Source organism: Amblyomma mixtum, chromosome 2 (assembly GCF_055824585.1).
Source record: "Amblyomma mixtum isolate Tamu chromosome 2, ASM5582458v1, whole genome shotgun sequence".
Taxonomy (NCBI): domain Eukaryota; kingdom Metazoa; phylum Arthropoda; class Arachnida; order Ixodida; family Ixodidae; genus Amblyomma; species Amblyomma mixtum.
This window is the reverse complement of record NC_143013.1, coordinates 320,166,055-320,310,233: the sequence shown is the minus strand read 5'-3', so window position 1 is coordinate 320,310,233 and position 144,179 is coordinate 320,166,055. Positions and strand designations below refer to the sequence as shown.

Below are 144,179 nucleotides of genomic sequence, written 5' to 3'. Positions count from 1 at the left end.
ACATCGGCCAAACAGGCCGCTGTTTAAATGAAAGGCTGCAAGAGCATAAAAGATCTTTGAAAGGCGCCATCAGCAGTGAACTGGCAAGACATTGCGAGAGCATGAATGTGCTCCCCAACTTGGCAACACCACAATCATATCTACCTACCCAGACCAACGGACGAGAGAAATTGAAGAAGCCATCAGCATTCGGCAAAATGGTGAAGAGTGCGTCAGCATCCCTTCCATTTCACTTCGCGACAGCGAAATTGACTATCTATGTATGAATGCATAATCTCATGCCACGTGGTTTTTCGTCTATCACGCCTTCCCTCTGTCTCTTTTTTTTCTTCTTTTTCCTTCCTTTTTTGCACGAACGAGTGGTATTTAACCTGTGAACGTGCAATAAAACTTGGTTGTTAGTCAGCGTCGTGTCCCTCTCTCTGCTTTGTCCCCGTTTGCGCTGTTTTTTATCCTAAGATATTAGATTAGAGTGCAAACTTCGATCAAGGTGGAAGAACGAAAAGAAGAAAGTCACTACGCGCAACAGACACGCTTTCGTTAGTGCAAAGCATCATTGTGCAAAACATCACAACAGCTTTTTACACGTACTATGACTGCTACTGGCGACTCCTTCCTTCGTGCAAGCTTTAAGGCAACTTTAGCTCAGCGCTCGCAAAATCCGGCATTTTTCCGTGGCGGTGCATGTCGCACGGCACAGCGCTTGCTCGCTGCACGATCCATCCTCGCTTTCAGCGCCCCACGGGTGCCGTGGATCACTGCGTTCGATTTCTCTCCCCAAATGTTCTGCCGCTTGCCCATCCTTGTACAGCGATGTCTGGAGGCAGACCGCCGACAAGTTTCGCTCTTCCTTCTTTCCACTGCGCGCACTTGCTGACTCCGGATCTCTGGGGCTCAGAGTAATAGATGTCGCTCTCCTCATGAGCCGCGAATGATTCGCGCAGAAATAAAGAAGAGGGGGGGCTCATGGAAGATACATTCGCTGTCACGCCTTTGATCCCCGGGGATCATCGGAGCGATGCGTCTCGCTTCGGCGAATCGGGGTCTCGCTTCAGCATCTCCGCTGCGTGTTTGGCCGGCTTCTGTGTAGCACCGCGCTTGCCGTGCGTGATGATCCCGCAGGTATTCAAGCCGCACGAAAGTTGTACCCAGCTCACTTCTGCGTGTGCCTTTTGGTGCATGGTTGGTGCCCCGGAACAAACGTGGACTGCCTTTCTGCTTCATGATCTGTACATCGATGCCGGCTGCTCTCAGTATGGTACAACAAAACCCGCGACTTTATATGTAGCGAACTTTTAGACGCGCACTGAGGACAATTCTAGTATTTTTTTTATTAAAAATAGATTCTGCATGACTCTTTCTGGCTATATATGTTTGCACGGCTGCGAAAGGCGCGTTTTTTTTGCTCAGAGTACGGGCTTTAAAAGAGATTTTTTTTTTTCACACCATCCGATTATTCATGCCCTTAAGGCCCACAAAGACTCTGTGACCACCGTTTCGCAGTGCCTGGCTGTGTAGCCTATCCTTAGGGGTCCTAGTAGTAAAAACTGCTTCGACACCACCGAAGCTTCTTTGCGGAAACGGCCGCGGTGGTGGCGTTACCTGTTTTTCGCTCTTTGACATTTTTCAGTTGATTAAAGCTCCGTTTTGAGGGGAAGTTGCGCCTTAGTACCGTGGCCTTAGTTAGCACAAGCTGTTATCTATTGATACAGACGTACTTAGATTTTTCCCCGTGGTCCCTTTAAGCCTGCAATCACTCGAAGCGTTAGTAGCGAGCTCTGGCCTGGCTGCTCGCAAAGACGGCGCCCAACAAGCTCATCTGACGCAAAGGGTTCGGAGCTAGATGCAGCAACGGTTGAAGTACCAGAAATTCGCAAAATTTTCTTCCTGATTTTCATTTCATGGGCGCTGCCGGATTAACGACGCCGTGAAGCGCAATTAGGCATCGGGAAGCATTCGGCAGCAAGATTATTAAAATTCTGGCCGCAAAATAAAGCTGCCTCATCGCAACAAAAGGCTTTGGAACATCCGTGAAATAGAGCGGGTCCACAGGAGCAACAGGATCGCTTTTGTCTTTTGCGGGCCCAAACGTCACGTGACTCGACGATAATGAATCGCCCAGTTCACAGGACTACCGCCGACACAATCGCCTGGGCAGCGTACTACGTCAGCGCTAGGCGCAACGGCGACCGGCCCCCAGGTGTACCAGCGGCCACCTGATTGATGCCGCCGTCAAAGCGATCCCAGTCCTCGCATCGGTTTCGTGGCAGCCATATCGACTTGCCGAAACGCTTTGACTGAGTGAGATGAAGGGAAGATGACAGGGTTGGAGCAAGAAATTTGCACAACGCGCTGCGAAAGAATCTTTCTATCTGCTGTGCGTATGCAGTGCTTGGAGACTTTTCACAAAACGCTAACACGCGAGCACAACACAGTGCAGTCGGACATAAGGCGTTTAATGTGTGCAAAGTCAACACACATGCGTCATGACTACATGGAAGGTGACTATACATGATTTTAGTTTCGATACCTGGGAGCCGCCATGTTTGTTTTACTCGAGCGCCGTCTACCGCTGACGCCATCTTGGACTGATAATTTGCAGCCGGTGGGCTGCAGACGAAGCAGCGTGCGATCTCTGAAAGTGTCATTCGCCCGTTTTATTCCTGCCAAGCCTAGAAATTCTGGGTGGGCGTGCGCCTCGAGTCCATCCTCGTGTGTGCTATGCCATTAGCTCCTGCAATAACCAACTGGGAGCAGGCGAGCATTCCTCGACGCAGCGAGCGATCAGCATCGGTGAGTGCCATGCTCGCAGTTCACGCAAGGTAGATGTACTATGGTAGCGTAGGCTCCATAGAAGCCCATACGTTCAAAACATGGCGGCTTGTGGTGCGCAGCCAGCGCCGTCTTCGAAATGCGTGGACAACTAAAAACTGACGTCATAATTAAAACAAAAACGCGACGTCGAAGTCACGTGTTTTAGTGACGTCATATATGTGACGTCAGCGTCAGGTGCTGCTTGGCGGGAAAAATAAACTGCTGAACGCCGCGACGCTTCAGCGCGACACCCGACACGAGAACGAAGAAAGAAGACACGAGTGCCGACCACCAACGCTATTTTTAGGTAGTCAGTTCTCGTTGTGCCTTTTTCCTTCGTCCTCACCTCAGGTGTCGCACTGAATGTCGCAGGTGTCGCGCTGAAGCGATGAAATGTGACGCCGCCAGACAGGTTATCGCTCGCACATCGTGCAACCGCACACCTCTTTTTTGCGTACGGGGGCGCCATGGCCACAGACGATGCCCTTTGGGGGCAAAAGCGAGAGAACCGCACCCAACGGAACGAAACTAAACAGAAGCGCTGGCAAAAGGCAAAAGCGGAAACTGTACACGAACGATGCACACAAAGAACTCGAGCAACAAGCAACGAGGAAAAAGTAGGGCTAGCAGAATCGAGTTTCAAACAAAAAGCAAGCAGAATGGTCAAAAGATATGACCAGGGTATTACATCAGAGCACCGTCAACCTTGGCATCGTCCCGCTGCCATTGACGCTACTCTGAGCGAACGCTGTCATAAATTTTTACTAAGCAAGCGCTATACTTTCTAACAAAATGCACACAACTAAAATATTTTAAAAAGGAATCACTGAAATTGTTTTTGAATGCTTTTGAAACACAAAATATGTCCTAATTATTTTCCTCTTCTAGTTGTTTGTCCACTCATTTCATTTTGGCGCTTTAGTTCCACCCATAATTTGATGTCGCTAGCACTTGGTTCTGGGCCGCATTCGGGCTCCGGCTTCGCGACGTTCACGCGTGTTGTTTTTGTCGCCGGTTGCCGGTAGGGCAAATGCGGCACGGTGTTGCATGATAGAAAAACGAAAGCAAAATGTGCTGAAACAAAGATCGCGGAGAGCAATGAATATCTAGTTTTTCGTGGAGCGCAGTTTTTTTATGAACGCTTTCGCTGCCTGCTTGGACATGGCGAGTGTGGCAGTTTAGATGCTGAGCTTGCGACAGAGTACCCCGTTTACAAACTGAACATTTTGGAAACAGCGAGTACATGACCGAAACGAATCCACTTCTGATGATTAGAATGTTTGTTTGCGGAAATACGCGCGATGAAATTGAAATTCGGCCCCTCCTGCCGCTTGCGTAGGGCTGTTCGTAGTACGAGCGATACAAGCCAGTTGACTGAAAGCAATTCGCATTCTCGCCTTCTCCGCTCCCGCCAGTACTCACTGGTGCACAAATGTGCAATTACACGATCTAATAGGTTGGTACGCTAATGGAACGCTATTACCGCTTACTGACAGGCAGAATCGCCGACCTGTGTTGAGAATTCCAATCTCAATCGGGTCGGGGCACTGCTGAAGTCGCTGCGTTTGTTGTATCTCTGGCACGGTTATGCATAGTGTGGATTTTTTTGCAGTGCATTCGATGCGATTTGAGTCGAATAATTTATTACAATGCGTGGCAGAGTTTACCGTCCTGTGCATGCCGTGTATTTTTTCATCTTACGTTGCCATGGCTGCATTTTTCCTCACTTTGCAGTTGGGTAAAAGTTCATGTCGCCGCTTCTATTCATGCCATGCTGTGCAAATTAAATTAGTATTTTTGCACTAACGACATGATTATTTTTTTCAGGTGGCGATCCCCACACCCTCCCGATATTGACGATCATGTGGGGCGGCGAAATGAAGTTGTGGCCAAATTTGTGAAGTCCTCACATAGAGTACTGCTGAATTAAAAGAACTCTGCCAAGGCCGTCCAACTACTTGATCTCTTAAAATTATGCACAGATTATAGTTTGGTAACCCAAGCGCTGCGCTTCGTTCCGCGCCAGATATTGGGCACAGGCAGTGAGTGGGCTTGTTTCTGTCTGCATTTTGTTCACAAAGTGCGCTAACGTTTAAGCTTTTTGTTGGCGCAAGTATTTTTTGTTCCACAACTACGCCCACTGCCAATGTAACTCGGGACCGGCGGAAAAGCGGTGAAGAAATGGACACCGCAGACGTGCTGAGACCTTCACATAACATGGTGCGCGTACATACTGGCGGCGTTTGTTTTTTTCTACTTTCGTCGACTATTTCCGCAACCGACAATAAAACAATGATGTCTAGAAGACGTTGGTGTTCCGTACAACATTGCTGTTTTTGTTGTACAGACGCAAACACGCGCTTGACCGGTAGCTAAGCAGCCGCGGACGTTGCTCCGCGCGCCGAATTATCAGCCCAGGGGAGGACGGCAACAGTGGGGTGTCGCGCAGCGCACGTGTTTGAGAGTATTTCTCCCTCTCCTGCCCGCTCTTCGTAAAATGGTGTATAGCTTTTTTACTCTAAAAAAATCAGGGGGACACTTTGTTGACCTCAAGTGCGGTGAGGCGAAAACCTTAAGCGCGGTGTTGCTGCTTCCCAGACAACACCAAACATCCTGAGGACGTCCTCAAATGGTACAAATGTCCTCAAGGCTTCTAAAACATCCTCAATATGTCCTCATAATGTCCTAGGTTGGATTGTCCTGGAAACGTCCTCAGAACGATGTCCTCAGGTCATACGGGTGGGTTCGTGGTCCTCAAAATGTCCTCTCGAGGACATATCTGCGAACACACATGCATGAAAATCACCAGCAAAATAATGCATGTAATTTGAATTCTAATATATAGCTCTAGGCTGTCCTAGTTTTCCAGATGCATTACTGCGCGGTGCTACTCTTCAGTCTGAACAGTTTCTCTCCCTTTGACAACCTCATATAGAAAAGGTTTGTTTGGTTAACGACAGCAAGCCTAGTCCGCAAATTTCTGCGCGCGGAAACAAGAGTAACCGCATTCAGAATGCTGCGCATTCATGCAGGCTTTTTAATGTAAAGACGTTCTTGCTGCGCACGAAGTGCAAACGACACAGAAAAAAGTTTGGGCTGCTCCGATTCGGGCACGGGTAATGCAACGTCGTACAACCCGCATCGCTGCTGGTTGATGCCCTGTGAAAATCGTTGAGTTCTGGTGTCTCGCAGTTACGAATGCCGTTCTTTTATGCGATGATGTTATCGTGCTTATCATTTCTGCTAATCGTTTCCAGCCCTCCATGATGTAAGCAGTGCCGCTAGCCATGCCGCTAGCTTTTCCTTTGGCGAAAGAGCCCGAGCCACAGGCTTGAATTCTGGTGTGCTTGGGGTCCATCTGTGTATTGCTTGTAGACAAATTTCGATAAATAGTTTGCATTTTCGCAATAAAAAATTGTTTTTCATAGAATCAATCGTTCCGTGCCTCATAAAATCACATGCCGACCGCAAAGTCATCATCACCATTATTGTGAACGGCCAGTTTGAATTCAAGCCAAGCCTAAGCCTGCATCCACAACGTAGACTCACGCAAGACGCAAGTGACTCGCACGTGCGCGTTGTTGTGCGCAAATCATGGATACACGCAAAGAAAAAGTGAGTGATGCCTTTGAAGAAGAAGCGTGGCACGGGTCACACGTCGATTCGTCCTTCTGCTCCTGTTCCAGCTATGCAAGATAGCAAGATAGCAAGATAGCAGCCACTACGAAGATAGCAGCCACTACGGGATTGCCAGCTGCGCTAGCAAGGATCGGTTGAGTTTCGGGTGGTTGGTTGAGGTTTTGTTTTTCTCCCTGAGCCTTTGCCTTTGTCGTTTTGTGGGCATCAAGCACACGGTGAGGCCGTAAGCCCGGGGTATGTCTACCCAGTCTCCCGGCCAGGGGAGCTCCTCCTGGTCGGCATCCCTTTCCCCTGATGTCTTGCCCTTGGAGGCTTTTTTGCGCAGTGGCGTCGGCAGCATCCCAGTTGCGCTGGTGCCTAAGGATTGTGGCGCCATCAAGATGACTAATCCTGGAATTGTTCGGGCTGCGCTCCAGTCAGCCACTTCTCATTATGAAGCCATCAGTGAGGTCCGCCAGTTTGGACGCGGCGGTATTCTCTGCAGGTCCTCAGACCTTGCCTGCGTCAGAGATCTTCTAGCTACCTCGTCTTTCGCATCTCTCCGGGTAAGCTCTTTTATTCCGCCCCATCTGGCTTGCACGAAGGGCATTGTCCGAGGCGTCGACTCTTCGCTGTCTCCAGTTGATACCCTTGATCTGCTGTCCGCCGCAGGTGTTGTTGCTGTGCACCGCTGTAACCGTGATGTTGGCAACATGCGGGTGCCCACTGAGTCGGTAATTGCCACCTTTGCCGGCACGTCTTGCCCCAGTGAAATAAAGGCCTGGCCTCTAATTTTTCGGGTTGACCAGTTGTCGTCTAGGCCTCTGCAGTGCTCCAACTGCTGGCGCTATGGCCATAGTGCCGGCGGTTGTAAATCCACCTTGCGCTGCTGTCACTGTGGAGAAGATCATGCTACGAGCACTTGCTCTGAGCACAACGAGAAGTGCTGCCTTTGCGGTGGCGCCCACGCTGCTAATTCTTCCAACTGCCCCTCTCGTGCGCAGGAAATTCAGATCCTGGAGGTTATAGACCGGAAACGATGTTCGCGCCGAGAAGCTATACAGGAAATTAAGGAACGGGCCTACGGGTATGCAGGGGTGACCGCTCGTCAGGGCATGACTTTAGACTCAACGCTGACTCAGGCAATTGCGTCTGCTGTGGAAGCGTCCATGACAAAAATGGTAGAGAAAATTGCAGCAAGTGTTTCGGAATGCCTCACCAACGTCCTCGCTTCCCAGCTCACTAATGCTATGCAGACCAGTTTGGCTTCTCTATCGAATGTAATTACCCCTGCTCTTGTACGTTCTTCTCTATCTGCAACATCTCAGCCCCAGGAACAAACTTCTGCACCCAACATTGTTCTTACCTCGGGTACTTCCAGTGACGCTGGAGTCATCTCTGATTCCGAGATGATGGAGCCTGACGTGCGGGTCCTAAAGCGTAGCGGGTCCCCGATATCTCCTTCATCTTCTTCTCGTTCACAATCCAAATCACAGAAGAAGCAGCTTGGCAATATGCCGAAGGACACCATTTTAGAGCAGGCAGTTGCTGCTGCTCTGCTTTCGAAACCATAGCGTCGTTGCGAGTTTTACAGTGGAACTGTCGCTCTATTCTTACAGCTTCAACAGATTTACACTGTATTTCTTCCCAGGTTAATCCGGATATCATTATTCTTCAAGAAACGTGGCTTTCAACCGACAAACATTTTCACTTTAAAAATTATCGTTCATTTCGTCTAGATCGCCAGTCACGAGGAGGGGGTTTGCTTACGTTAGTTTCTTCAAAACTTTGCCACAAGGCTAAGGTATCTTTTCAGCTAATGTCCCCTGACTGTGAGATTTTGGCATTAGACATTCTTCTTCCTGGGTGCTCCCCATTTTCCTTAGTAAATGTTTATTTCCCCTATGGAGTCCAGGATACTAGACCTCTAGATTCGCTTCTCGCTAGCTGTGGAAACCCAATTCTCATGGCTGGCGATTTCAATTCACACCATGTGTCTTGGGGCTACCGCACAAATCTATGTGGGAAGCGCCTTTGGGAGTGGGTTTCTGATAACAGCCTTACGTGTTCAAATTCTGGATCAGCCACTTACCTTTGTGCTCAGTCTAAATCTGTTTTAGATCTTACATTCACCAGTCCTGGAATTGGCATAATGAATTGGTCGACTGTTGATTGCGGCTCCTCAAGTGACCATATACCTGTTCGTTTTGATATCTTATGTCGTGTAACTCCTGCGGCTCGTCCGTTGCGGACGCATGTAAATTATGACAAATTTGAGACGATGTTGCGCTCTGCCCTCGCATCAGTTTCTAACATCGCCGAAGATCACCAGTCAACAAGTATATGCCTGGCTTTAGAGTATTGCCGGAAAAAGTCGGAGTTCCTGGTGCGGCCCTCAAATGGGAATTCCTCTAATCATTGGTGGAACGCGGACTGTACGAGGGATTACAGGCGGAGGAAGGCAGCATGGAAAAAGCTTCTTTATAACCAATGCCCAAATAACTGGAAAGATTATAAATTCATAGCAGCCACCTTTAAACGCACAGTTTCTCGTGCGAAAGAGAAATATGACTCTGAACATTTTGATTTTCTTTCAAAGTCAGGCAACCGACGGGCATTATTTGGCTTTTTACGGTCCAGGAAACAGGTCCTGCCTTCTCGTGATTTACAGTCATTAGTTATGTCTCCAAAGGAAGCTATCGAGGTGGTTGAATCAATTGCCGCGGGCTTGCATAAGCGGTTCTCGTCTCTATTTCCTTTGCGTCCCGTGTTGTTTGCAAACAGGACGCCAGATAATTATTTCACTAAAGTCACTCTTTCGGAGCTTTCTCAAGTTGTTCAAAGATTACCAGCTTCTGCTCCCGGTCCTGATGGTGTTACTTCAAAGATGCTCAAGATTCTATTTGAGGCGTCTCCGAACTCTTTGTTACACCTGGTCAACTATTCTATCAAACTCGCTTGGATCCCTTCTGAGTGGAAGCTGGCCAAGGTGATCCCTGTACTTAAAAACCAGGGCGGAGGCTATGAATTGGAAAATATTAGGCCTATTTCTCTAACATCAAACGTGGTAAAATTAATAGAAAGGGTGTTACTTATGCGGGTTTCTGCTTTTGTGGACCGCAGAACTATTCTCAGCCCGTGTCAACTCGGCTTCCGGCCGCGATGTTCGATATGGCATGCACATGTAGATCTTGAGAGTCGTATTCTTCTAGCTCGTCGTCAACGCCTGTATGCTGCTTTGGTTACGCTCGACGTCTCTAAAGCTTATGACAGTGTAGAGCATTCCATCCTAATCCACAGGCTACAGTCCCTCCAGTTTCCGGAATATCTAGTTGCTTGGATATCTGCGTTTCTCTATAACAGGGAATTCTTCTGCGTCCATAATGGGGTAAAATCCGAGAGGTACAAACAGACGAGAGGTGTTCCGCAGGGAGCTGTCCTTTCGCCTGTGCTGTTCAATATTCTCATGAGCTCCATTCCTCTCGACCACCATGTTCGCACTTACGTCTATGCGGACGACATAGCATTTTTTGCGGCTGCGCCTGATATACATTCCCTCTATGATCAGTTGCAGTCATATTTGAGTTCTCTTGAGCTCTGGTTGAGCAGTTTACACCTCTCATTAAATGTTAACAAGTGTGCCGTCCTTGTTTTTCCTCTACAGGATCCTGTCGTGCTCTCTCTTTCATGCAAATTTCAACCAATTCCTCAAGTTCAATCCCTAAAATACCTGGGCGTCATTTATGATGACAAACTCACCTGGCGGCCTCACATTGACCATGTAGCTGTAAAAGGGACTCGTGCCGCAGGCATGTTACGGAGGTTATGTAGTCACAGGTACGGCATGCGCAGGGATACGCTCCTAATGATTTACGTATTGTATGTTAGGCCAATTTTAGAATTTGGCTCTGTGTTGTTTTCAGGCTCGGCTTCATACAAACTTCGTCCTCTCATCCTTTTGGAGAGGGAGGTGCTTCGGATGTGCCTTGGGGTCCCCAAATTCGTGGCTACCAATGTGCTGTACCTTGAGGCCCGCATTCCTCCTCTGTTAACCCGATTTCACTTTCTAACTGTGCAGACTTTCCTCAAAATCTTTGAATCCCATTTTCACCGTTCGCAAAGCATTTTCTGTTGCCAGCCGACCTCCTTTTTTGGTGTCCACTGGCCTCGTTTTCATACTCCACAGGTTGTGTTCGTGCAAAGGCTGCTTGAGCCTTTAAACGTGCAGATTTACAACATCCTTCCAGCATTAAGCAGTGGGTCCTCTGTCCACATTGTTTTCGACAACATTTTTCCTCAAAACGCGAAACTTTTACCACCCCGTATTTTAAATGGTCTATTAGAGGATCATTTAAGGTCTCTACCTACAAAAATTGCAATAGCAACCGATGCCTCTCAGTGCAACGAAAAGGCAGGGGTGGGAATTTACTGTCCGAGTTTAGACTGGTCCTTTTCGCTGCGCCTTCCGGATTACACCCCTATTTTTCAAGCTGAGTTTCTGGCAGTAGTTCTTGCTCTGCGCAAGCTTGATCCTTCTATTTCTGCAGTGGCAGTCATTACCGATTCTTTATCTTTGTGTTCGTCCCTCGCGTCGCATGTCGACTGTCCCACTTTAAGCACTTTTTTATCGCTTCTTCCTTCGCATTTGAGCCTTGTTCACTTGATGTGGGTACCCGGCCACAGCAGCGTGACTGTCAATGAGATCGCGGATAACCTTGCAAAGGCTTCCCTAGGCGGCCCTGTGTTGCCCATCATCCCGGCTACAGCGTATATCACAACATCTAGGTTCCGGCGTCGAGCGTTATTAAGTGTGCAAGACACAACACTTTTAACATCGGTGGAATATCAGCATCTGAAATATTCATGGAGCAGGAAAAGTTGTCCATCTCGGCAGCTAGAAGTATCTCTGACGAGGTTGCGCTGCCGCATCCCCCCTCTAAATTTCTATCTGCACAGATCTGGTTTGGCGCTATCTCCCCTCTGTGCATTTTGCCGTGAGCCTGAATCTATCGATCATTTTTGGCTCCATTGTCGTCGTTTCACCTCTTTGAGAAGAAGACTGCTGGAGTTGCCCTTACAGCAACTTGGCCTCAGTTTGAGCAGCCCACACTTGCTGTCATTTGGTGCCACCACACTTGGGTTCAGCCACAGGTCTGTTTGTGACGCTGTTCAAAATTTCTTGCTGGAATCTCATCGACTACCTTGCTAAAGCTTTCACTATTTTCTTTTTATGCTTCATTTTTTCTTTTTTCTTTTCGAATTATTCTCTTTTCTCTCTTTCTCTCTCTCCAATCCAATCTCCTTTATATATATATATATATATATATATATATATATATATATATATATATATATATATATATATATATATATATATATATATATATATATATATATATATATATATATATATATATATATATATATTATGATTATTATTATTATTATTGTTTTTAGTTTTGTTGATTTTTCATTCATCCTCTCCGTGCCCTTCTTGTGGTAGACTCCCCCGGTGTTCCTCTCCCGTGTGCTTTCCTTTTGCCTTTACTACGTACAGGTGAATACCAACCTTTTCCACCCGATTCTTGGCCGATCCCCCAGAGTGGGTATGTGCCATTCTGTCGTAGGCTACAACAACAACAACAACATTTTCACGATATGTGCCGATAGTCATGCGCGGCAATGTTGCTGCATTGAACGAAGCGTTGACGCTAGCCTGTGCTCGCTGCGTGTGCCGAAGCTGATCCTGATCAATTGCCAAAACAGTGCAACCAGTTTGAGTGTGAATTCTGTGTGTAAGCAAACATTCTTTGCCAGACAGGACGTGTCGAGGCCTCGTTTCAGAAACGAAGGCATTGAACCTGGGGCAGTATTGATTTTGTAGATGCAAGCGCTGATTGCAGTCAAGACCATTTTTCTCAGGTTGATGGCTAGGTTGGTTCTGAAGCGGATCACGAACGCGATGACGAGGGCATAGCGACTTTCGACGTAAGCTTGAAATGTGGCAGTAGAATCTGGGTCGTCGCATGCCGCTGCCACGTCGCTTTTGAAAGTGCTCCGCAGCCACAGGTGTTTTTCTTCACTTCCTTCATCGGCGAGAGCTTAGTGGTTTAGTGGTATAGCTAAGCTCCCCGACTCTAAACTACAAACTCTCTCCGAGCTCTCTAAATTCCGAAAAAGTCGAGTGACCTTTCCGAAATGTCGGGAGAACAGTACCGTCGTTTAGGTGTAGAAGCAGGGATACATGTTGCAGTGATTAACTTTTATGGCAGTTGCTCATGCTGAAGGGCACTGTTGCACTGTAAGTTGTAACTTGTGTGTTCAAATATTACAAGTCATATTTGCAGCACATTATTGTACTAGTAGCATTAAGAATTTTTTCCTTCCGTGCTTGAATGCTTGAACTGAATTGCACATAATCAACTGCTGACTTTCCATTTATATTTCTTTAGGCAGCACAGAAGACAGCAGCTCAGAAGAGACGTAAAAAGACCGGCACAGCGCACGGGGATGGCGGCAAACAGCAGTGAAGCAACTGAAGAGCTCAGCAAATAAATGATTTTCATGAATTTTTCGCATTTTTTCAATGCAGCTTGACCAGCTATAACCTCCTCAGAATGTACTCAAAACATCATATAATAACCTTCTGAGGCTGTTCTGAGGATGTCCTGAGGCCGGACACGAGGACCTTTTCAGTACATTTTGAGGATCATTTGAGGACGTCCTGAGGATAAAGAATGTCCTCAGAAAAACATCCTCAGTATGTCCTCAGGACATTTCAGTGTTGTCTGGGTTGTGTCGCTGATGTGTGGTTAAAATGTTATAGCATCCTCGATCGCCCGCACCGGTGCGCACCGGGGCGCCTTGGTGCGCCTTGGTGCGCACCCGCGGTCCTCGATCACCGGAAGCGCACCCTGCCGGGTCAGTTTTTCGTTGCCCCCTCTCGCACGTGGCAGCGGTGGTGGCTCGGCTGGAGCCAGTTGGCAGGTTGTTGTTGTTGTGACTGAGAGAAGGATGAAAAGGAAATTGCACGGGCCTGCCTACTGGCTCGAGCCAAGCCACCACCCATAGAGATAGAGGAGAGTTAAAAGATCATAGGAGAGAGAGAGAAAGGAAAGAAAAGACGCGCGTCGCAGCAACCACTGCATCCGCCGGAGCGAACGCTGCTAAAAAAAAAAAAAAAAAACAGATAAGCGGCCGAAGCCGCGCTCGCCGAAGCGAGGACAGATACCCAGTTGGCAGGCCCGTGCACTTTCCTTTTCATACTTCTCTCAGTCGCAACAACAACAACAACCACCACTTCTGGTCAGTAAGCCTTACGATCGAACACCTCTTGCAGCAGCTGATGGACGCATGCGCCAACGTCCGCACCTAGAACGTTCCTCCACCTGTTGTCGTTGGATGAAAGTGCACGAGTCTGCCATCCACTCTATGTGCCATCTGGCTCGGGCTGAGCCACACTCGCTGCCGCGTGCAGACAGAGCTGAAAGATGTGAGAGGAAAGACGCGCGTCACAACAACAGCGTCCGCCGAAGCGTCGACGCCTAATTTCGAATTTCGGTTTTAGAGTCGCTGATGATGTATTTTTTTAGATAGATAGATAGATAGATCTTTATTTCAGACAACAAGGTCTCGGATACAGGGGCAAAAGGCAGATGCACTCTGCCTGACGGGGCCCAAGCACCCGACACAATGCTCAGAACAAGCGGCAAAAGAAGCTTCATACACTCTCATTACAAAAAACAACACATAATTATACAAGGTAAAAAAAGTAGGAGGAAGGTGCATACTTTTGCAATGACATAATTAAAGTAAATATTTACAAGGCACATCACAACAAGAAAAACACGAGAATTCAAAGAGTTGACGGAAAAACAGGGACATCAAGAATTTTAATCATTCGGGCGAGAAAGGAGGTAAGCTTTAGCATTTCTATTGAATGACTTTTGGGAAACAGATTTCTGAATAATTTCTATGGCCTGTGTATGTTTATTTAGAAGACTGGGAATTAAATATGAAAGCATTTCGGTTCCATAGTTAGTCCTTACGAATGGTACTCTGTAACTGACGTGCCTTAATTTATAAGGCGCGTCACTACTAGAGTTTAATTGAACATATTTAGTGGGATGATGTTTGAAATCGTTAAACACATAAGAAAGCAGTTTCAACTCAAATAATTCATTGACTTTTAGAATAGAATGCTTAGAGAAGTACAAACCTGTATGATCATTGTATGCAAGGTTTTCGACATATCGTATTGCTTTTTTCTGTAATGTTATCAGCCTCGTGAGGTTAGTTTTCGTTGTAGATCCCCAAACAAGTAAACAATAATGAAGATGTGATTGAATTAGGGTATAATATAACTGCCACTTCAGCCATTTCGGAACAAGGTCTCGAAGTTTATATAATACACATAATGACCTTGATATGCTGGCATGAATCTTATTAATATGCAGGGTCCAACTCAAGTGTTCTTCAAAGATTATGCCTAAAAATTTGTAGGAAGAAACACGCTCAATTACGCTATTTTTGAATGTAAGATTAATTTCACTGTTATCAGGCTTGTTTCGTGCCTTAAATACAATAAGCTTTGTTTTATTAACATTTAACTCTAGTTTATTTATATTCAACCATAAAGACAATTCTTGTAACCATGCATTTGCCTCAGCCTGAATATTACTAAGATGCATGCCAGAAAAAAACACACTGGTATCATCTGCATATAAAATTATTGTGGGAGTTCGAGGGATGGCTATTATATCGTTGATATATAGAATGAAAAACACTGGACCCAAAATAGACCCTTGTGGGACACCGTATATTAATTGACCAGGTTGTGATTGATGACCATTCAAACATGTATACTGAACGCGACCGGAAAGATAAGTACGGATCAGATTTAAGGCAACTCCTCGAATGCCATAAAACGGTAGCTTATAAAATAAAATATCATGTTTAACTGAATCAAATGCCTTCCTGAAATCTAAAAAAAGTCCAACTGTAAATTGTTTGTCATCCATATTAGAAAATATTTTTTCCTTTATACTAAGCAATGCCATTTCTGTTGACTTCTTCTCACGAAATCCGAACTGTTCGTTAACAAAAATTTGTCTGTCGTCAAAGAACTTACACAGTCTGATTTTGATCAAATATTCCAGCAATTTAGAAAACAAAGGGAGTACAGATATAGGTCTGTAGTTGTTTATATTGTCATAAGGGCCACCTTTGTGTAAAACCACCACTCTGGCAATTTTCATACCATCTGGAAAAATACCTTGAACTAACGCGTTGTTACATATATGCTGCAAGGGCAAGCTAATTAGATCGGCAACAGCAATAATAGGCTCGGCCTTAATTTCATCTGCGCCTGCCGCAGTGGATTTGTCTAGGCTTCTAAGAAATGTGAATACTTCATGTTCGCTGCAAGGATTCAAGAATATGGAATTACCAATTGGAGAGACAATATACTGAGCAATTTCATGATTTCTATCCTGCTTCTGAGATGATTCGCCAGAGGATAGGAAATGAGCATTAAACTTGTCTGCCAAAGCAGCGCGTTAACATTCAATGGTGTATTCAACACCATTGAATGTTAATGTGCTGGGAATATGGGTTGCCGCCCTTCCCATGAGGTCGCTCAAACAATCCCATATTTTCTTAGGGCAATTGGAGACTGCTGAAAATTTATTCTGATAATACTGTTTCTTAGCTTTTTTAATATCAGAGCCTAACTTATTTCTAAGTTTTTTGTATTCCTTAAGTATGACTGGATCTTTTGATTGGATGAATTTGTCAAAAAGCCTGTCACGGGTTTGAATTCGTCGATATAACTCTCTCGTAACCCACGGCTTTCGAGACTTTTTGTGAGGTTTTCCCACTGTCAAAGGAAAGGCGGTATCATATTTGCTTTTTACTAACTGAAGAAAGATATTGTACGCTATACTAGGATTTAACTCATTGTAAACTTCGCTCCAGGCAGTGCTTTCCATCATGGATCTAAACCTAGCTAAGTTTTCTTGATTGAAACTGCGATATACTATCTGGGGAGTTGGTACTTGCTTCCTTTTTTGTATCGCCCGAGGAAAAAAACAGAATATAGGCAGATGGTCGCTCAAATCAAATGTCAGCACACCTGATAGCACTCTTGATAACTCATGATTTGTAACACATAAATCTAATAATGAGTCCCTCTCTAAGGTTATTCTTGTTGGTGACTGAATAACGTTGGTGCAGAGAAATGCATCAATGGCTTCACAAAAAAGACGTCGCGGGGAGCTGTTTGTCAAAAGATCAATGTTAAAGTCTCCAACCAAAACAACAGGGATATTTACGATACAAGCATATTCAAGAAGATCACGCACAAACTTGATAAATTCAGCACTTTCACTAGATGGGGGCCGATAAATGCAAGCGATCAGTGTTCCATGACATTTTATAGCAACCGATTCGTAGTGGGTATCGACAAGAGAAAAATCTGATAAAACTTCATAGTCAAGGTTTTCTTTAACATACAATGCGACGCCACCTCCTCTACGGTTTTCTCTGAACACGCCTTCAAACTTGTAGCCACGAAAGAAGATAACATCATTTTGATTTGTGAACCATGTTTCGGTGTACGCTAGTATATCAAATCTGTGATTCAGGGAATCCAAAGCTGATTGCATTTCAAAGTGCTTATTTTTTAGACTTCTAATATTCACATGAAAGACTGACATCCTGTCATTTTCGTGAACAAGACAACTGCGCACCGCAGAGTTAAAAGATAAAGCATTGTAGTAAAGAGGCTTTGTTTGTGATGCCATAAAAGAAAAATAATGGAAAAAAAACTGATCAGTAAGGCGAAGTAGAGGCGGTGCCTGTTCAGATGATATTTTCCAGGTCAGCAACACACGCGATCCGTATTGCCGTTTCACCCTGGCACTTGCGCACAAAAAGCTTTCCATTACTGTGCCAAGCATATTCGTACTGCTTTTCTGTGGCCCTTGTCCTCATCCTCCACATGAGCTTTTTGTTCTGCGCTGTTAAATTGTCAAGAAAGTACACTGTGGATTCAGCTTCCCGCATACTTTGCTTCTTTGCCATCCATTGGTCCTTCATTACACGTGAGGAAAAGCGAACCAGAACTGCCGGGGTTTTGCCACGTTTAGCGGGCAGTCTATGAAGGCCTTCAACGTCGTGCTCAGTCAACTGAGGAAGCTCTAGCTCCTGGGCTATAGCATTGATTTTTTGGAACAAGTTTTCATTTTTGGTTTGCGCAAGTCCATGTACTTCCAAGTTATTCCGCCTGCTGTACTGTTCTAGACTGTTTATTTGCTGTCGTAGTTCGCAGACTTCGGGGTTAGTGTTCTCTGACTGAATCTGTGCCTCAATCTTTTCAACCCTTTTTGATAAAGTGACAATCTCAGTGGACTGAAGCTGCATTTTGGCCAGCACTTCATCATACTGATCTGAAAGATGCTGAACAGACTTTTCCATACTTTCCACTGTCTCTTTTACCTGGAAAAGGATATCTAACTTCTGTTTGATTTCCGGTAGTTCACAGAGCTTTTTGTTGATTTCCATTAGCATCCTTTCTGTCAGAGACTGCTCCTTCTGTACCTTTGTTACAATTTTTGAGCCTCGAGCAGCTGAAACTACACATGTTTGACACTTCCAACTTTTTTTATCGATATCTGTCATTGCTTTGTAGGCAGCTTTCGTCGTATTAGAACAAGCGCCTAAGTGGTAACCGTATCGGCATTCTGAGCAGGTAAGGGACGAGCCCTCTGCTGGAAGTGGCTGATTACAAACCAGGCATATATCACAAACAGGATCACCCATAGCACTCGCGATGGAAAAGCATGCGGCACAGTAGAAAACAACTACAGCAACAGCACAGACTCAAGCGGCGGCGGCGTTTGGCAGAAGGTTTCTTATGACTTCAATAAGTGAAAGCACACCAACCTGCAAAGTGAAGGATTTGCAGTTACTCTGTGCCGCTGTTGCTTCCGCCACCGCCGCTGAGCAAGTGTGGGGGGCACAGGTGAGCCTTGTCCTTTTATATGCTCCTGGCTGGTGCTGCTTGTGTCGTTATCTTGCGGGGCCGATCGTCGTCGCTCTTGCCACTTTAGTTCACCACGTGTATCGCTGCAAGCCTGGCCAAGAACTGCAAAGTGAAGGATTTGCAGTTACTCTGTGCCGCTGTTGCTTCCGCCACCGCCGCTGAGCAAGTGTGGGGGGCACAGGTGAGCCTTGTCCTTTTATATGCTCCTGGCTGGTGCTGCTTGTGTCGTTATCTTGCGGGGCCGATCGTCGTCGCTCTTGCCACTTTAGTTTACCACGTGTATCGCTGCAAGCCTGGCCAAGAACTGCAAAGTGAAGGATTTGCAGTTACTCTGTGCCGCTGTTGCTTCCGCCACCGCCGCTGAGCAAGTGTGGGGGGCACAGGTGAGCCTTGTCCTTTTATATGCTCCTGGCTGGTGCTGCTTGTGTCGTTATCTTGCGGGGCCGATCGTCGTCGCTCTTGCCACTTTAGTTCACCACGTGTATCGCTGCAAGCCTGGCCAAGAACTGCAAAGTGAAGGATTTGCAGTTACTCTGTGCCGCTGTTGCTTCCGCCACCGCCGCTGAGCAAGTGTGCCATGGGGCATAAGATGGGGCATTCGAGAAGTGTGCCATGGGGCATAAGATGAGAAAGGGTGAGTGGAATGTACTATATAAAAATTTAAAAGAACGGGTGGAGACCAGTTTCGACGAGCCTCGCGTGTTGGTGAACGGATTCTTCATAGCCCACTGCACATAATCTTCGCGGTTCCACCGCAGATCCACCTCCCTGAGTAGCCGTTTTCTAATAGGGGCCGTCGCTGTGCAAGTCCACAGCAGGTGCCGCACATCACAAATGTCCGGTACAGCGCCGCAGTGAGGGCACCTGTCAGTTGCTGGCAGACTATGGGACAGGAACGGATCTTGTGGACGAGGGGAAGGTGGCGGGTTGTCTGATGTGTCAAGAGAGAGAAAAAATACTTTATTGTAACAGGAATTCGGGGAACGCCCCAGGGTCCCCGCACGACCCTACTGCACTTAAGTGTTTATATGTTCCTAAGGTCCATAACACTGGCAGCCCGGCCGGTGGCGATGGTCTGCACGGCCGGGTCCTCCGAGCGCAACGTGAGTCATATATCTGCTTGAATGTTATGTGGATCGTGAGCATGGCCTCGAATCCAGTGTATATGCGCACAGGACATGGGTACTTTGCGCAGAGCAGGTGAATTGATTGTGTAATATGGAATGTGCGTCGAACAGCATTAAGCTGTTTAAGGGCGGCGAGGGAGTCGGTGTAAAGATGAACTGCATTGAATGTGGGAACAAGCAGAAGAGAAGCAATGGCACTGCAAATGGCTTGAAGTTCCAATGCCAGGGAGGTGCATGTATCCGCGGTGTATGGCGTGCGAGAGTTGAGATGCGGATGGGAGGGTCTATATACAGCAGTAACTCCCCGCTCTGCAGTATGTGATGCATTGGTGTAAATATGCACCCTTCACTCAGATACGCGGCTGATACCAACAGGGAAGCAGTGGGGCGATTGTCTGTGAGCTTACGGCCACGGAGGGAGCGATCTTTAAACGATGAAGTAGACTGTTTGCGCGCGCTCTGTTTGCCATCCGCTGGTCGATGAGTTCACTGAGAGTATCAAATTGGGCGAACTCCTGAAGCACGGGTAGGGGTGTTAAACGGGGCAAATATATGTTATGGCGCGCATAGCCTCACGACTGACAGCTTCAAGGGAGTCCCACTGTCTGCAGGTGAGACGTTGAAATTACACGTTATCCGTGGCTGAAGGATAGAGCGCGCAAGCTGGCGGGCGGTATGAGCACGCGCGCCACCAGATCACATAGCTATGCGGCGAATATCAGACCTATAGTAGCATGGGCCGATCTACGGGTGGCTGTCAGCCATGGGGTGCCAGTCCCAGATGTATGAAGGAGGAGGCCAAGAATACGAACAGTTCCTACCTGAGGAATCAAAGAACTATTAAAGGGGGAGCTTTCCGTAAGCCGGCTTTTGTTTCCAATGCGAATTAAACATGATTTAGTAGGCGAGAGGGTTAGACCCAGAGGTGGGAGGCGAGATCTGTCAAGACATCCAGCGCGTGCTGGAGGACCGACTGATGGATAGACGCATGATCTAGGTGACAGCACCACAAGGTTATGTACAAAGTTATGTACGCAAGCACACGGATAGGAGGGATCGACCCTAGGGCTCGAACAAGAGGAATAAAAGTCACATCGAATAATGTGGGGGTGAGAACGTAGCCCTGAGGCACTCCTCTATTGGAAGTGAAGTTACCAAAGGGCTTTCCGTGGAGTCGTACACTGAAGGTTCGATTTGTTAAAAAGGCGTGAATGGATTTGGCAAGGTAATGGCTAAAGGTATGACAGCTTCTTCGGCCTCCTCCGGAAATTGCTTTATCGATCGTCGCCGATGCAAGGGGAGAACCTCGATGATAAGGCGTGTTTGTCCGCATGTTCTGCCACGTCCACGTGCGCCGTGTCTTTCTGAGCTGAAAGTCTTACGTGAATTTTTTGTGCCCTAGCCTTCTGTCTGCATCATAGTATCGATGCATGTTTTCGAGCAGGGGACGGAAAATTAAGCGTTCGTGCACGTGTCTTGGAATTGGCAAGGTGTGTGCGGATTCCTTCGTATTGGATTCCTGTTTTCTTCAGGATGAAATGTCCCGTTTCAGCGCGCACTAGCCTTTCGTCTTGTGCGGTGAGGTGTGCTTCCATCATTTCCGCTACGGTGTTATGAATTCCTAACTGCAGTAGTTTTTCATTTGGCGTATGACGGGTGAGGTGGAGCGCAATTTTGTAGGATTGTCTAATTAGAGAATCCAGTTCGTCTCTTTCTATGTTAGCGTGATGTATGGTGTAGAGTAGACGACTCTGCTAAGACCGAAGGCGTTAGTTTCCTGGTCTCGGCTTCTTTAACTCCTCCTCGCCTATTCACGATGCGTCTGATGAGGAGGGAGATCAGGTTGATGGTGTTCCTCATGCGTCTTAATTAGTGTTGACGCTTTGGATGCAGGATGAGGACTTCGGATTTTTGGCGGGAACATGCGAGTCCCGCGGCGTGTGCCTCCTCTACTACATCTGCCTCTTGTTGTAGCGTATCTTGTATCGCGCCGATACTCCCCTTGGTGCCCAAAGGGTGATATATCGTCAGCGTACAAAGAGTGTTCTAGGTATGTGATTTTTGCAAGTTCGTGTGCCATTTTGATGAGGGTTATATTGAATAAGAAGGGGGAGAGGGCCGATCCTTGCGGCGTTCCTCTGTCTCCTAAACTAAAGGTGTCGGATTTGATTGTGCCGATTTAGACTGTAGCCGTCTATCGGAAAGTCCTTGATGTAGTTAAACGTTCTTTTGCCTACATCCAACGGTGAAAGGGATTCTAGGATCATGCAGTCATTGGAGCATGCAGCATTGTCATACAGGATTGTGACTTCCAATTGGGGGCGACTTCCTCTGCCCAAGCTGCGAGAAAGGCTCGAGTCTTCATGTCGGGTTTGACTGTTAAATTAATCAATCTTTGACAACGGTGACACAATACTTATTTGAATAGGTTTTAGGCGCAAAAAACAGACGAGAAACATAGGAAGGTAACAGGACGAAGCGCCTAAAACCTATTCAAATATGAACCAAAACCAACTAGCCCAGCAGCAAGTGCTTTTAGTGACACAGTCTCAGCCTCGGAATTGGTGGTGGTGATAGCGACAACTGAATACGGTAAATGAAGCGGTACACCGAGCTTCTGAAAATGAACTCCTTTAGAGAACAAAACGATCACTGTTTGCACAGTGCCTGTGCAATAGGCCGACTGACATATGCACACCCTTAATTGCTTTAGTCATTTTCGCTCCCGTCTCTAGTCCCTTTACATTTCATTTTCCCTTACCCTCAGTGCGAGGTGATAAACTGCAAGCCTTGCCAGGCTAGCCTACTTGCCTTCCCCACGTCCCTCTCTAGCAGTAGACAGGGCCAAGAGTGGCTGCATGGCCTTCTGAACTGAATCGCCAACACATTCCCCCATTTTACTTCTACCATCCTTGGACTCAATGATTGAATATCACATGCTTTGGAAGCAAAGAGGCGAAAACAGTCGCATCAAAATGCAGCGGGCAGTGGCATGATCAGATGCGTGCAAGGAAAAAAAATAGCTCTTTATTTCAGCTGGTTTTACAAACTATAGCTGCAGAGGCCAACCATCTACCAGTTAGCTGTAAGCTTTCTGGTTGGAAGTATTCTCTGCATGGCATAAGCACACCGAAAGCATAAGCAGTACGAGCATATCTCTCAGAGGTTTGCATTATTTTTACGGTACACTGCAAGCAGCCATACAGGTCACTCAAGAGAATGTAAACACACAAAAGGCACAGAAGCCATCAAAGCTTATGTTTACCAAAGTAACACGATTTATTTCACAATATTGCAGGCAGCACCGCTGCCCATGCAGGAGAGGTAACAAGAGGAGCTTCTTTACTGAGCGCTAAAACACAGCGACATCAGCCCATTCGACAACGGGTGACTGCAGACAGTTTATCGTTTTGTAAACCTGCTTTCTGATGGTAGATTAAATATAGGAATTTTCATTTTGCTACATCTCTTTGTGCTTGGAGCAGCTACAGTCCAAGCTGCTTCAACATGTTAGAAACTGACGATATAAGTCTGTAATCTGACAAGATAAACCTTGCAGGGAGTTGCTTTAGCCTGGAAACATCTTTGACATAACAGGGTTGTTCCCACACGATTGCCACATACTTGGGGACCGGGTGCACCAAGGAGTGACATAAGCCTAACGCTGGAGGGGGTACGCTCTAGTTTTCTGCGCAGTAAACATAACTTGTTGTAAGCCTTCGCGCATATGCTCTGAATATGCAGTCTCAAATTAATTTTACTACTAATCATCAAGACTAAACATTTATATGACATAGATCTGTTAATAACGTAACCGTTGATGAAATGATCTAGTCCCCCGTGAAGAATCCACTGCAGATAAATGATCACACATGATATGATAAAGTTTTTACATCTTAACACAAGAACAACAGCAATGCTCGTGGTTTGTTTTCAATAGCAGGCAATTGCACGACTGTGGTCACTAAGCTAACGTAAGCAGAAGAGTTGGAAAAGCAGATGCAGGCATTAAGGGTTATATAACAAAATCTAGGCGACAAGCACTCAGCACCTGTGAAGTGCAGCTCTACTGCAAACCTTTTCTGAAAAAGGTGAACGTTCTAATGCGGACCGAAGCAGCAAGTAGGACCAGGCACAACTTATTCCCCATTAAGTGGAAAACTGCGTTTTCCCCAGAAAAAATTTGATTGAGCACCGTAGGAATGTTTTTGGGAGAGAATTACAGAAACAAATTAAAATGGCTCTTGCCACAACAAAGGTCACTATGGTAAAAATTTCAGAATTACATTAGAACAAGCTACACATTAAAGCACTCACATAAAGTACCAAGCTTCAGGCTTCTGCACAAGCTGCACAGAGTAGGGAGCATGTCCTGGCAATACTGAAGTTTTATTAATTTTTGTATTTCACATATAATAACATATGCAGAAAAAAGAAGCTCATGTAGCGGGAGCAGCAAATTGCATTTCTGTGCCTAGACAGATAAAAAATGAGCGTTCAACACAAAGGAAACTAGACAAAAGAGAGGACATAACAGGCATCAGTTTGTCACTTTCAATCCTCTGCTGTGTTTTGGAAGTTTCATAAAAGCATAATGTCAAGTGTACTATTGAATAAAACCTTCAGATCATCTTCACCATGCACAACACACTTGAGTATCAACAAAACTTGCAGTTCAGAAGTGAAAAGTGATGGAAACAAAAATTTTCACGAGCATTACAGAAGATCACCACCGGAACATAAGGACGCAAGTCCACTGTGGTTTACAGTGGCTGACATTGACAATAATTACAATTCATTACCTAAAGCACCCGAAGCAACACATGTGAAAACAGTAGCTGGCACTCTTTCTGAAAGCTATTAAAACCATCAGATTGGTGCCTCTGCGACACAAAGCAAGGAACCTGTTGCTGTAACCGAACACATGCACCTGGATCAATGCTGTGAGTCAGAGTACTGGCAAATAGATTTGCATTGCTTTAAAAGTCCTCTTGCCGGAAACATCTGCTGGGATAAATGGGTGCAAAGAGGACTCCGAGTTGGTCAGTGGTACTGAAGGTGACTTGTATATAATTTAGAAGTGCAGAGCTTTCCGAAGAGTACATGTTAGGCTAATGAGTTTTCAGAGTAAAGGCCTCTTCATTTTACCCGTTGCCTGCTCATGTACACAAAGAAATCACCATAAAGGGGTATTCAGGGACAGCCGAATGAGCTCCAATTACTATGCACAAGAACTGGCGATGAAAGCGTTTTAGCAGAGTAATGGCTGCTGCCCCCAAGGTAGAAACAGTACAGCAGCACAAAGGCACATACCTCAAGAAAAAACAATGGAGACAAGATGGGAGCTGAGAGGTGTTGGGCACTTCATACTGCAGCGACTGCATGTTTTTTTTTTCTGGGCTACTCAAGCTTTGGGAACAAAAGGCTTTTGCTGAGGGCAAACCTGAATGAATCACTTTCCCTGCCTTTCCTTTGCCTCTGTCTCCTTTCCTTAAAAAAAAAAAATTCATACTTCACTAGGGCAAACCAGTTGGCTTTAGAAGAGGCATTACAGGTAAGACAGGGGCTTTAGAGAAGAAAAAGCACACCCCTTTATTATTTGGAGCCAAGCAGCCTGCCTTCAAGGCAGACCTGTTCCTAGAGTAATACAGCCGATGCTCGTTACAATGAATCCAGATAAAACGGACATTGACTAATTTTGTTTGGTCACTACGCGTTTTAAATACAACATGTTTCAGTTTAAATGGACCACAAGAGACCATCGCTGACATCGAACTAACTTCGCGGTAAAATTTGGTCCAGAACATCTTCTGCAATGGACATTTGTGTTTGGTTCCAACTCCTCACCAGTGATTCCTCCTTCCCTGTCAAGCGTGTAGTCCCAACAGTCAGCACCACCAGTGTTGTGAATCAGAGCGTGTGAGACCACCACCTTCCACTGTAGGGAGAGCGAGCGTCGCTCTCACTCTCTGCTCTTGTGCATTAGCCACTGTGTCAGTACTGCAGCCTATTGGCCAATATTTGGTGCATGCAGTTAGCGCCGCCTACTGAACCAGGCTAGCGGATCACCTGTTTGATACGGAGCATGAACAGGAAACTGATTGTAGCTGTCTTCCCACTAGAGGTGTTGTCTACAGTATGGGAACAACTTGAAAGTTACATCATTAGAAACAGCTTCAAGAAAGCTGCATTTCAGAAGTCAACAGATACTCCGGATTCTGCAACAGATCGGAATGCAAGCTTAATGAAGTTTGGTCACTGGTAAGGGAATCTTTAGGAACACCGGATTTCTCTGAATTTGTCACTTTTGGCGATGGCGTTCTGGACAACGAGAAGCTCAAAGACCAGGACACTGTACCCATCATCAAAGGCCCATATGTGTTTGTGCCAGATGAAGACAGCATGAACGGTGAAGGTAGCAATGCAGAGAGTGAGTCCCTAGTCATAAAATGAGCTCGCAAGAAGTCATTCGACAAATCAAAACAGTCAACGGAGGCTCCCAACAGCAGCAAGACTCTTCTGAAGTTCTGCAGCTAGTAGAAATGCAGCAGAAGGTTACTGCAGGTTTGCTGAAACATCATTGCAGAGTTTTTTTTTTTCCAAGTGATAATTCATCATGAAGGTTTCTCCTAAAACTTCAACTCTGTAAAATGCACAAACTCATCCAGCACATCGAGACAATCAGGGGATTATCCAGAAGCAAGGCAACTGTTCTGCTAGTTGTCTGCAACTATATGCCAGGAACGCAATGCAAAGTTGCTCCCAGTTTATTTAAAGACTAAGCCCTTTTCAAATAAACAAACAAAGAAATCGTGAAACGTGATGCAAAAGGGTCTTATTTCAGTGCCTTTCGCATAAACCGTACTCCGTATATCACAAACGAAAAAGTAAGACTGGGTCACAAAAACTGGATGAAGCTGCAAGCAAAGGCTTGACAATGAGGCTTGAGTGGAGCCCACTTTGCCAAAATACCGAAAGTGTACAAGCTGCAAACTTTTTATTTTATTTTGTAAATACTAAACTATATAGTCGGATACAAATTAAGTCTGCAGTGAAGCTCCGCCCACATTCAGGACAACCGCACAGAATTCCTTCACGTTGAAAAAGAAGCCTGTTGTTGAAACTTTTCTTGTATACCTAAATAAGATGCTTACCACAAGAAAAAAAACAATAAGCTCTACAGCATTGATATCAGACTTGTTTCAGATAGTGAAACATTAAAAAACTGACTTCGTTTACTGTTACGATCGGCCAGCGGAGTAGACGCCGCGAACCGTGGCGCAGTGTTAGCAACTGCTGTTTTTTTTTAAAGTTGTATCATACTATGATGCATTTGAGCACTAAATTTCCCTGTGAAATGAAAAAAAAAAATACAAATTTTACGATTTTTTACCCACATTGTTTAAGTGGGACTGAAGAACCATTTGGGCATCCCATTTCCCAAATGTGCAAATTAGTGCTTGCTACCGTCCCTAAGGCATTCTCAAACTGACAAAACGGAAAGCGGGGGAGGTAGTCCCAGGAGAAAGGCATTTTGGCTGATTACTACTGGGACACTGGCACATAGCTGCTCAACCCTAAAGTGAGAGGAAGTGTTTATTAATAACAAAAATGTGAAAGCAAACCTCTGCAACAAATTTCCACCATCCTAAAAACCTGCATGCACTCATTAAAAATTTTTACATACCATTCATGTTCAGATATGTTCCAACAAGACAAAGGCAAAAACCGGATGCGATCATGTATGCTACAGGAATAACACAATAATGCACAAAGCCAAGTGAAGAGGGGCTTTATATATATATATATATATCATGGACTGCATTCAGCAAACGGTAGTGTTATCATGCACATGCTTCTCATACCAGACATTGCATATGGCAGCAGCATCGTGATAAAACCGCACAACCCAGAGCAATGAGAACAACTGTAGTCTCTGCCTGTCCTACATCGCAATGTGCATGCAACCACGGTAGTGCTATGCAGCCCTGAAAAACGGTTTGCCAGCAACATGTGCATGCCATGTTTGCAATCGTTTTCACCAGCAGTACAAAGATGCCGCAAAGACGGCCAGAGAGAAACTCACACATACTGAAACACACGTCCATCAAAACAAGCAGCACCCACTTTGATGCTAGGTTCTGCTAGGAGTCTAGGCGCACAAGGCTCAGCTGATGAAGTAATCAAACATTTGCATAAAGTGCACTTGAGAGCATGCTATTGCCAAACGGTACCAGTGGTAGAAAGTGCACCTCTTACAAGGCTTTAAAAATGAAACAGCCACTGTTCCTGCCAGTTGACCACACCTTGGTTCATCCTAGTGGCACTTGCTGTAAAGTCAAAGCGGAAGGAAAAACTAGCAGGTGGCAGCTGTCCTACGAACAGAGAGAAATATAAAGCCAAAAGCAGTTTTGCAGATTGAAGACTACAAAAGCAACTCAAAAACAATCCAGCACACAAACACACTCAAAACATACAGGCAATGCTGGACATAAAGTAGTAGTGCAAGCTAATGACTATGGAACAGGCTCTGGCCATATTTTAAAAGCACTTAGAAAAGTCACCACTCAGCAAGGCAATGAGTTTCCCTTCAAGCTTTACAATCAATACCTGCTATGCCTGTCTGCGAAGGAATTAATGACAACAGTAACTGTAACTACTACACAAAAACTAGTGCCACTTTTTTTGCCCCTACGACAGACTGCTCAACTGCTGCATGGACCACGTTACCAGCAGTTGCAAGCAGACAAGAAACCTATTGGCTGTCTGGCTTGCTCAGAGACATTTACTCTCCGTAATGATGGCAGCTTCCAGATTTTCCAATTTTCCAGTGTGATACTCCAAAAATGTAGCCTCTGTGCTAGACAAATGCACACACTGCAAAAGCCAACCCGCAAGAACCAATCTTGTGGCTTTCTACCGGAGCACAAGAAGTGCCAAATTGATTAGTTAAGCCTAATTCACTTTACACAGCAGACACACACTCAAGCACACCGGAAGCAGTCACTTGTTCCTCACCCCTGCCCGGATTTCGTGACTCTAAGCTCAAAGATATCTGAGCAGTTTTCGATGCCAAGCAGATTTCCTTCCACTCAGGCCTTGTAGATGCGGATGACGTTGACTATGCGCTGTCGGCAGATGGGGCACTGGGGGTCACGGCTCTGCAGAATCTTCAATCCGCAGTCGTGGCAGGTCAACGAGTGGCCACAGTTGACAAGCACACTTTCGATTGACTTCTCAAAGCAAATTCGGCAGTCCGTGTCCGGCTCCTCTGTGTCGAAAAGAAAAAAAAAATAAAAATAAGGCAGATGAAGAGAGGAAGCCTGTCTGCTACAGCCCCGAAAGCTAGCTCAGGACCAAGGTATCGAACCAGAACCGAACCTGAACCCGAAACCGGAACCGAACCCATAGTTCTGCCCAGAACCAGAACCAAACCGAACCCATATTATTTCATCATTTTGGAACTGAACTGAACCCCAACATAAGTACTCTGTAGGAGAAATTCCGGACAGACACAGGCTTCAGGAGAGACCTATTACTAGCGTGGCGGAGTCTCCAAAACTGCTGAAGCTGGAGGGGTTTTCAAGATGTAAAATCCACCAGCTTCTCTCCTTCGCCTCGACCTCATCAGATGGATTCTAGCATATACATAGCCAATTTGTAATAAATTTGAGTACTTATGATTTTACGGCTCTTGCCGTAAATTCCCATATTTTTGCTGCGTGTAGTAAATTAAGGAGGGCAAAGTGAAAACATCTTGCAATATACAAATATTGCATTTTTAAAAATTTGTATACCAATGTAATAGAGGAAAGTAAACAACATAAGAAGGTTAATAAAAACCCACCTACTCTCAGAATTTTTTTTTTCAGTTCTGAACCTGTTTGAACTGGTTTGATCGAGTCTGAACCAATTTAAACCTGAAGGGAATGTCGCTCAAGAGCTGAACCCGGAGCAGAACGCGAAAGGCGTGAACGTGAATCTAAACCGAACCCAAAAAATTCCGGTTCGCAACCTGCTCAGGACTTTTGATCTGAATGATTTTTTGCCTGATTAACAGCCAAGAGGCTACGAACACTGTACCATACAGACTGTGAAGCTTTGTTTCCTGCGCGAAACCTAAGTGTTATTTATAGCGGCCGAATGTCCCCCAGAAACTCTGGCTATGAGAGATGCCGGGCCGACCGACCCCGCGTCTTTTTCGAATGAGGAGCCATAACCAGTGAGCCACTGCGGCAGCAGCCTGAAACCCAAGTGCCAGGAGCAACAAATCTCTCTAAGAGAACAACAGATCCAATCTGAGGCTTGCAATGGCTGCAGCTACGTTCATGAGCAGAACTAAATCAAGCGCACTGAACTGAACAGCCCTGAAATGAGCAACCAGCATTCATTGGCAGCGTCACAAAATAATTCAACCAAGAGTTTGTTAACCTCAGAGGTCTGAATGATCATGTGGTATTGCAATGGAGGGGGGCAACAGATGGGTGGGAAGGATATGAGAAGGCAGTTTGCCAGGGTAGGGTGTGCTGCCACCCTGCACTGCTTGCCTTTGTCCCACAGTGGATATATAAGCAGGGTGCTGCCGATGACAACTCCGGGCACTGAGGTACCACACACAAAGAGGAGCAATGGCACCACTGGTGAAAGTGCCACAGAAACTGGGCCGGCTGCTGGCACATAGACGACAGGAAATGTCATACACAGCTAACTATCGTGCTGTTGCCAGGAGGCCGCGTAAAGAGTGTGCACACACTATAACATATATGCTTGGTGGCCCATCCTGCTTTTCTGAACGTAAAAAAAAAAGCACGTGCTCCAGGTGCTTTGAGCACCCTATCCAACCCTGCCTGGTCACACAGCCCTCCCTTGATCCATAGCTGAAAATGAGTGCGGTCTTTCACAGCGCAACAGCCAGTAGGGCGGCAGAGTGGGAGTGCTCACCGACTGTCGGAACAGCTGGCTTCTCGGGATGCTTCTCGCTCTCAGCTCTGGGCACCTCCGGTGGGGCTTGCTCGCTCTCAGTCACGGGGGAAGCCCGCCTGGTGCCTGCAGATATTGGGCCGACTCTTACGTGCCTTGCCTTGTGCCTGGCCACAGTTCAGGCACAAAGCAAACTGGCACGAAACAGGCATGTCTTGCACTGAGTAGACCGACAGTAGATGGGTCTTAAAGAGAAAAGTCTACATTCACCACTCAGGATGGTCAATGCAAGCAGACTCAAGTTTTACTCAAGTGAACAAAGCATCTATTTAGCATCAGCATACCGCAACAAGCATGCTTCGGATGAATACTATGGCCTCTACATCTCTGCCTGCATTTGCGTGCATGTGTGCACGACCTCTCTGTATCCTTCTCAAGTACCATTAGACCAGGAAGAAGTCCATTTATAAAACAAGCAGAAGACAGGCAGGCTAGAACAGATTAGTGCTCACAGAAAAGTTCTCCTCAAGGCAATGTGTTCAATGCAAAAGTTCCAAGCGAGTGGAATATAAGAACTTCAGCATTTCTATCAAGGTTGCAAAATAACCTACACAAACTGTACCATTACATGCCCCACTGATATGCAGACCAAGGTTCTAAAACCAATGAACACAGCAGATTTCTACCAGAGGAACTTTTGTATAGCTTCTATATTGGTTAGTTGCTTGACCAATAAAAGTATATTGTTCATTGTAACCATGTTTGCCATTTTTGTCCCTTCCTTACTATGCAGCGCCCGTAGTAAATGCCTCCAAATAGAAATGGTACGGCGGGCCTCATCTTGAACAAAATAATTATGTGCAAATAATTTCAAAATCGTGAACGATTTTAGGCTGCAGTGCGAGAACCATGTAACTTACCCTATTTTCCAAAATTACTGCAAGGCGCAATATAGTACCTACTCAAGCCCCATAAAGCTTGGCTATCCTGACCAATGTGCAGCAAATTCTTACAGACAAAACCATTCCTTACGGACTGAAGCACCTTGCCACTTTACCTTTCATGTTACTGAACTTGACCAGGGTGAAAAGTAAAGCTATGCCAGCTTATACCAACGCATATTTGTTGTATTACTGCGTTCTAACACGAAGTTTGAGTGTTGTCTGCATGAGCCAGATTGCAAATTAGTCCATTTCCAGGCCTGCTTTAATAACAAATATTGCGTGCAACACATTTCTGCTTTGTTACAACTTACAACAAGGTTCAACTGTAAAGCAGTACACAAGCATCGGCCCTATTTATCTAGTAATACAAGGAGTGCCCCGTAAATATGAAATGGCTATGGAATTTTTCCAATGTGCTAGCAGCTTTCCCTACAACTGAGGTTGCTCTATGTTTATGCTGCCTGTGGAACCCGTGGAAGCCATGCATGAACACTAACCCAGCTATAACGACGTACGATAGTAACAAGACAGCAAGCCAGTTAAAGAGAGCTTGCACACTATGTACTATGCAACTACAAACATATTGCGAGAGAAGCCTCCCAAAAGCCATACAAAAGGAAAGACATTAAAATGCAATCAAATTCCATGCAATGCATTCATCACTAAAAATACCCAAAGATGCAGAAATGACAAGGAGAGTTGCTTCAACCCATATATGACAAAACTTAAAAAATATGAAAAAAGTTAAAATAATTTTATACAAAATATCAGAATTAAAAATCATTCTTTTAGAGAAAAATTTTTTTCCACATAGACTTCTGAGCCGTCCTACAATGAAGGATACTAGGCAAATTCGAAACATTTGACACTGACTTTAGGATCGCATTTCTGATCAAGTACAGTGGTTTTCTAGTGACAGTGCGTAAAAATGCTGTTTTTCTTGCAGAATCACAATGTAGTCAACATGGTAGAATCTGAAAAATAGCGCCTCGAGAAGAGAGCCGGATCTTTATGAACACACACAACGTACAAAAAATGAATGCACACAACACAACTCTTCGAGAGTTAACGTTTAGAGCCTCTTGAACCTTAACTAGCCTGCCCAAGAATATATACACCGGAAACTTTTAGAGTGACTGTGCGAATAAGCGGCCTCCTATATGTAGGACGCTAGGCATATACATATGGGTTAAAACTGGATACTCATAAACAACTGAATTCATGCTTTGTCTACCAAGCCTCTTCTTGTTGCCCATGGTGCAATTATAGGACAAAAAATACGTATACAGAATGTAAAATATTGATTCGAACGCAGTACTCCATCACAGAAACAAAACCACATCAGACAAAATAAACCAAGCAGGCGAGAACAGAGGAAAAGGCACCTACCAACAAGCTTGAGCTTTGTCACCCGGCCAGCAATGTCAAAGAAGGCGTAGAACTGCTGCGTACCATCGACATGCATTAACGTCTTGAAAGGGCCGTTGTTTTGAGAGCACTGAACTCTTCCTGAAAAGAGAAGGCAAGAGCTATTAAAAATACACATACACAGAAACCTCACCATCGCACACCTCACGGGACCACACAAAAACCATGTGCAAAGCAGCAGTATGCTCCAGCTGAAAACAGCCTAAATACAGTTATGCCTGGACATAACGAAACTGAAAAAATTCAGCGATTTTTCGTTAAACCCACGTTTTCGTTATATGCAGTTTTTGTGAGAAGACCAGAAAAGACAATGCAGGATGAAAACTAAAATTAGAAAAAATATGCAGGTTTGAATTCATCTTGAAAATGTGCAGAGAAAAAGCTCGTTACTCGAAGTCAAACGCGGAGAAACGTTTCATGATTGCGCTGACAGCGCGACTGCGGCTCGCACAGTGTCGCTAATAGTTGGGCGGGGAGAGTGGGAGAGGCGGGGGCACTGCAGCCAAGTTAGAGGAGAGCGCGCGCGGTCACACCGCCGCTGTGGACCGGCCACGGAGCGACTCTTCCTGCGTGTTCCCTCCCTTAGTCTGCCAGTAGCTGTTGCCCCAGGAAACTGACTCTATGCCTTGCGTCCCCAGCACGGTCCGCCGTATCCGCTCCTGACGCGCAAGAGCTATCAGTGCCAGAATCAAGCAATGGACGCGCACTGTTCGTGCCGTTTCCTCTTTGCTACACCCTATTATTGTCCACTGCTTGTGAGCAGGAAGTGTTTCAGTGCCACAACGTTCCATAAGCGAAAGCACCGAAGATGCACTGACAGCACTGTACCACGGCGTATTGAGTACCGTAAAAACCCGCGTATAATACGAGGTTTTTTTCCCATAATTAGCGTCCTAAATTTTCGCCTCGTACTATTTGCGGATCCGAACAAAAATTTTCCAAGTTGCTGGAAGTTTTGGTTTCGTTTTTGTGGCGTGGCTACGGCTTGGCTTTGCTATTGGCGCATGGCTACGGCTTGGCTTCGTTACTCTCGACAAACGACGTCACGACGTCGTTTCTTTGTTGATCCGTTGGGTGCGCCGGGGCAGTCGCGGTGTGCCATGTGCCTGTTGACAATGCACGAGCTCGTATGTAAGGCACGCTTCACGAAGTGGATATTGTTTTGGGGAGCACGATGTCAGGGTCTCGAAAACAGTACTCGGCTACTTTCAAGCGAAAAGTGATTTTAGCTGCGCAGAACATCGCCAACGGTGCGGCCGGGAGGCAGTTTGGTGTCGTCGAAGGAAGCATTCGTGGATGGCCACGACAGAAAGAAGCCCTTTTCGCGTGCAGCGGAACGCGACGAAGCTTTCGCGGCCACTTGATGGTTGTGTAAACAAACCGTTCAAGGATGCAGTCAAGCGGTGCTACGCAGAGTGGATGCGCTCAGGTGAGCCTGCAGTGACGCCAACCGGGCGGCTGAAGCGGGCTTAAGAAGTGCGGCATCTCGAACGCCCTCGATGGCACGGAAGATGAGTACATTTGGGATGATTTGTCGGACAATGAAATGTCCGAAGAAAGATCTACTGAAGAAGAAAGTAATTGAAGTGAAGTGTGGGATGCGATTTGAATAAATGTCTTCTATGAGCTTGCGTTACTCGTATTATACGCGGGTGAAACTTTTTTTCTCCATGTCGCGTCTCTAAAACTTCACCTCATATTATATTCGGGTTCGTATTATATGCGGGTTTTTACGGTAAACTGCGGTCACTGATCGAAGACGTTCCTCTCACATCAGTTCGTGTTTTATCATCATGGAACTTGTCAGGCAAATTTCCTAACTCAGCACAAGCTAACAGCAGGTAGTTGGCATAGCGAGTTCGTTATTCCAAAATCAACCATAGCAACACCTTTGTTACCTGGAGGTCTCAAATACATGTGCTTCAATGGGGTGACATTGAGGAATACAGAAACTTCGTCATAATTGAAAAATTCACTATATGGAGGTTCGTTATGTCCAGGTTAACTGTATACCCACTGACTTGGCTAAGAACACCTGATGTATTCCAGGAAAGAAGGCACATGTGGAAGCATTTATTCACATAGGACCACAGAAATGTGCTACTTATGACTACTGCCTACGCAGCCTCACGGTTACTAGAACAGCCTTGAAGGCACTTAAAGTGCGATCATTATGACAGTAAATACAGTCAGGCACAGGACAGGCACACACTGTTTAATTTCAAGAAAAGAAAATGTATCATCAACTAGCCCTGCAATGTGTTTTAAGGGGGGACACTGGTCTTTGAGACCAAAAAATGGCTAAAAATTCTATTTTCAGAAAATGACATTTGTGAAATCTACAGCTATTATTTTCCAACTGTATCAATTTTTTCCTTCAAGAAATCAACATTTTGACCATAATGTTAAATTCAGATCATCGTGTGGGCTGCATTTATGCAGGAGCAGACAATTTAAAACAATGAAAATTTTGGACATCTGGATGTGTCTTAGTATGTCGATATCTCAGCATCTAGGACAGATGGAGATGTCATATTGTTTGCTAAGGGAAGCTGAAGGCACAGTGTGTGCAATAATTGAAGCAGATTTGTTCAATCGCATTTCAAAAATTTATAATTTAGCAAAGTTTATTGATGCATTACATTCACACCTTGGACATTGATATTCCAAGTGCTGTAAAATTACTAATGAGGGTGAAATGAAAAAATGGTTTTGATTATTGCACTCTTTACTCACTATACCACGTAGTCATGGATTAAAAATGATTTTTTATTGAGCAGTTTTTTTTGCACCGAGGTACTAATGAATGACTAATTAAAATGAATTATCTTGGAAACTGACTTATTTATTAGGAAGGTAATTTCATTGTTGAAATCAGTATAAAAAACTGAGCAAGATGGTACAGTTTCATTAGGAGTGGACTAAAAATAAGGAAAATAGGTATAAGACCAGTGTCCCCCCCTTAAGTCACTGTCATCGCACTGCCACCTATCTATGCGCTCTACATCTGTCAGCTGGGCAGTACTCACTTTAGGGCGTGAGCTTACGTATGTGCTCTGCTCAGCCACTTGAGCTCGCGGTACAATTCTTCCTCGAGTTTGCTTTGAGCCAGCAGGGAAATTTGGCTCATTTTTTCAAGCTGCACAAAATTACGAGGACAGAGGAAGGATGACACACACACACAGCAAATACCTGTGTGTTCTCCGCTGTGTGCGTCATCCTTCCTCTAACCTTGTTATTTCGCACAGTTTGAAAATCGATGAAATGCACCAACCAATTAGCCTGCCAGAAGACACTTCTTGAAATTTTGTCACGACAAAAATGCAGCAAAGTTTGCTTCTTTATACTAAACCTAAAAATATACGATGTTCTATCGACATGAAGTTGTGAAAACCACAGTACTTTGTTACATCGAAGGTTTTGTAACACCGAAATTCGTTACATCCAAGTTTAGCTGCAATATAGAACTGGTAAACACTCAAAAACTATCACGCCAATCCCTTAATGCCATGCCATCAACTGATATACAGTAACAGCTTATTGATTCAAACTACAACAGGGCCCCAAAGCAGTTTAATACCCCTGTCACACGGACACTTTCGATGCTCATTGAACTCGATCTGCATCGAGATTTTCGAGCACGCTCGAAACATCCGGTGCTACACGGGCATTTTCAATGCTCCTTGAGAAGTTTCCCTCATGTGTGTTAGGTGGCGCCAAATGTTTCTCCAACAGCCATAACAAGGTGATGTCCGGCAACACTGTGCAGTCGGGGGCAGCGGCAGCCAAATCCGTAGCCAGACGTGCGACGCACCTCTGTGCCTCTGCTGTTGTGCGATGGAACCCGAGGGTCCGCAACGCCTCCGCGATTTCTGCATAGACTACGGCGTTTCTCTTCTGGTGCCGCAAATTATCTAGGCGGTCTAGCCAGCAGTCGATGAGAGTGGCTGTCTCGCGCTCGCTCCACAGTGTGCGCGTCGACGAGCAGGAGGACGCCATCTTTGTTGTTTACACTGACGGCGAAGCTTGGAGCGTGGTGCCGAGATTACATATAAATATGTTTGCATATAAGCAGGCATAGTGCCTGAAAATGTTCTGTCTTGCATTTTAATCAATTACAACAACAACAGTTGTAGTTTTGTTTTGTTAACCAGTGTTTATATTTATAGCTTCGTGAGAGCGAGAGTGCTTTCTATTGTGCTTGGAACCTCAAGCACTCTTGAGGGGCCGGCATCGAGTCAAGCAGGATCGAGCTCGATTGCGCTTGAAAGTGGCCGTGTGACAACCGTCGATCTGCATTGAGTTCGATGAGCATTGACTCAATGAGGATCGAAAGTGCCCGTGTCACAGGGGTATAACTGAAGTTCAAGCTAATGAAAGTGAACAGAAAAGACAGTATAGTTCTGTGATCGAGAAGCTGTTGGGTAGTGCTCTCAAGGAAGAAATAAAAAAAGGGATAGTGAAACCTTTTTACAGCAACTACGTAAAAAAAAATCTTAAAATAGTTCAATATAGCAGATATTCACAATATAAAATTTTGCCAAAAACTTGCGCTGCAGAAGCGAAAATTAGACAACGAAAGAATGGCAACTGGGAGAGACCATTTCTATAATTTTATCACCGTTTCGAAGCCACTCAAGCCGATTCCGAAGGCCCCTAAAAATCAAGCAGCAAACGCCAGCTAGGTTGTCTTCCCCACACAGCACCACAGCATCCGGCAAAAGCAAGTCAAATGCCAGCTAGGATGGCTTCCTCGCATTAAGCAGTGTCGCGTAAAAAAAAATCGGACGCCAGGACAAAAGTTATCACTGCTTTCACCACCTCTGCTCCATGACAGTCTATGTGAGGAAAGAAAGGATGGCTGCCAGAAAGCTCCAACCGACCACATCGCTGGTTCTCGGACAATACTGAAAAGTGCGAGAGGTGCAAATGGGTGCGGACTGCCTGGCTTCTAGTTGTTCTTGCTGCTATATATTCTGCGACACTGTTGGAAAATGCGGTGCTGTGAACGTTAGCTGCACCATCGCCAATCACCTGTGTAATGAGGCAAAGCCTGCTGTCTGCCATCTGAGCAGGTACAGCTCGGCAGTTCGATATACTATATCCATTTCAAGGCAAACCATGTTCGCTATATAAATTTATGCATGCGTTCGTTCCAAAACATTTAGGTACAATATCTAATAATTCCTAATACTATACGTCACAACAAGGTTTAACAAGGTTTATCTTCTCATACCATCATCGGCCGTGACAAACACCAGCTCATCGTTGAGTGCACAGGGGATGTCCTTCTGAAAGACCCAGTACTCGGGCCGGTCGAGAAGGGCGTCCAGGTCGCTGGGCAGCTGGGCAGCTGCTTGCCCCAGGGTGGCAGGGTCACAGGTGGTCAAGCCAAAGGCCAGCGAGCCTGACAGTGAAGTGTCCGTGCCCACCACCTTCACCTGGAGGCGTTCGTTGGCGAGCAGCGTGCGCGAGACGAACGCAAACGCCCGTCGTTCATTCAGGTCACAGCGTTCGGCCAACGACCTGCGGATTGAGAGAAAAAAGGTCACATTGTATAACACTGCTCACACCACAAGCACAGAGCACTTCTGCAGGCCATCCTGCATGCGAAAAGAACATCATCCGAGCCTCAGACCACAAAAAGAGAATGCAAGCTTACTGTCATTACCACCTGGCCCAGCAGAAACATCACAGTCCCACTGCATGACACTGTTGCAGACACAAATGCAAGGTCCCAGGTAACTTTCAAAGACATTGCACCAGGACTGCATCAATTTTGTGCAACACAAATTTGATCTCCAGGTGAAGTGGACACCCAACCAAGCCGACACTGCATGGTGGAGGCAATTCCCGCTACTTCCAGGCCCAATGCAAGTGTGTAGACATACAGTGGAACCTCGATTATACGGCGTTCAGGGGACCGCGCGAAACCGTCGTATAATCCGGATGTCGTATAATCGAAAATCAAGCGTGATATTTTTTAACGTCTGAACTTCATCGTCATATTTTTTTTTTTTTTTTCGGAGCACAAATGCAGCACATTTTTGCCGGCAGAGGGCTAGTCTTCAACAAACAAGATAAAATGGCTGTTGAGGCTGCCGTGAGCAGCGGGGCAGCGGCTCGCCCGGTTTTCTTGATGGGTGGAAAGATTAAGCTAGGCGCACTGGTTATCGACTGGCTAAAGTGTGCCTGTATTTACTCGATTCTAAGCACCCCCTTTTTTTCACGATCGCGATGCCCAAAGTGAGAGGGGGTGCTTAGATTCGAAAAATCTAAACTGACCCCCCCTCCCCTTTCTGACGTCTTTCGGGTCAGCAGCCGAGCGCCGTAACCACTGAACCACCGCGGTGGGTTACTGCGACAGGTACAAGGGGGTGCAGATAAGTATTGTGCCTTGCCAAGAAAACATCAAGCTTGGAGGCTGTAAACTGTATGGTGCACTTAATTCTTGCACCACTGAATACAGACAGTCAACTATCATGATTTTTTCTTGCTGCACAGTTAACATGGCAGCATCACCCTAGACATTCAATGCGGAAGAGCACAGGACCATAATCAAGTTCCTGTTTCTTCAAGGGAAAAATGCAAAGCAGATCCATGATAAAATGCCACGTTTGGGTGACAGCGGCCATTTATATGCAACAGTTCCAACATTTGGTGGCAAATTTTAAACTGGTTATTTCGGTGCTGAAAGTAAGAAACCCAGTGGAATGCCTGTCTCAGCTTCGTTGCCTGGAAATGCAAAAGCCTGGAATGCGAAATGTTTCAGAGCCCATAATGGTTCCTTTCCACAATCTTAGCCCAAGAAGAAGGAAGTGAAATTTTGGAGCCCATATGGGTTCCTTGTTCAGAAGCCGTATGGTCAGTGAGTGAAGTTCTTCATTTCCATTACGACGCCAGACCAGATGAAATTGACCACGCCGGCAAGGGACCTCAAAGGGTGGCTGCTCACCTTGTGGGGTCTAGCCTCACGTTGGGGCCCAGCACGCTGTGGAACGGTATCCGGAACCAGGGGTTCAGTGGGGTCACAGCGGCATGCACGGTGGTTGGGTGGCGAGGTGGGGGAGCTGGCTGCCTGGGGGGGCCTTCTAGGCACTCTGAACTGTCCATTGCCTGCACAACCGGAATTGATTAATACTATCTATTCACATGTACTAGCAGCGCCCGAAAGAACTACTGAAAAGGGAGGCGGAAATGCACATGGTCTGCACGAGGCCAGTGAAAAAAGAAAAAATCACGCAATAAAATTAAAACAAATGAAAATGGCAACTGTGTAAGCCCTTACACATCTAGCAGAGCATAAAACATTATTTCAGAGAGGCATTTCACAACTTTTGCAGTAGCCAACTTCACTGACTCATAACTCCGTTAAAAATTTGCTCTCATTACAGTCAATGATCGATTTTTTGGACCCTCTGGGGACCGCGAAAACGACCAAAAAATCAGGCAGACCAGAAAGTCAAATTTCACCGAAAAAAGTCACAAACTTATTACCAATATGCAGGAGGAAGCGGCCAGTTGTATTGCACACATTCTAAAGCTCCTCATGACTATATTTCGCTGCGCGATACAGGCACGGAAGACGGGCGGCGACTGCTTTCACAAGCTTGGCCTGGCTGTGCTGCCCTCGGCATGTCGCCGATGAACGCACAGGTTGGGACAAACTCTAAACAGGAAAGCGAACACACCACTGTGGGAACTTCGCGCGCCCGCAGTACGATGGGCCCGTAACAAGAACACGAAAATGGCGAAACAATAAGAACCGATAGTTGAGAGAAAACAGACGCCAACCAATATTTTAATTTTGCCCAACATTTTCGAGAAAATTCGAGAAACGGCCGAAGCAAGCGCTCCGTTGGTGTTGGCCTTTGCCATTAGGCCTAGCGACTAGAGCCGAAATTGGCATCATATCCAGCGATATGCACCCTACGGTGGCTTGCGTATAATGAGGCGCCTTGCCTCGTCTTGCCTCATTATAAGTAAGAACAAGAATTGCACTGAGTTGTTCTCAGCGTCTTTCTAAACTTTTAGCCTTGTGCACAGACAATATGCCTGTGCGTGACACTGTCATCATAGGAAAAGCTCCGGTTGCAAAAAAAGGAAGGAAGCACTCTTGTGCAAAGGCAAACAAAATGATGTGAATCACTGAACTGCCGTTTTTGGCTCACCCCGGTCATCTACACAAGGAGCACAAAAACTTTTTCTTTCGCAGCCAGAAACTGGCACTCCCTTCCCTGTCCTCAGTGTGGAATGATCGAATGCCTGATGTTGTCTTGCATGCCTGCGCAGCTCTGGCATCAATGAGGTCAATGAAATGACTGCGTAAAACTCGAATTACCTCAGGCCCTGGTACAGCTTGCCAAGGTGAGTCTCGTGGGCTGCTCAATCCTTCCATCTGTCGAATTAGGTCCTCCATGCCTGGAGACGTGATGGAAACTGCAGAGAGACATCAGCGAGGCCTCTGGCAAACCCATAGAGCAGGCAGAAGAACCTTGGCAATGGAAAGCTCGGCCAAGGTTCTTAACCATGCCGCACATCTACACTCTGTACACAAAAATTGGCAGTGGTTTAGCTCTGGTCAAACCTGGAGGATTGTGAAAGGAACGAGGAGAGAGAGAGAGAGAGGGGATAGAGAGCGCGCGGCAGCGGCGCACCAGCTGTGCGCCGTGCGACGTCACTGCTCCTCGTGCATGCGCAGTATGGCCTTTTCTCAGCTGCGCGAAATGGCTCGGCGACTCGCGTAGTGTTGCTTTCGCAACAAAAAAAGCTTGGCTTAGGAGACACCGCAGATGAAACTAAAACATTTGTTTCTCATAATTTGAGCATTTGAAAGGCACTGCAACTGCAAAGCAAGCCAATGACTTGAAAAACTTCCCACTGTAGTGAGAGACCCCACAAAGAAGGCAGCACCGGTTAGAACAGACTCAGAGGAAGGGCTTTATTAAACTGGGACGAGTACAGGGGGGCGAAGCTTCCTGCACCTGCCAGCGACCACGAATAATGACTCTTGTGCCAATTCCTACTTCAGCTGCGTTCATAGCGTACGGTGGCAGAATAATGGGGGAGTAGGTATTAATTACCATGACAACAGATGGCCAGAGAGTTGCCATACCCAGTGACATTCTTTGTTTTTCTCTAAAGGAATTTCATCCTGATATACTATGTCGAGAGTAAAAGGTTGCAGTGTTTGACACTGCAATTCGTTCAGCTAATTGTAAATTGCTATTTATAAGTGGCCTAAACAAAAAATGTAAGAATGTAATTGGCTATGGGAATTCTCTGGCTATCAATTCATGTAATTAAAAGCAACAAAAAGCAATGAGAAAGTTCATTAAAGTTGGGAAAGAAATGACTTAAGTACACTCTAGAATTTAAGATAATTATGATTACAATTTCGGAAACAGAAGCGAAAAACGCATCTGTGTGCAAAATTTCGGGAGATTCTAGCCACAAATAAAAAGGTAAGTTTCAAGACCCTCATCCCCCTTAACTGAAAAATTATCATAAAGGCCTGCAAGAAATGGCCTAATTGGGATACACCTGCATGCGAAGTTTCAACAAGTTCGGCAGAGAAATAAAAATCAATTTTTTAAGACTCTCATCCCCCCTTCAGATGGCATCAAAATACAGCTTTACCTCGAATGATGATTGCTTTAGAATTAAACAAATATGATCCAAAGCCTGCACGAAAAGTCGACACCTGAGCAATCATCTCTGCGTTATCTCTCTTTCTCTCGTCACATCAGCCATACCAAAGCCTACAGCTACAAAAACAGAACTGATGGAGAGGCCGCAACATCCCAAAGAAAGCTACGTATTCACAAGGTTCAGAAACAACAACAACAAAAATAATAGAAACCTTGAAAGTACGGGAAAATGAAGACCACCTGAAACTCACCATTGCGAATGATTTCATTGCGGTTGTTCAATAACTGCTCGTCTTCTGCAAGAAGGAAAAGAGACAAGCGCGTTGTAAATCCGTTTACACACTGCAACTTGCGGCCCATGCCCTGGCAGATATGCGACATAACGACATCACTACTGCGACTAAAGAACAAGAAAAATGGTTCGGTTCCCCAAAAGCCAAGTTTGCACACCACGTGGACATTTTGTACAGTCTCGTCACCGAGCAACAAAAAAATGTGGCACCACTATCACTGGTCTGATTTTCAAGAAAGAAAACGAAATGGTCAATTCCTCAATTCCAACTGCAACACCCAATTGTCTTTACTGAAAGAACCCCCGTCTCCAAGATTTTCATTTTGCCTATGGCAAAGTTCCATCTCGGAGGGGGTGTATCTCGGGTAAAAGGTCTGCTACAATGTGGCAGAGCAAACACCAAGACATCATTCTCGTAATAAGGTTCATAATGGCTTGAATAACACCATCTGTCGGGCTAGTTGGTTGCGATCCATATGTATCAGCAGCGCGAACACCACACAGGAAGAAGAAGGAGAAGACATCTAAAAGGTAAAGAAGCGCTCTTTACCTTCTTCTCCTTCTTCCTGTGTGGTATTCGCGCTGCTGATACATATGGATCATAATGGCTGTGCCCGTACTCATCTATGCGCTGTGCTGCCATGCTGTCAGTGAAGAAGGTGGTTGAAATGTTGAGTCTGTCATCAATTTGCATCTTAAATGACTCAATGACACTGTGTTGCCTGATAACTTGACTGGCCCTTCCCACGAGTCAACCCACGAGCACTCTCGTGCTCCAAGCTGTTGAAGTGTGCGACCTTGCCAATGCATGTTTTCAGTTCCACAGCCAAGGTTGCTCAGGTTTCCCTAAATTTTCTTTTCTTGCAATGGGCACAACTGCCTTCAAGCGCCGTCTTGAAGAGAGCGAAGCTGCTGGCTTACTCACCAACCATCTTGATGGCTGTGGTGTTGCCATAGATGTCGATGAGGGCCCACAGGGGTCCCCTGGTGTCCACGCCATTCAGGAAGAGCCCCTTCTCTTCACCGTTGATGCCAAAGAATACCTCGCCCATGTTGTTCACATAGTAGTGAAGCAGGGTTCCCTCTGTGGCATACCTGGGAGAAGAGAAAAAATTGCTGAAAGCAACACTTGCATGCATACATGTGCACAACAAATAAACAATAAAAAAATGGTGGCTTCGAAGCGCTTTACTATTTACTAGCACAATGAACACAAAAACAACAAAATGGAAGAAGAAATCCCCCCACCCCTCCAACACTGGATTCCACTGGGAAAAACATTTGTAGGCCAGGAGCCCCATTATCCAGCAAAGGCTCCACAAATAATCAACAATGTCTGAAACTTGGCCATACCTCTCTGTCCACACCTGTGGAATGTGTTGTGCAAGACAGAGGCTGTTACACATGGCATTACTTTGCCTCCACTTCGGCTCATCACACATCACCATTCTGTGTAACTGGAAAGTACTGTTTCCAAGCAATTTGTGCGCCGTGCTGTTCGAGGTCACTAACCACCTGTGCTCTCGATCATGAGCCCAATGCATTCGTCCTCATTTGCCATCCATCTCCTGCTGCTCGAACACATTCAGTCGACCTCATAATAAATTCAAACTCATCTTTGCCATAAAAGCCCTCAACTCATTTGTGGTGGCTCATGTCATGAAACGGTAAACTCAGCAGGGCTCGATAAAAAAATATAAAAATAACTTTGCTATGAAAAACATTGGCTTGAAAAATAACGAATTGCACAACTGCCCACATTCTGCTTGCCAGAGATATTAACTCTTTCCCTACCATGCCCACTGAGCCCCGTTAGCAGGATGACTTCACGTACAGATTTCGGAATCTTGCGCGCTGCTTACGGAACGCCGCTTGTCTGGCTTGTAGTCGTAGAGATGAAGTCTTGTTTTAGATGTAGTATTCTCTTTTCCCGCATTTTTTTTAAAAATGCACTGCAAAGCTTTGAAGACACAGTACAGCACTCACTGTCCGCTAACGATCACTTCGCCGCTCGACTTCGGAGACTTCTGTGTTCTTACGTGCACACTGCGTGATCATCTGGCTTGTAGTACGCAGCAATGTTTTGCTTCTGATGTTTTTTTCGCAAGGCAGCATTTTCAAACACGCCCAACAAAGTTGCTTAGCAGCCTCCAAATATGCGACACATGCTTCAAAATGTCGCAAATATGAGAGTGATTTTATCGACGACCCGAGCTCATTATATCGACGAAACAGGCAGCAGCTAGTCCGAAGGTATTGCTGTTTCGTTGGGATTCAGTTCTGATGTCGACAACGACAAAAACCAGCCTGGGAAGCATGTGCCCATGCTCCGCTGCCCAAATATAGGGTTCCCAGTTATTGTTCTGCAGCAAGAATACTATTCAAGACAAACCTGATTCTTTCACAGATAGCGACCAATAAAGTTCCCAACATTTTCGCACATTTCAGAAAATTTTAAAGATTTTTTTTAGACAAGCATGTCTTTACAATTTTTTTCTAAAATTTTATGTTTCAAATATTTTCTATTGCAACGCGCAATTTGTAACTTATATACCTAAACAGCTAATTAATATAGCTTTGGTCTCATGTTTTGCATAAAATTGTAAATGCAATCATTTTTACTTAAAAAAAAATACTGAAACCTACAAGAAACAGTCATTTTACTTATAGCAGGAACTTGCATGCTGGTGTCATGCTTTCAATATATCTGTTGGCACTTCTCGACACCACACCCCACGTAACTGATACCAAAAGTATGAAGCCGCCACACACCCGTCACATCGCAAACCATGCCATAAGCCAATTCTACGCTAGCATGATGCAAGGAAGTGAGGATAGCGTTCACTTCTCAGACAGAGACAGAGAACCTGGGGGGGGGGGGGGGGGGGGGGGAGGCGTTAGCTCCTTCCACAACACTGGTTGTGGTGTCCTAGAACTTAAAGAATGAACGCCAACCAAAAAGAAAAACAAACAATTCACAATCTCAGTTATCTGAGCCGCTGTCTTGTTATCACTGCACGTCCAGGTTTGTGCTTTCTTAGTGTGCTTATCTTCACAGGCCACCTCGAAGGAAATAAAAATGAAATGAAATGAAGGAAGGGCGTACCATCAACTCGAGTGGCAACCACAAAAGCTGAAGGTCTAACCAAGCCAATCTGACCAAATGAATCCGTTCGCATTTATGATGGCACCTTTCATGGCGGCACAGAGATATACAATATAGTAAATGTTAGGTTAAAAATCTCAATTCTGCAGGTCACAGCAGTTCAGTCCAAAAAATCAAACTTTTGGACTTGACTGAGTAACAAATATTGGTCGCAAAAACGTACATGTTCCTATCAGGAGCATGACGGTGCCTCGTGTCCTAAATTTGGTGCAAGTCCGAATTACTGGACTCTGCACTGCCTTCTACATCTAACTGCCAACCATTCCTTGAGAAGTTGCTCAAGCATTTTACAGATTGCTGTAATAACTAGTGCACTGTTTTTGGTGTTTCCATATTCGAAAAACAGTGACGCTGACCAACGTTGTTTAAAAAAGGAAGAATGACGACATTTTAGCTCTCAACATGAGAACCTTGTTCCTAGATTGTGAAGAGTCTTGCTGGGATCATTGGTACATAGTTCATGAAAAAAAAAAAAACTGCAGCGCTGGAGAAGATGAAAGTGACAGATGCACACTCATACTGTTTGGGTCTCTTACTTTGTATTGAGCTGAAACATCATTCTTCCTTTTTTCTTTGCTGCTCGGCATCAGTGTTTTTCCAACTTATCGCCCCGGCCAGACGAGACTGCCCTACCCTCGACTTTGTTCTTATACTCAGCCTTTCCCAGCTAGTGAGAGACTGCATGATAACGTGTCATGCGCAGGAGCCACCGTACCTTTCACCCAATGCTTTAGCCCAGTTCCCAGGCCTGTTGGTCAAGTCCGGGCAAGCATACTTGGGCAGGGTGCCCTGCAAGGTGACAGGGTCATGAGCTGTGAAGCCCAGCCTGCACAAAGAGGCAGAAGAAAACAACATGTCACCCAGGAAAAGAAAAAAGAAAATGAATTCGGGAAATCAGCCACACAGGACAACAATTTGAAGTTTCTAAGGATGCTCGGAACGTGTAGATCGAGTTCCTGCGGTTAAAGGACACGTTCAGATTCCTCTTTAGTCTAAAGAAGGTGGACACACTGGTGAGTCATGAAGGTTGTGCAGCAGATTTAAGCCAGTTCGTTAAGCTTCCTCTCTGCATTCCTAGTGCTCCGGAACCATACCTAAGCAACAAAAAATGGTTCTGCGACCACCGAGACTCACCCGAGTGAATATGCCCTTGGTGTGATAACCAAGTGTTAACCATTGCACATACCAGTTATGCGAGGAGCACCCCACACTATATCTCACTACATGGGTTTCCAAAGCAAGCAGGCCGTCTCAAAAATCTCAAGCCCACAACCTGAGCATCAGGAGGTTGTGCTGGTTCAACCTCCAACCGACAACAGCTGGTTCAGCCCCGAACTGATGGCCCCTCCCAGTTAGGGGGGCTCTTCACTCAATAAATGTTTATCATCACCCAAACATTACCTACTCATCCGATGGTACCTTTGTGCTGCTGCCGAGATTGGCTCTCTCAGACAGTCTGCAATACAGACAACTTTATGCTATAGCTATTGTGAGAGCGATAAAAAAAACCTTTTATTCAATGGCATGCGGATTATCATTGTGTGTTTGTATCCACTCCTGACCTGGGCTTGAAAGTAAGCCTTCAGTTCAAACTCTAATGCAAATGAATTCATCAAACTCAGTAATATACGGCAGTGAATGTCATTAGGGGAGAATGACGTTTCAGACTGAATGTGTAATGTCAATACGTTTTTTCCGAAAATGGCCATCTGAAGTTTAGGGGGACACCCTATACGCAGAGTCTATCTATCTGCCAAGTCTATGGTAGTTCCAGATGAGCTGCGGATAGTACATGCTTTGTGCCACTGGCCATTCCTAGTAGGATGCGGAAAAAAAAAATTCATTTGTGTGCACATTGCTTCCACTACAAAAATTAGAATCGTGTGCCATTTACCCAGCTCGTTCACGCCAGTGGGTGTGTTCCCTGATGAGCAGTAACTTGTGGTAACCTTCAGAGCACACATGTTGTGCTGGAGTCCGAAATTAAGAGGACCGTCGGCAGTTCAGTTTGCTGCTAGTCAGCTACCCGCATGCAAGTACAGAAGGCAGGATGAGCGCAGTTATCGCCTTTGATCTCCATTTGCTTTCAACTGCTAGCCTTGCGATTGGATCGTTATGTGCTTTTCCTTTTAAGTTGTGCCCGCCACAATGTTATCCTGCGAAAGGCGGGATGCAGAGGTACACACTGGCTTTATTTGGAGTAAACTTTTTTTCAGTCAGTGAGGACTTAGAGTTGGGGGTTAACTAATAGACAGCAATGTATGGCAATCATGTGTGACAGTTAATTAATGACAGTGGAACCAGACTAGAAAAACCTAACTGTTACAACTCCAACTGCAAGCATTGGAGTTGGAGCGTGCCGATCCTTCACCCTTTCCCGCTACTTTGCTGCATTAAGTTGACATTTTCAGTCTGCTGCAAAATGAAATGACATCTGTGGCCAGTTTTACCACACGATACGAGAGGAAACTGCTGTCCAAGTTTGCACAGTACACATCAAGCCTGCATCTGTGCCTTCCAAAAATGGTGACATAACTGTTTTAGGGCACACCAGTTACTTAGGCGATCTTGCTCCAAGTTAGGTGGTGGATTTAAGATTCATATTTTTTTTTCATTAAATGAATATCCTGTGGAACATAAAATTTGGAACGTAAATAATCAAAGAACCTTCATGAAAGAGAAGCAAGGCATGAAGTGAAATATTTTTCAAGTATAAACCACAAAAATACTGTTGTCTTTCGTCTTCTAGATGTGTACGCTTTATTGAGTGTGTGGAGTACAAAGTGGTTCACCGCAATATTTACAGGCATGTGTGTCGTCATCAGTTACCAAAAACCTGTGCCTCAGGAAGGAGTGCCCTATTTGAAGTCTACACAGGAGGATGACACTCTAGCACTGACACTTCCATGGATCTATATAATTGGCTTCACAAGTTGCAGTCCATCTAATCGTCCCTGGGAGGCCCATTCCCTTGGCCACTTAGAATTACACAAATGCACCAATGGTGAGAGGAAAGGCACCACGAACAAAGAGACAGCAGCAATGAGGAAAAATGGTTTCAGTTCCCCTTTTACGAGGCAAGCAGTCACCTCAGAGCACCACTCCAGCCATTGGAGAGTTCAGTGATTCGCAGCACGACCCTTTCGTTGACCTGCACGGGCCGAGAGCTGAACACGATGGCCTTGCAGAAGCTCTCGGCCCGATGTGCCACCTTGCCCCCTTGTTCCAGGCGCACGTTCTCGCCGTGTACTTCGTGGAAGCCCATGGGCTGCCCGCTGCTGAAGGACGTCGCCCCCGCTGTTCCCAGAGGGCTCTGTGACACTGTGCACACCATCCAAGAAAAAAAAAAATACAACGGTCAGTCTAGCCCGTGTGGCCAACAAGGACAAGCATGCAGCCGCTAGCTAGGCACTGCCACATGCCACGAAGATTGCCATTGCTCATGAAGCTCTCGCAGTGTCCTTTTTATGTAGCAGTGCTTCTATATGCAGCACCAGTTCACCTCCAATAGTTAAGAGGAACCTGGATATACGGAACCTGATGGGAGTCGCGAAACAGTTTGATCTATTGATAAACCAATATATAAAAAATGGCAGTAGATAAGCTTGTCCGTAACCTTGAAGCCAGAATATCTTGCACCCAACCTTGCAACGTGCTTCCAGCAGAAGCGTGCAGCCTGCTGGCGACCTGGAAGCTCACCATGTGCTTAGCGTTGCTAGGTCTAATTTGCTTCGCATCGAAGCCGCTCCTGACGCTGCTTTAGCAGCAAGAGTGTAGGTCAGAAAATGCCCAAGAAAGCACCAGATGGGCCCAGAAGGAAAACAGAGGGAGCAAAATGAAGCAGCCACTCTGGAAAGGGCATGTTTACCCATAAATATTAGTCTTTACGGGCTTAATCCCTGGCAAGCTTGCATAATGTTGCACAGAGGAGTCCTGGCGCTTGTGAGCAGTTTGATGTATCGAACGGCTGGCGAAACTGTAGTTCGACATACAACGCGACATTCCTGCACCTTTGCACAGTATTTTCAAGGGGATGATTAATGTGTTTGATACAGAAAATAATTAGAAATATCAGAGTTCCATTATTCCGGCTAGGCTGTAGTTTCTTCAACACAACTTTAGGAAGAACAAAGTTTCGATACTGACAGTGAAGCTCACTTCATTTCCATCTGATCAGCTCCTCCAGATCCAGGCATACTAAGGGACCAATAACTTTCACATCATTGGTCCTTTCAAGAAGACAATGCTCAAGCCTTTGGAAATAGAATGAAAACATTTTTAATGCAACGCTAGATACAGTCATGAAAAAAAACATTGACTTCTTTTGTGCATCCCAAACCACTTCAAACACTCAGCATTCATGGAGCCTCTGAAAGCTAGACAAGATGTAGGATGGGCACAAATTAACTCTGTTTACTGTCACAAGCAAGAGTTTACATATATGAATATAGAACTTCTGGGACCCAACAAAATTGGTTAAGTGTGCCTGAACAAGATTGATGAACAATAGCATCAGTGGAGTGGTTTAGGCTTATGGCGTTTAACTTCCCAAACCGACTCAGGTTGTGGGGACGCTGCAGAGGAGGGCTCCGGATAATTTCTGCTACCTGGGTTCTTTAACATGTACTAACATCACACAGTACACGGGCCTCTAGCATTTCGCCTCCATCAAAATACGACCACTGTGGCCAAAATAGAACCCGCATCTTTCGGGTCAGCAGCAGAGCACCATAATCACTAAGCCACTGTGGCGGGTCAAGCCAATTATATCACAGCAGCTAGCTATTTGTGACTTCACTTGCATTAAGGTTTTTTTTTTAAAAACCGTAGCTCTCATCTAGCACACAGAAAGCTAAATTTGTTTATTTCAACACACTGCTAGCCTCACGCAAGAGGCTGTTATCACAGTTGATGAAGGCATGAGTATTTTGCTTGGAGCACAGGCTTCGAATGAGTACAACTGGGAGATATGGTAGAAAAAGTTTATTAAGCACAAATTAATGTGCATCATCACACCATATTAAATTTTGGTTCGCCAGCAGGGCACCCGCAATCTGCCAGTTGAGCCAGGTGACAGCCCATGGCTGCACTGACAACATACACAGTCTGTATTTAGTACACACCTCATCCTGGCCATTATCAGTTCCCAGCCGTCTGTACAGCTCAATTTCTAATCGGAGTGCAGATAATATCGTTAAGCACGGCCTTGAAAATCAACCCCTCCGAACCTTCTCCGCTTACCGATATTCCCAGTACACATAACCTTGCACTTGTTCAGGTTTTAGCGCACTTAAGGCACCTGCAGGGCAAAGCTATCCACAAGCAATGACCGGCGACACTAAACTGCAGGAACACCGGCGCAGGCCGTGCCTCAGTGCTCTCCTGACACGTCGACGGCTACCGAACAGCCTGAGCAGCCAAGCGCGCATGCCAAACTTGAGAGCGAAAAACAAATGCAGTTTGTTTGCGAAAGCACATGTCAAGTCGGACACCAGCGCAACATGTCAGGAAAGGAAGGACTAAACACAAGGAATTAGCTCAAAATAATCTCTCTACGAACAGATGTATGGGACAGCAAATCGATATCGTCACACGAGAAACTGCAAAAAGAAAACGAAAGGAAGACTAGCAGCAACGAAAGGCTTGCGGCAGGAAACCAAAGCTATATCAGGTAGACGGACACATGCCTGAGCGCCTTCAACGCCACGAAACATGAGCAGTGGAAGAAATCTGCGCCGCGACCGTTACACCAGCGTTCGTAACGCAAGCGCGCCAAAAAATCGCGACATGCCGAAGAGATAAAGCTAAAAAAAAAAAACGCCCCACGGCACAAAACACGACACCAAACAGATCCAGTTTCACAAAACGCGGTGCATCCCAGCTACACGACGTGTTTTTCTTTTTTTCCAAGAACCAAGCGCAGCCGTCATATTTAGAGCTCCCAGTTCCGTGTTGCACCAGGAGGGGTAGTTCCCCGCACGTTCCCCCGACATTATCGGCCGGTCAAAGTCCGCTTTGGGTCAATTCAGGTCATGTAGATCGAACCGCTACGATGCACTTAAAGAAACTGCGGCAACTCCGCGAATTTTTCGTGACCAGGGAGCTACGCAGTCAGAGAACGTAAATCAGGAAACCTCAGCCGTCGACCGGAAAGAATAAAGATAAGACTCACATTGGGTCGCGTTGGTGTTGCCCATTTCACTGACGCATTGAGACGAACTGTTTTCGCCAAAGCAGCGCTACATACTAAGCAGAAATAAGGAAGTAGTCTTCGGGAACTGCCAAGTGGCGAAACACTGCGATGGCAGAGTACCACAGCACTCAGTGGTAAGGAACAAGCTGACTGAAACTGCTGAAACTGAGTTCACACAACGTCCACATCTGATTTGACCAGAATTTTGATTTGACTACTGTTGCCTTCTTTTCTGACTGGCTTTGGCTCGATGGCAGTTTTTCTTCATCTTTGCAGGTTTCGTTTTCGTATTTTGATGTGTAATAATATTAGCTAAACTTGGTTTACAAACAAATCTCTCAAATAAAGCGTCATTTACACAGCTTATGGAGCTTAATTTTTGTTAATGTTATTTGATGTGAATTTTGCGTAACGTGGATGAATTTGGCGTAGTAGCAGGTATCAGAACCAATAGCAGCAAACAAAGGAAATCAAGGAGCAGTGAGCGCGGTTTGGTTGATTCTTGTTTATTCCGTTTGGGTTTCAGCTCTTTTTAACTATGCTAAATCAGTTCACGAAATAACAGGCAACTGCAGTCCTTGCTGCTGTTGGTTACGTTCAGTTACTTGTAATTTGATAGCAAACCATTGCTGGCTCAGAGAACATGCGCAAGTCGTCAATTCTTCAGCAGTCTGCAAGCAAAAAATTTAATTCCCCATTCTTGAATCCAGCACCTTCACTTGTGAGCATCAAGGTAAACGCGCTGTTTTTGTCACTTGCTGCCTAGTTTTGCCGAAAAAAAAAATCATTCAGGCGAAATTAATTTTACTTAGCAGCCGCAGCAATGTACAACAGGTGAAACCGTTGTTGAAAAATGTTCACAGACTACCTCAACTTGTGTGGATGTGCTGAAATAAATAGAGAGTTTCGGCTCGCATTTTACCCGGCAAAGCGAACTTTAGTCGAACAGCTGGCAGCTTGTGTGCTGTCGCGATCAAAAGTTTACGGGACGCGAGCATGCGTCCCGTAAACGTAATCAAGTGGCCTGAAGTATGTCATGAAGAGAGGTGAATGCTTTATCCGCTGGTAACCGTGCCACCTGACTGGGTCGCGAGGTAGTACTTTCAGCTTAAATAAGCAACCTAAAGGCAAAATAAAACATGCAGTTCAGCGCTGACTGGCAGCTGTGTTTGGAAAAATGAAGTTGTATACACACATGCTTAGTGTTATTAGTTATAAAATGAGTAAACTATGAATTCGCAGGTTGTTCTCACTTTTTGGCACTTTTTTTTTGGCAGTGTGCAGGAGCATTTTTTTCGTGTCCCCTGCAGCTACTCCTTGTGTGCTGATGCGCATTAATGGTTATTGTCGATATAGTTTTAAGGCGAAAGCCTTTAATGCCTCATACTGTCGTTAGCAGCCGTGTCGGCAGGTGTGTCCGCGTTTCGATTACGTGCCTTATATGGGCATGTGCAAATCATTACTTAATCGATGGCATTCGAATGATATCGGAACGCGATTTAAGGCATTCTATGAGTATTGCATGATATTTAATGACTAACTATGTAATAATAGTTAAGCAATTAGCCTAATTAACCTTTCTACTCAGAACACATAAATAAATAAAACCAAGTAGGAAATTGGTCGAGTTGGGTAATTGTACCAGGGTCTCCGGAGTGTGAGACGAGCACGCTAACCACTCCGCCATGCCAGCTCGATGGTTTGGAATGAACAAAGACACGTCTAGTGAATACAGTGTCTTCATTCACTCCCTTCTTCCTCCCTTCCCGTTTACTGCAAGGTTCAGGGAGCTTTGGCTCATTTAGCATCCTAAGGCAAAAGACTTTGCACACCTGTGTGGAACTGCTTGTAAGCAGTCAAAGCTTTGTGCTTTCAGTCATTTTCAGAGCCTCGTGATGCTGAGGTCTCGTTTGACCGGAGTGGGTGCAAAAGAAGCGTCGGTGACATAATGAAGCTCTTCGACCATAGCTCGACAGCCACTCAAGATACGTCAAAGAGAGCACGAGTTGAAGACCCAACTAGTGAGCCATTCCACGACTCTGGTTCATCAGGTACTGAGAGCCATATACAAAGGTAACTCACACAGAATTTCACACGGAAAATTGCACTTCCTCTTAAAGGGTTCCAAGTTAAGTTCACATATCTGTATGATCTAGTTTTCATGCATAACATAGGCACCTGCTCTCAAGTATTCTTGGTGAACAGACCTGAATGCTTACTTTAATTTGACTCTGATAGCTGTGTGGTAAGCTGACTGAAACATGCAGCACTATAGGATTTAGGCGTGTATAGGAAGAACTAGAGTCACTGGTTATTCGCTGCAATGCCATTCATCTAGAATCTTGCTGGCTCATGAGATCACCAGCTGTGTTTTCCTGCGTACCTGCTTACTGAAGGGTTCTGGCCTTTTGGGAAATGATTTTTAGCTGGTGAAACTCTCAATGGCTAGAGAGTTCAGTGGCTATAGTGTATTGCAGTTGAAACTTTTATCTGGTGACCAACGAGGATATTATCCTGGAGTGAGTGCTCCCAGGGGGGTGCTTCATGTGGTTGTCGCTGATCCAAGTGGCCCAGTGCGTCTGGTCCCCCAAGTTTCGGGTACTGCTTTGGCCTTGGGGAGGGCAGAGAGCCTCTTCTTTCTATTTTCTTGAGAAAGAGCTTTGACTGTCTTGGCAAATTAACCTCTTTTCTTGCGCGAGTATCAATGTGTTGCCAGCAGCGAAAAGTATTCTGTATTGAGTTAGTCTATGTGTTGATGCAGTGCGACGCCATCACCCACGTTGCCACTTTTGCCGGGGGCATCTCAGTGTGCGAACAAAGCTCATTACTTCAGCGTCGTCTGGTGCAAGAAATCAATGAAAAAGGTGAGTTGGTGTAGCGTGCCCAACATGCCCGGATCATGCAGTTTCATTTGATGTGAATTAAGAATCGAAATCCTGGCTTCCTTCTGTGTTGATTTCATTTAATTTTCCTGCCCTTACATCTAGCACAAGAAGTGGGAAGGTGATGGTAAGTTGCAGCAAGTGCTTCCATTTCCCGCTTGGATGCTTCAGCTACGGAGTGCTGTCTTTCCTTCAAACTTGTGACCTGGCATTTCATGCACTTTTCCCTCTGCAGCCATACTCATTGTGAAAGGACGATCGGCCACGTTGAAAAGCCTCGAGGGAAAGGAGTGAGTGCTTGCGGCATATAACCAGTAACCACTGATGTTTAATTCTCCTTTCTCTCTCTTCTCACGGAATGTCCTTCAACTGAAATGCAGATTGGCATCAGCATTTGGATACACAGCGAAGGAGGTTGACGCTATTGAAGAGGGAAGTTTGTTCAGCATCGGTGGCAAAGAATGTGAGGTATGTTGGCGACACATTTACTTGGTGCTTCTCGGCCAATGACTTGCTTGTGGCACAGTGGTGGCTCCACCGTTTAGACTGTGGCCCATGTAGACAGAGGTCATTGCCCTTGCTCTCCAGTGCAGGATAAGTGTCTCTTCCTGTTCTCTCCATCTGCTCCTGTCCTCATTCATGCACTTTCCCTGAACACCGTCAACTCAACCTTCTGAATTTTTGAAAAAGCTCTTGTAGCGCCAAACAGCCGTCGCCAGCAGACCGAGTTGGGTTCACCAAGGGCCATGGCCTCTCTTGGGGGTCTTGAGGAAACCTCGTTTTTCACCAAGCAACTCACTCCGAATTAACGAAATTAAATGAGCTTTCACTTATCCATCTGTAGGCATAAATTATAGCTGTGTCACATTACATTTGTTGTTTTTATTTTATTCCTTCATCATGGTCCTTGTTTAAAGCCGGCCATGCGGTAGTTTTTTTCTAATTCATATAAACATCTAGATATAGTCACAATCTGCTTGGTGGGTTACCAAAGATTAGATGCTGGGGTTCCATGTAAAATGAGAAATGGATAAGCCAATTGGGGAGGTTCTGAGTGTGCCAAGTTTGGGTTGAATGGTTTTAATTTTATGGCCAATGAGCTAATTTTAGAGCGTATTGCAACACTGATTTCTTTTTGATTTAAGGTAACATAATCTTTGCTGCCAGGGGGCCTTCCTCTGACTATTTTCTCAGTACGTGTCTGAGCGCATTGACTGATGGGTAAATATGGCCATTTGTTTTGAGAATACTGGGTAAAATGGGGGTGATATTCTGGCATGAATGGCATGTTGCTAAAATGGCAATATTAAGTATGTTCAAAGACCAATGTGCAACAAAATGTCAGGAATCATTCCACATTTCCACAGTTTTATAGCCACACTTTCTCATTCCATGAAACAGAAAAAGCACTATCACTACTATGACAGCTTGAGATGTCAGAAGCGAATAAGTTCATCAGGCACACACACAGTGGATTTCTGATTATAACAATAAACGTTTGCACATTTGTTCACCCACATTCTTACATTGGGCAAAAATCTGCAAAGACGGCTTGATGAAGCAGCAAGAAGGTGACTCCGGCCGCTTCCTTGTTGGCAGTTTAAGGGACAGCCTCAAAGCTGAGGGGTGCTTAAAACGTATTTCAGAGCTTAAAAATTTACCATTTACCAATCTACACTAGTCAACAGTGACAAGACGGCTAAATGTACTGAAAAAAATTATTCAGTTGACCAGTTTGTGTGCTCTGTACCCTATGCTCCATCTTGGAGATCTTTTCTTTTCGTGAATGTGAAAAATTTGGGGACCTCTGCTTGGCGCAGTTGTCGGAGCAAATGACATCCTCAGATAAGCTCACTTCTCTCTCAAATCCAGCATTCATGCAAAGAAATATCATGCGGCAATGCAAACAGGACTGCTTCTCGTGTGTACTCCACGTACCACGCCCATGTGGCAGTGGCATAATGCAAGTGCTGGTAAAATCGGTCTTTTAGAAAGACGTTATAGATACGAAATGTGATGTTTTCTAAAACTAAATTTTTTTTCATTTTTAGATTTCTGTCATTAAAGGGACTCTGAGGACAAACTGAAGTTGTCCTGTTTTGATAAGTTCCCGCATTGTAATCATAAAGGAACCACTGTCGCCGAAAATGGAGCTCTTTTTATAAGCTGGAAAAGTGCAAAAGAATGGAATCACTCTTACCGGCCGTTTTCACAAGTGAACTGCAGGAACGTCGGTGCTGCTTTTTTTCCCCTGTAGATCCCTGGGGCTGGGCTACACTACCATTAACCTGCAGACTGTGATCACAGAGACCTTTTTTGGTGTTGTCCTGGTCTTGACACTGGGAGTTTGAATTTATTGATGGAAAAATTTTAAATGCGATTTTTCTGAGAATTTGTCTTACCGACCAGTCATCGCCATAGCCAGAAAGAGCCACGAGACTGAATTTTGCTGTCCAAGCAGACACTGCTGGCAGCAGGATGAATGAATACATCTTGGGAAGGGGGGCTGAAGGGAGGAGGAGCGAGAGGTTGGTATCACTTGAGACATGACAAAAACTTGAAGGAAGGAAAGAGTGAAAACGACGCAGCAAGTGAGGCTGCTCGTAAAGTTCCAACATTTAATAATAACAAATTGAATTAAGCTGTCCTCACTGTGTCTGTGATGTAGCCAGAATATCATTCTACCGAAACAGTGCCGTAAAAGAAATTGAATTGTTGAGGGTGCGCTTATCTACATCTGTATTGTGCAGAGTTTCTCTGCATCAAAGTTCTCATGCTGTCTGGCCTCCGTAATTTTCGTCAAAAAAAATTTCTTGTGTTGAGTGCACCGCTTCTTTTAAAATTTACGATTATTGTGCTGTTTTTGGTGGCGAATGATGAGTTTTGTTTTGTTTCTATCGTTCTTCCTCAGATTCAGGCGACCATATCTGCTGAGGAGTATCTTTCAGGGCGTTGCTTCAGCGATGGTTTCGTTCCTACAACCACACAGGAAAACTCGAGTCCATCATGTTCAGCTCCTGCACAAAGTAAAAATAAAATCTAATTTCTGCATGTCATCTGTACACTTAGGTTTTGCATTTTTTTTTATTTCCGGCCCTGATTTGTTGAATAAACTTGAAAGTGGTTATGTGACAGTTGTGTGTTCTAGTAAAGAACAAATAAAAGCCTGCACAGCACGTAATTCCTGCAAATAAACACGATGAAAAGTATCAAAGAAAATAAGTCTTTTTCTGAATTTCCCTTTCCCCTTGTTTCGTAGAAATGGCTGGACTGCCACCTAGTGCAGTCAAGTTCCCAGCTTTCAGGAGTCCTCACGTTGGCAGCCTTTCTTCTGGCATCAGCAACAAGAAAATCTCTAACACACCTTCATCTCCTGTGATCACACCAAATTCTTTGGTGATGCCTCGGCCTAACAATCTTCACCAGGTACGGGCACTGTCTGTTCAACTGTCCTATGTTTTAGAGCAAAAAATACGCAAGAATTCCTGTTTTTGCAGCATCGGAATTCCAAAAGAGAAATACATTAATGAACCCAGCTACATTTCCGCCCGCACTGACCACCCACTTAAGGTGCGCGAGCACAATATCCGTATAAACGTATTCAAATATAGTTTTTTCCCACGAACAGTGCATGACTGGAACTGTCTCCCTTCTCGGGTCGCTACTGCTCCTCCTACATCGTTTCTGGCCGATTTGCAAAGCCACCTGTCAATATAAGTGGAATAATTCTTGTCCGAGTATATCATGTTGCTTTTTTTGAAATTTTTACAAAGTTGATTATTCCTAAAGCTTTATTCTTTAAGCAGTGCTGTATTTTAAAATGTATCTTTGTGTGTGTGTGTGTGTGTGTGTGTGTGCGTGTGCGTGTGTGTGTGTGTGTGTGTGAGAGAGAGAGAGAGAGAGAGAGTGTTTAGGGTATGTTTGCCTTTCTACAATGGTTTTCTATATTTTTTCTGTAGACCGCATCATTTGCCTAATTTATTGTGTACTAGATGTTTGTTCTTATTTATGATGTTTCCCCCCTACAATAATGCCCCAGTGAGGGCGCTGTAGGTACTGTGTATAAATAAATAAATAAATAAAAGTGGATTTTCGGCAGTCTAGTTCATTGTTACCAGCAGAAAGAAGGAAATATGCCCGATGTGTGGCTTGAAATACATCTTCATGGGTCTTGCCCAGTCATTAAAAACAGCTGTCGAGAGAATAAGAGTTTGTCATGCTTTTCCAAGTTTTACTGGCAGGAGTCTTCTTTTTAAAATAGCTTCCACTAGAAATTGGAACTTGTTTTGAATTCTGGATGCTTTGCTGTTGGCTTCTTAGTCCTAGTAGTAGAAACTTTTTGTGAAATACTTTTTGTTTTCATATGGAACTTTCTATGCAGGTAGTTGTTTGTGTAAAAGATATATGTTTCATACAATAACATCATAATACATCGGTATGCACAGAGTCCTCTAAAACCTTGCTGTTTAGTTGTAGAGCACGTAGTAGTATGGTATAATTTGAGATGCCAGTGGTAGTTGTGTATAATGCAAATGGTCCTCTACATTATTAATGGTTTAATTGTTGTATAATGTTTGTTATTATTCAACAATGACACTATCCATGGCCAAGCAATTCCCTGTGCAGTGTTCTTGATGGTGCTGAATATTTCGCTTCACATGGGACTGAGCAGCTCCACCGAATTTCATGTGCAGAAGACAGCAAAATGAATTATTTTGGAGGTATGCTTCTGCAAAACAAAGAACAAATTTTGCAGTGCTTGCAAGCGCAATCAAATCTTTTTCATGTACATCATTGCACAGTACTAGGGTACTACTATCTGACAGCAGTGGTTTGAAGATACGCTGCTGGCTTTGTTGTAGATGAGTGGTCCGATCACACAAACATGCGTGCTCCGAAAGAAAATGTGTTAAATGTGTTGTAATTTTGTGTGAAGGAAAAAAAGAGTGCATATTACACTGAGTACCAACCTTCAAAGAGCAGCTTAAAAATGAACCATCTCTGCCAAGTTTAGGCTGCTTGTGTGATCATGGTGCAGATTGCACCAAACACGACTGACGTGAATTGTTTTGGCAGTACGGACTATTTACATTATACTCGAAACTGTGAAAAATCATGCTCTATCTACTCCTTGCAGTGGGACCACAACAAAAACAACCTTCCTGTGATGGATGTGGTGGTGGAAGAGTCACTTGCCCGCTGCTTGCGGCCTCACCAGCGCGAGGGTGTGGTCTTCCTCTATGAGTGCATCATGCACATGCGACCTTTCAACGGCAGTGGTGCAATTTTGGCGTAAGAGCTCATGCATCTTGTTGTCCTCTTTGCGCAGCGTAAGCATGTGGCAAACGGGGTCACAGCGTTGTTGGCATATGCTGCAGAAAGCTCAATGATGCCACTGCTATGCAATGGTCATGTGGTCGCCTTCTGACCAATGAGAATGGAGTGTGGTAACATGGCGTGTGTGTTCAATATACGGCAATGTGGTCCCAGGTCTCTGCTGCCAGGGGGTTCCTGGAGAACGTTGAGAAAGCTGGTTGTACTTCTTTTGTTTTATTGAATGCTTTATTTCACTGGGGCAAAAAGGACTGCTGTGCAGTTTACTTCACTAGTTAATTATCTTCCAGAAGCACTTACCTGAGGCTAGTTAAACTAGCTTATGGTTCAGGATGGAATTTTCAGTGCAATGCACTGAGCAGCACAAGGTAGGGGACAGGACATGCAGTATTTCGCAGCCCTTTATTTGGAAAGACCACACATACATATGTACATTCTTGAAACCTTTTCTCTCACCATGTTTGTACTTTTCAAGTCAGGTGGGGGATTCGATCGTGCAATGGCAAATTGACGCATGGCTCATGCATTGATTTAGGTGCTAAAATAGAGGGACTTCGGTTGTAGCTGCAAACTTTGTGCGCTGCTATTTTGAATTAATTTTGTCAGAGGGGCTGGAGCAGCACATAGCCCTCTGCATCTTTGTCATTATAAAGCTCCTCATGGTTTGCCTATGTTTGCACTCAAAGTAACAAAATGAAATGGCAACAAGCACTCAGAACTACATCAATTATCATACGCAATAGGTTCTGCTCACGCTGGAACTCTTACAACTTTGAGGGAACATCGCTGCAAAATTTTTTATGGTGAGAGCCATTTTGGGAGCCTTACTAAACCGTTCATGAAGCCGAATCAGTAACAGTGGGTGGCACTCTGGCTAAATTATAATGAACTTGAATTATTATTAAATTTACACTCCTGAATAGGTAAATTTAAAATTTAAATTTTATATTTCAATTTCAATTCCAATTTTGTATTTTAAATTGAAATACAGATTTAAATGTTAATTATAACTTTAAATTTATATTTAAACTGTAAAGCAGCAAATTTTACGAGTTAAGAAATTTAATGAGGTAAAATTTTTTACACTGAAAAATTTTTTTAAAAGAGGGCAGACCCTCTCCTTTATTGAAAAAGAATACAATGGAGTAACCCCTTTTGTGGGCAGAGCAGGAAGTGCAAATGAGTCTGTGAATGAGCTTTAACGGAACAGCATTAAGGCTTCTGCTAGGCAGAAAAATCCGACAGTGGCGTTGTTGTTGTGAGCAAAAAGTCCCCAGAGAGACCCATGAGAAAAGGACTGATTCACTAGAAGAAGGAGTAGACAGGGCGTCGTAATGTCTACTCCTTCTTCTTGTGAATGCGTCCTTTTCTGCTGGTTTTTTCTGTGATCATGCACCAACTGCCCATCGAGCTATGCTTCTTCAATCCCTGGAAAAGCAACATAGGTGGGTCACCGAGGCAACGTGGCCTTGTGCTGTCATCACAACCTGCCCACTGGATTAGGAGCAAACTGCCCATCGTTGCAGAATAAATCAATAATTGGTAGCAAGAGGTTGCTCGGGAAAAGCAATCGCTCCACTGATAGCAGCACCTGTCATCGCAGGGCAGTGGCGCATCGCCCAACCGCTGCACCACTGCGCCAGGAGTGGATACGAGGGCCCCGGGGTATCTATGAATGTAAAGTTGAGAATGACCATTTCCTCATATATGGGCATTAAGACACTTAGAGTGGACACTTAAGATGGAGCTTAAGCGTCTCCTGTTTTTTTCTATTGGGAAAGATCTGGATGATTAAGCTGACTTGCAGAATTTTGCAAGTTGCCGATTGAAGCTAGTGAGAGCACTCGCCAAATGTTTTAACTGTGCCATAGCCTAGTTCAGTCGTTTGAGAATTTGACAGAAATCCTTCTTTTCGGGCATGATGAACCGATGAAATGAAGAAGCTGTCACTGACCGTAGCCGAAAAGAAAAGAGGTTTCGAAACCTGTGCGGGTTTCTTATTCACAGTGAGTAGGACTGGAGCAGTGGCCAATTTATATGCGAAGAATATGATGTAATGATGGCGTGTAGATGCTTGGCATGGGCTATTGGTGTTGTTGCTTACATGGTCTGGATGAATAGGGATTTCTAGTTTGGTCAGCTTTGTAGTGCAAAAGCACTATTTTTCGAGCTATCCTGAAAAAGGCGAGGTGTGTCTGAAGCCTCTCGGATACCTGCAGAAATATATATTGCCGCGACTGGGTTTTGAACCCGCACTGGCGCGAACAGATCAGCTTTGCTGGCCGCTGCACGAGAACAATATGCTATCGCCTCAGCTATTGTCTCATGTTAAACTGCCACACTCTCGCGCTATGCATTGCACATTGTCATCTTCATAAACTTCCATCTGTGTGCAAAATTCATGAAAGGAAAGGAAACACACATAACTGGCTCCTTAGGTCAGTGGACACCGCAGTCGTGCTTTGAGCTATGTGGTGGCCATGACAGAGAGATGTGCACTGCTTGTGTTTGCATTGACATTGTTTTGGCACTGGAGAAGTAGACCACAGTGTTCATTGGGTTCATTGACGTTGGCGTTGACAGCATTGTAGACTGCCTTAATTTGAGGAAAGGAAAGACACATAATTGGCTGCCTGGGTCAGTGGACACCTCAATTGTGCTTTTAGCTATGTGGTATGGTGGTGGTGTTCTCTTGCAGAAACCTGCTTTTGTACAATATTTCATGCTTAGCAATGGTAAGCTGCCAGTAATTTTTTTTTTCTCTTTTAATGTAGGAATGCATTGATTAACTACATTCATGGGCCTAGCTGTTCATGACAATTGCAGTTTTCTTTCCTAGCACGAATTGAGAGGTGGGCTTGAATGAATGAATGAATGAATGAATGAATGAATGAATGAATGAATGAATGAATGAATGAATGAATGAATGAATGAATGAAAAACGAAGGAATGGGGAAGGAAAAAGAAAAAGCGCCATTTTCTGAGGGCAAGAGCAGCGTAATAAACATAGGTGTATGCATTGCTGCAGTAGTCCCAACTTTCTTTTGTGCAAATGTCTCTCTCCAAGCATAATTTTCACGATGGCTCGTTTCTCTTTTCAGAGATGAAATGGGGCTCGGGAAAACTCTGCAGTGCATTGCGCTCATCTGGTGAGGTGCTGTGTGTTTGTCGCAGATGTTTACGCACGTAGTGGAGCAATAAAGATTTTTGTGGTTGAGCCAAGGATGGCTTTTTTCGCAGGACTCTCCTGAGACAGGGCCCCTATGGAGGCCAGCCACTTCTCCATAAAATCATCATTGTGACACCAAGTAGCCTGGTAAAGGTATGCACCAGGGAAAGAGCACTGAATTAAATTCTTATATGTTTATTTGCCTTTCTACATTGGTATTTCTTTCCAGGTGAAGTTTTAAAATGAATAAGCCCTTGTTACTTTCATTTTGTTTACTCAAGTTGGTCAATTACACTTGTAGGGTATGATTGCTGAAATCAGTGGATGCACTCTCTTGCCAAATAATACCGGGCTCGAACATTTTTTTGGATTTCGTTCAGTCCATTTTAGTGGCAGTTTTATTTGCAGTAGCATGTGTGTTGGGTTAGATAAGGCATTGAATGCTGTTTCGCATTCTGCTGTCCACTTTATTTGGATGTAGTGCATTGACATGCCCGGTCTTCAAGAGATGCAGAAGCTGTGAACAATGTCACATCTTTGCATACGCCATTCTAGTGCACGTGGTGACTGTTTGTGTGCTCATTGTGCAGAACTGGGTGAGAGAGTTCAAGAAGTGGCTGGTGAACAGAAACCTCAGAGTCTACCATGTTGACCAGAACAACAAAATTGATGTGAGTACAACCATGCCTTAACTTTGTTACTCGTTTACTATGTTAACACTCGTTACCCATTGCACAGCGCAGGCATTAAAAATGTGGTAGGTAACAAACAATAATAATCTACATTTATCCAGCAACTTTCCCACTTGGCATCTGTGAGAATTCTTGCTTCTTTTGACCATGTATTTTGTGACAGACACAGCATTCCTTGTTTTGCTTAATATTTGTATATGCTGACAGTTGTGTGAAACACTTTGAATAATTTGGGACAACTCCGGCAGTTTTTGCTGTTAACATAAATCCAGTTGGTGGTTTTTTGCACCTCCCTTCTTGTTCCATTGCTTACTTTCATTGCTCAGAAATTTTGAGGTCAAATGTGAAATATAATTTCCCAACACTGAGACTCAAGCTTCTGACATTGATGACAATGTTGAGTCTCGTGAGCTTGCCCTGTTTAATTTTTTACATTTTATTTTCTTTTCACCTTTCTTGTGTGATGAAAGTGGTGGTAGTGATGTAAAAGTTACCTTCATATTCAGGTTTGTAAACCTCCATTTTCTCTTCTGTTGTACAAAAATCTTGCCTGATGTCATTGCGGTGTACTTGAGGACAGAGGCAGTGATGGTGACATGTGTCTATGGTTTTTCTTCAATTTCTTGCTTATTAGAGCTCCATTCTTTTGAGTTTTGTCACTAGAAAGTGGCAATTCACCAATGCAGGCCAAGTAACCTAGGTTTGTCCATAGTGGTCCTTTAAGCTTCCAAAGACGTGATTTGCCATCCTCACTATAAAATATTCACTTTAAATACACATCAGCAGAGTGTACTACATGCCTGGTTTCTTATTTTCGGATAGTATTTTTTATGTCACATGACACTAGTTGCTTAATAGTTTCAGGAAAAAAATAATTTTCTTGCCACTTGAAATGTCAGACTGAAGTTTTTGGGGTGCTGAAATTCACGAGGGGTATGCAGACTGTAAATGGCCTAAACTTTTAGGTGATATTGAACGCAATGAGTGTGACTTGACCTGCAAGGTGGATTAGGGCTCGGACTCAGAGCCTGGCACTTCAGACTTAGCTTGAGCCCCAGCATGGAAATCCAAAAGCTTGCAAGCAAATATATCCATGAATGTGATGCATTTCGTTGCTTACATCAGATGCATATTTTACCAGAAAGCGACTGAAAAAGAATGTGCTACACCGAGAGGAAAGTTTCTCTTTAGGAAAAGATTGTTCACATGGCTGTGTTGCCACGATAAAATAGCACCAGAAACCAGCTGTAGCTCCATCCAAAATGTATCCGTAGACTTGTCAATGGCACCATTTTGATCACCTAGATGGTACTACCAAATGGAAGAAAGTGTTATGCATGCATTTAGCATACAAAGCCACAGGTGGTGGTGTGCCCTCGCAGATGGACCGCAGAATCGAATGGGTTAATGATAACCACTAACCATATGCAGTGCATTTACTTATGTGGGTAACATGTCATGCTGTTTGTGCTCCTTGTTTTCCGTCTGTGACATTGCACATGCTCAGTACATTAGTATTTATACGCCATATTGCATGCCAGGCTTACCCTGTGCTCCTGCACTCTTGCATACCACATATAGGCAGTTCCCTCTGTGCAGTCTGGTTTCTTTGAGTCGCAGTGAAGCCAATGAAGTAGTATTTGACTTAGTGTGTGCCTGTTATAGTTTTTACTCTCACCTTTGAATACTTGCCCTTTTTGTTTTCCCAGGTCTTCCTGAAACAGCCATCCATCTATCCCGTACTGGTGCTGTCGTATGAAATGTACATGCGTGTTAGCAACAGCCTTGCTGGTATCAACTTTGACCTGCTGATTTGTGATGAAGCACACAGGCTAAAGAATGCAAACATCAAGACTACAGAAGTAGGTTGTGGCTTATTGTGTGGCTTATTCATGTACCGTATTTTCCGGTGTATAAGATGCACCCTCCATATATGCAGGCTGTCATTGAAAAAGTTGGTATATAAGACGCACCCGTGTATAAGACGCACCCCAATTTACCCAGATAGGCTAGTGAGGCTTAATTAAACATGCTTGCATGACCATTGCGAAATTCACCGTCCCTGTGAGAAATTCTTAAGTAACGCTAAGTGATCGAAAAAGGCAACACTCACGCCATACCCGCCCACGTTTTAGAAAAAAAAGAAAGAAAAAAAAAACGAAACTCTCCCATATGTCCATAACAGCATTTTATTTCTACTTAAAACCTTCGAAGTCTTCATCTTCGGATGCGCTATTTAAATAGTTAGCCCATTTCTGATGCAACGCAGCTGAAACATTCTCTTCGCACTACGTACACGGAGCAAACAAAGTTGCAAAGGGTGGCTAAAAAAGAACGCCGGCTTGTCTTGGCTTGAAAATGGTGAGAAGCGAGATTGTCGCCATCTTTTGGCATTTCACATTACTTTTGCTTGCGACCTCCGAAACGGTCGCATGTTTGTAATCCCGGAAGTCGTCATCCGCGCCGTTTCATGATTAAGTTCACCTAAACAAAGTTGCGCACGGCGGTCCCCGTACTGAAGTGTTAACTGTGTTACAACCACGTCATTGGTAATGATATTTTTTGGGTGAAAAAAGCTTGAACATGAACCTGAGTAATTTCTGAAGTCGCAAAAAAAAAAACTAAAAATTCGCGTATAAGGCGCACCCTTGTATAGGACGCACCAGCAAGATTTTTGAAAAAAAGCCGCGTCTTATACACCGGAAAATACGGTATACTTTTTCGTCTTCCTGATGTTTGTGATCATAACTGTGGCACTGTCTTCATGTCCTGGGCTACCTTTGATATACCGGCCTTACAGTTTGTTACGTCAGGTAGCTACTTTATTGCTCATCTTCCAAGGCACAACGTTTTTATTTGACATTTACACCTTTCTTTTCTTTAGCTGCATTCTTCTTGTGAGTTGCTTCATGCAACATTGCATGAGTACCAATTGGTGCCTCATTCATGTACAAAAAGAAAGGAGGAAAAGCCTTTGTGCGAAGCATGCACATTGCAAGTTCTGAATAAATCATATATCTGCTAATATATTTGCGGGCATTTCATAATTCATAATTCTTCTTTCTTGCAGCTGTCCCAGAGAAATGCTCTGCTTGTAGTAAACCAAGGCTATTGCCATGGTTTTTATTTCATAAAATGACGATTTCTTGCACAGGAAGTGCGTATCACATCAGTGCTGCTGCATGTTTCTGTGTGTGCTTTTTGCTCCACATATTTGCCCCATACCGTTCCAGTCTCTGCACAGCCTGGGAACACTGAGGAGAATCCTGCTGACGGGAACGCCCGTCCAGAACGACCTTCAGGAATTTTTTGCTCTTGTTGACTTCTGTAACCCTGGGATACTAGGTATGCTCGCACCTTATTTGCATGCATCGATAGTGCTTAAATTGGTGCACAGACCTGCACTAGCAACTTGCTAATACTGTGTTTCTAACAGTTCTTTTCTTTTTCCTTTGCAAGTTTTGCAGTTACTGTTTGAAGTAAAGCAGCGCGCTACTCAATCTGGAGATCAAGAGATTTGTGTTGGTGGGTTAGTAGAGGATAGGGCTGTTGCCTGAGGACAGTGGTAGAGCTTTTGTCCTGTAGTGAATGTAACAGGGCTGACGATGATGCTGATGGTGGTGTGATGAATGGCTTTTTACCTTCCTGCTTACTTGAGTGCAACTGGCTAATTTTGCTTTTCTTATATGTGTGTGTGACACATCTTTAATTATAGTTGTCAACCATTCCATTTGCTAAGCAACCCTAGCATGTCACTGACAGTATCTGCCAGCGTGAAGTGTCCAGGTTAGGCAGCTCGGAGACATCTGGCACTGCACTAGAAAACCTAGCTATTGAATGCCTAACATCATTGCTGCACTATTAATTGAAACTCTGGCACTGAGATCTGGTCTTGTAGGTAACTGGAAAGTGCGCTTTAGTTTCACTTGATTTACTCCCCGAGGCCTGCAGAAAGCCTTCTCTGCGCGTTATACGCTTTGTACGTGCTTTGTGTGTATGTAGACAATTGTATGACATTCTTTTTGTATTATTCAAATGTTTTCCCAACTTTCAGCACTCACAAGTCTAGTCCCAGCAAATAATATAGAGTAGCCATGCCTTTATGCATTAGAATCCTGATCATATAACGGTTGATACGAATTTCTGGTCAATACGAATTGGTGAAATTCCCTGGCCGGAGTGCATTATTTACAGTGTGCAGAATTTTGGGCATTCCGAACACTCTCCTGTGCCACTATGGATGACACACATGCGCGAGCCACGACTGCTCCTTTGCGTACTAAGTGCTGCCCGAACATCACTGGTGCATGATCGTCAGTGAATGCAATTTTGCTGGTGGCAGTTACGTTTTTTTTTCGTCAGTCTGCGCATAAAGTTCATCAGATGACTCTAGTCTAGTGAATCTAAGGAAGGTGCCTTAGTGTATTGTTTATTTATTTATTTATTTGTTTGTTTGTTTATTTATTTTATTTGTTTATTTTACTTCCAGGTTCCTCTCATAAGGCACTACATGAGGGGTGGGGTTTGAAAAATGTGGCAGTTGACAGAGATGATTATGGATGGCCATGTTTGTGTTCAGTGATGGACTTAAAATGGGTCTGTCTATTATCATAACAGTTTGGGTGGGGAGGTTTTTCTAGTCTTTGGCTGTTTGTAGAAGGAAAAAAGGACTGCTGAAATGTGGCAGCACGTGTGCGCTGAGGATAAACGGCGTTTGGATGGCTGTGCCAGGAAAGGCAGTGTGTAAAATATTTTACAGTTTGAGGCAAGGCTGGCAATATGAAACCGCAATTTTAGAGTTCTGACACTTTTCATTACAGGAGCAAGTTGGAAGAATAAATCTACACGCGTGGTTTTGGACTGATTCAAGATGGTTGATTACATTTGTGATCTATAACCAGCGCTCTGTGACTACCATGGAGTGTTCTTTGAATGTTTTCTTGCACACAACAAGTTATTATTGAAAGAGTAGTGATGTGGGAGTTCCAGTGAAATAGATGTTTCAACAAGCATTTCTACTCATCTATTGTGAACAACACAAGCGCCAAAAAAATATACACAAAGGGGAATGCTACCGGTCGGAGGACGCCTTCATGCTCCTGAAGCAACACTGCTCCTAAGCCCAGGTTGCTAGCGTCTGTTTGAATCGCAGTTTGGTGAGGTACGTATATGACTGCTGTTTATTGGGAAGTCACCGAAGGCTGTGGACATTTCTACCTTGGTGGCTGCCTGTGTCATGCAGTACGTTTGATAGTGTGTGAGCAGTGTACACTGCATTCTTGACTGGATTCAGGAGTGTGTGTGTTTCTGCGCAATTTAAAATAAAAGAGGTGACCCTTTGCGATGGGTGCAGGCAAGGCATCCAGCTTTCGGCGCCTCTACGAGGAGCCCATTCTGCGGTCTCGGCTTCCGGGGGCGTCTGAGGAGGAGAAAGAGCTTGGCCAGGCACGTGCTGTCGAGCTGATGGAGGTCACAGCACCTTTCATCCTCCGGCGAACGCAAGATGTCATTCAGAGCTACCTTCCAAGCAAAGGTAGGCACCTGCCTTCTTGCCTCGCGTTCTCGGTAATTATTTAAAGAGGGACACGGCAATTAAACTATTTTTCGTTGTTTATGCATGAAGTGAAATGAAATTTAGCACAGATATATAACTTTGTATACTGATTTAAGCACTGCATTTTATTTTAAGCTAACCGGTATAGTTGCTGAGTAATTACAGTTAACATCCTCATGATCTCGTCCCCAAGGTGTTAAATATCTAAAGAAAAACTGCACAAGTTTCATGAGTCAGCATTTTTGCAATGTTCTGTTGCGTGGAATAAAGGTATTAGTCCTTTTTGTATATAATCAATTCTCATGAAAATGATGTTAAACTCTAGCTTGTATATTTACAAGAGGACATTGCTTACATAAATAACTTTAAAAAGATTTTCTACCTGTGCATAGAAAAATCAAAAGTTTTTTATTGCACTCCTCAACCTCTCAGGATTAACATGCAAAAAAGCAGATCATTCTACTGTCATTCGTTACAAAATGCTGAAGGAAAGAGGGATAGCAATCGTAGAGACAGTGGAAGGTAGAAAATCAACCTTGCAATTTATTCTCTCATTTGCTTCCTTATTTATCACTTCATTCGCTTTTGCTTTTTGTCAGAGAAATACGGCATTGCTGCCAGTGGATGCTCTGATCTTCTGACCTCTCCTTCTGTTCATGTTGCTACTAAGATCATGGTGCTGCATCGTCGGAAATCCGTGGAATTCTCAATGTGCCAGGACCATGAGAAGCGCTTCCATCAAATCGACGATCACGGATTAAAAGTCACATGCATATTTCGCCATAATCTTTTGTCACGAGATGGATGACGGCCAGAGGGTTGCGAAGAAAAAACTAAATTGAGAAAATGAAAATTTTGACTAAATGGGCTATTTTATTTGCCACTCCCCTCTTTACTTTTTTTGAATACCTTGCAGACTGATGCATGGGGCATTGAGTAAGAGGGGTTATACAACAACAAAAAAAAAAGCACAGATGCATAGTATGTGTATAATTAGCACTCAGAAAAGACTACAATCTGTGATGGAGACCATGGAGACAGTCATATCAAAGTGAAATGGCACAAGGCAGTGCACGTGATTTGAAGGCATATGTGTTGCCAAAAATATGCTTGAAGCTCAAATGGCTATGAAGCAATCTTTACATGCACTGTGGGGTTTTAAGGGGAAGGAGGGATGGCTTAGCAGAATTGACATTTTTATGAAGGATACATAAAACGCTAATTAGCGCAACGAATGAGCAGTGTGACCATATTTGTGCAAAACTCTTCATCACCTTGTCTCCTTTACCCTGAGGCCTTATCCCCTTGCTGTAAGAGATGTAAGGGCAAGGATTTTTCTTTTTTTTTTTCTCTCTCAAACATGTGCTGCAGAGCTAATATTGCTTGGGGCTTTGGCCTACTAGTTGCTGAAAGAGTCATTACATATGTGCCAATATTTAGTTTTGGCTGTGAGGACAGGCGTATTGAAGCTGCTGGGCTTTTGATAAAATGATTGATTGTCTTGCAGTGTTCAACTGTATTATACTGAACAGGAGGAAACCACTGCCAACAATTATCAACCGCTCAAGTGCTTGTTTTCACAAGCATTTGAATGCGTTGTATCAGTTTTGGATGTGTTTGTAACAGCACACGCCCTTCTCTGATTGCAGTATTTTTGCCAGTTACTGAGAAAAAATAAATGCATTGTTTCCTTGCCATTGCTTTTTGCCACCTTTACCAACATTGCATCAGGAATGCATTGTTTATTTTGCTGCACTGTTGTTTTAGTGATCAGTGTTTTTATTTGTGGTTTGCTTTCCAGTGGAGTATGTGGTTTTCTGCCGTCCTCAGCCACTGCAGCTGAGGCTCTACCAGAACCTGCTGGAAACAAACGTAATGCGGGCCTGCCTGAGCAGCTACCTGTCGACTGACACTGGCTGTCACCTAGCCTGCATCCTGGCACTCAGAAAATTGTGCAACCACCCTCTTCTCGTCTTTTCCAAGGGTTTTAACGACAGGGATGAAGATAGCTTGGTAAGGAGTTTCACTGCACCTCCACTTTAAGCGTACAACAAATGGTTCAGTAGTTTTGGATTCATGCGCGTGTGCTACTGTTTGTCTGAAAAAGCGACCATCAGCACGAGCGAGCTGGGTAAACAGTGCACAGTTCGCGCCTTCACCACTCTCACCTTTCACAACCGCACACCAATCTTTATAATAAGGGAGTAATTACTCATTGGCATCCACCCGAGCGCAGCCATACGGCTACAAAGGAGTGCAATACAGCTTTCTCAGAAACTTTGTAGTTAAAGAAAAGTTCGTCCTGGTCCGGGGTTCGAACCCGGGACCACCGCTTCACCGGAGCAGTCGCTCTACCAATTGAGCTAACCGGGACGGCAAGCTTATGGTAGGGCGAGATCGAATTGATCAATAACTCGAAGTGGGAACAGTGTTGGTCAAATGTTTAGGGGAATCCCCCAAGGTGGAGTAGATTTGTAATAGGGGAGTAATTACTCATTGGCATCCATTGGTTCCCCTAAACATTTGACCAACACTGTTCCCACTTCGAGTTATTGATCAATTCGCTCTCGCCCCACCATAAGCTTGCTGTCCCGGTTAGCTCAATTGGTAGAGTGACTGCTTTGGTGAAGCGGTGGTCCCGGGTTCGAACCCTGGACCAGGACGAATTTTTCTTTAACTACGAAGTTTCTGAGAAAGCTGTATAGCTTTCCTCTGTAGCCGTATGGCTGCGCTCGGGTGGATGCCAATGAGTAATTACTCCCTTATTACAAATCTACTCCACCTTGGGTTTTCCCCTATACATTTGACCCACACCAATCTTTCCATGCCTGCCTTGCGTGCACCTGTGTACATGCTGCTGGTCTGGTGCAGCAGAGAGCGCGAAATATGTGAGTAAAAGTTTTTGTTCAGAAATCCGGATAAAAAGTTCGGGGTGCACAAAATATTCGAGGACGCACATTATGCGACTAAATACGGTAATTGTTTTCGATGAAAACAAAAATGGCACCTGAAAGGGTTAGTTCGGAAATCTGGATAAATTTAATTGGTGGCTCGGTCTCGATCAAAGCCCATGTAAGTACAAGGTGTTGGATGCCCTCTAATTCGGATGCTGCGGCTCTTGTACCAGTCAGTTTGGACAGGCTCCCAAAGAGAGGCTGTGTCTGTATGACCAGTACGGCAAGAAATTGTCGAAATAGCCATACTCAAAGCCCGAGTTCAATGCTGCTTAGTTGCCAATGCGCCTCTGATGTGTGCGTAGTGGCGGGCATGACGGAAAGTGGACGGCCCTGTACCCGAAAATAGTCAGACTGCTTACTTTTGGTTTCGCTTTTCTGAGCTTCGTGCTGGTTGGTTTGACAGGCCAGCATCAGCTTGCCAACTGCATACCTAGCTCGCTGTTTTGGATGTAAATTGATGCGTAGGTGGAGTTTTCTCCCCCCCCTCTTTTTTTGCTCACCGCTTTGGGACCTTGGTGCCATTTCTTTGGCCTTTCGCTTTCATCAGTGTGGTTTCGTTTTTCCAGTGCACTCATCACGTGCCGTTCGTTGTTTGTGCAGTAAGGCCTCTTCACATGTGATGGCACTGCTTATGATGGATGTGGTGCAGTAGCGGTGGAGCTCCATTGTGACAGCGTGAAGGATGCGGCAGACCCTTACAATTTGGAGCTGCTCTCATTCTATGCACCCGAGAGTATGCATGAATAACGCATTGATGGAAATGTGAAAAACGCTCATTGCCGCACCGTTCTCATCTCAGAATCAGACATCTATTGCTCAGTCTTTCAATAAATAAATTTAATCATGCAGGTAATTCTTGACAGTTTATTAAGAGTTACTCAATAATTCAAACATTTTTTTTTCTGCTCCCTTGAAGTTTGAATTAAGGAGCTTTTACTGTTGCTGCCGCTGAGCTTTCCTTTAAGGGCACATTTTTGCACAAATGAACACCTAGTCTTGTGTTCTGCGCAAGCCTGCCTGCTGTCACCACAGTGTGATAACGTGGTGATGGCAGTGGCAACTGTGACACAGGTTATGAAGCTGGTGAACGAGTAACATGAAGCATTGGAGTGTAGGTCACCTACTGAGGATTTCATTCAAGCTTTGGCTGTGGCACAACACACAACTTGAGCACACGTGGCTCTTACGCTGACGGCCTTTAATCCTCTGGCCTTGTGTGTCATCCTTTCTTCCCTATGGCATCTTGCACCTGGTGCCCTGTTGCGCTCATTCTCGCAACTGCAAGGCACCCTTCCTTGGCCCTGCCTACAACTAAGCCTGTTGTAACAGACACAGGTTTGCTGCTGCACTCTCCTGAGAGTGCAGAAATACATTTGTGGTAGTCTGTTATGCAGTTGCCATGTATGCCTGGCCATTTTGCACTCATGGCAACTAGTTGTGCCTGGCTGGGTCAGTGGCGTTTCCTGACACTCACCGTGTTGATTTGCAGGCCTTGCTGCGTGCCGAGGCCCAAGAGGGTCTTTTGTCAGACGCTGACTCGTTGGCAAGTGCAGACCTCGAGGCAAGCTCTGGCAAGCTCACGGTTCTGGCTGCCATTCTTCGTTCCCTCTGGACTTGTTCACCCCGGGAAAGAATAGTCTTGGTCTCCAACTTCACGAAGGTATGAGGTTTGGTAGGACAAGGGGGCCTCAAATTGGGAATGAACGTGCAGCTTTTGTAAAAAATATGCGGCCCAAAGACTTCCCTTCTAAGAAGTGCAGTGGGGCTCTCTCAGAGCCATTAGAAATGCTAAGGTTCAGAGGAGTGGGGATCAGAGTTCCTCTTGCTTGCTGCAGTTCTAGAATGCTGGCGGTTCAAAAGGAGCCAAACTGTATGGCTCAGAAGCTAACCCCGGGAGTTGTAATGCGATAACAGTAGAGTGGTTGCCACACCAAAACCCCGCCAGTGTCTTGAGATGAAATTCCCTGATTGGTCTAAAGAGGTCACGTGGCCTTGTGACGTCATCAGGTTGTGGCAGCAACTGATAGAGAATCGAAATCACAGGTCAGAAAAAAAAATGCGATATGTGCAAATGCCGGCACTGTCGCAGCCTAGCGGATACCTGCTACTCCAGCTAGCAGTCCGAATGTGGCTGTTGATGGACTGACAATTGCAAAGAAACTGACACAAACACACACAGAAGCTGCAACAGAAGGAGCGACAGATGTGAAATACATAATGCTCTAGCATTCCACTCTTGAGGGGAATCAAGCGTCCCCATAATTTTTCTGACAACGGATGTACCTCGTAATGCACTTATACTCAACGTCTACTTCCATCCTTGGTAAACTTATTGTTGGCAGAGCAGCAAGTACTAATTTCATTTCATTTCATTTCATTTATTGATCCCTTAAAGGCCCGAAGGCATTACATAAGGGGGGGCATATTGGTTTACAACAGCGATGATGGGAACATGCGTAACAATAAAAAGAACAAACATACAAACAAACATAAAAGGGGTTGTAGTCATATCAGGGTTTCCCAGCAGGTGATACATCATTTATTAAAGATATGTCAAGCAATACTCGCTACAAAGAGCGCAGAAGTGATCAAGATCTATGTGAGGTGAATTTTTATTTTCTCGCGGAATGTTTTGTGATCAGTGCATGCAGCGATGTCGTTAGGCAGTGAATTCCATTGTGCTATTGCGTTGGGGAAAAATGAGTTGTTGTAAGCAGACGTGTGGCCACTGATGCGTGCTATCGGGTGCCAATGTGCCATTGTGGTCCTCAGGTTTTGTCCAGTCCCATTTGATAAGATATTTGTCCATTTGGTCCATTCAGTGCACCTTAAAAGTAGTAGGTACTGTTGTGCTCGTGTTTGGGGTGGTGTTTTTTTTTTGTTTTGTTTCTGGAAGGATTGTATACCCTCTGATTATCTGCCCTAGCACTTTACTGCTGCTCCCAGTGTTTAAGCATGAGACAGAATCCTCAAAAGATCCCTCACAAAAGGTTTTTTGCAGCTGTTGACTGAAGTGAACTTTGCAGTGCTACATGAGGACTGTGTAACCCTGGGGTAGACAGGACAGCACTGAGAAACAGTCCTTGTGACAGAGCAAGGCTTCGGAGACAAAATATAGCATTGTGTTAGGCTAGGTAACTGCAAAAGAGCGAGCCCAGAGAAAATCTGACAACAGCATAGTCAGGTACAGCACAGTGAAGTTTTTCTTCATAACAATAGATGGTGCTAACTGCACCCCGCAAACTTTTAGCAGTCAGATGAATCAATAATCTTTTTGTCTCTTTTTTTCTTCCCAGACGTTGGATATTCTCCAAGACCACTGTGCACAGAAGGGCTATCCTTTTCTGAGGCTGGATGGATCCACTTCTTCGACGCAGCGGCTGGAGATTGTGGAGCGATTCAACTCACCACACTCCAACTTCTGTATGCAGGGCTCATCTGACAGTTGCACTCTCACAAACTCTGGCTTGACGCAATATTTAAACATGCATGGCTGTTTTGGAGACGGGGGAGTACTGTTTGCTTGCCACAAAAGTAACTGAGGCATACTGTATCAGTGGATTACCTTTAACACTGGTGTGCATATTGGAAACCATGTGCCGGACCTGGAATTTCCAGCTGTTTAGTGCAGCTTGCTGGACCTTTGTTTTATGACAGCTTTGAGAGATTCGCCAAATGTATTATTGCAAAAGCTGGATCAAGCCCTCTCCTCAAGTCCATGCTGTTTCTCAGGCATTCTGTGAAAATTGTTCTCAAGGACTGAACTGTTCTCAACTCTCCGCTTGCCCTCCATGAGAGTGCTGTATGTTATGCAAACATGTGTGCAAGAGTCGCTGTGTTCGGCCATGTGGGGTTTGATGCATGTGCTCAGGTGACCAGAACTGCACTATGGGAGAAGTTGCTTTTAATTTGGTCATTGCCCATTTGCAGATATGGCATTCTACATTATAAATTTTAAATTATAAATTGCGAATTATGTGCTAACGCCTTCAAGCAGCATGTGCACATTGTGGGTCACCCTAGTGGAGGTCTTTGGAATAATTTAGATTACCTGGGGTTCTCTAACGCATGCTGGCTCTGCACAGCATGCGAGTGTTTTGTTGTATTTCGCCTCCTTCAGAATACTACAACCACTGTGGCGGGTATTGGACCCACGACATGAGGATCGATAGCAGAAGGACAAAGCCACCGGGTCACCGGTCGCATTCCACGTTACGACTGGCGCTGATGTCAAGGAGGAGAAAGCACGTTTGGAATTGTTGTGTGTTCTCTGAAACTGGCAGTTGTGTTCCTGCTGAGCTGCAAGGCGGGCGGTGTTGGGCTGAACCTGGTGGGAGCCAGCCGCATTGTGCTGTTCGACATTGACTGGAACCCCGCCAATGACCTGCAGGCGATGGCCCGTGTCTGGAGGGATGGCCAGTCTCGCCACGTCTTCATCTACCGACTGCTGACCACGGTCAGTCGGGAAGGCCACCAACACCATTTGTGGCCTTAATGCAACCATGCACGGGGCATCCCTCAACAGGTTGTCTCATGCCACGGCCATACATGGCACAGAACACCTTGTGCAGTGTTGGTTCAAAAATGCAAGCAGTTGTTGCAGCTATGAATTTTGCTTGGGGATGCAACTTCTTATGAACATGAGAGGGAAATAACTAGAAGAATAAGAATGGGGTGGAGCGCGTATGGCAGGTTCTCTCAGATCATGAATGGTACTTTACCAATATCCCTCAAGAGAAAAGTATACAACAACAGCTGTATCCTACCGGTACTCACCTATGGGGCAGGAACGTGGAGGCTAACAAAGAGGGTTCAGCTTAAGTTAAGAACAACGCAGCGAGCTATGGAAAGGAAAATGATAGGTGTAACATTAAGAGAACGGAAGCGGGCGGAGTGGGTGAGGGAACAAACGAGGGTTAATGACGGCCTAGTCGAAATCAAGAGGAAGAAGTGGGCTTGGGCAGGGCATGTAATGCGAAGGCAAGATAACCACTGGTCCTTAAGGGTAACGGAGTGGATTCCAAGAGAAGGCAAGCATAGCAGGGGGCGGCAGAAAGTTAGGTGGGTGGATCGGATTAAGAAATTTGCGGGGATACGGTGGCCGCAACTGTCGAAGGACAGGGTTAATTGGAGAGACATGGGAGAGGCCTTTGCCCTGCAGTGGGCGTAGTCAGGCTGATGATGATGATGTTAAATGGGGGGTAAAGTGAAAAGCAATGCAATTAGCGGTGTTTGAATATTCTAAATCTGTAATGCAAATCGAATGTTTGTTATTTGATTCATATTTCATTCGAGATACTATTGATATTTGAGAATATTCGAATATTTGAGAGCGATCGAATATCACATAGTTTCATGAATCCTACTGTGGCAAAGCCCCAATATCTGGGCAAATCACGTGAAGATCGAGTTTAAAGTGTCAGGAACACAGTGAAAATGCGTCCTCTTTGCTGTTTTCAGCATCATTTATGGCATGTGTCAGCATGAAGTGGCCAAATTCTCAATTAAAACAAACTGGGTGATTAAAACTTGGCCAAATGCACGAATAAAGCAAAATGTATCATTAAATATTAAGGAGGTTCAGAGGATCTGCAGAGCATGGGAGGAACTTGCTGATGCATCTCATTCTGTCAGCATCTCTCGTTCGTCTCTTTTGGAAAATGGGCCTTGCTCGAAGCTTGGTGTTTTTTGCAGCACCTGTGGCAGATCGCGTTCCGGTGCTCTTCTCGTGAATTTATCGCTTGTTGCCTGCGTGATGCCTAAACTTGGGGAGTTCCAGGGTCCGCATGAGGGTGCGGGCACGCCTCGTGAAAGCGTGGTTTATGTGCAGGAGCGTTAAGTGTTAGGCCCGTGCCGGGTCCGCATGGCTTGCGAGAAATGGGAATGCTGACACATGGACCAGTCACAGTCGGATGCTGAGAGGATGCTGAGTTCCGTAAGTGGGCTGTCCCCACGTATCACGCACAATGAGAACACAATGGCTGGCCACCTACTTCGAACAGTCACAACACGAAAGCGTGCATTTTTTTGTTTGATCCTTCCATAATGTGTCATATACCTAACGCTTACACCCACTGCACCTGCCCTGTCACCTTCACAGCTCTTCTAGTGTGAGCTCCGTCACATCATTTTGCTCTACTACAGTCAAGCCCACTTATAACAATATTCAAGTGCCATGGAAATACCATTGTTATAACCAATAATTGTTATAACAGGGTTGTGCCGAAAAAAAGAAAAGATGACAAACTTCAGAGCATTTATTGGCAGTAAATACCCGAAGGGGTTTGATTGTTCTAATGCCTGTCAAAGCTCGTTAAATCGAACTTCAGGGAACCGGAACAATGTTCACCGTTCACCGATGACCAAAGCACCGCCATCACTGTGCCACAGGGAGCTTCGTGCACCTCCAGGTCACAGGAATCAAGCCGGCTTTTTGGAAGCTATTCTTATGGGAGATTCAAGAAGCATGCAGAACTAAGGGTGTGGTGACAGCTGACAAGAGAAAAACTGCGCTGGCTGCATGCACGCGCACTGCACCGACTGATTGGGGGTACGCGTGGCGTGCGTAGCCAATGCAGCAATGCAGCAGCTCTCCTGACGCGATGACACCTGCCTCTTTTGCTTTCGTGGCGTTGCTGCGCCAGCTTAGTCCATTGGTCGGCCCCACACATGCGCACTTTTGTGTTGTAAGCATGGTTTTGATGATGTGGTTGTAGCATTTCCTTGTTTTTTTCTGTAATGGTTGACACTAAATTACCGGATTTAATTGTTATAACCAATAATGTGCCTTGACAGCATTGCTATAAGCAGTTTATTTTACCACACCGTAAAACAGCGCGCTTACACGGGATCATGTACCAACTGGCCCGGCAACTATCCTTAATGCAGTTTATTTTACCATAGAACACATGGCAAAGCTGATGGTGCCACGACTGAGCATTGTTATATCCGATATATTGTTATAACCAGTATTGTTATAAGTGGGCTTGACTGTATTATATGCGGGAAAGCCCACTCGATGAGGAATTTCACATGGGGCTCCTGGAGAGGTGGGGGGGGGGGGGGGGCGGAATCGAGGTGTCACCAACAGAGCAAGTGACTAACGGAAAAAAATTCAGGGGGCACTTTGGCTCTCTAAAGTGCTGCAAGGCGAAAGCGTTTCCTGGCCACTGTTTGTTTTTATTTACTTTTTTATTTTTCATATTGTGTTCTTTATTTATTTTCTTGCTCCTTTTCTTAATTTTATTGTTTTTATTTTTATTTCCACATTTTATCTTTATTTTTGATGATTTTCTTATTTTTTATTTTCCTTTTCTTGACTTTACTCCTTTTATTTTATTTATGAGGCCCATGCATTCACTAGATGCACCTTTATTCATGCTGGAACCTTGAGCCTTTTAAAGGGACACTGAGGAGAAATTGAAGTTGGCTTGTATCGACAGAATACCAGCTCCTGATTACAAAAACGCCACTCATACTGACAACAAAGCTCTTGTAACGTAGAAAAGAGCAAGAACCAAAATACAGGTATCGCCGCCACAGGCCAAACTCGCAAGTACAAGCGTGATGAGGTCATAGGACAAAACAGTGTTGCTAGAACGAATGGTTCTAGCAACACCAGAAACCGAGGAGCCATGAATCACTGAGGCGCAGCCAATGCATGCGCAAATCTCCTTGACGTCGCCAGATGGCGCCACGTGCCCGGCAGCTACGCGCGCTCCTGAAGCATTGGGACAAATCAGCGCCTGTTTTCCGACGGTAGGCGGGCTCCCTGTATTCCGCTAGCGGTAACAAGGTACACGGTATGCTAAAGGTGTCTATTTGCGAGAACTTCGTTGACGACTTCGAGAACGAGATCCATCGCAACGCTGGCAAAACGGCAGTGCAAACGTAATCGAAGCGACTGTAGCGACGGCCGCAATAGCCGATAGATGCCTTCAACGTGCGGCCGGTGGTAGCTTTCTTTTCGGCTGCTGCTAGGCCGCACTGCTGGTCGCCAGAAATCACGGGAAAAACTATTTCAACTTCGAATCCAAATTTCTTAGAAATAAATGCATCTTCCGCTGCCGGCCAAGTGGCAACAAAGCCATGACATGCCGAACTATCGGATTTTACTATAAAAAGAATATTAATAGTGCTCTCCTCAGTGTCCCTTTAAGCAGTGACGCCGAAAGGCGGACGAATCTGCCGACGCGTCTGTCGACACTCCTGCCGACGCGTCTGTCGACACTTCTGCCGACGTGTCGCGTCCGTCGACATGGCTGCCGACGCGTCTGTCGACACGGCTGCCGATGCATCTGCTAACGACAGTATGAGGCATTAAAGGCTTTCGCCTTAAAATCCCACCTATTGCAGGGTGCATTGCAACCCATGCATCTCTGAGATATCTGTAACAGCAGGCGTGACAATAATAGAAGGGCCTGTGTCGATGGGCCGAAAGATAGTTCCAGTTTCTATGCTTTGCCGCTAACCCATGGCAGCGGTGGCTGTTAGCTGTGGACTTGCTAGCCGTGTGAATCCGTCTGGCGCATTGCTCGTAAATTCCTTTTCCTCTTTAGAAGCAGTATCACAATTCTGTTGCCAATGTGCTTTCCCCCTCATTTACATCCATGTTCTTCCAGCGCGCCAAAATTGCGTCCTCATCACGGGCTGTTCCCTGTTTGTACGATGAAGTCTTCTCAAAAGGCTTATCCGCAGTTTCAAGTTTTTGGAATATATTTTTTTTTCAAGGCGGGGCATTTAAAATCTTCGGATGACTGGGGCATTTCTTCCAGTTCCTTGAAGTCCAAATTAGTGAGCTTTTACTACTACCCGTCATGTTATCTTTAGTTGTCAGTCGTGTGCCATTCATGGATAATATTTTGTTACTCTTTTTGCATGACCACAGCACAGTTTGCTTACCGTTATTATGCATAACCAAACAGTGCCTATACATTTCTTTGTACATCATGTTGTATTTTATATTTTCTATGGTGTTGAGTCAGTCCAGGTTTGATTATTTTGGTTTGCAAAGAGGATACATAATTTTGACAAAAATAAGGGCAGCAATATTTGCCTGCTTATCTTTTCCTGAAATTTTTTTTTCATGCTGAGCAGATGTTAGATTTGATATTTCATTCGGCATTTTTTTTTCGTACTTTGTATTCGATTTCTATTAGAAAATTTTATTGTTCGCGTGTCCCTAATAGTTCAAAGAGAATTTAGCAGAGGTACACTGGGGACAAATTGCAGTTGCTCCTTGTTGATAGATTCCCTCGGTTAGAGAAGGTGAACAACCGATTTACTTCTGAACAATGGGCTGGGGCAGGGTAAATAAACAGTTCAGTTAAAGCCTGTGGCAGAATTGATACAAGCTTGTCACAAAGGAAAAAAAAATTATGGCTGAGGCTTAGCTAAGGTTAAGCCTAGTCAGATGCAAAGCATATTGGTGGCTAGGCTTGGTAATACATGGCTTTCCTTGGTTGCATACTTGGTCATTTTAATACAACCACTAGAAGCCTTCGTCGTGGGGGAAGACAACGGCATGGCTACAGCGGAACGCCGACTAACCCCGAGACGCGCGTTGGGTGAGCGCCTGGATTGCCACGGAAGCCGCGTCTGCCTGCCCGGTGGAGCGAGCGTTTCACCTACACCGAGTGTGAACGCGCGTTCGAAATGCGCGGGAGTGCCGCTCGAGGACATTCCGGCGTCTGGGCGATGGCATCGTCACGACGACGTCACGGTGTCACGTGGCGTGACGGCTAGGGGTCCCATGGCGACGGCGTGAGGTGGGGGCCGCCTCTCTCATCCGATGTCACGTGGTGTGACGTCACGGTGTCAAGTGGTGTGACGTCACGGCGTCACGTGGTGTGACGTCACGGTGTCACGTGGTGTGACGTCACGGTGTCACGTGGTGTGACGTCACGGTGTCACGTGGTGTGACGTCACGGTGTCACGTGGTGTGACGTCTAGGGGTCCCACGCTGACGGCGTGAGTGGTAGCCCTAGCAATATGCTTTGCATAAAAAGGCTCTGCAATGCATGTGCTGCTGCTGTCTTGTGCGTAATGTGCTTCTTCATGATTTTGTGTGACAGGGCACCATTGAGGAGAAGATATTCCAGCGGCAGGTGACGAAACAGGACCTGAGTGGAGCTGTGCTGGAGAGCAACAAGGACGGCAAGAGGGCCAGGTTCTCCCTCGAAGACCTCAGGGTGAGGGCACACTCATCAGACGCCGACATTTTCATTGAAGTGTACTTTTCGACTGCAGCTAGATGGGTACTGCACACAACAAAACAGACGCAGAAGCAACATGCAAGTACTTGTGTGTTGCTTCTTCGATCTTCTGTGTGTGCCTATTTGTTGCACGCAGTGTTTCATCATGGATGCTTTTCAGCTCGCCTCTTTCTACAGGAGGCCTGCTAAATGTTGGCAAAGCTCTGTGATTGTAGAAATTGATGTGCCCAAATCGCTGGTGCTATAGAGTTTGCATGTATTCTAGTGACAGCATGCACAGGGTTTGTGTCTGTATTGTTTTTGGAGACGGGAGTTGTTTTTCACAGTGAAGTGCAGAAGCTTGATGAGAGTTTGTTATTTACCTATCATCTTGCCTTTCGTGTTAGAGAGAGTGCAAGTAGAAATTGGTCTGTATTGACGGGGTACTGCATTCTAGTCACAGAGAAACCACTCCCACCAAAAACGGAGCTTTTGAAGCTGGAAAAAAAAACAAGAAAAAGGAAATGCAGGCGTAATGCATGCTTTGACATCCATTTTTTTTGGGTGTGGTTCCCAGAGGGTACGCTACACTACCATTCACTTCAAAGCAATGTCAGCTTGTCCTTTTCGGTAAGGACATCACAGGTTTGAATCGGCTGGCAGGAAGGCTTTTAAATCTAATTTTCTCTGTGACGAATGCATTTTTTGCTACCAGACAAGTGTCAACCCAGCGAAAATGCCAGCATACCCGGGAATAGTGAGCAGATCAATTTTTACTGGGACCGATAATCGGATGGAGTTGTTCTTAGCATCCCTTTAAAGTGGTGGTAGTCGCCAGTAAGCAAAAACACAGGCACGAAAGTGTCACCGGCAAGGCAAAACACTCAACACTCAAAGTGCATTTTGAATGAACTTGTGCTGCCACTGCAATTCACAGTTTGTCAAGACCAAGTGGTCTGCGCTGCAGTGACATGGTTACCATGGTGCTGGTTGCCTTGGTAACGATGCATGCGCAGTAGTGGCCTGTGCCTGGCTCCGTGAAATGCGCTTCTGCTAACCTAGTTTAGGTTTCGATACAAAAAAATTGGGGGACATTTTTAAGCTCCGCCTTTAAGGGTATGCCGTGACAGCGCTTCCTCTTGCCTAAGCAGACACAGACACTGTTTCACTGTTCCCTCTTTCACAGTCGCAGTCATTATGTGAAAGACCACACGACATATAAAGCTCCACTTTAACCAAGCCGTACAAACATGTCTGCATGGCATAGTGGTAGCGTGTCTGACCCGCAACCCGAAGGCCCGAGGGTCATGGGTTTCCAATGCGCTGCTGCTGTGGCTGGCGCCATCTGTGGGAGCCTCTTGAAATCGACTAGTCCTGAGTTTTCAGTCACACCAGTGGCACCGCCGACACTGGTTTTTCTGCGCCACTGGGCCTTTACGCTTTTGCACAAAAAAAAAATATATGACCAATGACACACCAGTCAGCTTCCGGAGGTTGCACAGAGCTGGGTTCGGACGGCTGGCGAATGCATATTCCGACAGTCGCCGTCAGCGCGTGTTAGCGCTGAAGCTCAGAAACCAAAACTACACAGCCAGGCTATCTTTTAGCCTAGCGATAGGGGGGGGTCCTTTTATCATCGTCACACTTGTCAGTAAGGGCATTTAAGAGTTGCGCGGCTTAGAACACACGTTGTAATAGGTGGGATTTTTACACAATTGCTTACCCGGTTATGACACTTCAACTCTCCCCTTCGGAAGCCTCATGCAATGTTCCGCAAGTGGGCTTTTCCGCATATCGCATTTGACGAAAACGAGATGGTGGTACCCGCATTAGATAGGAGAGTTGAGAAGGCAGCACGACGAATGGAGTGGGTGTGGGTGTTACGTAGCACACTGTGGAAGGATCAAAGAAAAAACAGCTCGCTTTAGCGTTCTTTTTTCGAAGGGGGTGGTCGGTTATCTTGTTCACATCAGGTTCCATCTGTGGGAAAGCGCACTTGTGGAATTTTGCATGAGGTCAAGCATAGCAGCTGCGATTGGTCCACGCGATAAATGCCAAAGAAGAAAGTGAAGAGGACGCATCTGTATTGTTTTCTTGGCACTTTGAATTCGATCGTCAGATAAATTGTACAGATATTGTGTTTTTGCGTTGGTTGAATTTATGGAAGTCGGTGCGGGAATGATCGGCAGTGAATATTCGGGAATTTTGAAATATTCGGAAATTCTCAATTATCAGTTTCTCGAATATGATAATGAATTGAACATCAGACATATTCGATTCGTGTTTGAAATTACGAATAATCGCACACCCCATACTTTATATCAGTTTGTTAGCAGAGTGACCACTCATAGTGTGCCAGTTTTGAGAGCATCATGATTACAGGTTTCAGGTGGTTACAGCATAATAGCTTGTGGTGGTTTGCAAGAAAAAAGTGACCCAGCATTGATTTTTTTTCCTTTTCTTCATTGCTGAGGGAGGAATTCAATTTTAATATGCCACCGGAGTTGATCGGTTGCCTGTTCTCGAAACTGCACATGCTTATAGACCGTGCAGAGTGCAGTGAGAGTGTGCATTGTTTTTACCAAGGCAAACAAGCAGAAAGAGTGCATTCTTGGAAGGTGAAGTGGTTTGAAGAGGCAGATTTATTGAAAGCTTCTCTGAGGCATTTTCAAATTCCACTATGTAAGTGCACACTGGAAAGCAAAGATGGAAGGTCTGCTTTTAAGGGGGGACAGTACCTTAAACAGTGAACTTTTGAACCACTTGCTCGATTTCATTAAAACTTGTGGGACTAGTTTATATTACTGCAGTGACTACCTCTGCCAAATTTAATTATTCTAAAATAAGTATGAAGCATGTTATGCAACCTTTATGCCAAGGATGACTATGCTTGCTTAGGAAAACTATTGTTTGAAAAATAAAAGTAATTTTCCCAATTTTTTGTGTTAGGTGGTATTGGGAATGTCCAGAGCACACAACTGTGGAATTAATTTAGTTCTCCCTTGTTTCTAAACAATGATACCATATAAAGAATGATATTGCATTTTCATTTTGCATCAATGTTTTAAAAGTCATTATTTAGTGTGAAAAAGGGAAAAAAATGTCAAACTGAGTGCACAGTTGTGTTCCTCGTAAAATTTCACTGCAGAAAACCTCCTACAATACCAATATTATTAAGTAATATTGGAATGATAGTTTTTCTAATGTGACAGTTTACTGAAGAAACAGTAGATGAGAAAAATAGACCCACATGATTGAAAATCATCCCATTTTGTTTTAAGCACTGCAGTGTTCAAGACAAGCCCCCCGCTGAATAATAAAATTTGGCAGAGCTGGTCCCAGCAGTGATATTCGCAAGTTTCAATGAAATCGAGCAAGCGGTTCAAAGTTCACTTTCTAGGGTAGTTTTTCAAAGCGTTTGTTCTGCTTTGCTGTTGCTGTGCACTGCCATCTTGTTCCTGTGCAGACACTAACCATAAAATGTATTAAAATAAATGTGAGTACAGTGCTGCTGTGGAAGTGCTGGCCATTTTGTACCAGTATGGAGGTAGCTAGTACTTGCAGACCCTCACATGAGAGGGCTGCAGTTGAGCCTGGATGCCCGTTGGCCTCCATCTCCAAGGGAGTGCCCCCAGTGGTCTCCTGTAGTTGCTTTGCCTTTTGGCTGCACTAACTGCAAAATTGAGCGCTGCTTGCCACGATGGATGGGGGCAGCTTGCACGGTGTGCACAGAACAGGATAAGAGTATACTGTGCAGGCTTTGGGTGAGAAAGCATGTAAAGCTGCATTGGCTGCCAAAGCACTCAATTTACTGTCTGTGCTTCTGTTGTTTTACCCATAATGCACACATGAGCCACCATGTATGCGCATATTAGTAGGTACACATGGCTGCAACATGAAAGGGAATCACATTTTGTCCCTTGGTCCTGATGTAGGTTTTTCTATGTACTGTGCACATATTAGTAGGTACACATGGCTGCAACATGAAAGGGAATCACATTTGGTCCCTTGGTCCTGATGTAGGTTTTTCTATGTACTATGCGAATATTAGTAGGTACACATGGCTGCAACATGAAAGGGAATCACATTTGGTCCCTTGGTCCTGATGTAGATTTTTCTATGTACTATGCGCATATTAGTAGGTACACATGGCTGCAACATGAAAGGGAATCACATTTTGTCCCTTGGTCCTGATGTAGGTTTTTCTATGTACTATGCGCATATTAGTAGGTACACATGGCTGCAACATGAAAGGGAATCACATTTGGTCCCTTGGTCCTGATGTAGGTTTTTCTATGTACTATGCGCATATTAGTAGGTACACATGGCTGCAGCATGAAAGGGAATCACATTTTGTCCCTTGGTCCTGATGTAGGTTTTTCTATGTACTATGCGCATATTAGTAGGTACACATGGCTGCAACATGAAAGGGAATCACATTTGGTCCCTTGGTCCTGATGTAGGTTTTTCTCTGGGTGGGTAATGCCCTTGAGACCTTCACTGCAGAAGTAACTAGGGATTTCAATTTTGCACGCAAACTGACTGTTCCTTTTCATATTGGAGCTGCCTTTACCGTATTGTGCGTTTTTATCGTAAAGACTTCAAAATTTTTCTTACCTCAACCGCTGGCTCGTTTGCTGTGAAACTGCACACAGAGCTTGCGTATTATGGTAACTTTTGTATCGTAGCAAGTTTTACAACGGTACTTACTTAGCTGAGCCGTGCATGATGCAAAACCGTAATCGTCTGCGTCGAGATCGGCAAACCGAAACCCAAAACACTGCGTTTTTGCTGAAGGGCGGCAGTAGCGCCATCTGTCTTCCACAACAAAATTAAACAAGAAAAACACAGCTCAGGACTTCGCGACGTCGTCCTCCGACGCTTTAGGAGAGCCACGAAAGCAGACGATATAAGCTGAATTGGATAAAGTCTTTGGACGAAAAAAAAGACGTCAAACAATATTCTTGTAACGACACAGCCTCGTTAAAATAGTTTTTTCTGGCAATTTTTCCGCTCAGTTGGCGCGTTTCATTTGAAGCAGACAAAAAGGCCGGAACGGCGTATTCAAAGGGCCCGCGCTCCTTGCAACGCTCGCCTTGGCGCCTTGTGACGCTTTCCACTGCAGAAGACAGATGGCGCTACTGCCGCCCTTCAGAAAACTCGGTGTTTTGGGCTTTGGTTTGACGATCTCGACGCAGATGATTACGCTTTTGCATCATGCACGACTCAACTAAGTAAGTACCGTTGTAAAACTTGCTACGATACAAAAGTTACCATAATACGCAAGCTCTGTGTGCAGTTTCACCGCGAACGAGCCAGCGGTTGAGGGAAGAAAAATTTTGAAAGTCTTTACGATAAAAACGCACAATACGGTACATACAGCCAGGGAGTGTCACTGATTGGGTTCATCTCAACGCTGCATTGCAGGACCTCTTCACGCTTGACAATGCAACCACCAGCTCCACTCACAGGCTCCTGGGCTGCAAGTGCGACAGCAAGTGCGAAGTGGACGATGCTGCCAAGGACCTTGATGATGAGACCCAAGGGCACCCAACTCACAGCACTCTTCTCAAGCGCTCCTCTCAGCTGGGAAGTGCTACCACCCACAGCATCATTGGGAAGGTACGCTAACTACTGAAAGTGTCTCATCATCACCTCTCACTGCCATGTTGTCATCAACACTTCTGATGGAATTCCTGCTCTTTTTTTATTTTTTTAGCGGAGTTTACTGCCTTGTGACATAAAGAGGATAGGGTTATGCTAGGGTTAGGGTTAGCAGTTTTTCAAGAGCACTCCGCTTCCCTCAGTCTCAAGTACCGTCAGGCTATGTCCCCTTCCATATTGTCCCGTCAAGCCACCATGGGTGATGGCTCAGCCTTCGGTGTGCCTGCATTTTCCCGGAATACAAAATAAATCCATGGTATACCATGCAGCGCACTGAAGCAACTTGCTCTGGCCTACATCTTATCAGAATATCAGAACTACGTTCACATATGCTCTGACGGATCTGTGTCACCGATGGCATCAGCAGAAGCAGTAGTGACACCCGTTGGGCAGATGACTCTTAAATTCTTTGTGGGACATAGTATTTCAACATCAACTGCTGCTGCGCTTGTGGCCCTTCAGGAAGCGATTTGGCACATTTGGGGGGAACTACCTTAAGCGTAATGCATATTCACAGACTCGAAACCTGCGCTACAAATTTTAAGACGTTTTCTATGCCACACTGCCTACCAGTATCTGGCACTAGATATTACTGAGCTCCTTATATCTGCTCAAGAAAAAGGTCACTGCATACTATTTCAGTGCATCTCTAGACATTGTAGGTCTGATGGAAACGAGAGGGCCAATGCTGACGCAAAGAGTGCTTTAAAGGGACACTGAGGAGAAATTGAAGTTGGCTTGTGTCGACAGAATACCAGCTCCTGATTACAAAAACGCCACTCATACTGGCAACAAAGCTCTTGTAACGTAGAAAAGAGCAAGAACCAAAATACAGGTATCGCCGCCACAGGCCAAACTCGCAAGTACAAGCATAGGACAAAACAGTGTTGCTAGAACCAATGGTTCTAGCAACACTAGGACACGAGAAGCCATGAATCACTGAGGCGCAGCCAATGCATGCGCAAATCTCCTTGACGTCGCCAGATGGCGCCACGTACCCGGCAGTTACGCGCGCGCCTGCAGCATCGGGATCAATCAGCGCCTGCTCACCGGCGGTAGGCGGGCTCCCGGTATTCTGCTAACGGTAACAAGGTACACGGCATGCTAAAGGTGTCTATTTGCGAGAACTTCGTTGACGACTTCGAAAACGGGATCCATTGTAACGCTGGCAAAGCGCTGGTGGAAACGTAAACGAAGCGACGGTAGCGACGGCCGCAATAGCCGATAGACGCCTTCAACGTGCGGCCGGCGGTAACTTTCTTTTCGGCTGCTGCTGGGCCGCACTGCTGGCCGCCAGAAATCACGGAGTCTGCGTTACGTCATGTGCACGTCATGTTTCACGTCACTTAGTCCTGTGTCGTCATAAGAGAATCCCAAGTTTGAATCAGAGCGGCGGGAAAAACTTTTTCAACTTCGAATCCAAATTTTTTAGAAATAAATGCATCTTTCGCTGCTGGCCAAGTGGCAACGAAGCCATGAAATGCCGAACTATCGGATTTTGCTTTAAAAAAAATATTAATAGAGCTCTCCTCACTGTCCCTTTAAGCAATGGGCTCCAATACAGTTGCACCTTTCTCAAGACCGCACACCACTTATCTTTTTCGGACATTATGAAGAGTGCAACAGCGAGATACTGGGCCCAACCAGACACTCGGCACATCCACCTTAAAAGGCTAGATCCAACAATGAAATTTCTCGTTTTGAGTGGAATTGTGTGCCCACATGCATGCTTGATGCATAGGCTCCATTTGTACGCCGCTTTCACGTGAAGGCACTTATATTTAGGGACTAAACAATAGCAAGAGCAGCGATGCAAATGGCATAAAAATCCAGCCTGTGAAACATGTAATTGAAATTATTTCACCTTGCTTGGCCTACATATTTAACCTGTGCTTATTGCAGGGAGTGTTTCCGAAGCGATTACAGCTTGCGAAAGTCACAGTGTTGTATAAAAAAGGTGATAAGAACGACGTTGCTAATTATAGACCTGTGTCAATACTTCCAGTTTTCTCTAAGGGTTTAGAAAAAGTGATTCTCTTCAAAATAACTAACTTTTGCGATAAACACAACATACTAACCAGGTCACAGTTTGGCTTCCGTAAACACCGGTCAACAGAACTGGCATTACTAGAACAAAAAGAGTTCATCTTAAATGCTTTTGAGCAAAAAGAATTGGCCTTAGGTGTGTTTGTGGACTTTACGAAAGCATTCGACTTTCTAAACCATTCTCTCTTGCTTAGAAAATTAGAAGCATATGGAATACGTGGAAATGTTCTAAAGCTGCTGAAATCGTATTTAAATGATCGTCAGCAGTATGTTTACCTCAATGGTTTCTCGTCAGTTGTAAAACCAATAACGTCAGGAGTACCTCAGGGAAGTATCCTTGGTCCCTTTTTATTTAATATCTATTTAAATGACATTGTACATATCGATCCGAACACTAATTATATAATTTATGCCGATGATACGACTATGCTTTTCTCTGCTGCGAATCCTAATGACCTGATCACTAATGCAAACAACTCATTAGCACGGCTAAATGATTGGGCTAAGGCTAACGCATTAAAAATTAACACGTCAAAGACTAAGGCCATACTTTTTCGTCCCAAAAATAAAAACGTTTCTGTTAATACAGATTTGTTGTTAGGCAACTCAAAAATAGAAATAGTCTATGCCTTCAAGACTCTTGGTGTAGTTTTTAATGAACACCTGTCATGGGATGATCACGTGGAACATGTTGTTTCCAAGATTTCAAGCATCGTAGGAGTTACATACATTAATAAAGAGTTGTTGCCATTAAAGGTGAAGGTCATTCTTTACAATGCTTTATTTGACTCTCACATTAATTATGCCCACTTAGTCTGGGGGAGTACTACTGCTACAAATTTAAGAAGAGTCCTTACATTGCAGAAACGAATGCTGCGACATGTTTTTAATGTTCCACGGGATCACCCAAGTTTGCCTTTATATGAAAAGTTAGGGATTATAAAAATCACCCAGCTCTACTCTTACCGCCTGTGCTTAACTTACAAAAAAGATGTCAAACAAAACATCAACTTCCTTTCTTCCTTAGCTTCCTTAACAAAGAGAATACCTTCGCATGATACACGTTGTCGGGAAATCTGGAACATTGAGAGATGCAGAACAAACTACGGAAAGCAAATGATTAAACATAAACTGCCAGAAATACAGTCGAACCCGGATATATCGAACCCGCATATTTCGAATTATTGGCTATATCGAACACACAGATTACCCCCTTGAAAATACTATGTGAAAGTATAGGACAGTTGCGTTGTATATCGAATTCCATTTTCGCCGGACATTGGATATATCGAACGCCGCGCCGCGCCGCGCCCCTGGAAGGTGCGCTTTCCCCAAAGACATTCCTGTCCGGTCCTCAGCCGCCTCAGCGGAGAACATTTCCGCAGTCAGCAGGCGCAGGGCCCCCCCTTTTTTTTTTTGTTCCCCGTTTTTGCGCCCCACCGGCGCGAGCTTTCCCACTCCTCCTCTCCTCCTGTACCGCCGGCGTGTGCTCCGTCAAGGTCATTGGAGATCAGCGAAGAGAGAGCGCCGCATGGAGACGCGCGGCGACCACGCTTCTTGGGGAAAGAGAGAGAGAGAAAACGGTCGCTCGTGGGCACATCGTGGGTCTGGGGAAAAGAGAGAGCTCAGAAAAAAAAAAAAAAAAAAACGAAGCCCAAAGCGCCGATCTTTCTCCCTGCTCTTTCTTTTCCCTCTGTCGTTCCTTCGCAGCCGCGTTGACTGCCGCTCGCATAGGCTTCGCTCTTATCGCTCCATCTGCGCCTCGCGTGTTTTTTTTTTGTGTGTGTGCCTGTGTTTCAACGCGCGACGCGAAGCAGGCCCCAGTAGCCAACTCTTTTGGCAAGGCAGGCCTTGCCAAAACAGTGGCCGGAGATTAATGTCCGGAAGATATAGATGACGATGAGTGCTTGGACGACGCGTTTCGCGACTTGTCCAATTTTCTCGGCGCCGTTCCGTCCGAAGTGACTGTTGAGGACTTTAACGCTGACAGCGAAGTTCAAGCGGTAGCTGGCGTTCAAGACGCCGACTCCAGCGACGACGAGGGCAACTGTGTTGTCGAAGAAACGCGTCCGTGCGCAGCCACTGAACTGGCGTCAGCGTTAGCCTGATTCGGCGCTGTTGCGGCGAAATGGAAGGCACTGTGCTCTCGCACCTGGACAGTCTCGAGAAGATCGAGGCCAGTGTTTTGAACTTTGTTTCCCAGGGGAAAAAGCAGCCCAAAATTAGTGATCTTTTTTTCCGCGAAATAAAGCGCTTTCACATTGCGCGCTCATACTATGTGATTCGCGGCTGTTCCAAACGGTAAGCCACAATTTGTTATGATCGGGAGTGCAGTTTTAGCCTATATCTGTATATCGAATTTTCGCTATATCGAACTATTTTCCGATCCCCTTCGAATTCGATATATCCGGGTTCGACTGTATTGAATATTTGTTATAGACACACCGTACATCCCGAAAACGCATCAAAGCAGGACCTAAGATTTTTTTTTTCGTGCTCAAATGTGTTTACTTGAAGATCATTTCTACCTTCATCCTACTGTGCCTGAATTGATTTTTTTTTTCTCCTTTCTTGGATCTTGTGCTCTTTTTGTTGTGGCTTGAAGTCTGCTATTTTCCACGCGTAAATATGCATTTGTAGTTTTGTGTATGTCTAGAGTTTTGTGTATGTCTTTGAAATGTATTCTGTTGTCCGCTGATTTCTGCCTTGATGGAAGCAATCATGTATTTGATATGGGGGGGCGGGAACCAGTCAAGCTTTCCAGCTTTTTTTCCCTAACCTCCCCCATCATGTTGATGGAAATAAAGGCTATTATTATTATTATTATTTAATTAGACTAGTGGACTGCCTGGGCTGTTTCATTTGTGGCATAGCCGAGACTGCAGAGCATGTACTGCTGGTGTGTCCAGTATATGCACATGACGTACTAGCTTTGGCTGCTTCCTTGAAGCGCTTAGACAGCAGGCCACTCTGAGAGGACTTACAGCGAGATGCATTGCTGCAGAGTTGGAAAGCAGCCCTGGCAGTGTGGGCGTTTTCACGTTTTTTGAGTGACATGGGCTTCGACTCGTGATTGTGATGCCATCAAATCTCACATCGTCACATATCACGACCCTCTTCTCGTCTGCCCATTCCCCAGTGCAGAGTAGCAGGCCAGATATCCCTCTTTCTGGCCAACCTCTTTGCCCTTCTAATCTCTCTATCTCAACTTGTCACTCTTCTAGGGACTTTAGTTGGATCATGGTCTGGTTCACAGCACGATTTGCCACCCATTCTCATTGGCTCTTGGTGGCAGCACTTTGTGCAGCTTGGAGGTCATGTGCTCCCGTGTTTCCTCTGGTGAAACCTTGAGCACAGGCTGTACATGGTAATCTTGATTTATTCCAGAAACTTGGCATGAGTGACCTGCTGCGGTGGGAGCACATCCCAGCACCGATTGGTGAGCACATCTCACAGGTGAGGGCCACTCTGCATGTCAGTGTCTGTTGTTGTCACCAAATGTATGGCCCACTTGTGGCTCATCGATTCACATGGGCTTTATTTTGCTCATAGTGGAATTCATTTGCATTTGCTAAGACAAGTGTTCACTTGGACTTGCTCGCACTTACACGAACTCTGAACTCGCTCAGACTCAGTTGTAGTGAGACTTCCACAGACTGAGATCTAATGATGTTGAATGACTGGGGTTGAGTGAGCCTAGCAACCTTCAGCCAGGTTCCACGTTCCAGAAAGGGTAACATTGACATTAGCAGTCTGCAATAAATGTGAAGCTGCTGCAAATTTATCAGCCTCAAAATGTTGTGGTCTTGGTCAGTGCTAGGCTACTGCGGAAGTGCCCTTCTATGTCAAGCTGATTGCAGCTCGTAGTGGCAGTATTTGATGGCCCATGTAGTTGCGAAGTGTGGCCTCTGAAATTCCATGTCATGCTAGCCTTTTTCTAGGTCTTTGTAGGCGACCACTGCACAGGAGAGCACACTTCCTTTCAAATGCAACCCAGAACGCCTAACTAGCATTCAGCTGCCAGTCATTTTCGAAGCCGTTCTGATTTTCCCAGCCCTGTCTGCAGAGCAGTTTTTCCATTGTGGAATCAGCCTAATATGTAGTTCCTTTGGTGAAGGCAGGTTTTATTAGCATTAGAAAGGTCTGTGCAAGTGAAAATGGCGATCGCCATCACGCGTGGCCTCCTTGGATAGAACGAACTTTAGACCCAGGTTGCTCTTCCCGGGCAGCTTTTCGTGGCCAGTCATTAAAGGGACAGTGAGGAGAGCACTATCAATATTTTTTTTATAGCAAAATCCGATAGTTCGGCATGTCATGGCTTTGTTGCCACTTGGCCGGCAGCGAAAGATGCATTTATTTCTTAGAAATTTGGATTCGAAGTTGAAAAAGTTTTTCCCGCCGCTCTGATTCAAACTTGGGATTCTCCTATGACGACACAAGACTAAGTGACGTGAAACATGACGTAAACATGACATAACGCAGACTCCGTGATTTCTGGCGTCCTGCAGTGCGGCCTAGCAGCAGTCGAAAAGAAAGCTACCGCCGGCCGCACGTTGAAGGCATCTATAGGCTATTGCGGCCGTCGCTACAGTCGCTTCGCTTACGTTTGCGCTGCCGTTTTGCCAGCGTTACGATGGATCTCGTTCTAGAAGCCGTCAACGAAGTTCTCGCAAATAGACACCTTTAGCATACCGTGTACCTTGTTACCGCTAGCGGAATACCGGGAGCCCGCCTAACGTCGATGAGCAGGCGCTGATTGGTCCCGATGCTTCAGGTGCGCACGTAGCTGCCGGGCACGTGGCGCCATCTGGCGGCGTCAAGGAGATTTGCGCATGCATTGGCTGCGCCTCAGTGATTTGTGACTTCTCGGGTCCTAGAGTTGCTAGAACCATTGGTTCTAGCAACACTGCTTTGTCCTATGACGTCATCACGCTTGTACTTGCGAGTTTGGCCTGTGGCGGCGATATACCTGTATTTCGGTTCTTGTTCTTTTCTACATTACAAGAGCTTTGTTGCCAGTACGAGTGGCGTTTTTGTAATCAGGAGCTGGTATTCTATCGATACAAGCCAACTTCAATTTCTGCTCAGTGTCCCTTTAACGTTACTGCCACCTGCCTTAGTGGTTGCTCACAATGCGATGGGTGGCCTTGGCAGGTGGCACTTAAATTAATGATTGGTTGCTCAAGGAGAGCAACCTGGGTTGCACAAGCCCCACCTGTGGCTGTGTTTGCAACAACCACCTGCCAGGGTTATGTCACTGCTTCCTGCATTACAGGTATTGTTTGTTCAATAGAACTCCACATTGACACAGCTTAGAATTAGAAATAACAGTGCAACACACAGACAAGATGTGAATTAGACAACACATGCCACAGCTTAACTTCTTGTCTTGTGTGTGCGTGCGTGTGTGATGGACAGTTAATCCTAATTCAGAGATGTGCCATCTGTACTGGAATGGAACGAATGCTTTACTATTACTCAAGTGTATCTACTATACCAGTAAATACGGTAACACGAACCAGTGCAAGGTCTCGTTAATGAGAAAGAAACAAATGCAGGAAAAGACTGAAACAGTGGCTCGAACAGGGTCTCGAGAAACACAGCAGCATTCAGCTTTGTTAACTGGACTTGAGGAATGGTGCCTTCTAACCATTTTTAAGAATGGATCCCATCCAGTGCAGGCAATGGCATCAGCTCGTGTGCAGTGCAAGCATGATTTCTGGCTTTAATGTCAAGCAAAAAGCACCTTTTGAAGTGAAAAGCAAGAAAAGAACTCTGTGTTTAGTTTGCTAACACGTTTCTTAAAACTTTTGTTTGCTGTTGTTGTTTTTTTCTCCTACCTTTCATTTGTATTTCTTTCAGGATCCTCATCTGACAGCTGCAGAAGACGACATCACCTTTGTCTTTCGCAACTCCGTTTCAAGACCGCAGAAAGAAAATGATGCCACTGAACAAGCACAGTCCTCATGATTATCTAGAGCTGTGTACGTCCACCACTGTTCATATCAGGCAGTGCCTCTGGGTGCTGCCATTTCGTCCTTCTAGTCAGTGCACTTATGCTTATGCTGGCAGTAAAGAATGAAAACTCCTTGATTGTTATTCATTGAATGCACTATCATGGGACATGAGAGAAGCCAACAGCCACAGAAACCAAGGGGCACAGGGGATTTTTAATTTTATTTATTTATTTTGTGCTGTTGTTCGATTTAGAATTTTACTGAATATGTTATCGCTTAAAGGTAATTGATTAGAAAAGCAGAAGAAAAACAACCACATGCCGCCGGTGGGATCCGAACCCACGACCTCCGAATTACGCGACCTCCGGACGCGTAATTCGGAGGTCATGGGTTCGGATCCCACCGGCGGCACGTGGTTGTTTTTTCTTCTGCTTTTCTAGTCAATTAGCTTTAAGCGATAACATATTCAATAAAATTATAAACTGATCAACACCACAAAATAAATAAATAAATTAAAAATCCCCTGTGCCCCTTGGTTTCTGTGGCTGTTGGCTTCTCTCATATTTATAACGAGCCCCTCATTCCCCTTTCCTTGTCTGCTATCATGGGACATGTCAACTGATTGTGTGTATTAGGTTCCCAAGATTTAAATATCATCACATGATCTTTACATACTATAATGTGTGTCATTCACTTGATACACGTGCCTGACAGGCTTGAAAATGAAAGGGTCCTGTGCTGCCAGCTTTCTGAACTCTTGTCCTCCATATTCAGCTTGTGCACATTATGAGAACTAGGTTACGCATTCACCTGGATGCTTGACCCTCACCATCTATTTCAAGTGTTGCTCCTGCTACGCATACTCATCATTCATACCTTCAGCCTTGGAGAAGGGGCCAGTCACGAGTGATTAACGGTTCTCTTGTTGGTTGCGATAAGTACTGCTGCTGTGTGGTCTGCATTCAGTGCATGCATTCTGTGCTGATTCATCGCAACAAGGAGAGCCAGGCACCCAGTGCTTAAAACTCGCAACAGCTAGGCGGAGTGCATACTCGTACCGAAAAGGCATAATTTTACAAAAATTACTGTGGGACCATAAAAATAGCAAAAAATAAAGTGTGTCTGCCCGTGTCACGTCTTCTCCACGGTCGAGTTCAAATCCAGGTGCTATCTCCATTTCATCTAAAAAGAGAATGCATTCTTTTTCCGCGTCCTCCATTTCCTCTGCTTTTGACCTCATTACGTCGATCACTTCATGCAGGATACCTGGCAGAAACTTCAGGCTCTGAATTCTTCTTGCTAACATTCTGCTTGATGGGAGAGGGTCGCCAATCTTTCTGAGCGTTTCATATTCAGTGATTCCACAAGCAAATTTAATTTTTAGGCCTTGTTTTACTCTTTGTGCTGACCATGAATTGCCATGATTGTTGTTCTGACAAAGGGCACAAACTTGGCTTTTATTTAAAAACTTCGTATTTCGTGTGAAATTAGCTGCCTCTTTCTGCAGGCTGCGATTCTGCTTCTGTAGTTTTTTGACAGTGTTCTTAGATTCTTTATGGTGTTGTTTCATCTTATTATTGACTGCTGTGAGATCTACTACCTTCTTCCTAAGCTCTGCTGCCTCAGAATCAAAGGGTTGGGTCGCACGAACCACTGCAGTTTTTGAGGCCGTACATCCGTGGTGGTCGAAGTTGCTCACTAGCATTGCTGTTTTCTGTTCCCGCCAATGTCTCATTTATCACCCCGTCTGACTGTGAATCTGCTGGAGGACATTCTTGCGTGTTTAACGGAAGGACGTTTCTCACTTCTGGTGAAGAACCTTGTGCGGCAGCGTCATCACTGAATAATGCAGGCATGTGCACACTTCAGTCCCTTGGTGGCCTTCGCTCTTTAGGAAATTCTGGAAGCAGATAAATAAGGAAAGATAGCACATTACATATTTAAAATAGTGGTCCTTTTGCAAAATTCCTAAAGTAAGCTTTTCTGCATTGCAAAGGACTCTTCACCATGGTGGCCCGTCGTAAACGTCAGGTGCAGCTGTTTTTCACCCTCCTTCAGCAAAAGGAGTGGCTAGGCAAAGCTGGTGCTAATCCCTTTATCCCGACAGCGTTTCCTGTAAAGGAAAGGAACGCGGCATTCTTCACGTTATATATGTCTGCAGCATTGCACCTTTTTCTGACCCCAAAGCTGGTTTGGCGGCCAGGGTGAAGGAATTTTGCTGTGCCAAGAAACTGACCTCCAAGGAGGAGGAGGATATAGAAGAGGAAAGGCAGGGAGGAAGACGCGCCATAAAATTTAATATGTATGGACACCAACGACTTCATCATGCAACGTTCTCAAATGTAGACGACGAGGCGATAAGCAACATGACAACAAACACCAAGGTTAGGAGGTATCTGACCTTTGAATAGGAGCACTGTTGGGACAGCATTGGGCTTGAGCTTCTTGTTGTTGTTCGAAGCTCTTGTCTTCGAAATGAGCGCGCAGATGATATTGTTATTGTAATTAGCCCCACATTTCCTGCTCGAGAATGAAAACAATGAACACAGCACGCAAGAAAACAAGTATTCCAAATATATCGGTCGAATTACTCGAACGAGCACCTCAATTTGCACATTGCAGCATATTCTGTTAATCTCATTTACTGACCTAATGCGGCGTCGTTGGTCGAAGCATCGGACTAACAGGCAGCGCAAGCTACCTAACGCAGCATACATGTCAAAAACTAAAAAAAAATCGTAATTAATCCGCATTGGTTCTTAGACGACCCAGATGCACAGTAATTGCCACAGCTTATGTGCCCTCGCTTGTTCTCGTCCCTTGTGCCTTGATTCGTGCCGGCCGCGATTCGCTGACAAGCGCCTCGTAAAGGCATTTATTTTCTAATGAACAGAAGCGGCGAAAGAACGTTTGGTACTCATTCACGAGCGAAAACATTGTGTCATGCAATTTCCGATGCAAACAGGCAAGCGGCAGGCAATGACCGGTTCGGCGCTGAAGCGTGCTTTTTTCTTTTTTACGCCGAGCAAGGCGAATAGTGCGGAAATGAAATATGACCAATACAAATGTTGTACTACACTTAGCTGACTAAACGCAAAAGCGGTATATTTTAACGAAAACAGCACTGAACCATAACATGCGGCACTTACACCAGGGACTCTGCTTACACTACAGACACATGAGGAGTTCGTCGGTTGCCACTTGTCACGTTTGATCCGGACCAGCCACGGATGCCTCCTTTTCGGGTCTCTTGGAAAATGGAACATCCTCCAACCATTTCTCGCATGGTTGGAGCACTGAGGAACGCAACATCCAGGCATTGCACGGCGATGAAAGCCGCGCGAACGTAGGCACGTAGCAGTGACGCCCGCACGACAGTGGAGCGGCGAGGTCGACGCGGGCAACACAATGGCGGAGGGAGCGCGCGGGCGCCGAGTGGTTCAAAGGGTGACTTCACCCTAAGCGGAGGCGTGCGCATCGAGGCACCCTGTCGCGCTTTCACCACTCGCGCCCCCCGTCCGATCAAAAGTGGCCGTCTCGGCCGGGAAGACATCAACCGTTGGCTACTTCTACCCAGAACGACGTCGACAAGCTAAGTCACGTCAAGCGGCGCGATATTGTGGTCCGTGACATCACCCCGCCCTCGCTTATCGTCGCACGTGGGAAGCTGGGGCACTGGAGAACCAAAAGACAGCGTTAATGCTGTTTCCGTTTCGCCTGCATCCTTCAAGCACCATATGTAATGTCACGTAGTGATGACGGCAGTCCGGCGAGCAGGAAGACAGCAAAAAGGCTTACTAAACTGTTTATGGGGCAGACCTGCGCCCACAAAGAACTAATATGACGGCTGCAGCGAACGGAATTCCTGCAGTTCTTGGCCGCGCTAAATTTAAAGCTGGCAAGGAACCTTCCAGGTAAAGAACGAAAAGCAACTACAATTTGGAAAAAAATATGGAAGCAGTTGCGTGTACGTGGCCACGATCATCGATAAGTCTGGCCGTTTCTCGCGTCACAAACAAAATGATAAAGCCGCCTGCCGGCGGCTTTGAGCGTGACCAAACAAACAATACAAAAATAGGCGGCAATAAACAGCCTGGAAACCACCCTCTCATTGCAGGCTGGGGACGTTGTGGGAGCTGGCAGAGAGTGTCCCAAGACGACCTACAAACGCAAGAGAAGAAGCTCGGGAGCACCGGCACACCGCAGGCCGGGATCGGTCATTTCGCCGATGCTGTTCAACCTGGTAATGATCGGAGTGGCCGAGAAGCTCGCGGACATCGAAGACGTCAGGCACACCATCTACGCGGACGATATCACACTGTGGGTGACCGGCGGCAGCGACGCCCACATCGAGGGCGCTCTGCAAGCCGCCGTCGACGCGATAGAAGACCACCTGGAAGGCACCGGCTTGAGATGTTCGCCGAGCAAATCGGAGCTCCTCATACTCCCACCTACCAACAATGGCAGATGCAAGACCAGACAACGCGAATGCGAAAAAATCAGAATCGTAACCAAATCCGGCAGCGTGATCCCCGAGGTCAGCAAAATCAGGATCCTAGGCATGGTCATCGAAAAGCATGGAAGAAATGGCGAAACCATCGCCCGTCTCACGGCAAAAGCGGCCAACGCTATGCGACTCCTCAAAAGAGTCACTTCCCGGAAGGCTGGCATGAGAGAGGAGAGCACAATCAGGCTCGTCCAATCCTTCATCATCAGCCACGTCGCGTACGTTGCAGCCTACCACAGATGGCTGCAACACGAACGCAATTAACAAAATTAATGTAATCATCAGGAGAGCGTACAAGGCGGCGCTGGGCCTGTTCGAGTCCACGAGCACGACCCGCCTCTTACAACTCGGGATGCACAACACGCTCGAATAGCCGAAGCGCAACGGACGTACCTCTCAACTGGAGCGGCTGTCCACGACCAATGCCGGGAGGAAGATACTGGAAGACCTGGGAATAGGACACTCGAACGAGGCGGAGACGAAGAGGTCCGACGCCAGACCAGAATCGACCCCATACCCAAGAACATGAACCCCGAGTATAACAATTGAGGGAAGAAGAGCGGCGAGGGCCAAGGCTCTCATCGACCTGCACGCCAACGACGAGCACGCGCGGTACGTGGACGCGGCCGAATACCAACGGAACGCCTTCGCAGCGGTCGTCATAGAGGCGTCGACCGGCGCCACGAGGACGGCAGCGAGCGTGAGAAGCGCCGGAGCGGAACAAGCGGAGGAGGTGGCCATCGACCTGGCCATCGCCGACGCAGACTGCTACACGGTGCTGAGTGACTCGAGACAGGTGGTGCGAAACTTCGCCAAAGGCCAAGTCTGCAGGGAGGCCGAGCGCGTACTACGAGCGACTAAACTGCAAGACAGAAGAGTAAGAATCAAGTGGTTTCCGGCGCACGCGGGCGACGCGTCGGAACGCAGTGCGAACCACAATGAGACGGCACACGCAGCGGCGCGAGCGCTAACCAACCGCGCCCCGGAAACACACCGTCCGACGTGGTTCGGAGCCAAGGACCGCATGACCGACTACAGGGAAATCTCGAAGGCCTACCGCCTGGCTCGCAGGACTCTCCCACCCCCGCACCCGAGGCTGAGTCGAGCGGAGGCGGTACTACTGAGATAGCTCCAGACCGGATCGCTACCGAGCCCGGGACTGATGCATCGCATGTACCCTGAGACCTACCCGACCGATACGTGTAGAGTCTGCCGGAGGGAGCCGGCAGATCACACGCACATCTTGTGGGACTGCATCAGAAATCAAAAGGAAGCAAGATCAGGAACAATCCCGCCGCGGCTGGAGGCAGCCGCGAAGAGCAACGACCATGACCAACAGCTATGGGCCGTCCAGCAGGTCCTCGGGGCGCTCGAAAGGCAGGGACCCAGCGAGCCGGCAACGGCGAGCGGAGACCCGCGCCGAGTAACGGCAGCCTCGTAGACGACGTAGGCCCTCGTCGGGGCGCGCGAGCGCCCAACTGCAGGCACAAATAAAGTTTGCTCCAATCCAGTCCAATCCCAAGATTCTAAGGTGCATTTTGTTTCGCGCGCTCACTGGGCCTATTGTCAGAAAGCATTGCGCAATGCAAGTGTAGCGTGGCGCATAGGAAGACTTTTTCTTAATACACGTTCCGTTTAGTTTTCATTATCGGCCGCGAGTTCCCGGCAAAGGGAAGGAGTCTGCCATTAGGGGCTTTTAGAGTACAGAGTGACGGTATCGGTTAGGCCTAGGGCATAGGGTAATAGCGAAGGGGGGAGGGGATCGCAAGTTCGTGGCCAATGTAGCTTTCGCTACAAAACACGACGTCACTGTGCTGCTCGTTAGCATTTGGTAAAGGTTTTTAGAAGAAAGGGGTAGGCTAGCAAGACACCTGGCAGGTGTCTGGAACGTTCACAAATTGGTGTTTAAGCGAGAACTTCCAAAAATTCGTAAGATTAGGGTGTTTGAAGCAATAAGGAAATTATTTCAAAAACACACTCTCAGCCGCGACGAGCAACAGTTGCTTGAAAAAAATTGGCTAGCTAATTACCCAGCAGTATTAACTTTTAAATGAACACACTCTTGTGGTTGGTGATAACAGCATACGGCGAGTGCATAGCCCTGACAGGACGACGTCATACCAGTTTTTGAAGCGAAGAAAAAATTGATCTCTAAGCGCTGCAGCACCGGATAGTCTGATGTTTTTCTTTTCCCGCATAAAACCGACACTTAACGCGTGAGGTGCACAGAAAGCAGAGTGTAAACACAGATCTCCCTGGTGACGTATTGCAGGGACTACATGCCACATTCGAATTGGCTTCTTCATTGTACCACGGCATGCAGTTTCTTTTCCCGGCGACAACACTGACATGCAAGGGATGTCCCTGAGAAATCTTGAAAGGACATGCGGGTATCCGCAGGAAGCGTGAAGAAACTCCCGCGAACATCCATCACATATCTTTTTGGCCGCGTTTTCTTTATCCAAGGGAGGTCCGTAGGAAGTCCTTGAGGATTTTAATAGGCCTTAACTAGGACATGTTCGGTATTGGTCAACGCTTTTTTTCTCCGGTGATTTTTATGGGCGCAAGAAAAAAAACTTGCTCGGTGAACGTGAAAAATATTCGCAAAGGTAATTTACATTTTCTGCGATTTAGGCGTGAAAAAATTACTACATCTGATTACAATGGTGTAATTGCTTGGCCCAGTGCTGATACTTTAACGGGTAACATCTGCACAGCGTCACATGCTGTCACGGCAAACATGTCTAACAACAAGCAAATGCGAAACACAGATCAGGCTGCAGAAACGCTACAAATCAGTAGCCATGCGGCCCCAACATATTGATCGAAGAATTTGCACGAGCTAATCTACTACGAACCTACCTTCATTTTGGAACCAGTGGTTCTTGCACGTTAAGCAACATTATTTCATTCAGTTATGAATCTGTGATGTGGGATTTTGATTAGGGGGAGATAAATACGTTTCCCTCGTTTAACCGCGGCTGACACAGTTCAACACCGCAGTACCCCACCCCGTGATAACGAGCGCTACAGAGCGCACGCCGACCACGGCGGGCCTTCCTCTGAGGGAACAAAGTTATGACACTTTGGCTGACACAGATAGGTCCTTATTTCTACGACAATAATGCCAGATAGCAACAAAATACGCTAAGGAATCGAGGACGCCCGACTGACTAGCATGGTTATGAGAGAATGTCCGCCCATGCTAGGGCAGGGTACACTCCGCGGGAGGACGGGACGAGATGCGGGAGAACGTTCCTCCCCACGAGGCTTCGCCCCGCCGGCTGCGCGTGCGCAGCAATCACGCCATCCGTGGCGCTCGTGGCGCTGCGACACCGGCGCCGTCCCTTCTCAGTTAAGGTAACTATGCTAGGGAGGGTGCATCGTGGGGAAGCCAACCACAGGGGAACGGTGGGGGCAGGTCCCCATAGTGATGACACAAACAAGAAATGACCATGTTGCAGATATCTTCTATTAGAAAAAAAGAACATAACCGTGCACTTTGCCATTTTTATCGCGAACATTATGAAAACGTAATGAGTCATGATTCAAGTAAATGCCCGTAATATCACCCGAATGGGATATTCACGGGGTAACGTGTGAGGACGTCTCTACAGAAGGAATCCATATCAGTCAGTGCTTGTAATATCAACCGAACGGGACATCCATCGGATAGCGTGTCACGATATTTGAAACAAGGACTTGCCACGGACATCCCTCGCAAGTACTCAAAGGTGTTAGATTCGTATATCCCTGGGACCTGGTGTTGTCACTGGGTTACCTCGACCACTCCGCGAAGCGAAGGAAGCATGCTTGACGTGGTGCAAAAGCGCAGGCACTACACCCTATGCGCTGCAACAGGCGAGCAGTGGACTCTGCGTTTGTACTGGGCGCCTCAATGGAGTGCTGCCGCCATCCTGCGCGCTGCATGCGCTGAGATTCGGTTTTGTCCGAACAGAAAAGCATCGGATTTTACAATTAAAATGTTTTCATCATCATCATTCTCGCGCTGTAGGGTTTTAGAGAACCACATTGTCCTCGGATATGGCATCGTCCTGTACAGGGCTACGAACTCGCCATTATCACTAACCCCGGGAATATTTCAATAAAAAAAAGTCAGTAGTAAGATTTAGTAGATTAGCTAGCCAATTAGTGTGATTTTTCAAGTCACTGGCTCCACCGAGGCTCACAGCGTGCTCCTAAAAAGATTTGTCTTGTATTTCAAGCACCCAGCTTTTCGGAAAATTTTCAAGGACAAAAAGTGACGCAGTAATTGTCTCACATATCTCGTGGACACCCGAACCACGCCGTAAGGGAAGGGAGGAAGATGGGAGTGAAGAAAGGAAGAGGTGCCGTAGTGGAGGTCTCTGGAATAATTTCGACCATCTTCGCACATCGACCTCTTCGACATCGCACAGCACACGGCCGCCTTTTGCGTTCCGCCGCCATCGAAACGCGGCCGCGGCGGTCGGGTTCGAACCCGGGTACTCCGGCTCGGTAGACGACTGAGCCACCGCGGCGGGTTCCTCCATTTTCCGTTGTCCATTTCGCGTCCATTCGGTCCTCTCTCAGTGGCCATTCAGATATACCCTCGGCTTTCAACGACAGCGGCAAGCGACCCGGCCTTTGGGTGGCTGGCCACCGGACCTCACCCTTGGCTGAAATTGCATGCGATGTGCAGCCAGTGGTGAGGTGCATCGCAGCGCTCTGTCAACAACAGGCGACCGGACCTCACCATAACTGAAACTGGAAGGTGTATGCAGCCAATGGTAAGGTCCAGCGGCCAACTACCCAATGGCCGGGTCGCTTGCTGCAGTCGTTGAAAGCCGAGGGTATATCTGAATGGCCACTGAGAGAGGACCGAATGGACAGGGGGAAATGGACCGTTTTGTAGAATACGGCCCCTGGTCTATATTCGCGAGAGTGCAAATGCGTTCTTGCTCATTTTCGGAGCATACTAGTATAATAGTACTTCAAGCGGCAGATGTTACTGCAACTCCAGGTTGATCGTCTCTGGCATCGTCGGTTCGGCATTTTGACCGCGCTTATAAGCCACAGCTGCCAGATGTTTCCGACAGCTGCGCAAGAGCATGTTGCGTGTCAGCCTTTCGTAGCCTTGTGATTTCGTGAATATTACCTGCCTTCAGATATATTTCGATTACATATATCTAAACATCCTCATTAAACCTGCCCGACGGTTCCTTATCCGACCCCGTTGTAATTATTCCTCTCAGAAATGCCCCTGTCACCGTGTGGTCTCGCTAAATTTCCTTTCACTTCGCCCCTCTCCTGCCGGAGTACCTGTCTGTCGTCGGCGCCGCTGGAAGACGAGCTCGACGTGGTCAATCTGGCGCAGGATGCACTGAGTCTCCAATAAAATGTCTCTCCGTGTTTATTTTCTCCTTTCCTTGCGGAGTAACGATCCTCGATTCCTATTCCAAGGCCAAGTTCTCCTGCAGCTCTAGTGTGTCTCCTGTCTCTCCCAGCCTATTGCTTCGATATGGGCAGTTCTTCCGCTTGCTTTTTTGTTTTTGCTCATCGTCAGCGCGCTTTGCATGCGCAGTGCTCGGCACGCAAACACTCGGAACCCGTCTCTTTCTCTCTCACGGGGACACAGCTAGCGCAAGGCAATATGGAAAGCCTCTTCCTGCTGGCGTCTGCACACAAACATTACTTGCGGTTCTTGTTCCCGAACGTACGGCCCTGGCAGCGGCCACACAATTAGGGCCGCTTACTCGTTCGTGCAACAGCCAGTGGCAGCGTCGAGAGAAAAGGAAACATTCGCACTGTGACCTTAATTGACATAACGAACAGCTTTAGCCTTTGTTTATATCTTTCGGAGAATCAGCCGCGACTGAGGCTGAGCCTTCCGCTTCGAAAGAAGCAACGGCGCCAGGTGAAGGAGGGTTTTCTTCCGCGCTTTCTGTCGCGGATTGACAACGTGAGTCTCGAGGACCTCGACTGAGCGTTCCGTGCCAAGGACAAAGGGTCAATTTAGCATGTCTCATCACGAGTCGGCAGTCATTTCTAATGCCATTGTTTTCTGGTATGTGAGGTTGCGCAAAACGGGACAAGGGACAGAGACGCTATGTTGTGTGCGTCTTTCTCTGTCCCTTGTCCCGTTTTGCGCTACCTCACATACCATGAATCACAGCTACCGACTCGCCCAAGTTTTTACCATTGTTTTCTGCCGGTCTTTGTTTTATTGCTGAAAAAAATGTGCCATTTTGTTCCCATTAGTGTTCTAAAAATTGTGAGGGAACAAATCAGGAAAGATGATTAGTAACGGTGAGGGTGCAGCATTAATACTCTCAGGGTCTCGTGTGTCTGATTGCTCGAGTACGGCGTAATTCAACCGAAGGTAAAATATAGAGGAAAAAGGCACTTTGCTAAACACTTATTGAAATGTTTATTGCTTGGAGCACCAAGGCCACATGGTGGTCTAGTTTATCAGCTGCTAGCCTGGCTCAGGGAAATACCAAGAACAAAGTGTATTTAGGTCAAATGTTGAGGGAACCAGCTCTGTTTACACTTCGAGTTATTGATTAATTCGCTCTCTCACCATAAGCTTGCCGTCCCGGTTAGATCAATTGGTGAGCGACTGCTTCGGTGAAGCGGTGGTCCCGGGTTCGAACCCCGGACCAGGACGAATTTTTCTTTAAAGGGAGACTGAGGCGGTTTTCGAATCAGCTAATTTTTTAGGGTTTTGAAGTAGTGTCATTGCTGATCACGTCTGTGAAATTATTTTTTCGATTTTGGCCAGAACAGTGGCGCAATCACCAATTAAAAACGCGATGTTTAAATCTCCCGCGCTGAGCGCGACCGCAGGAGAGGAGAACCGCGGAGAGGGAAACCTCGTCCATGTCGGCCAACGTGACGTCACGTTGAGGAGCCGGGGATACTTCGGCGCACCCGAGAGAGCTTTCAGCGCGCGTTGTTTATCGTGCTGCATGCGTTGTTCCTCGTACTGCGTGCGTTGTGACGTACAAAGCGTGTCAGCCGACCTTGAGAATCAGATTCAACACGAGGTACTACTCTGCTTTCGTGTCCACGAACAACTACGCCCGCGACTGTGTCGTCTTCCACTGTTTTCCGCAAGATCATACGCTCGCAGCGCAAGCGCTCGCTGCTTTGACGAAGAATTCAAGCCGACCAAAGCAAGCGTACTCTGCTCGAAGCACTTTCGTGAGACCGGCTGCATGCAGAGCTTGTCCCTAATGTGATCTCTGGAGATTTCGGTCGCGGCTGAACCATGACGCAGTTCCTTTCATTTCCTCGCGCATGAGAGGCGTGTCACCATTTCGAAGAACCGCCTCTTCTAAAAGCAGAAATATCCTCACTAGAAACACGCCCCTGCAGAAACCTAATAGATGCTCAAGCAGTGTTGCTCTTCTCAGCTTATAGGTGCGGCCAGACCACCTGAGGCGTGCTCAGCAAGGCTCGGTTAGTGATTTTGTACTCGGTTCGACGTGTCCAAGCAAGCAAGCAAAGCAAAACACATAAAGCAAAGCAAGCAAGCATTGAAGCTCTTCATATGCGGCATCTCGTTTAATCGTATCTAAGCGATTAAAATGAAAGCGTTCGACGTTGTGATTTCGGATGCAAATTTAACAGAGAAATGAATGCCAATCAAGTTTTTGCAAAAAAACATCATGTCTCGCAACGTTAGTCGGTTTCTTCTTCAAGTTGTGGCAGCGAACGAGTTGCAGCTATAGCTTGGCTTTTAAACACACATGTAGTTGGCCACTACTTCACTGAACCTAAACTGCAAATCTAGTAAGGGCGAACGTTTCCGAGGCAGCGATTAATATTTTCTGGCATCTGCTGAACTCGCCACGAGTGAAGCAGCAGCCTTGTGCGCGTATTTAGCTTGGTTTCCAGCGCACAATGATTCCTTCAATATCCTGTGGTCACATGCCTCGCAGTGCTTGGCCACTGCACTTCGCTAATTTTGACATCAGCTTTGTGCTGCTTCATCATTTCCTTGAAATACTTTCTTGCCCCAACCTACGCCGGGTAGTGAGAATAGGATTTTTTGTACACAGTGCTTTGGGCCTTTTCTTTAGGATGACGCTCTTTCGGGCGAGCCAGGAGGCGTCCGGTGGTGGTAATTGACTTGAGTATTGTTCGCACACCTTCCTTTCCGAGAATACCAGCCGAGGTTGTGCTGGCACCTTTTACGCATGATCTGCGTACGTGTCTTTCACGCTAGCGTATGCTTGTGCTAGGCGTACTCGTGTCTTTTTTGCTTTCAGGTGATACGTGGAATGAACAAACTGTAGTATCCTTTTCTTTGGAGGTCAGTAAAAAAATAGTCGCCATATTCGCTATTACAACGCCACGGAAAGCTGCGATCTGCACTCAGCGCAGCGCCGGATCCGCATCGGCACCTTCTCCAGTCCTCAAAGTGACGTCACGACCTCGCTTGACCAATCACGGGCGCCGGCGCGCCGCGCGGTGTGCCCCGCGGCACAGGCCGCATATTTCTGCTAAAAAAGGCAATTCGCGCTTGTTTTTGCCTTATTTGGATGCGATATTCGAGCATACAGCATGAAAAACTATAGGACGCCGCTGCCAGCTGGATTTTCAAAAAAAGTGCTTCAGTCTCCCTTTAACTGCGAAGTTTCTGAGAAATCTGTATAGGTTTCCTTTGTAGCCGTATGGCTGCGCTCGGGAGGATGTCAATGAGTAATTACTCTGATGTAACAGTAGCTTGGTTTGGGCTAGTCGGTAACAGTTCTTCGAAAACATAGCGCAAAAAGGACACGGACGACACAGAAGTGGATAGCACAGGCGCTAACTTGCAACTTTATTTTCAAAATGCCACCACGTCTAATATATAGGAGCCGATCACCACCATCAAGCGATGAGCATGCGATTAACCATCACCGATTAGTCTCTGACCTCATCATGTGATGATCACATTGGCACCACGCCAAAATCACGTGACCAGAGCAGGCCATGAAAAGTCGGGCGTATCCGTCTCCATGAGAACCACCTGCCACTAGGTGGCGCCACGTGGTTCGCGCACTGCCCCGACGGGAGGTACGAATGACGAACACACGCGGCGCAAAAACCGCGTCCGCAGAAGAGGCGACGCTGGTTTGAGCAACAGATACGGGAGGTACAGAAGAAATACCAGTGATGCCATCACTGGTTGACCTCAATGCAGCGGCAGTATTCCCGAAAACATTCACAAAAGTTTGAGCAACCGTTCGTAGTACAGCATCTGGATGGTGCCATAACATTTCTTTTTGCATATAGCTTAATCCAGAGCCGCTCCTGGGCGCGGCCATTTTCCGCCGACTGGTGCGCCGCGGTGCGGGCGTTTCTTTGGGGACTGCGGGGCTGCGGCAGCTCCGCGGCCGCGCCTGCCTACAGCCGCGCTTCGGGCGCTAAAAAAAACATTGCCGAGCATACTTCCGCAGCGTGGCTGTGTTGCAGGAAGTATAAACGTTATCAAAGGGAGCACATTGATGCGTTTTAATGACATTTAGTTTGACATTCACGTGAATTGTGCTGAAACTTAGAACGCGCTCCTGCTTAATCGCTACCGTCTTGGTGGTCCACTGCAAAAAAAAAAAAAACTTTTTGTTCAATATCAAGTATTAGGTGTGCGGCTAGCATGCAGATCCAATTCCCATGCACTCTTAATCCTTCGGCCATAAAGTACGACCTACAAACAGGGCTTTCTTGTCGCATGCGTGGTGCGCCAGTTTATCAACAAATTACCGCTGTGAGCTTAACTGAGTCACAGCGCCAACAAAAAACAAAATTTGTCATGGTTTATGCAACCTGGTGCCTAAAAACATACTTTTGCTCAAATTATCAAAGCTTGAATAGATATTAGCAGCGAATCCAGCTTTCACGAAATGTGAGGTCCGAAGTCGCGTTCATTGTATTCGGTAGCTCTCGCCGCGTGTGACAGCGTTGCGTAGGCGTTTGGCTAAGTGTGAATGAATGTATTGAAATCGCGCATTTTCCTATGATTAAGGTGGATAGCACAAGCAGAAAGACACTACGGTAAACCCTTTACCCCCCCCGCCCCCCTTTGATCCCTATGACATGCGTGCGGAAAGAGCAACTGAAATCGGTAGCGGTCGTGCTTACAATCCTGTGCATAAAATGTGTTTAATGGGAACTAGAGCAAGCTCAGCGCAAGGAGGTGATCGAAAACACGCGCTTCGTCGGGACAACCTTCAGTCTGCAGCTAGCCTATCCAGTTACTACACCACTGATTCAAATCAATCAACCCACATTCCTGCGCCTAAAACGATATCATAGATGATAGCGCACGTAAAAGACGGCAACAAACGACACGCCAGCGCAGAAATCTGCTTAGAAGTGCCGGTTTCCAGTCCTTACGCTACCTGGCCGACTACTCCGCGGGAAAAATCCTTACTGTTTGCAATACTATTCCAGAATTTCCCTGAGCAGCGCCGCCGCACCAGCGGCTTGGTGGAGCAGCGTCGCCGCTGCGGTGCCAGCGTTTAGAATCCTCAACCAGCCAGCAGAATATCATCATTAAAAAACGTAGCGCGAAAAACGAGACACAGAAAAGGTGAAGACAGGACACGAGCGCTAATAATCAATATCAATATCATCATGGTGGGCACAAACAACGACACAGACGCGCACTGCCTCGCCGCACTTACTCACATCCAAATGAACGGAAAAAAACTCGGAGGTGTCACGTTAACGACTAACTGCGCGCAAGATAACTGCAGTACTGTCTGGTAGAGGGAAAATGTGAGTAGTGACGCACAGTACACACCCTCATACGTTGTGATGGAGCACTACAACGGCAGAAGCGAACACGTAAAAAAGCATTCTACGCGCGGCGCCGGCGCGACCCGCAGTCCATCGGTCCGCGCGCGCCGATAGATGGCGACTGGTGTCGAGAGTAGGGGCGCGCCAGCAGCCTGCGTGTGAGGGTAAAAGAATCTGGTCTATAGCTTACGACAGGGGTTCGCACCAATGACATATGCACCTTCAGTTGATGTTTAAGGCCGGTTGAGATCCGAAAGCTACTGCGTCCTTACTTTACCTCGAAACACATGCTTTCGCATTTCTCCGTGTAAGCAGACTTAAGTGCCCTCAGAGTTTTATCCCGTCGCTAAAGCAAATTGTTGGAAGCAACGATCTCGGCGAGGTGGCGGTGGTGGTGTGACACTTTTATTAAAAACAGCCTTTGTGTTAGGCGTTCAATAGGTCCTGGGCCAAGGCGACGAGGACACGTTGCAGTTTTAGATCCAGGGAGGCGAGCCAGATGGGCCACAGTGGGGGTGGGGGAAAGGGTAGGCGGAGGACTGGGAGGCAGCGTGGCAGTGTGTAAGGCAGTGTTCTATGTAACAGGTAAAGTTTGGGTGGTGTATGTAGGAGATTAAACTGTATTCGGTCCGTGAAGCTCGCATTCTTCGCCCAATACAATTTAATCTCGGGGAGGAGAGCATGGACGTCCTGGAGAGCCTGCAAAGCGCCGCGGTAGGGCATTCTTCCAAGAAGTAGACGCGCATGATGCAGTTTTTAAGGAATAAGCGCCACTTTTGGCGGGCTTTTAGCTGCATGCAGACAGTGCCCATCCTCGTGCCTGACATAGTTGAGAGACCTAAAAATATCATGGTGCTTCCCTGAATAATCTGCCGCAGCCTCGTTTCATATATTTGCAACATTAACGAGATTTCTTTTTCCCTGCATTTACTAAGCAGCCGACGCGTGTCGTAAATTATCCGGGCTAGCCATTAATTATTCTTTTCTCGCTTCTTCTCTCGTCACCCCGTTCCCTCTTTGTTTTTTCTCTATGAAAAGCGGAAAGTGGTGAACAGCTAGCTGAGTAGACCGTTTTTTATTTCTGGCAGCTCGTTGAAACAGTAGTCGTAAAAAGCTGCGGGACATAATGAAGGATTACAGAGAAGCGAAAGCTAACTTCCCATGTTTGTGATTCGTGCCAGGACCCAAGATAGCAGGAAAAAGACAGACAAATGAATATTGTAAGATGAGTCTCGAGCCGTGGAACACGACATAAATCTCTTTTTACTGCCCTCTGGACGCGGCTAACATTAACGACGCCCGTGAACTCAAAAAGGGCGCGCCTTCTGTCTCGTTTTTACGCAAGGCTTAACAAGGGGCGATCACTTGGAATGGTTGGAAGCATTCTAAACGCGCCGTGCATAGTTGAAAAAGGCAAGGTGAGTATCTACGGGGCTTAAAAGTCTTTGGTTGGAGTATCAAGGTCGCAGACTACAGACACGTGCGGTTTGGGCATCACATGCAGTTGTCAGGCCAAAAATAATAGCTAAGCGGAACGTTTGCAACGACAAGACAGGAGCATTATTTACATATCTTCTTTTTGGTGAGGATCTGAAACAGGAAATGCAGGAGTAGTAGCAGAAAAAAAAAATGCCCGGCTACCAATGTCAGTAACCGATACGTCAGACATACTCAGCGGTTGCTCAGTTCAAATGGTGTGCACTCAACCGGCGAAAGTTTACATCGATGCCGCAGTACGCGCTGTATTTCGACGTATCCGGGGCCTGTGACGGCAAAGTGGATTTGGAACGCTGTTTAAGAAGAAAAGAACAACAATAATCTTCGCGCCTCTGTTTCCCGAGACAGCGAAATTCCGGATACGCGAACAATCTACTGTAAATAAATAACACTCTGTCGGCCTCTATGTTATTTGAACAGCTCTTCGTGGAACATAAACGCTTCGAACGTACAGTTTAGCCACTTTGTTCGTAGGGCAGTTAGCTCACCTTGTGGTCCTCTTCTTCTGTCCCTCCTTGGGCGTCATTACAAGCTGCCAGTACGGGAAACAAAGTGGCAAGAAAAAAAAAATTGTTGACCGAGGTTTAGTTCCTCACCTCTCAACACAAGCAAACATGTGGTGTCTGGCCGCCACGACAACCTGGAGGCGAAAGGCGCGTGGTTTTGACACTTCTAATGCAGCGAAGAGGCAGAGAGACGTTACTCGAAGTCGCCTCAATTGAGAAAGCTAAAATGAAGGAAAAACTGCGTGAGCTGTGAAACTGTTACTTTTGTCTGTTTCTTGTGTTTTCTGTGAGTGTTTGTCGCCGCAGCAATGCAATTGTGGACATAGCGTCCTGGTAAGTGAAGGATAGATAAGAGAACAAGAAAGGCAAGTTCACTAAAATTGCGAAGGAGCGAACATACGCTGAGCGAAAAGTAACACGAGAAAAAAAAAATTAAGGCAATTTCTAAAACACCTCTGCCTTACAGTCGGCAAAAATTTTTTTCTTTTAAATATCGTTCTCTTTCAAGCCTAGGACACTTTCTAGGTCAGCGCGATACATAGAAAAAAAAAAGCACTGTCTTGTCTCAAAGCTGCAAACTGTGCTATGCCACTTCAAAGCAGACCGCCATATATAAGAAAGCGCTCTCCTCCAGCGCGTCTTCGCTTCATTCAGTTTCTGCTTTCTATGCAAATACGATAGCCGTGCAGGAAAACCCAATCACGAGTACGAATTTTGACTCAGTTGCGCGCAGCAGCGATTTTGAGCAGTGAGTGCCAAGCTAAAACTCATAAAAGAGGTGGTTTAGAGAAGCAGCAGGGGAGTTATCCTTGATTAAGAAAGTCTCTGCATCTGTCGCATGGGCATTCGTAAGCGGTCGTGCCGCTGACAGCCAGAGAGCGACCACCCCTGCTCGGGAACCAACTCCAAGTCTGTTTATTTCAAATCAAAGATTCAGCCAAGAGGGCAGCACTAGTCAGCCGATAGGTGGCGACCATTACACCTGCCCCCTTTAGTCAAGTTCAAGCGGTCCCGCGTAACGAAGCAACGGAGTGCGCACAACGCTATCACCATTATCACGCGAAGGAGTACGGGCTGCTGTCACAGGCTGCTGCCACTTGCGTTTGGCGATAAGGTTGAAGCCTGCTGTCTTTAACACAAAGGGAACTAGGTGTCTGCGATTTTGCTGCAGAATTGTTCCATGCGCCGTTTCGACTACGAAGGACCTGGGACGCTTAGCACGGCTCAAAACTGAAGCACGCACATGATCTGGCCGAATCCAGACCAGCTTAAAGGTGCACTGAAGAGGAATTCTATTCTGGTACAAAGAAACATAATTCTATATTACTTGACATCGCTAATTTGCGTTTAAACGTGCCCATTTACAGTACGCGTCACTCTGAAAAGTGGTAGGTTAAAACACACCGGACAACTTATAGTAAACAAATGCTTGAGAACAATTTACCGCGCCTATTAAATTCCCTTAATGAAAATGGCATCAGTGCCGAAAAAATGAGCTCCTCAAATTTTAAGACTTTCTTGAGTTCATGTGGTTCTGACCGATTATGTAGTGTGTTGTAAAAGTTGTTTTTCATCTTATCTTCTATGTATATCTGAGTGATTGTTTTTCCGGGACAGGTGACCTGTGTATGTTATGTTTTGTATGTTGTGCTTCTCCAAGCTGCCACATGTACAGGGGGTCGAGGGCCTCTCAAGCTGCACTGTCGCAACTTTTACTTTGGCCTCCTCCATTTTGTAAAAATGGACATCAATAAAAGAAAGAAAGAAAAAGAAAGAAAGAAAAGAAAGAAGGAAAGAATCTGAACTCGTCTTTTTGCCGCGGAAACTGGATCTACACGTTCCGAGCGTTCTTAGAAACTGCGAATTATTGCCCTGTGCGGCCGATTTCCCTAATTTAAATCAGATTAACGTCTGGCTCCTACCTTCCTTTTTTTTTTTAATTTCCCGCAGACGGTGCGAGGAGTCGACCAACTTTCAATCAGTCCCGTGGCAGCTTGCCGCTCTGCCATCGGCGGAGTGATACGCAGTGATCGGCGAAAGCAAGGAGTCCACGCGTATTTTTATTTACGTGGGCCTATTTGTGGCTATGTAGTCTATGATTAGATATAGTTCTTCATGGAAACCTAAAAAAAAACAAAATAAACGCGAAAGCAAAGCCACCTCGCGACTGCCTGAAAGGCACTCCATGCGTTGGTCGACTCCTCCCACAGTGCGGGGAATTAAAAAAAAAAAGGCGGGAGCCGGATGTTAATCCGGTTTAAATTAGAGAAATCGGCCGCACAGGGCAACAATTCGAAGTTTCTAAGAATGCGCGGAACGTGTAGATCGAGTTTCCGCGGCAAAAAGACGAATTCAGATTCCGCTTCAGTGCACCTTTAAAGTGACGCCAAATCTGTGGCCCGTCTGTCGCAGTCTTTCTCTTGTGAGGCTCATCTCTGACCTCTAGCTCCTCCCTTTCCGGTCAGAGCGGACGAAGTTGCTCTTCCGTTTTGAGGACTCCGTGAGACATTGAGAAGGGCTCTCACTCCTCGTGTATCCCTATAGCTGAGAAGAGCCATGTGAGGGTCTTTCACAGTGCGAATCAGTCGTTCCGCCTCCCATTAGACTGCGGGTTACGTGCTTGAAACCGTAGGAGGTAGCAAAGGTGTCGAATTCTCGTGCAGATAAAGGTAGACCATGTCCGACCATACCTCTCGCGGTGTACCGTGATGGGAAAACGGGCTTTTAAGCACAGCGCTGACAATCTGAGTTGTCCTGTTTTTTAGTGTCACAACATCCGGGAACCGTGAGTAGTAATCAACCGCCGTTAAGAAGGTTTGGTGATTCAGATGAAATAGGTTCAGGACGAGCAGGGAGACTGGTAGGAATTAGTGGCTGCGCTGGACTGACTCCGTAGCTATATGCTAAGAACGGAGTCAATCGAAGCTACACGCTGAAAAATCCCCCACCGTCCTCTGCGTTTCCCCGTCTCGTCCTCATTCCACACGAAGAATAGCATGCAACTTTGTTGGCAGCAATGTTTTAGCCAGTAGCAAATGGTATTTCATAGCTTTCAGTGAGATGAGGCATCTCTACTGCATGATCGCTGCGAAGGGCGCTGTTTTTGCCAGCACTTCTGACAGATATACACTCTCAACTTGTGTGCTACCACGCGAGATTATGGCTACTTTTGCGACCTGTTAAGAACAGCGATGTTTTCTGCAAAATAACTTTTATATTACTTTTCAACAACATCCACAAAAAAAAAATTATGCTCATTAGCACTGTTTACCATACATGTGAAATTTCTGACTTCCTTGCAAGCGTTATAGTCATCGTGACTTTCGTATATATGACAACTGTGGACCTGTAGCATCAACCCCGAAAATAATGGCATTAACAAACTTGGTAAATAAAAGGGGTACTGCGCACAAAAAGACACAGACAAGAAGGTAACACAACAAGCGCTTGTGTTACACAACAAGCTTGTTGTGTTACCTTCTTGTCCCTGTCTTTTTTGTGCACAGTGCCCCCTTTATTTACCATGATTGACCGACTAGCCCAACAACGTACGCCATTAACAAACTTAAGGCATTAACCATTTACTGCCTCAGGAGCTTATTTCTGAGCGATGCATCTTTCTTAATTTTTGTGGGAGAATGAACATCCCACCTGAGCGCTTTCATTTCTTTGATTAATTTTGTGGACGACTGCTATCATCAACAATCGGGCATACCGCCTGCAGTATTCGCAAGCATTTGCATCAAGTGGCGAGTAACAGTAAACTGAAAACTTTGTTAGGGAAATGTTTTTCTCAGTTAAGGCTCACAAGCCTGAAGCGCCTTTCCGAGTCATCTCAGAGCGTGACTCGTGGCAGAAGGAAGTAGGCATATTTTTGCAAAGTAGACTGAAGCTTTTGAAACTTAATGTCCCATTTGTGATCAGGCGTTAAGAACAAGTTGTCGACTCCCTGAAAGGCCTTTATGATACAAATGGTGACTTTTTTTCCATAGTTATAAAGGACCTGTATTACTCTTTGCCACATCAGCAGATTTTAGAATGTATTGAAGACAGCATTCATAACTTTGGTGCAGACTCATTTCAAAATTAATCTGGTCCGTCAGTTCATGCTTTCTTGAATTTATTGCCCTTGTATCTTGTGCCAAACTTTGTGAAGTGGAATGAGGAAGTCTACCTGAGAAAACAAAATGTGGAGTGTGTGTGTGTGTGTGTTGGTTCTTGTATAGCGCCTGCCCTTTGTGATCTGTTCCTTGCGAGCATGGACAGGAAGCTCCAGAGTAATGTTGACAGTGAAGTGGTGATTAAAACGTTCCGATTTATAGATGATTACTTGGTTGTCATCCTGAAGAGCAATGGAAGCTTTCTTCAGGTAGCAGAAAGCCTAGTATCTACCTTCGCGAAGTGTCCTGAGCCACTGTCTCTTACTGAAGAGCTTGCTTAAGAGTACAGAGGATCATCCGTTTTCTCGATCTAAAACTTGTTTCCCCGAGTCGGGTTTGCTGGTTGTATGAGTCTAGAGGGAGCAGGTCCCTTTATACGAATTTGGTTAAGGGAGGGGTGGTAAAAACATGCCTTTCTAATGCGGTCAATAAGTCGCGTACATGCAATCTAGTCCAAGATGGCGTCCGAGGCAGACGCATGTGCGAGCTGCGCCCGGCCCATTCGTGATAGGCAGCAATTTTTGCCGTGCGTGTCCTGCAAGCAACGTTTTCACTCCAAATGTGTCAACATACAGGCCGAGGGATACAATATCCTCATGGAATCCGGGACCAGCAAGTAAAATGTGTTCTCTGTGTGAAGGAGCGCGATCCTTCGTCGACAGGGCTTATCTGCGAAGCCGGCAGCACGTAAACGCCCCCCGAGGCATTTCGTGCTTTCCTGGATCTTCAAGACGCAGCTTCCGTCAGTGCTTCATCGAGTGTTCTTCAGGTGATACAAAAAAATGGCTGGTGAAGTGGATGCGTTGGCCGATGAGGTGCGACAGCTTCGAGCCGAGAATGCGTAACCTGCGTGAGGCTGTGAATGGCTTAAGTGCATCTGTTCTGGTTCGTACCGCCAACCACAGTGAGTGCTCGCCCCCCGAGTCTTCGGAATCTCGCAGCTACGCATCTGTTGTGGCGACAACGCCCGCTGCGACAAATTCTGCACCCCACCGAAGCCTCCTGCTCAGTACCAAGTTACCCATCTGCAACGCCAGCCAAAAGCGGTGAGCCAGCCATCTCGGCCTCGAGCGGCGTTTGGCACAGCTAAGCAGTCCAGGCTTAAAGTAGCATCAAAATTAGCGGCAAAGGAAAGCCTATTTGTTTCAGGAACTTTTGGCGGGTATAGTAGGTGACAAGGTTGTTGTAGGAAACTTAAAAAGAGGTACGATGCCTATTCCTCCTTCTATGTCACTCTGAATGAGCATTTGTTCGACCTTGTGAGCAAACCTGAAGTGTGGCCTGATGGTTGTGTTTTTCACTCTCTATGGAAAAATGTGGTCCTCAGGGTTCTTTGATGATCCAAATGATGAGTCAGCCATGTCCAAAAATGGCACAGGAAGTTAAGCTTTATTATCAAATCACGAGAGGGCTCCGAACGAAAAGGGAAGTCCTCTTCGCGAATGCTTATCAATGTGTGTACGACATTATATGCCTGACGGAAACGTGGCTTAATTCGTCGTGTGCAGGTGCCTCTTATTTGTCGGATGAATATGCCGTATGCCGTTTTCAGAGCAGACAGAATGTGTTCTGACCAGGTTAAATACGAGGGTGGAGTACTGATAGCCTGCCGTTCTGCGATAGGTTCATCAGAAGAAGGGATCAGGAGACATGCAAAGAATGTGTGTGGTTGGAAATTCGAACACCTGACAAGTCGCACTATCTCGTCGACTGTTATTTCTTTCCGCCAAGCTCAGATACTGATGTTTTCACCTGTCATTTTTTTATATTGGGGAAAAATTGATTTTTTTTTAAAAGTACGAGGTTATATTTGCTAAGGTCGACTGGGCCACCGGTTTCGTTACTCGTGACTGCAAAGCCGTACGTTAAAAAACCGAATGCATTATTGATTTTATAAATTTCCACGGGTCACACCAACACAATGTGATGGAGAACTGCGCTGGTAACATTTTAGATCTAATCATATCTAATGTGCCTCTTTTTTGGTTTACAGGTGGTGCGCGATTCTCTGTTCCTTGTTGAAAAATATACCACTGCCCGTTTACTCTGTCATTCTTTTCGCCTTTCCGTCCAGTGGGTGTCATGATACCTGGAAAATTTATGCGCGCTTAAGGCGAATATACCTTGGGATGTACAGTCGCGTTCAATATGAATTGCAACAAGCAAGATGTCGACGAAGCTTCTTCCACGAAGAAATTGGAGTTTGACTTTGTTTTAATTTATGCATTCTGTTCCTCAATACAAAGCGGCAGAACTTTGTGCGGTGCGCATCACGCAGCTTTCACGTGTTATAGAATGCAGTCCGCATAGTGGTCGTCAGCGTGCGTTGCAGGTCATACTGATCGCGAGTGTACAGTTAGCTTCAGAACTACGACCGGTCTGTATTTTTTGAGATCGAGAATGTTGACTCGGGCGTTGAGCTAGTGACATCAGTTGTACCGGGGATAATGAAAAGTATATACCACGGTGTCAGTCAAGAAAGTCTAATTGTTTTGCGATTTGAGACACTACTTGAAGAAAAAAAAGAGCTATCATAAAATCAGAAAGTGAACATCGGTACCAAAGATATTCATTATGCAGACAAACTGAAAAATTGGCAGGGGCTCAGCTTGGTGAAGCCCGGAAATTGCGAAAGCAACTTCATCCGTTTCTTTAGCCCGCATCCGCCGTGTCTACCGCCGCTCTGCGCCGACGGCACGAGCTGGAGCTCAGTTTATACAACTGGTATGGCGTCACTCCGACCGCAGCGCTCCTAGCGGGAGGAGCGAGAGGCTCACCGCCCGCCGTGTCTACCACCGCTCTCGCCGACGGCACGAGTTGGGGCCCTTCTCTTCCACAGATGGTGTGACGTCACTCCTACCGCAGCGCCTCTAGTGGGAGAAGCGAGAGGCTCACCGCCTGCCGTGTCTACCGCCGCTCTACGCTGACGAGCCGAGCTGGGGCCCTGGTTTTTTGCAGCTAGTATGACGTCACGTCTAAGGTCACGCTAAAGGTCAAACATGTCCACCGCCGCGCCACGCTGAAGGGCTCAAACTGTGAGCAGTATTGCTTTCGCAATAAAAAACTGCATGCGATGAAGCTAAGTACCACAAACTTCTCGAACGGAACTTCAAGAGAGAACCAAACTGTTTTTGGGCTTCTGTGCGAAAGCTCAGGAATGATAAGGTTAGTGCTGCCGTGCTAGAAATGCGCGATGGTATCTGTTCTGAACCGCAAGATGTATGCCAAGCTTTCGCTGATCACTTCAGCTCTTGTTTTGTGCCCCCTGATAGCACTATCACTTTTGAAGACAGCGCTGACTGCTTAGCGTATGAAAGTGTCGCTGAGCATGAGGTTCTATCGGCAGTTCGCGAGCTTAAACCAAAACTTTCAACAGGAGTGGAAGAAATTCCCAGCTTCATAATCAAAGGATGCGCTGGAATTTTCGCTCTATTTTGGCTGTTTGTTAAATTTGGCCTTGCGTACTGATGTTTTCCCTCTCATTGGAAGCTGTCAATAGTTGTTCCTGTATCCAAGTCTGGTGATGCTTGTAATATGAATAATTTTCGGCCTGTGTCACTGATGGAAACGCATGGACTTTGCCCCATTTACTACAAATGTCTCGAAAGCTACCTTGACAACCACCGTAATGTGGTCCGATTTTCCGGCCGTGTTTCCGACGGGTTTGTATCGTCATCGGAAGTGCCTCAGGGCTCCAACTTAGGACCGCTGTTGTTTTAGTGTTTATTGATGATTTGCAGCTACACGTTAGAACTGGCGGGTTTTGCTTTTTGCGGATCTGAAATTATTCCGTAAGACTGAGAACATACAGGACTGCCGCCGATTGCAAGTTGACATTAACAACATTGAGAAATGGTGCTTGATGAATCGCCTTAACTGAATATTAAGAAAACTTCCACTTTGTCCTTAACTAGAAAACGTGACACAGTCGTGTTTGATTATGCACTTGTTGCCGGCCAAATATCTCGTGCTGCCCATGCACGAGTCTTTGGTGTTATTGTCGACTTAAGGTTTCACTTTCGATTACATGTATCTACAGCTGTATTGCGCGCACTGAAACAGCTTGGCCTTATTTCTAAAGTAACAAAGTTTTGTCGATACGAGAGTCGGCACACTCTTTATTGTGCTCTCGTGAGATCGCATCTTGAGTTCGCGTCGGTAGTTTGGAATAGCATTTCTGTTAGCTACTGCAAGGAAATTGAAAATGTTCAACCTAAGCTCATACGCATTCTCTATGACAGATATATTGGTCGCCGTCGTTTCTACGACCGATTCCCACTTAGCATATCTCAGTATGTCTACTCTTCATGATAGGTGACTCATGTATGACTTGCAGTTTCTGCAAAAAATTGTGCGTGGATCCACTGACTCTCAAAAGTCATTGCTGCCACTGAGATTTCGTGCGCCTCATTCAAAAGCCGCCAAATGTACGGATACTTTTTATCCTATGATGTATGCCGTGTGTCCATGACTCGTTTTGAGAACACATATAATTCGACATTTGTAAGCACGGACAGAGTTGCCGAAACTTGTTTTTATACGTCACCTTCAATGGATGTTTTGCTGCGAAAGCAACACTACGCTAGTCGCAGAGCCATTTCGTGGAGCCGAGGAAAGGCCATACTGCGCATGCGCGAGGAGCAGTGACGTCACACGGCGCACAGCTGACGCGCCCCCGCCGTCGCTGCGCGTCAGAGGTGCCGCCGCCGCGCTCGCCAGTTGCGCATGCACGGTAGCGGCGCATAGCTAGCGTGCCGGGGCCGCCGCCGCTGCTGCGCGCTCTCCATCGCCTCTCTCTGAGCCGCCGTGGTGGCTCAGTGGCTATGGTGCTCGGCTGCTGACCCGAAAGACGCGGGTTCGATCCCGGCTGCGGCGGTTGAATTTCTTTGGAGGAGAAATTCGAGGCCCGTGTACTGTGCGATGTCAGTGCACGTTAAAGAACCCCAGGTGGTCGAAATTTCCGGAGCCCTTCACTACGGCGTCTCTCATAGCCTCAGTCGCTTTGGGACGTTAAACCCCATAAACCAACCAACATCCATCGCCTCTCTGTCTCTCCTCGTTGCATTTGCAATCCTCCAGGCTTAACCAGAGCTAAACCACTGCCAATTTTTGAAATAATCCTTGTTATGTATTGTGTTCATGACATGTTGTGTGCATGTGTGCGTTTGTGTGCACCGTCGACCCCCACCCCCCCTCATACAACAAATCATTTGAGCGAATCACAACAAATTCTCTTGCTCTAAAAGAAAAAAAAGAATGCATTTCAACTGAACAGCATTACGGGTAACACCAAATCGCTACTTTCCTCTTAACCGCGCCAGTATAGACTGAAAACAAATATTTTGAGGCGCACCATAGTTATTAGCTATATATAGCACGTCGCGCTTAAAATGTTCCGAGAGGAAGGAAAGAAACAAAATTAATTTTTTTGCCCCTTTATCACGGACAGCAGCTGCCTGTGACGTCAGGGCTGTGAGCGCTCCCTAGTTTTGTTATCAAAGCTCGGCACGACCAATCTGGCAAATAGCCCAAGAAAGCAAAGCAAAAAGAAGGCTGACGAAATATCGCAGACAGACAATTGGCTAATATGTCGACATTCCTAATGACGACATTTTACATGACGAAATAAAGTTACTCGAGCTTCTTATGGATACTGTGGCGTCGCTTTCCTCCGCTGCTGAGAGTCGGAGAAATAATAGTGCACGCTGTCCGATTAAAAAGATGCAGGCACCAAACTTTTCGTGGTGTGCTTTCGGTTTGGAAAATGCGCTCAGTAAATATAATAGTTCAATTTTTTTATCATATATAGTTTCTTTCGGTTTCAGTAGTGTCATTCATGAGTTGGTAAGCGATCACGTGAAGCACACAAAGAATGCAACATATTCACTGCTTTGTGGTTTTAATTCGCTCCAACTGTTACTCCCGCCGGCGCCATCAGTCAGAAGGACAGTGCCCGGACAAACAAGTATTATATTGCGGATTATGTGTGCTTCACGAGATATCTTGCTTGTGAGGTTAAAACTGCTGTTAAATTCGTGAAGCCGAAGCGAAAACTGCTTATGAAAACAATTTCAGATATGAATCATGTACGAACGTAGGAAAATTTCACGCGATGATTCGAGTTTACTGATGTATTACTCGCTCTTCTAAACCAAAAACACACCACGATACGCTGCCTGTATACCTACTCTTTTAAGCAGGGTCCACTCGACGAAGTCCTTCTAACAATCGCACTTCTTATTCGCTGGGCTGAAGCAACCGCTGAAAAAAATGAGCTTTTTTCTGAAGGCGTTCATTTGCAGTGCTTTCACTGGTTGTGCATGAATCAGGCCGTATAAAAATAAAATTGAAGCTTTCAGAAGAACGCTAGCAAAGCAGTTGAAACGCTTTCCGTGATCGATATGCGAATTGCCTACTTAATTCCTTGTGCTCGTTGCAGCATACGGGTGAATACGACCATCAGCCTTGGTCACGAGCAACTGGTCATAAAAATAGCCAGTAGAAAAGGGTAAAAAACATTTACAAGTCACTGAGCCTCATTTTCTTCGTCATCTTCTTCCTCCTTTAACGAACGGCGAATAAACGCGCGCACTTATCGAAGTGGGCGCCGTGTGTTGACTCAGCAAATTAAGGCAGCGAGGGGCGGATAGATGGAACAGATCGCTGCTGTTTGCAACTTATTTTCCTTTCAAGTCACCGCTTAGTGCAGCTATGAATATAACTCACGGCTTCTGTTTAATAAAAGCTCATGGTAATGTGCTCAGTAAAGTATGTACACGCGGGCTCCTTCAGACATTCTAAAATGAATTCGGCTGTGGTGTTGTACACCGGCGAAAAGGAAAACCAGAGAAAGAAAGCAACTGCGGAGATGTTCTCCAAATCAATCAACGTCCATTTTCGTAGCGGTGCTCTCGTGTGATTTGTAGTTGAATCGGAGTACTTCAGGGTAATCACTATTTTGCAATGGAAACTGCCGAATTCAATCCAATCAGAATGTTGGCCAAACATTTGCCGTAAAATGTCGCAGTCACCTCGCTCACAGTGGGTTTGATTATAAAAGCATCGCTTCTTTTAAACTCAGACCAATTGTGCTGACGCGCCAGAAGTAGTCCGCGTGAATAGGATCAGCTGGCAGGCAGCAGCACAACGGCAGCTTTCACGCAGCGCAACTTAGGACGCTACGCACCAGAGCGTAAACACTAGGCAAATAAAAAAAAAAAACGCGTTTTCTACAATGCAGTCATCAGGTCTGTATATATCGTTTGATGAACGCCAATTTATGTATGCAGTCTGATGCAGTCGTTCTTTCCCCGAGGTTCCGATAGACGCTACACACAAATGACAAGAAACAGCGCGAGACGCTGTGTTGATGTAGAAGTGATGTGGTGAAGTAGAAAATGACCAGCTGCGCATATATGGGCGCTAACCTATTATCTTCATCCGAACAACTGAAAACCGTAAACAATGGATCAGAACACCGGAACCTAAGTGATAATTCGCATTTGGCCTAACTACGTAAACCAACCATCAATTTTTTCATTTTATCATACCATTAATTTTCCATTGCTGCAGAGCGACGTCTTGATGAGAAAGGTTGTCGTAAGAAGTACAAAGAGTTGATTTTTTGGCACGTTGAATATACGCCTGCGATCAGTGAACTGCCGCCGATATGAACTGAAGGATGTTAAGTTCACACTTTGGATCATAAGATACCGGCCTGTGGTGGAAAACTTTAAAATTCTCGGCGGCCCTTTTCTGCTGATGGGATTCCTTACCCTTTGGAAAACCTCCGTGATGTGTTGATTTACGTGACCGCCCCATTCAAAGATATCTGTTCAGAGAGGAGCGTGGCATGGTACGAGGGGTGTACTGCACGATACCAACTTCCTGACTGCTGGTCCTTTCTGCAAAGCTATTTAGGGTGTTCGTCTAACACTCAGAGATTTTTATTTCAAGAACTGTGAGAAAAAATTTGGCTATGGTTTAGCTCTGGTTAAACCTGGAGGATTGCGAAAGCAACATCTGCGCGTAGCCATATATTTTTGCGTGAGCTACAGTGCCCACAGTCTCGCCGTTTCACGTGCTCTTGCACGGCCATACTGCGCCAAAGTGCCATCTGATTTTTTTTTTCTTTCTGTACAGGAGAGAGCATTCATCACCGCTCGATACTGTACTTCCTTTCTGGCCTGTTGAGTCTGAGTGCACTACCATTTCAGAAGCTTCCAAGCACGCCAAGGATTGCGGTCAGAGATGGGACGTCCAAAATTCCGCTTCGACACCACCCACACTCCTGACAGTGTTCTACCCGGCTCTCTCGTCTGGATTTGCGTGCCTTCTGCCACATCTGGGCTCTTTCCAAATCATCTTCTGGAATATTACAGACCTTACCGCAACGCAGAGCGCAGTTCCCCAGTAAACTACTTTGTAGTCTCAGTAACACCCGCTCCAGATCTACGACGATGTAACCGCGAGAGTGTAAGTACACGTGTCCCACCTCGTTCACCCGTGTGTGTTGTCTCCCTGACTCGCCAGGATGGCTTCGCCTTCAGCCGGGGACGACTGTCAAGAGGATGGGTAGGAGTGGCAGCCGGAGGATGTTATTTAACGTGTCTAGTTTTCAGCGTGTTTTATTTCGCCCGAAATTTTGATTTCTTGGATAAAATTTATGCTTCGTTGATCCCTTCAGAATATTAACCCCGCCCCCTATGCCGTCAGTTAAGCCGCTGCTGTGTTTTAGCTCAAAAAGAGGGTGATGTTAGAAAACACCCGAAATCTTTTCCTATAATCTTTAACATTCTTGATTGGAGTCTGGATTGAAAGATTTCATCGGGTTTTTTCCAATTCTATTCATTCCCTTTCATCTGCGCTGTTGGCTGAGGCACCACTGCGGCAACTGGCTGATGCCGGTAGTGACGGAAACAGCGCCTCCGTCATTGCTGGCGTCCGACAGTAGGCGCAGCATATGACAGCAACAGAATGCAAACGAACCAAAAATATTTTACCGGCCCTGACTAGGAAATGATTCGGAGAAAGGTTTGTTTCAATTTTTCACATGCATTACTGTTGATAGCTGCCAATTCTTGTTCAAGAAAGTTAAAGTGAAGGCCGAGGCGCCTCATTCAGAAATATAATGAGGAGACAACGCGCGCACGAGGTGAATGAACGGGCCTTCACAAAGTGTATCTGCGGTTTGGCATCAGCATTTGGTATTTTCATTAATGTTAACAAATTCTTACCAGGCCACTGCTGTATGGCGCACTAGGAGAGAAGAAATGGAGCTTTTGTGGCACCTTTGGCTTCAGAAGAACTTTTTGTTGGGCTAGATGGTGCATGTTGTCTTTCACCTTTGACTTTATTCAGCTCAATTGAACATCGCCGCATTTTGAGCGTACTTCCGGCATATCACATTGTGGTTGCTGTGCCGCCACTCGTCATGCATGCATCATTGGGAACAAAAGGTTGTCGCTGGAGAGAGACTAGTACGCGACCACTACAGCGACCTAATCACCGCCTCAGTTTCTGAAACAAAACTCCAGCTCCATTGTGTAGTTCGCAGCGCCAGAACAAAGAAAGGGAAACTCGCCTACAAAGCTCTCCGTTTTAGCATTAGGTAGAATTTCCAGTGCTGTTCTTCGCAATAGAGGAAGAAATAAATATCCCAGTGTGCGCCGCTTGTTCGGTAACTGAACACCCGCACGCTGGGATTTCGTACAATCCTTCGCGGCGGCGCGAATGCAATCATCAACAAAGCGCACTAGAGGGGATGCTTAATTTTGTTCGCGGAGCTTAATTAGTATACAAGGCTCATATTCTTTTAACAGTGCCATCTTTTGTGCGCCAGCGGCAGCAGTGGTAGACGTTGTAACATTATCCGATTCTTCCAGTTCTGAGCTCCGTTTTCTTTCGTTACCTGTCTGGCACGGTAATTCTGTCGCGCCAGAAGTTCTGTCAGTAGGTAAGCCATGTATAGCATGGGAAGCTCGTTGCTGCTATTCAGTTTTTGTAATCTGGACACTCAGGCGGGCCCTGAACTGAGAAATCTGGAAAGATTAATTAAAAATTTCTTCTAGGAACGATACCAGTGTGTACCAGTTATCTGAGGGAAACCGATAACAGCAGCTACCAAAAGAGGGCAGTGCATGCACACGAGGCGCATTAAAAGCTTGGAAAAGCAATTTTGGCAGTACATAAAAAAAAAACAGAAAGGATGAATTGTCTATCCCGCCACTCGATCACAACGGAAGTATCGTTCATGATAATCTGGAGAAAGCCAAGTGCTTTAACACGTTTTTCAGCTCAGTTTTTTCTGCTGAGGACAGCAATAGCCCTGCCGATTTTCGCCTTGCCTTGAACTGTACAGAACCCATGGAGAACATTGAATTTGATCAGCGAGGAATTGTGTCGCTCTTAGAACGCTTAAAAGATAACAGTGCCACCGGTCCGGACGGCTTACCCACGATCCTGCTCTCTTCTTGCGCTTTTGCGTTGTCAAGGTACCTTCAAATTCTTTTCACAAAGTCATTACAGGAAGGCTCCTTGCCTGATGAATGGAGGCTTGCTAATGTTGTACCTATACATAAATCGGGACCTAGGAATGTTGTTTCAAATTATCGACCAGTGTCCTTGACCAGTGTATTATGCAAAGTTTTAGAGCATGTGTTTTATACTAGTATTATGAATCATCTTAGTATACATTCATTATTAAATACTAATCAACATGGCTTTCGCAGTGGTTACTCGTGTGTCACCCAGCTTACCGAATTTGTACATGACCTGTCAAGTGCTTTAGATAAGGGATATTCTGTTGACTGTATTTTTCTAGATTTTAAGAAGGCCTTTGACGTTGTCTCACATTCCTTATTAATACAAAAATTATACTGGTACAACATAAATGAGAACGTTATTAGGTGGATAAAGGAATATTTGAGCGTTAGGCGTCAATGTGTTGTTGTCAACGGGAAACAATCGCATGAGGTGGCTGTAACATCAGGGGTGCCTCAGGGATCCGTCTTGGGCCCATTACTGTTCATAATTTACATGAATGACATCTTCTCAGGTATTTCTTCATACATGCGTCTTTTTGCGGACGATTGTGTATTGTATAGAATTATTAACGATCAAAGTGACTGCGATGTATTACAACAGGATTTGTGTAAAGTGGCCCAGTGGTGTGAGAACTGGAGAATGCATATTAACTTACAAAAATCTGTACATATGTGTTTCACTAAAAAGAAGGTTCCCCATATTTTCACTTATAGCATAAATAATAGCAGACTGCTTTCAGTGTTGGAATTTAAATATCTTGGTGTATATTTAACAAGTTCAATGTCTTGGCATCGTCACGTGCATTTCGTTACTGCCAAAGCCTGTCGTGTTTTAGGTTTCCTGCGACGTAACGCTGAACTTTTCCCTTTAAAGACTAAAGAACTGCTGTATAATACAAACGTTAGAAGCATACTTGAGTATGCTTGCACAGTCTGGGATCCGAAAACCTTGCTTGACGTTCAAAAGCTAGAAAGAGTTCAGAATTTGGCCGTTCGTTTTGTTTTCAATAACTATGGGCGATATTTTAGTGTAACGAGCGCGAAAAAATCTTTGGGTTGGGACTCACTTCAAAAACGTAGGAAAGTACTGCGTTTAAAATTATTTCATAATATATTTCATTCTAGAACTGGAATAGACAGAACCAAATATATAGCCAACCCTGATTACGTGTCTTTACGTAGAGATAATTCACTTAAAGTTAAAGAATACAGGTGCCGGACTGACCTTTTTAAAATGTCTTTTTTCCCCAAAACGGTTTCGGAATGGAACAAGCTGCCTGAGGAAGTAGTGTCCATATTATCAAATGATTCATTTTCTTCCATGCTGTGACATTTTTTTGTGTATAATAATTCCGTGTTCTTTCTATCTCATTGTTATCTTTTTTTTTTGTAACCACCTGCACGCGGTGGCATTTGTGTACTTTTTCTTCTACCCCCCCACTGTAATGCCAGCCAATGGCGCTGTGGGTATGATGATAAATAAATAAATAAACAAAAGCCCTTGAGTGTCACAAACCTCAAAGCAGAACGCTCAGGAAGACTGAAGGGGCATACCAAGTGCGGTAGCTACACAAACAAACATTTGATACACGCTAAACAGCAGACATTAAGAAATAGAACCCATAATCAAAACCAACACTAACACTCCATTAATCTAACACTGCACGAAATACCAACGTGCACAGAACTAAGGAAACCCTCAGTCAAGGAAAACGCCAAAAAGAGTAAGCGTGTAGAGTGTTCAGAGTTTTTGCTCACGCAGTTTATATATTTATTCAAGGTACCTCTAAACGCCCTGTTTTGGTGTTATATTAAAAGAGGGGGGGGGGGGGGGGGGAGTGTACAGTTCAGGCAAGAAACTTCACGCACAAGGTAAAGATATGCAATAGAGTGTTCGACAGCGTCTTCCACCGTTCCTTGGATCGCGAACTCGACCTTACGGAAGCAACCGTTGATGCACTCGGCAGTCAGCTCTGTCCACGCCAACTTATTCTATAGCGGCGAAGAAAGTCAACCGAGCTTAGATGTCGGCACCTTTTCAGTCAATTGCTGTCAGTACAAACTGCTGACGGGGCGCCTTTTGTTTGCCCAGTGGCATAGAGGCCGAAAAAAATGTAGCGCATCGTACAGCCCTTTGTGTCATGTGCACGAAAGTGTAGTAGCTTCCAAAGCACTCTGCTTTGCTAGTCTTCCCGAGGACACACGGTGGTTGCTCTCGTTGCTGTGTTCCATTGTGGGACGTTAAAAGATGGTAACTCGGAGCTTACTGCACTTTTCATCAGCTGCTATCAAGGCATGCGGATTGGACGGCCGCATCTGGCAAAAAGCTTCAGCGGCGTTCCATACGGCCCGAATTTTTTTTTTTTTTGCTTTTGAGGGGCTGCGTTCTTTGCTTAGAAAGGGTCACGAAGGTTTGGAGGTGCTCGTCGCCCTCCCGCCCTGAGAGAAACCGGAGTTTTCTACTCCAGAGCCGATTTAACAGCGCCGCCTTGTTCGCTGTAACCGAATTGTCCGGCCACACTTGTTCGCTGTACCTGAGATGCATTGCAATGCCATTGCCCTAATACATAGTTTGACAGTAGATCCGCCTTCGTTCGCAATAAGCGAGCTTTCGTTAAAACTACGGTCTTTATAAGTGGGCTCGACTGTACAACGACGAATAAAGCCGCCGCGGTGGCTCAGTGGTTATGGTGCTCGGCTGCTGACCCTGAAGACGCGGGTTCGATCCCGGCCGCGGCGGTCGAATTTCAGTGGAGGCAAAATTCTAAAGTCCCGTGTACTGTGCGATGTCAGTGCACGTTAAAGAACCCCAGGCGGTCGAAATTTCCGGGGCCCTTCACTACGACGTCTATCATAGCCTGAGTCGCTTTGGGACGTTTAACCCCATAAACAAAACCAAACCAAACCAAACAACAACGAATATCCACTGCAACTGAGCCAAAATAGTGAAGTTTGTCCTTTAGTCTCTCCGTTGTCACGCGTGCAATTCGCCAACACCACTCTAATCCTCACTCTACACTAATATACCGGGGCGTTTCAGCCAGCGATATTTTCACGAACAAAGTGTCAGCAGCGCGTTAACATAACATAACATACCAGTTATGCTAAAGGTCACGCAAAATAGCTGGCCAAATAATTCTTATTTGGCCGAGTCAGGAGGTTAGTGCCAATAACGAGTTCGTAGCTGAGTCAGTATTGAAAATAAAAAAAAAGAAAAGTCGTTCTTTAAAGCTCTGCGGTGCGCTCCGATGATTTCAAGATAAAGCTGTAACGTTGCAAATTAAGAGCGCAAGAAATTGCAGGGGAGCGAACAGAGACGACGCCCAGGTGAATTTTGTCTATGTGGTCATCCGATGCAAAAAAAAAAAAAAGAAAGGTTGTCATCGCCTACGCGGCAGTAGTATTTAAGAGCGATGCCTGATATTTACTTTGAAGAACGACCTCACTCCTGTTTTGTCGCCGTCCACGTAAGTTTGGAACCCGCAGGACTTCCGTTAGGCAATGTCAACGAAATACCCCCAGGCATCGCTATCTTCACGGCTCTCACATACGCCTCAAATAGTAAATGGCAAGGAGTTGATATGACCGGCAGAGGAATAGAAGCGCTGCTGAAGTTCTGTCTGCACAGCTGTCAGAGGAAACTGGAAAAGGCGCGAAACCGTGTTCGATGGCGCTCTCTCACTTATGCTCTCTCACTGCCTGTATGGCTTGCTACTCTCCATTCCAGAAAACTGGCGGAAAGACGCGGGTTCGATCCCGGTCGCGGCGGTTGAATTTCTTTGGAGGAGAAATTCTAGAGGCCCGTGTGCTGTGCGATGTCAGTGCGCGTTAAAGAAGCCCAGGTGGTCGAAATTTCCGGAGCCCTCCACTATACGGCGTCTCTCATAGCCTTAGTCGCTTTGGAACGTTAAACCCCATAAACCAAACCAAACCTAAAATGATGGCGCCGTCTGTAGGTTTAGTGCCGGGCCGTGCGCGTTCCTCATCGCTCCACGAACTCGAAATGCATCTAGCCTTATGTCCGGTATTTTGTTCCCAAAAAACGCAGCTAGTTGTTGTTAGGAAGCTCATGGGTAAAAACCAACCCGCGTCCGAATTGATTAAAAGCAGTTAAAACCTTTTAAACGCGCAGGTCAAGGGATCGCCAAATCCGCGCCACGGAATGCAGCACTGATGTCGTGTATGTTGTGCCTCTAAGCTGCGGTCAGGAATATACCGGCCAGACAGGTCAGTGCTTTAATGAAAGAGTGAGGCAGCACAAGATTACTATGAAAAACGGCTATGGCAGCCACATGGCCACTCGCTACAAAAGCTGCAAATGCCTTCCCGGTTTTGAAAACACTAAATTCATTGGAAGGTCTAAAGACAGATTAGAGCATGAAATAATAAAAACATAGTACATCAAGCAAAGGGGCCATATCTGCATAAGCGAGCTATCTGTGTCGTCAGATGAAGAGATTAGTTTTCTTAGTCGGTCTTTGTCAGCGTTATAATCATTGTTTTGGTCCTTTTGGTACGTGTGTCTTTGTTAAGTCACCCTTTTTATCGGTTTTGCTTTTTATATTTTTGCCTGCTTGTGTGGTTATTAAGTGTTCTTTCCATAAATAAACTTAGTTGGAAGTTGGCAGCAGTCCTGTCTTGTGTGTGTTATGTCCGTCTTTTAGCGCCAGTACGGTTTTTGCGTAAACCATATCATGCTACAACCAACTAGCTCAAATCAAAGTCTTGCTAGAAGCAAAAGTATGGCAGACTGCATACAAATCTATAACAATATTTTTAAAGTACGAACATAAGATAACGAGGTAATACTATGCATGTTTACAGTGCAGCACCAGTTAAGCCACGTCTAAACAAAAACGCAGAACATATTTTGCATTTGTAACAAAATTTACAAATTACGCTGATGGCGCCTTATCAGTGAACATGTAGCAGAGAGTGCGCGCAAAGAGTGAATCGGTTCGGGCTGCGTCCTGCCTGCACACGGGTAGGCATATAAATGATGTTGACATAGCACGACATGTATAGCCACCGTCTCCGTAATGGGACGACCGAATGGACATCGCGCACGAAACCACTGATATTCTTAGTTTCACAAGCTGCCCTAATGAACAGGTTGCATCTTCTCTATGCCAACCTTGTGAGTGTGACCGAACATGGCTGCTTCGAAGACTACACAGAGGTAACAGAAATGACAACAGACGCGCTGTAGAGCTCAGTGAAGTACGGACTCTGTGGACCCTTTTTAATATTTCAGAGCAAGACAGCAAACATTATTGATATGAATTTTTGCCGTAGTGTGTGGGCCTCTGATGGCACGACCCAAGCGCTGGCTGCAGACTGCTGCGCACGGCGGACCAGTGCGTATTCAGCGAGAAATGGGGAATTGTAGAGTCAAGCATAGCTCCGACAACTGGTAAGAAGCAACTGCGGTGGTGCTGAGTCTGACTGGTATTTTGGACATTCGGGCCCAATGCGACAGCCGAAAATTTTTTTCCAAATTTTATTCTTCCTTTTCCCATTACAGAGACAATACTCGTCTGGCACAGCCACAGTCATTTTTACACAGTAATTGACGGACATTCCCGCAACGACTTCATTTTATGCTTCACTGGGATCGCAACCACTTTGTGTAAATTGCTGACTCTAATGCCCTGATGCGACACTTGGGTTACGAGGGATGCCGTAGTGGAGGATAGACTATCTGTAGACTAAAGTATATAACCACCTTATTTTCCTTTTGTCTGTATAGACAGTCTATAGGCTATATATAGACCAAAGCGTATAACCGCCTTCATCTCTTTTTGTCTATAGACAGTCTATAGATTATCTATGGGCTAAAGTCTATAAAAGCCTTAATTTACCCTTGTCTATAGACGATCTATTGATCATCTACAGACTAAAGTCTACTATAACCGCCTTAATTTTGTTTTGTCGATGGACGGTCTAAAGACTATTTATCGCCTTAAGTCTACAACAGCCTTAATTTTATTCTGTGTATAGCCGGTCTATAGACTAAATTATATAACCACCTTAATTTCTTTTTGTTTATAGACAGTCTATATACTATCTATAGCCTTGGTCCATAACAGCTTTAGTGACATCATGCAAGACAGAGAAGTGTTGTCCTTTCACAAACTGAACGCCACCCACACGAGCGCAAGACAGACGTGTATGTAATACCATCGTGTAAGCCGAAACGACTACAATCTCTCCTTTTTTCAGCCATGCTTCAGTTGTTGCGATGAAGTGAAATTTTCTTTTTTAGAACGATAGAAAGGATAAAAAGGAGATAAGGAGATCTAAGTTTTTTCCGATGCTTCGAATGTTGCGGTGAAAAATGGAAATGGATTTGTTGCCATCGTGTAGCGACCCCATGAGGGACCTGAGTGGTGGGGGAATATGAAAACATGCATCTGTACTACTTTATTGAAGTCATCTTCGCATGTCACATGTATGACCCGCGAAGTTTGTTTTACAAGGCACTATTTTTCCATAGCCAATCCTTATCTCGTTTTGCCTTGATTGCCTTGCCAAGGAGTATCTTCATTTCGGCACAGAAATGTTCATTGACGAACACTGAGTTTCTTTCCTCAAAGCTTAGGTGGTTTGTGTTCAATCTGTTTTTTGGCTGCCTGCAAGAGCTCATCTCGAGTGGCTCTTGAAAGAAACCTCACGATGTTGGCAGGTCACTTAACCTTCGTTGGGAACCCGATGAACGACACATCACGCGCTAGTTGGTTCACCACAAGGCAAAATAGAGCAAGCCACACAGGGACAAGAACGTAGACCAGACACACACAGCGCTGCGCTGTGTGTGTGTCCCGTCTACTTTTTTGTCCCTGTGTAGCTTGCGCCGTTTTGCCTTGTGGGGAACCGGATGGCAAACATCGATATCGCTGTCTGAAACGTGTACTTGAGGTGATGTAGCAACTTTCGTAATGGCCTTTCCAAGGCCCTGGTTCAAAGTTTCTGGAACACCTTTCAGTTTAATATTGTTTTTCTTGCTGAACTGTGTCAGTTTCACAAGTTGCTGTTTCAAGTCCTTCAGTTCATTGTTTAGCTTCGAGTCTTCGTTTTGGTATTCTCTGCCCTGAATTTTCACTTCTGCCAGCTCCTCTCACGACGTTTTCATTTCGGACCGAAAGTACTCAAAGCTATCGTTAATGACGCCCATAGAGGAACATATAAATAACAGCGCAAACCAGCAGGACACACGACGAAGAACGGGGACACAGAAGCGCTGTGTGTCCCCGCTGGGTGTGTCCAAGCGGGGTGTGTCCCCGTTCTTCGGGGACACACCCGTTCTTCGTCGTGTGTCCTGCTGGTTTGCGCTGTTATTTATATGTTATGGATCACCAACCAGCCCGCACTTTTACCCTACCATAGAGGAAGTAATCGAAGTGATTTCAGATTTGTGGAATTGGTGGACGTATCAATGTTTTTGGCCTCATTTCTGAGAGCAGACAGCGCTTTCACAAACTTTGAAGTCATTTCTACGAGAACCTTAGCGACTTCTTTGATGTTACCAAGCAGTGGCGTAGACAGAAATTTTGTTCGGGGGGGGGGGGGGGGGGACTCATGTTGCAGCGCGGCCTCCTCATAGAATTTGCGGAGGGATCAAACGCAAGAATACTAACTGCATTGCCATTGACGATGCCATTGTGTACAAGATAACACTGCGCACTGTCTAGACAAGTGAAATATGTATCTTTTTTAAATAAAATAATTTATTCGTATGTCTTAAAAATCGTGGCAGACATAACTGATGCCTATGCTTCCATGTTTTTGCGTATTTAATAAGTAAAGAAAATATCACACGAAGTCTAGAACTATATCAGTCCGAAACCAGCAAAGCAGTGCATGCCGCTGATATGAAAAACGTAAAGGCCATGAAATTAGCAAGTATAGAGGACAAATATTTCAATGAATCTTTGTCGTTCAATAACCTTTACATTTTTGTACATATGCAACGGCCAGGCAAAAATCTCAACGACGCTGTCCTTTGTTCCAGTGAAGCACCAGCTCTCACCGATCATGTATTGCGAGTAATTGCACCGAAATTTTAGTCGCAACAACGAGCACATGTATAAACGAGGAGTTCTGCAAAATATGCATTAGAAGTGCGAAGATAAAATGGAGTATTAGAAATGCGAAGATACAACTTTATAAAGTACAAAAAAGTGGCAATGGAAACAAAGCCACTGTATGTATACACAGAACCTCGCAACAAGATATTTAAATACACGTATGTCTCCATTATATCTACGTATGAAAGCAAAAGTCATTTTATATAATGCGTCAAACAAGGCAAATAAACATATTGTGCCATCACAGATAGTAAACTTTACATACAGAAAGACAGACGATCCAGGCAAGACCAAAACTATGATAGCAGAAGTCGCGATATGTACTTGGGCCATGCTGCGGTCGCGACAGCACCATATGGTTAAAATAATAGAGGAACAATGTAGAAATCACTACGACAGCACGCATTTTTTAACTGCCTGCGCGGCGACAATTATTCTGCACCCATAATTACAGAAGGGTATTCCTTTGGTTCAAAGAAAACGCAAAAGCAGTTAGCTAAAAAGGAAAGAGAAGGACAAACGAAAGCCACGAATGATGCCGCAAGTTGAAATAACCAATGTCCGAGTGTATATTTTGGGAAACGCCGCGTAAGCAGGGCTTTCAATAAGCAAGGTCAATCAAGACCGGTTATTGATGTCCTCAAAATTTTGGTATTCGCATGGTAATTTTGATCATGATGCTAACTGATGCTTGCGTTACGTGACTCCAGGCGCATGGGCGTTGCCCCGAAATGCAATTTGAGTTAGCAGTGTAAGAGCCAAAATGCATTTTATAGTCTGAAAAAGACATTGTATGTGAGAAAATCCAGAATGACTTACGGCACCGGTGGTTGTGTTGGTCAGCGGTGCGTGACAGTTCGAAAAAAATTTGGGAAGGCTGGACAACCCCCCCCCCCCCCCCCCACCCCCCCCCCCCCCCCCCCCCCCCTACTTCCTGGCTACGCCTCTGCTACCAAATGCCTTCTCACTAGAGTAGCAGCAAAGCTGGGTATGGCGTCTCTTTCTTCAACAGCCATCAGAGCCGCCGCGGTGGCTCAGTGGCTATGGTGCTCGGCTGCTAGCCCGAAAGACGCGGGTTCGATCCCGGCCGCGGCGGTTGAATTTCTTTGGAGGAGAAATTCGAGGCCCGTGTACTGTGCGATGTCAGTGAACGTTAAAGAACCCCAGGTGGTCGAAATTTCTGGAGCCCTCCACTACGGCGTCTCTCATAACCTCAGTCGCTTTGGGACGTTAAACCCCATAAACCAAACCAATCAACAGCCATCACGACAACCAGAATGTGCCCGAATGAATTATTGGATGCGTACGATCAACGTGAGCAAAAAAAGTCAAAGCTTTGGAACTCGGGTTCACTCGGGTGTATGTGCCTCAAGGGCGAGTGCATGGGCCCATTTTGTTTTTGCTTACATCAGTGGCCTCCCTTCCATTGTATCATTCAACATCCATCTGTTTGACTACAGCGGCGTTAGTTTTCGTGAAATGAAATCATTCGACGATGCTAACCTTCTTCAACGTGATCTAAAATTTCTTTTTTTTTGTGTAATGAATGGCATATTAAACTTAATACTTAGAGGTGTAAAATTATGCGAGTATCAAGACGCGCTAACACTCCGCCTGAGCACTGCCTCAATATCGTTTTCTTAGAGGCGGTCAAGACATCTGCATGTCCACATCTCTGCCGACCTCACTTGGATGCGCCATATTGAATACATTACTAACAGTTTTAACCGCATTTTTGGCCATGTATGTCGTAACCTTTCAAAAGCCCCATCTTCATTGAAATTGTGACTTTACAAAACACTGACATGTTCTGAACAAGAATATGCCGCCGCCATTAGGATGCCCGCCATGAAAAACTAATTACCTCGCTGGAACTGGCTCGGATTAACGCTGCTCGCTTTATCAGGTCCAACTTTATTTTTAACGCAAGTGTAATAAGTATGAAAGCTAACATTTATTTACTGCGCTTAGCATCCTGTCGGACGATAACTCGTGTCAGCATTTTCATATGCGTGTACCGTCATTCCACGCGACGCTATGAACTCATTATTTCTCCTAGATGGGTGCCACACCGCACTGATCATCTTCACAAACTTGGAATTGATATGTGCAACACCATATCTACATTTCAGTCTTTCTTGCCTCATGCATCACATGAATGGAACATTTTCCCGCAAAAATTATCGACATCAGTGATAAACAACATTTTCGACACCGGGCTAGCTAACACTGTGTAGCAGAAAGATGAAAACTATTTTGGTTTGTAACATGTATTGCATTTGCTATGTGTTTTCTTATTTGTAACCACTCACCTCTTTGGCCGCAGCGGTGGCTCAGTGGTAATGGTGCTTGGCTGCTGACCCAAAAGAAGCGAGTTCGGTCCCGGACGTGGTGGTTGAATTTCGATGAAGGCGAAACTCTAGAGGCCCGTGTACTGTGCGATGTCAGTGCACATTAAATAACCCCAAGCGGTCGAAATTTACGGAGCCCTTCATTACGACGTCTCTCATAGCCTGACTCGCTTTGGGACGTTAAAACCCCATAAACCATAAACCAAACCACTCCCCTCTTTAATGCTCTGGCCCTGAGGTTTGAATAAAAAAAAAATCAAAACTCCTTTGCACAGACAACTCCCTAGAGTCCCATTATGTTGTTTCATTTAGTGCTGCCCTCACCTTTGCTTGTTTGATGAATACTTATACTTCCCATCGCAGACTGAAGGTTGATGATAATTATTCCCTTTTCTTTTCTAAAAGAAAGCGTATTCGTTGAGTCCAAGAAATGAAGAAGACCTCTGACTTTCCAACGAAGGTTTGCCATTATCTCGAGAGCTCTCCAGCAGGCTTTAATGGTGCCTGATCAGTTTTCTGCTCGCAGGTTTGAAACTGACACTTTCCTCTCTGCAGCTTTCCTCCCCCGACAAGAAACGATTTCGCGAAGCTTTCTAAGTCTGGTTCGTTCTAAAACTTTTCCTTTTCTTTACCTTATTTCTCACGCAAAAATCTTCAAGATTTGCTCGCCGCTTGTTTGAATTGCACCGAGATACGCGTAACGGATACCAAAAAGGAAAGAAAAAGATACAACATTAGCAGCGCGGGCAAAAATTGGTTTCAGTTAATCAGGCAAAAATGCGTGATGCAACAAAAAGAAACGAAGCTGAGAGACAGGAGGAGGAAAAGATATTCAGCAAAACTTACTTTTGTGTCGCTTGGTTGCATACTTGTGACGTAAGTGCAGCGCAGAAACCACTTTCACTCTAGGTAGATATTCCTTGAAGGAGAAAGTCATATTCCGCCATGTGTGTGTGTTTTTTGTGCGTTTTTTTTTTGCTGCAGTTATGTCTGAAAGAAGAATGGTCGGGCGTGTTTCAGCCGAGTCTTCAGCTCACTTCCAAAATGGCTTAATTTTTTTTTTCTTGCATAAAACCATTCTCTATGCCTCATTTCGAATCGTTCCAAAACTTCAGTATTTGCTTTTTATCCTGAATAAAATAAATTGACCCAGGTTTTAGGCCAGTTCCTGCTTGCTCGTTTCATGCTGTTAATAAAGGCTGCAAGTTGTCCCGCGATGTACCAGAAGAAAAAAATTAGCTTAGAACATTCAGAATAAGGGCAGGCTCCACTGTTAAATCTTCGCCTGAATTTTGTATGATATCAGTAGTCGGAGTTCTGGCTTTGTAGGCAAACTGGAGAAGTTTGTATCACGCCGGAAAACGTAACCACAAACTGGGCTAAGCAATTCAAGGCAAAACAAAAAAAAAATGAATCGACTGCGACAGAGTGCATCGGTCTCTACTACCGAGTGTTACGCAACCTTCGTAGTTGCAGAGCAAATAGTAAACGAGAACACTCAGCACTGCGCTGAGTGTTTTGAATGCTGTCGAGCGGCAGAACATTTGCCACAGGCAAGATGCAAGTACTGCAAAAAATGTCAACCGCGGTTTCATGAGATAAAGATTTTAGGAAAAAGCAAAGACACATGGGCAAGGGAGCTATTGGAAGCGTTTCATATAAGGAAGAGAGGTGTATCTTGTGTTAGCGATACGTCGGTGAGCCTCTTCAAATCGGAAATGACGTACCTTGAACGGTTCTGTAGATAGTGTTGTGTGGAAACTGGTATCTCTCTGCACGTGTCCTGGTTTTCCTTATATTTGCTGCGCTGTTAGTGAAGTTAGATGAAGTTTAGCGCCAGTCCTGTGTGGTCCTCTCTTGTGTACGTCTTGGTTGCGCTACAGTTCTTTTTTTACTATTGTCTACAAGTCCGGCCGCAGACACGAAGACGCCGACACACTGCCGCGTGCACCAGTTGATCCTGGCGACGCAGCGCCCGATGACGACAGCGGCTTCCTTGGTACACTCACCGCCTCCGACCTCCTGACCCGGCAGAGGGTGGACTCGGAACTTCGCCCTCTCATTGACGCCCTTGAAGGTAGCGATACGGCTATACCTCGCCACTTCTCTCAACGTCTTGGCTGCTTCTGTTTGCGGCAAGGCCTCTTGTACAAGAAGAACTCGAGAGGCAGCGATAGACCTTACCTTCTGGTCATTCCAGCCGATCTCCGAGCTGACGTTCTTTTCGCCTGCCACGATGAGCCCACATCTGGCCACTTGGGCTTTTCACGTACGCTCGCCAGAGTGCGGAACATGTACTACTGGCCTGGACTTTCTGCTGATGTCAAACGCTACGTTAAAAGCTGCCGAGAATGCCAGCGCCGGAAAACGCCACCACTTAGCCGGCAGGTTTGCTCAAGCCCGTTAGAGCCCCTCGCGCTCCGTTCGACCTGATCGGCATGGACCTCCTCGGCCCTTTCCCTTTGTTGCAGGGGGCAATAAGTGGATCACAGTTGCCACCGACTATTTGGCTCGCTACGACAAGACCAAGGCGATCCCTCGTGGCACAGCTTCCGAAATCGCGGAGTTTTTCATGCACAACATCGTCTTGTGACATGGCGCACCATCGCACGTCATTACAGACAAAGGGACGGCGTTTACAGCGCAGCTAATCGACCACATCTTTCGGCTGCGCTGCACAACGCACCGCAAAACCACGGCCTACCATCCGCAGAGAAATGGCTTGACCGAACGATTGAACAGGACCCTTTCGGACATGTTGTCCATGTACGTAGATGTCCAACACAAAACTTGGGATGAGGTCCTGCCGTATGTCACCTTCGCCTATAACACCACCCTCAGGAAACTACGCGTTTTACACCGTTCCGCCTTGTGTACGGACGTGAAGTCCAGAGCATGCTTGGTGCCATGCTCCCGTGCCCAGAGGATGACCTACTTGACCCAGACGCTCAACAATTTGCCCAACGTCAAAGCTGGCCCGCGTGCACATCGGGCAACAGCAGATCACCGATGCGTGCCGTTACAACCTTCGCCACTGACAGGTTGACTACAAACCCGGTGACCAAGTCTGGGTATGGACTCCTGTCCGTCGCCAAGGCTTGTGCGAGAAACTGCTCTGCCGCTATTTTGGCCCTTACAGAGTGATCCGGCGTGTGAGTGACGTTAACTATGAAGTGGTTCCGGACGGTGTTGCGCAACCCCGACGCCGACAGCCCAGCTCTGACATTGTGCACGTTGTGCGGCTTAAGCCGTACTATACCCGGTGACGCAGACGTGTTGATGTCTTGGAACGCTTCAGCTGCGGAACTTTGCTCATTTTGTTTATTTTTTGTTACGTCGACAGCGCTCTTCTTTTTCATAAGGGGGGAATAATGCCACCTAGCATTGCCAGGTGATTAATTAAGTCAGCGTAAATTACATGCTAGAATGTTCTACATGATATGATTATTCATGAAAGAGCCCTGTAGTTACATTTCTTCGATTTGGCAGAGCTTTTATGGCCTGCATTAACGCTTGAATATTTCCAGTCGGCGGGTAAGCCTTCTTCTTCACGAGACTTTTCGAACAGCAGTGCTAAAAGGGAAGCAATGGCCAACGCACAGTTCTTGAGAACAAAATTTGATATACAATCCAGACCGAGGGCGTAGTGTACATTAATCTTCTGTAGCAAAGATACGATGCCGCATTCGGAGAATGCTACCTCATTTATTTTGGTGAAGGCAGGAACGCTTTGCGGACCGATGACTGTGCTAGCAGGCTGTAAAAAAGCGGAATGAATATTAGCAAGGAATGATGCGGAGAGACATAGAACTTGATTATTATCATTACGGGCGCGGTAAATTAAAGGGCCTAACCTGAGTTAAGAAGGTATTTATCAGAAAAAAGTAGAGGTCAGAGTACAGAGTTGAAGCCGGGGCTGTGCTTTAGACATCATTTGGCACTTGTGATTCCTGCGTGACATGCGTGCTGTTTCGTGTTGCTTCTTTATAAAGAACTGGTCTATTTCTGCGTGTAGGTTACGGAGCCATCGGCACTTTGCACGTAGCTGTCTGAACGGACGAGACTAGGCAGGCTTCCTATCATGACGTCGATAGGGCAATCATGCGGAACAGGAAGAAGCGCATGAGTAAAGCATCTTGGCGCGGTGCCTGTCACTTGCTCGGCAGAACCGAGTCAGTCCCGGGAACCGGCGGTCAAAGCCTGCATCGCAGAGAAACTGCCACCAACAACGCCGCCATGTTGCCACCGCACTTCTGACACCGCATCAGGTCCGGCGCGTAATATAACCTTACACGCGAGTGCCGTGACCACCTGACTCCCGAAACCGAGCACCTAGAACGATCGTGGACCCATCACACCATCATACTCCCTATTTGTGTTTGCACCAGGTGATGTTAGCGCGCCAGTTGCCCCCGTGTTATGACCTTAGGCAACTGTCACGAAGAATGCATGCGTGTAAGCGCAGATTGCGTCATCATATTCTACCATCTGCTGCAACTTTCTCGCTACGCCGCCTGCCCATGATGATCTTGACAAGCAGAATAGAGTACAACAAGCGAAAACAAGAACAAAGCAAAAGCGAAATAATTTAATATGCAGTGCAACTCGCAACGATGTTCTATTCCGTTTGTGATTGCCGGAACCCGCACCCATTCTAATCACAGATGAATACTGCGCATCTAAAAGTTCTACTTGGCATTAGCGTTCTCTTTTCAGCGTGTGTCACGTGGCGTAACCAAACAAGAAAAGAGAAGGCCACCATTAGCTTTAGGAAGTGACGACAAAAGCGGAAAAAAAGCAAGCGCTTAGCATCAGCTAGCTTCATTTGTAGGAAAAATATTTCGAACGCGAATTTCGATACCGAAAAGATAGAAGCAGGATCAGGGATCTACGCAATCAGTTGTGGGGCTTTAGCGACATGAAACGTCACATGGGCTATGAGGGCCGCTGCAGTGAAAGGCTCCAGATTACTTTGCACCACCTAGGGTTCTTAAGCGTACGCCCTCAACGCACAGCCCACGACCGCATTCGCGCTTCTTTTACCTAGAAACGCAGACGCCGCGGCCGGAATTTAATGTCTTCCGGCTCAGAAGACGAGCGCACTAACCGCGAGC

At 45.7% G+C, this 144,179-nt stretch overlaps 2 protein-coding genes across 3 annotated transcripts; one reads left to right on the top strand and one right to left on the bottom strand.

The window, feature by feature from the left end:
- Window positions 1-26,419: 26,419 nt before the first annotated feature.
- neur (E3 ubiquitin-protein ligase neur) lies at window positions 26,420-52,410 on the bottom strand. Its single transcript, XM_089575237.1, has 11 exons — window positions 52,175-52,410; window positions 49,092-49,323; window positions 46,718-46,828; window positions 43,762-43,931; window positions 42,796-42,840; window positions 41,236-41,333; window positions 39,850-40,010; window positions 38,131-38,420; window positions 32,856-32,975; window positions 30,544-30,648; window positions 26,420-28,873 (listed from the first exon to the last, which is right to left on the bottom strand). The coding sequence occupies exons 1-11, from the start codon at window positions 52,197-52,199 to the stop codon at window positions 28,695-28,697; spliced, it is 1,536 nt and encodes a 511-aa protein (XP_089431363.1). The 5' UTR covers window positions 52,200-52,410; the 3' UTR covers window positions 26,420-28,694.
- A 94-nt stretch (window positions 52,411-52,504) lies between these two features.
- On the top strand, window positions 52,505-100,776 carry LOC149365145 (DNA repair and recombination protein RAD54B-like). 2 transcript variants are annotated; one of them, XM_089575236.1, is made up of 24 exons: window positions 52,505-52,928; window positions 54,072-54,268; window positions 54,957-55,059; window positions 55,183-55,204; window positions 55,313-55,367; window positions 55,458-55,545; window positions 57,989-58,103; window positions 58,337-58,503; window positions 60,215-60,369; window positions 63,513-63,560; window positions 63,652-63,733; window positions 64,171-64,251; window positions 65,982-66,134; window positions 67,506-67,617; window positions 69,626-69,805; window positions 71,628-71,839; window positions 74,273-74,443; window positions 76,080-76,206; window positions 77,067-77,239; window positions 82,857-82,973; window positions 88,404-88,598; window positions 94,074-94,142; window positions 96,549-96,670; window positions 100,761-100,776. In XM_089575236.1, exons 1-23 carry the CDS (start codon window positions 52,839-52,841, stop codon window positions 96,654-96,656), a joined length of 2,820 nt encoding a protein of 939 aa, XP_089431362.1. In that variant the 5' UTR covers window positions 52,505-52,838; the 3' UTR covers window positions 96,657-96,670; window positions 100,761-100,776. The 2 variants fall into 2 exon arrangements, with proteins under 2 accessions (XP_089431362.1, XP_089431361.1); XM_089575235.1 differs by lacking the exon at window positions 100,761-100,776 and having other exon boundaries at window positions 96,549-96,774.
- The last annotated feature ends 43,403 nt before the right edge of the window (window positions 100,777-144,179 follow it).

Bases quoted from the DNA above. Each gene is read 5' to 3' on its own strand.
- LOC149365145 (XM_089575236.1), top strand. From the start codon at position 52,839: ATGCGCAAGTCGTCAATTCTTCAGCAGTCTGCAAGCAAAAAATTTAAT. The intron at 54,269-54,956 runs GTAACTCACACA...GTGTTGATGCAG, and splicing joins ACTGAGAGCCATATACAAAG to TGCGACGCCATCACCCACGT. The intron at 58,104-58,336 runs GTAAAAATAAAA...CTTGTTTCGTAG, and splicing joins ATGTTCAGCTCCTGCACAAA to AAATGGCTGGACTGCCACCT.
- neur (XM_089575237.1), bottom strand. From the start codon at position 52,199: ATGGGCAACACCAACGCGACCCAAT. The intron at 42,841-43,761 runs GTGAGTAAGCCA...TCCTTCTTGCAG, and splicing joins CACAGCCATCAAGATGGTTG to AAGACGAGCAGTTATTGAAC. The intron at 30,649-32,855 runs GTAGGTGCCTTT...CAATATCTGCAG, and splicing joins GACAAAGCTCAAGCTTGTTG to GCACCAGGCGGGCTTCCCCC.